Here is a 144,179-nt window from a genome sequence, read left to right as displayed (position 1 = left end):
TCTCAGTGCCTGGTCTCACCCAAAGTCTCAGTGCCCGAACTCACTCAGTCTCAGTGCCTGATCTCAGTCACAGTCTCAGTGCCTGATCTCAGTCACAGTCTCAGTGCCTCATCTCACTCACAGTCTCAGTGCCTCATCTGACTCACAGTCTCACTGTTCGATCTCGATCACAGACTTACTGCCTGATCTCACCCTTAATCTCATTACCCGATGTCTCTCTCTCAGTCTCAGTGCCTGATCTCACTCAGTCTCACTGCCTGAACTCACCGAGTGTCATTGCCTGATCTCAATCACAGTCTCACTGCCTGATCTCACTCACAGTCTCACTGCCTGATCTCACTCAGTATCTCTGCCTGATCTCGCTCAGTCTGACTGCCTGATCACACTCACAGTTTCACTGCCTGATCTTACTCAGTCTCGCTGCCTGTTCTCACCCAGGTTTCTGTAGCTGATCTTACTCACAGTCTTACTGCCTGATCTTAGCCACAGTCGCAGTGACTGATCTCACTCACAGTCTCAGTGCCTCATCTGTCTCACAGTCACAGTGCCTGATCTCACTCACAGTCTCAGTGTCTGATCTCACTCACAGTCTCACTGTTCGATCTTAATCCCAGTCTCAGTGGCTGATCTCACCCAATGTCTCAGTGCCCGAACTCACTCAGTCTCAATCCCTGATCTCACTCACAATTTCACTGTTCGATCTCAATCATAGTCTCACTGCTTGATCTTACTCAGTCTCTTTGCCTGATCTCGCTCACAGTCTGACTGCCTGATCACACTCACAGTTTCACTGCCTGATCTCACTCAGTCTCGCTGCCTGATCTCACCCACAGTTCCTGCACCTGATTTCACTCACAGTCTCACTGCCTGATCTTGCCCACAGTCTCAGTGACTGATCTCACTCACAGTCTCAGTGCCTCATCTGACTCACAGTCTCAGCGCCTGTTCTCACTCATAGTCTCATTGTTCGATCTTAATCCCAGTCTCAGTGCCTGATCTCAGTCACAGTCTCAGTGCCTTATCTCACTCATAGTCTCAGTGCCTTATCTCAGTCACAATCTCGGTGCCTCATCTCACACACAGCCTCACTGACTGATCTCACTGAGTCTCACTGCCTGATCTCGCTCACAGTCTCATTGCCGGATTTCACTCACAATTGCACTGCCTGATCTCACTCAGTCTTGGTGCCTGATCTCACTCAAAGTCTCACTGCCTGATCTCACTCAGTATCGCTGCCTGATCTCGCTCACTGTCTCACTGTTCGATCTTAATCCCAGTCTCAGTGCCTGATCTCACCCAAAGTCTCAGTGCCCGAACTCACTCATTCTCAGTGCCTGATCTCAGTCTCAGTCTCAGTGCCTCATCTCACTCACAGTCTCAGTGCCTGATCTGACTCACGGGTCTCACTGTTCGATCTCGATCACAGTCTTACTGTCTGATCTCACCCTTAATCTCATTACCCGATGTCTCTCTCTCAGTCTCAGTGCCTGATCTCACTCAGTCTCACTGCCTGATCACACCGACAGTGTCATTGCCTGATCTCAATCACAGTCTCACTGCCTGATCTCACTCACAGTCTCAGTGCCTCATCTGACTCACAGTCTCAGTGCCAGATCTCACTCACAATCTCACTGCCTGATCTCACTCAGTATCGCTGCCTGATCTCCTTCAGTCTGACTGACTGATCACACTCACAGTTTCACTGCCTGATCTCTCTCAGTCTCGCTGCCTCATCTCACCCAAAGTTTCTGCAGCTGATCTCACTCACAGTCTCACTGCCTGATCTTGCCCACAGTCTCAGTGACTGATCTCACTCACAGTCTCAGTGCCTCATCTGACTCACAATCTCAGTGCCTGATCTCACTCACAGTCTCAGTGCCTGATCTCAGTCACCGTCTCAGTGCCTGATCTCACTCATTGTCTCAGTGCCTTATCTCAGTCACAGTCTCGGTGCCTCATCTCACACACAGTCTCACTGACTGATCTCACTCAGTCTCACTGCCTGATCTCGCTCACTGTCTCATTGCCGGATTTCACTCACAATTGCATTGCCTGATCTCACTCAGTCTTGGTGCCTGATCTCACTCACGTTCTCACTGCCTGATCTCACTGACAGATTCCCTGCCTAATCTTGCCCAGAGTCACAGAGCCTGATCTTATCCACAGACTCAGTGCCTGATCTCACTCACAGTCTCACTGCCTGATCTCACTCAGTATCGCTGCCTGCTCTCGCTCACAGTCTCACTGTTCGATCTTAATCCCAGTCTCAGTGCCTGATCTCACCCAAAGTCTCAGTGCCCGAACTCACTCATTCTCAGTGCCTGATCTCAGTCACAGTCTCAGTGCCTGATCTCAGTCACAGTCTCAGTGCCTCATCTCACTCACCGTCTCAGTGCCTGATCTGACTCACGGGTCTCACTGTTTGATCTCGATCACAGTCTTACTGCCTGATCTCACCCTTAATCTCGTTACCCGATGTCTCTCTCTCAGTCTCAGTGCATGATCTCACTCAGTCTCACTGCCTGAACTCACCGACAGTGTAATTGCCTGATCTCAATACAGTCTCACTGCCTGATCTCACTCACAGTCTCAGTGCCTCATCTGACTCACAGTCTCAGTGCCTGATCTCACTCACAATCTCACTGCCTGATCTCACTCAGTATCGCTGCCTGATCTCGCTCAGTCTGACTGCCTGATCACACTCACAGTTTCACTGCCTGATCTCACTCAGTATCGCTGCCTGATCTCGCTCACAGTCTCATTGTCGGATTTCACTCACAATTGCACTGCCTGATCTCACTCATTGTTGGTGCCTGATCTCACTCACATTCTCATTGCCTGATCTCACTGACAGATTCCCTGCCTAATCTTGCCCAGAGTCACAGAGCCTGATCTTATCCACAGACTCAGTGCCTGATCTCACTCACAGTCTCACTGCCTGATCTCACTCAGTATCGCTGCCTGATCTCGCTCACAGTCTCACTGTTCGATCTTAATCCCAGTCTCAGTGCCTGATCTACCCAAAGTCTCAGTGCCCGAACTCACTCATTCTCAGTGCCTGATCTCAGTCACAGTCTCAGTGCCTGATCTCAGTTACAGTCTTAGTGCCTCATCTCACTCACAGTCTCAGTGCCAGATCTGACTCACGGGTCTCACTGTTCGATCTCGATCACAGTCTTACTGCCTGATCTCACCCTTAATCTCATTACCCGATGTCTCTCTCTCAGTCTCAGTGCCTGATCTCACTCAGTCTCACTGCCTGAACTCACCGACAGTGTCATTGCCTGATCTCAATCACAGTCTCACTGCCTGATCTCACTCACAGTCTCAGTGCCTCATCTGACTCACAGTCTCAGTGCCTGATCTCACTCACAATCTCACTGCCTGATCTCACTCAGTATCGCTGCCTGATCTCCTTCAGTCTGACTGACTGATCACACTCACAGTTTCACTGCCTGATCTCACTCCATCTCGCTGCCTGATCTCACTCAAAGTTTCTGCAGCTGATCTCACTCACAGTCTCACTGCCTGATCTTGCCCACAGTCTCAGTGACTGATCTCACTCACAGTCTCAGTGCCTCATCTGACTCACAGTCTCAGTGCCTGATCTCACTCACAGTCTCAGTGCCTGATCTCACTCACATTCTCACTGTTCGATCTCAATCATAGTCTCACAGCTGGATCTTACTCAGTCTCTCTGCCTGATCTCACTCACTGTCTGACTGCCTTTTCACACTCACAGTTTCAACGCCTGATCTCACTCAGTCTCGCTGCCTGATCTCACCCACAATTCCTGCACCTGATCTCACTCACAGTCTCACTGCCTGATCTTGCCCACAGTCTCAGTGACTGATCTCACTCACAGTCTCATTGCCTCATCTGACTCACAGTCTCAGTGCCAGATCTCACCCACAGTCTCACTGTTCGATCTTAATCCCAGTCTCAATGCCTGATCTCTCCCAAAGTCTCAGTGCCCGAACTCACTCCGTCTCATTGCCTGACCTCAGTCACTGTCTCAGTGACTGATCTCACTCACAGTCTCACTGTTCGATCTTAATCCCAGTCTCAGTGGCTGATCTCACCCAATGTCTCAGTGCCCGAACTCAGTCTCAGTCCCTGATCTCACTCACAATTTCACTGTTCGATCTCAATCATAGTCTCACTGCTTGATCTTACTCAGTCTCTTTGCCTGATCTCGCTCACAGTCTGACTGCCTGATCACACTCACAGTTTCACTGCCTGATCTCACTCAGTCTCGCTGCCTGATCTCACCCACAGTTCCTGCACCTGATTTCACTCACAGTCTCACTGCCTGATCTTGCCCACAGTCTCAGTGACTGATCTCACTCACAGTCTCAGTGCCTCATCTGACTCACAGTCTCAGTGCCTGATCTCACTCATAGTCTCATTGTTCGATCTTAATCCCAGTGTCAGTGCCTGATCTCAGTCACAGTCTCAGTGTCTGATCTCACTCATTGTCTCAGTGCCTTATCTCAGTCACAGTCTCGGTGCCTCATCTCACACACAGTCTCACTGACTGATCTCACTCAGTCTCACTGCCTGATCTCGCTCACAGTCTCATTGCCGGATTTCACTCACAATTGCACTGCCTGATCTCACTCAGTCTTGGTGCCTGATCTCACTCACATTCTCACTGCCTGATCTCACTGACAGATTCCCTGCCTAATCTTGCCCAGAGTCACAGAGCCTGATCTTATCCACAGACTCAGTGCCTGATCTCACTCTCAGTCTCACTGCCTGATCTCACTCAGTATCGCTGCCTGATCTCGCTCACTGTTTCACTGTTCGATCTTAATCCCAGTCTCAGAGCCTGATCTCACCCAAAGTCTCAGTGCCCGAACTCACTCATTCTCAATGCCTGATCTCAGTCACAGTCTCAGTGCCTGATCTCAGTCACAGTCTCAGTGCCTCATCTCACTCACAGTCTCAGTGCCTGATCTGACTCACGGGTCTCACTGTTCGATCTCAATCACAGTCTTACTGCCTGATCTCACCCTTAATCTCATTACCCGATGTCTCTCTCTCAGTCTCAGTGCCTGATCTCACTCAGTCTCACTGCCTGAACTCACCGACAGTGTCATTGCCTGATCTCAATCACAGTCTCACTGCCTGATCTCACTCACAGTCTCAGTGCCTCATCTGACTCACAGTCTCAGTGCCTGATCTCACTCACAATCTCACTGCCTGATCTCACTCAGTATTGCTGCCTGATCTCCTTCAGTCTGACTGACTGATCACACTCACAGTTTCACTGCCTGATCTCACTCCGTCACGCTGCCTGATCTCACCCCAAGTTTCTGCAGCTGATCTCACTCACAGTCTCACTGCCTGATCTTGCCCACAGTCTCAGTGCCTGATCTCACTCACAGTCTCAGTGCCTGATCTCAGTCACAGTCTCAGTGCCTGATCTCACTCATAGTCTCAGTGCCTTATCTCAGTCACAGTCTCGGTGCCTCATCTCACACACAGTCTCACTGCCTGATCTCACTCAGTCTCACTGCCTGATCTCGCTCACATCTCATTGCCGGATTTCACTCACAATTGCACTGCCTGATCTCACTCAGTCTTGGTGCCTGATCTCACTCATATTCTCACTGCCTGATCTCACTGACAGATTCCCTGCCTAATCTTGCCCAGAGTCACAGAGCCTGATCTTATCCACAGACTCAGTGCCTGATCTCACTCACAGTCTCACTGCCTGATCTCACTCAGTATCGCTGCCTGATCTCGCTCACAGTCTCACTGTTCGATCTTAATCCCAGTCTCAGTGCCTGATCTCACCCAAAGTCTCAGTGCCCGAACTCACTCATTCTCAGTGCCTGATCTCAGTCACAGTCTCAGTGCCTGATCTCAGTCACAGTCTCAGTGCCTCATCTCACTCACAGTCTCAGTGCCTGATCTGACTCACGTGTCTCAGTGTTTGATCTCGATCACAGTCTTACTGCCTGATCTCACCCTTAATCTCATTACCCGATGTCTCTCTCTCAGTCTCAGTGCATGATCTCACTCAGTCTCACTGCCTGAACTCACCGACAGTGTCATTGCCTGATCTCAATCACAGTCTCACTGCCTGATCTCACTCACAGTCTCAGTGCCTCATCTGACTCAGTCTCAGTGCCTGATCTCACTCACAATCTCACTGCCTGATCGCACTCAGTATCGCTGCCTGATCTCCTTCAGTCTGACTGCCTGATCACACTCACAGTTTCACTGCCTGATCTCACTCAGTATCGCTGCCTGATCTCCTTCAGTCTGACTGACTGATCACACTCACAGTTTCACTCTCTGATCTCACTCCGTCTCGCTGCCTGATCTCACCCAAAGTTTCTGCAGCTGATCTCACTCACAGTCTCACTGCCTGATCTTGCCCACAGTCTCAGTGACTGATCTCACTCACAGTCTCTTTGCCTCATCTGACTCACAGTCTCAGTGCCTGATCTCACTCACAGTCTCAGTGCCTGATCTCACTCACAGTCTCAGTGCCTGATCTCACTCACAGTCACACTTTTCGATCTTAATCCCAGTCTCATTGGCTGATCTCACCCAAATTCTCAGTGCCCGAGCTCACTCAGTCTCAGTCCCTGTTCTCACTCACAATTTCACTGTTCGATCTCAATCATAGTCTCACTGCTTGATCTTACTCAGTCTCGCTGCCTGATCTCGCTCACAGTCTGACTGCCTGATCACACTCACAGTTCCACTGCCTGATCTCTCTCAGTCTCGCTGACTGATCTCACCCACAGTTCCTGCACCTGATCTCACTCACAGTCTCACTGCCTGATCTTGCCCACAGTCTCAGTGACTGATCTCACTCACAGTCTCAGTGCCTCATCTGACTCACAGTCTCAGTGCCTGATCTCACTCATAGTCTCACTGTTCGATCTTAGTCCCAGTCTCAGTGCCTGATCTCACCCAAAGTCTCAGTGCCCGAACTCACTCAGTCTCAGTGCCAGATCTCAGTCACAGTCTCAGTGCCTCATCTCACTCACCGTCTCATTTCCTGATCTGACTCACGGGTCTCACTGTTCGATCTCGATCACAGTCTTACTGCCTGATCTCACCCTTAATCTCATTGCCCAATGTCTCTCTCTCAGTCTCAGTGCCTGATCTCACTCAGTCTCACTGCTTGAACTCACCGACAGTCTCATTGTCTGATCTCAATCCCAGTCTCACTGTCTGATCTCACTCACAGTCTCAGTGCCACATCTGACTCACAGTCTCAGTGCCTGATCTCACCCACAGTGTCAGTGCCCGATCTCACTCAGTCTCAGTGCCTGATCTCAGTCACAGTCTCAGTGCCTGATCTCAGTCACTGTCTCAGTGCCTCGTCTCACTCACAGTCTCAGTGCCTGATCTGTCTCACGTGTCTCACTGCTCGATCTCAATCACAGTCTTTCAGCCTGATCTCACCCTTAATCTCATTGCCTGATGTTTCTCTCCCAGTCTCAGTGCCTGATCTCAATCAGTCGCACTGCCTGAACTCACCGACCGTCTCATTGCCTGATCTCAATCACAGTCTCACTGCCTGATCTCACTCACAGTCTCAGTGCCTCATCTGACTCACAGTCTCAGTGCCTGATCTCACTCACAGTCTCACTGCCTGATCTCACTCATTATCACTGCCTGATCTCGGTTACAGTCTGACTGCCTGATCATACTCACAGTCTCAGTGCCTCATCTGACTCACAGTCTCAGTGCCTGATCTCACTCACAGTCTCACTGTTCAATCTCAATCATAGTCTCACTGCCTGACCTCACTTATAATCTTAGTGCCCTTTCTCTTACAAAGACTCACTGCCTGATCTCACTCACGTTTTCAGTGCGTGATCTCACCTCTAATCTCAGTGCCCTATCTCTTACACAAACTCACTGCCTGATCTCACTCACAGTCTCAGTGCCTGATCTCACTCACAGTCTCACTGTTCAATCTCAATCATAGTCTCACTGCCTGACCTCACCTATAATCTTAGTGCCCTATCTCTTACAAAGACTCACTGCCTGATCTCACTCACGTTCTCAGTGCGTGATCTCACCTCTAATCTCAGTGCCCTATCTCTTACACAGACTCACTGCCTGATCTCACTCACAGTCTCACTGTTTGATCTCAATAATAGTCTCACTGCTTGATCTCACCCATAATCTCATTGCCCGATCTCACCCATAATCTCATTGCCCGATCTCTCGCACCGTCTCACTGCCTGATCTCACTCACAGTTTCGTTGCCCAATCTCAGTCACAGTCTCACTGCCCTATCTCACTCTCAGTCTCACTGTTTGATCTCTATCACCCTCTCACTGCTTGATCTCACTCAGTCTCGCTGCCTGATCTCACCCACAGTCTCACTGTCTGATCTTACACGTAGTCTCACTACCTGACCTCACTCACAGCCTCACTGCCTGATCTCACTCACAATATTTCTGCCTGATCTCACCCACAGTCTCACTGCCTGATCTCACTCTCTGTTTCAGTCCTTATCTCACTCAATCTCGCAGCCTGATCATACTCAATCTCACTGTCTGATCTCACTCAGTCTCACTGCCTGATCTCACTCAGTCTCACTGCCTGATCTCACCCACAGTTCCTGAACCTGATCTCACTCACATTCTCACTGCCTGATCTTGCCCACAGTCTCAGTGACTGATCTCACTCACAGTCTCACTGCCTGAACTCACCGACTGTCTCATTGCCTGATCTCAATCACAGTCTCACTGCCTGACCTCACTCAGTCTCAGTGCCTCATCTGACTCACTGTCTCAGTGCCTGATCTCACTCAGAATCTCACTGCCTGATCTCGCTCAGTATCGCTGCCTGATCTCGCTCAGTCTGACAGCCTGATCACAATTACTGTTTCACTGCCTGATCTCACTCAGTCTCGCTGCCTGATCTCACCCACAGTTTCTGCACCTGATCTCACTTACAGTCTCTCTGCCTGATCTTGCCCACAGTCTCAGTGACTGATCTCACTCACAGTCTCACTGCCTGATCTTACTCACCATCTCAGTGCCTGATCTGACTCACGGGTCTCACTGTTCGATCTCGATCACAGTCTTACTGCCTGATCTCACCCTTAATCTCATTGCCCGATGTCTCTCTCTCAGTCTCAGTGCCTGATCTCACTCAGTCTCCCTGCCTGAACTCACCGACAGTCTCATTGCCTGATCTCAATCACAGTCTCACTGCCTGATCTCACTCACAGTCTCAGTGCCTCATCTGACTCACAGTCTCAGTGCCTGATCTCACTCACAGTCTCACTGTTCAATCTTAATCACAGTCTCAGTGCCTGATCTCACCCACAGTCTCAGTGCCCGATCTCACTCAGTCTCAGTACCTGATCTCAGTCTCAGTGCCTCATCTCAGTCGCAGTCTCAATGCCTCATCTCACTCACGGTCTCAGTGCCTGATCTGACTCATGGGTCTCACTGTTCGATCACAGTCTTACTGCCTGATCTCACCCTTAATCCCATTGCCTGATGTCTCTCTCTCAGTCTCAGTGCCTGATCTCACTCAGTCTCACTGCCTGAACTCACCGACAGTCTCATTGCCTGATCTCAATCACAGTCTCACTGCCTGATCTCACTCACAGTCTCAGTGCCTCATCTGACTCACAGTCTCAGTGCCTGATCTCACTCACAGTCTCACTGTTCAATCTTAATCACAGTCTCAGTGCCTGATCTCACCCACAGTCTCAGTGCCCGATCTCACTCAGTCTCAGTACCTGATCTCAGTCTCAGTGCCTCATCTCAGTCGCAGTCTCAATGCCTCATCTCACTCACGGTCTCAGTGCCTGATCTGACTCATGGGTCTCACTGTTCGATCACAGTCTTACTGCCTGATCTCACCCTTAATCTCATTGCCTGATGTCTCTCTCTCAGTCTCAGTGCCTGATCTCACTCAGTCTCACTGCCTGAACTCACTGACCGTCTCATTGCCTCATCTGAATCACAGTCTCACTGCCTGATCTCACTCTCAGTCTCACTGTTTGATCTCAATCACAATCTCACTGCTTGATATAACTCAGTCACACTGTCTGATCTCACTAACCGTCTCCGTGCCTGATCTCACTCACAATCGTGCTGCCTGATCTCACTCAGTCTCAGTGCCTGATCTCACTCACATTCGTTCTGACTGATCTCACGGACAGATTCACAGCCTGATCTCACTCACAGTCTCAGTGCCTCATCTGACTCACAGTCTCAGTGCCTGATCTCACTCACAGTCTCACTGTTCAATCTTAATCACAGTCTCAGTGCCTGATCTCACCCACAGTCTCAGTGCCCGATCTCACTCAGTCTCAGTACCTGATCTCAGTCTCAGTGCCTCATCTCAGTCGCAGTCTCAATGCCTCATCTCACTCACGGTCTCAGTGCCTGATCTGACTCATGGGTCTCACTGTTCGATCACAGTCTTACTGCCTGATCTCACCCTTAATCTCATTGCCTGATGTCTCTCTCTCAGTCTCAGTGCCTGATCTCACTCAGTCTCACTGCCTGAACTCACTGACCGTCTCATTGCCTCATCTGAATCACAGTCTCACTCCCTGATCTCACTCTCAGTCTCACTGTTTGATCTCAATCACAATCTCACTGCTTGATATAACTCAGTCACACTGTCTGATCTCACTAACCGTCTCCGTGCCTGATCTCACTCACAATCGTGCTGCCTGATCTCACTCAGTCTCAGTGCCTGATCTCACTCACATTCGTTCTGACTGATCTCACGGACAGATTCACAGCCTGATCTCGCTTACAGTCTCAGTGACTGATCTCAATTACAGTCTCAAAGTTCGATTTCAATCTCATTCTCACTGCCTGATCTCACCTTGAATCTGAGTGCACTATCCCTTACACAGACTCACTGCCTGATCCCACTCACAGTCTCAGTGCCTGATCTAAATCAGACTCCCTATCTGATCCCACACAGTCTCAGTGCCTAATCTCACTCACAGTCTCACAGTTCAATCTCAATCATGTCTCACAGCCTGATCTCAACCATAATCTCATTGCCAGATCTCTTGCTCTGTCTCACTGCCCGATCTCAATCACAGTCTCAGTGCCTGATCTCACTCACACTCTCAGTGACTGATCTCTCTCATTCTCACTGACTGCTCTCATTCACAGTCTCACTGCCTGATATAACTCAGTCTCACTGCGTGATCTCACTCACACTCTCAGTGACTGATCTCACTCAGTCTCACTGCCTGATCTCACTCACAGTCTCACTGCCTGATATAACTCAGTCTCACTGCCTGATCTCACTCCCAGTTTCGTTGCCCAATCTCAGTCACAGTCTCACTGCCCTATCTCACTCTCAGTCTCACTGTTTGATCTCTATCACACTCTCACTGCTTGATCTCACTCAGTCTCGCTGCCTGATCTCACCCAAAGTTTCTGCAGCTGATCTCACTCACAGTCTCACTGCCTGATCTTGCCCACAGTCTCAGTGCCTGAATCTCAGTCACAGTCTCAGTGCCTGATCTCACTCATAGTCTCAGTGCCTTATCTCATTCACAGTCTCGGTGCCTCATCTCACACACAGTCTCACTGCCTGATCTCACTCAGTCTCACTGCCTGATCTCGCTCACATTCTCATTGCCGGATTTCACTCACAATTGCACTGCCTGATCTCACTCAGTGTTGGTGCCTGATCTCACTCACATTCTCACTGCCTGATCTCACTGACAGATTCCCTGCCTAATCTTGCCCAGAGTCACAGAGCCTGGTCTTATCCATAGACTCAGTGCCTGATCTCACTCACAGTCTCACTGCCTGATCTCACTCAGTATCGCTGCCTGATCTCGCTCACAGTCTCACTGTTCGATCTTAATCCCAGTCTCAGTGCCTGATCTCACCCAAAGTCTCAGTGCCCGAACTCACTCATTCTCAGTGCCTGATCTCAGTCACAGTCTCAGTGCCTGATCTCAGTCACAGTCTCAGTGCCTCATCTCACTCACAGTCTCAGTGCCTGAGCTGACTCACGTGTCTCACTGTTCGATCTCGATCACAGTCTTACTGCCTGATCTCACCCTTAATCTCATTACCCGATGTCTCTCTCTCAGTCTCAGTGCATGATCTCACTCAGTCTCACTGCCTGAACTCACCGACAGTGTCATTGCCTGATCTCAATCACAGTCTCACTGCCTCATCTCACTCACAGTCTCAGTGCCTGATATGAATCACGGGTCTCACTGTTCGATCTCGATCACAGTCTTACTGCCTGATCTCACCCTTAATCTCATTACCCGATGTCTCTCTCTCAGTCTCAGTGCATGATCTCACTCAGTCTCACTGCCTGAACTCACCGACAGTGTCATTGCCTGATTTCAATCACAGTCTCACTGCCTGATCTCACTCACAGTCTCAGTGCCTCATCTGACTCACAGTCTCAGTGCCTGATCTCAGTCACAGTCTCAGTGCCTCATCTCACTCACAGTCTCAGTGCCTGATCTGACTCACGTGTCTCACTGTTCGATCTCGATCACAGTCTTACTGCCTGATCTCACCCTTAATCTCATTACCCGATGTCTCTCTCTCAGTCTCAGTGCATGATCTCACTCAGTCTCACTGCCTGAACTCACCGACAGTGTCATTGCCTGATCTCAATCACAGTCTCACTGCCTGATCTCACTCACAGTCTCAGTGCCTGATATGAATCACGGGTCTCACTGTTCGATCTCGATCACAGTCTTACTGCCTGATCTCACCCTTAATCTCATTACCCGATGTCTCTCTCTCAGTCTCAGTGCATGATCTCACTCAGTCTCACTGCCTGAACTCACCGACAGTGTCATTGCCTGATTTCAATCACAGTCTCACTGCCTGATCTCACTCACAGTCTCAGTGCCTCATCTGACTCACAGTCTCAGTGCCTGATCTCACTCACAATCTCACTGCCTGATCTCACTCAGTATCGCTGCCTGATCTCGCTCAGTCTGACTGCCTGATCACACTCACAGTTTCACTGCCTGATCTCACTCAGTATCGCTGCCTGATCTCCTTCAGTCTGACTGACTGATCACACTCACAGTTTCACTGCCTGATCTCACTCTGTCTCGCTGCCTGATCTCACCCAAAGTTTCTGCAGCTGATCTCACTCACAGTCTCACTGCCTGATCTTGCCCACAGTCTCAATGACTGATCTCACTCACAGTCTCTTTGCCTCATCTGACTCACAGTCTCAGTGCCTGATCTCACTCACAGTCTCCGTGCCTGATCTCAGTCACAGTCTCAGTGCCTGATCTCACTCACAGTCACACTGTTCGATCTTAATCCCAGTCTCATTGGCTGATCTCACCCAAATTCTCAGTGCCCGAGCTCACTCAGTCTCAGTCCCTGATCTCACTCACAATTTCACTGTTCGATCTCAATCATAGTCTCACTGCTTGATCTTACTCAGTCTCGCTGCCTGATCTCACTCACAGTCTCAGTGACTGATCTCTCTCATTCTCACTGACTGCTCTCATTCACAGTCTCACTGCCTGATATAACTCAGTCCCACTACCTGATCTCACTCCCAGTTTCGTTGCCCAATCTCAGTCACAGTCTCACTGCCCTATCTCACTCTCAGTCTCACTGTTTGATCTCTATCACACTCTCGCTGCCTGATCTCACCCAAAGTTTCTGCAGCTGATCTCACTCACAGTCTCACTGCCTTATCTTGCCCACAGTCTCAGTGCCTAATCTTACTCACAGTCTCACAGTTCAATCTCAATCATAGTCTCACTGCCTGATCTCACCCATAATCTCATTGCCCGATCTCTCGCTCTGTCTCACTGCCCGATCTCAATCACAGTCTCAGTGCCTGATCTCACTCACACTCTCAGTTACTGATCTCACTCATTCTCACTGCCTGATCTCATTCACAGTCTCACTGCCTGATATAACTCAGTTTCTCTGCCTGATCTCACTCACACTCTCAGTGACTGATCTCACTCAGTCTCACTGCCTGATCTCACTCACAATCTCACCGCCTGATATAACTCAGTCTCACTGCCTGATCTCACTCACAGTCTCATTGCTTCATCTCACCCACAATCTCATTGTTCAATCTCAATCACATTCTCACTGCGTGATCTCACATTTAATCTCAGTGCCCTATAATTTACATAGACTCAGTGCCTGATCTCACCCACAGTCTCAGTGACTGACCTCACTCAGTTTCACTGCCTGATCTCACCCATAATCTCATTGCCCTATCTCTCTCACAGTCTCACTGCCTGATATAACTCAGTCTCACTGCCTGATCTCATTCACATTCTCACTGCCTGATCCCACATTTAATCTCAGTGTCCTATCTCTTACACATTCTCACTGCCTGATCTCACTCACAGTCTCAGTGCCTGATCTCACTCACGGTCTCAGTGCCTGATCTAAATCAGACTCCCTAACTGATCCCCTCACAGTATCAGTGCCTAATCTCACTCACAGTCTCACAGTTTGATCTAAATCATAGTCTCACTGCCTGATCTCACTCACAGTCTCAGGGCCTGATCTCACTCACACTCTCAGTGACTGATCTCACTCAGTCTCACTGCCTGATCTCACTCACAGTCTCACTGCCTGATATAAGTCAGTCTCAGTGCCTGATCTCACTCACACTCTCATTGCCTGATGTCACTCAGTCTCAGTGCCTGATCTCACTCATAATCTCAGTGCCTGTTCTCACTCACTGTCTCAGTGCCTCATCTCATTTACAGACGCGTTGCCCGATCTCAACCATAGTCTCACTAACCTATCCCTTGTCAGTCTCACTGTCCAATCTCTATCTCAGCTTCACTGCCTGATCTCCCTCACAATTTTTCTGCCTGATTTCAACCACAGTCTCACTGCCTGATCTCACTCTCAGTTTCTGTGCCTGATCTCACTCAGTCTCGCTGCCTGATCTCACTCAGTCTCACTGTCTAATCTTGCTCAGTCTCGCTGCCTGATCTCACTCAGTCGCGCTGCCTGATCTCGCTCACAGTCTGACTGCCTGATCACACCCACAGTTTCACTGCCTGATCTCATCCACAGTTTCTATACCTGATCTCACTCACAGTCTCAGTGCCTGATCTCACCAACAGTCTCAGTGACTGATCTCACTCACAGTCTCACTGCCTGATCTCACTCACAGTCTCAGTGCCTCATCCGACTCACAGTCTCAGTGCCTGATCTCGCCCACAGTCTCAGTGACTGATCTCACTCACAGTCTCACTGCCTGATCTCACTCAAAGTCTCAGTGCCTCATCCGACTCACAGTCTCAGTGCCTGATCTCATCCACAGTCTCAGTGCCCGATCTCACTCCGTCTCAGTGCCTAATCTCAGTCACAGTCTCAGTGCCTCATCTCAGTCACAGTCTCAGTGCCTCATCTCATTCACAGTCTCAGTGCCTGTTCTGACTCTTGGGTCTCACTGTTCGAAATCAATCACAGTCTTACTGCCCGATCTCACCCATAATCTCATTACCCTATCTCTCTCACAGTCTCACTGCCTGATATCACTCACATTTTCACTGCCTGATCTCACCTTTAATCACAGTGAACAATCTCTTACACAGACTCACTGCCTGATCTCACTCACAGTCTCAGTGCCTGATCTCACTCACAGTCTCAGTGCCTGATCTCATGGTCTCAGTGCCTGATCTCACTCAGACTCCCTACCTGATCCCACTCACAGTCTCCATGCCTAATCTCACTCACAGTCTCACAGTTTGATCTCAATCATAGTCTCACTGCCTGATCTCACCCATAATCTCATTGAAGGATCTCACCAATAATCTCACTGCACGATCTCTCGCACAGTCTCACTGCCTGATTTCACTCACAGTCGAAGTAACTGATCTCATCCATATTTTCATCGCCCAATCTCTCTCATAGTTTCACTGCATGGTCTCACTCTCAGTCTCGCTGTTCGATCTCAATCACAATCGCACTGCTTTACACAACTCAGTCTCACTGCCTGATCTCACTCAGTCTCAGTGCCTGATCTCACTCACATTTGCACTGACTGATCTCACTGACAGATTCACGGCCTGATTTCGCTTACAGTCTCAGTGCCTGATCTCACCCACAGTCTCATTGTTCGATCTCAATCACAGTCTCAGTGCCTGATCTCCCTCACATTTGCACTGACTGATCTCACTGACAGATTCACGGCCTGATTTCGCTCACAGTCTCAGTGCCTGATCTCACCCACAGTCTCATTGTTCGATCTCAATCACAGTCTCACTGCCTGATCTCAACCATTAATTCATTGCCCGATCTGTCTCACAGTCTCACTGCCAGATCTCACTCAGTCTCAGTGCCTGATCTCACTCACAGTCTCAGTGCCTGATCTCACTCAGTCTCCCTACCTGATCTCATTCACAGTCTCAGTGCCTGATCTCACCTATATTTTCATTGCCCAATCTCTCTCATTGTTTCACTGCGTGATCTCACTCACAGTCTAATTGCCTGATTTCACTCACAATCTCACTGCTTGATTTCACTCAGTCTCGGTGCCTGATCTCACGCACTTTCTCACTGCCTGATCTCACTGACAGATTCACTGCCTGATCTAGCTCACAGAGTCACAGCCAGAACTAACCCACAGTCTCACTGTTCGATCTCACTCACATTCTCACTGCCTGATCTCACCTTTAATCTCTGTGCCCTATCTCTTACACAGTCTCACTGGCTAATCTCACCCATAATCTCATTATGCGAACGCTCTCACAGTCTCACTGCATTTTCTCACTCAGTCTCAGTGTCTGATCTTGCCCACAGTCTCAGTGACTGATTTCACTCACAGTCTCACTGCCTGATCTCACTCACGTCTCAGTGCCTGATCTCACTCACAGTCTCATTGTTTGATCTTAATCCCAGTCTCAGTGCCTCATCTCACTCACAGTCTTAGTGCCTCATCTCACTCACAGTCTCAGTGCCTGATCTCACTCATAGTCTCATTGTTCGATCTTAATCCCAGTCTCAGTGCCCGATCTCTGTCACAGTCTCAGTGCCTGATCTCACTCATAGTCTCACTGTTCGATCTTAATCCCAGTCTCAGTGCCCGATCTCTGTCACAGTCTCAGTGCCTGATCTCACTCATAGTCTCAGTGCCTGATCTCAGTCACAGTCTCGGTGCCTCATCTCACACACAGTCTCACTGCCTGATCTCACTCAGTTTCACTGCCTGATCTCGCTCACAGTCTCATTGCCTGATTTCACTCACAATTGCACTGCCTGATCTCACTCAGTCTTGGTGCCTGATCTCACTCACATTCTCACTGCCTGATCTCACTGACAGATTCCCTGCCTAATCTTGCCCAGAGTCACAGAGCCTGATCTTATCCACAGACTCAGTGCTTGATCTCACTCGCCGTCTCAGTGCCTCATCTGAATCACAATCGTACTGCCTGATTTCACTCAGTCTCAGTGCCTGATCTCAACTCACATTCTCCGTGGCTGATATCACCCACAGTCTCACTGTTTGATCTCAATCACATTCTCACTGTCTGATCTCACCTTTAATCTCAGTCACCTATCTCTTACACAGACTCACTTCCTGATCTCATTCACAATCTCAGTGCCCGATCTCATTCACAGCCTCACTGTTCGATCTCAGTCACAGTCTCACTGCCTGATCTCAACCATTACCTCATTGCCCGATCTCTCTCACAGTCTCACTGCCTGATCTCACTCAGTCTCAGTGCCTGATCTCACTCACAGTCTCAGTGCCTGATCTCACTCACAGTCTCAGTGCCTGATCTCAATCAGGCTCCCTACCTGATCCCACTCACAGTCTCCATGCCTAATCTCACTCACAGTCTCACAGTTTGATCTCAATCATAGTCTCACTGCCTGATCTCACCCATAATCTCATTGCTTGATCTCACCCATAATCTCACTGCACGATCTCTCGCACAGTCTCGCTGCCTGGTCTCACTCACAGTCGAAGTAACTGATCTCATCCATATTTTCATCGCCCAATCTCTCTCATAGTTTCACTGCATGATCTCACAGTCTCACTGTTCGATCTCAATCACAATCGCACTGCTTTACACAACTCAGTCACACTGCCTGATCTCACTCACAGTCTCAGTGCGTGATCTCAGTCACAGTCTAATTGCCTGGTTTCGCTCACAATCGCACTGCTTGATCTCACTCAGTCTCGGTGCCTGATCTCACTCACATTCTCACTTCCTGGTCTCACTGACAGATTCACTGCCTGATCTTGCTCACAGTCTCAGTACATGATCTCACCCACAGTCTCATGTTCGATCTCAATCACATTCGCACTGCCTGATCTCACCCTTAATCTGTGTGCCCTATCTCTTACACAGTCTCAGTGCCTGATCTCACTCACAGTCTCAGTGCCTGATCTCACTCACAGTCTCACTGTTCGATCTCAGTCATAGTCTCAAGGCCTGATATCACCCATAATCGCATTGCCTGATCTGACCCACACTCTCACTGCCTGATCTCACTCTCAGCCTCAGTGCTTGATCTCACCCACAGTCTCACTGCTTGATATAACTCAGACTCACTGCCTGATCACATACACAGTCTCTGTGCCTGCTGTCACTCAGTCTCACTGCCTGATATCACTCATAGTCCCAGTGCCTGATCTCACTCACAGTCTCACTGCCTGATCACATACACAGTCTCAGTGCCTCATCCGACTCACAGTCTCAGTGCCTGTTCTCGCCCACAGTCTCAGTGACTGATCTCACTCACAGTCTCACTGCCTGATCTCACTCACAGTCTCAGTGCCTCATCCGACTCACAGTCTCAGTGCCTGATCTCGCTCACAGTCTGACTGCCTGATCTCACTCTCAGTCTCAGTGCCTGATCTCGCCCACAGTCTCAGTGCCTCATCCGACTCACAGTCTCACTGCCTGAACTCACTCAGTCTCAGTGCCTCATCTGCCTCACAGTCTCAGTGCCTGATCTGACTCACACTCTCATGTTCAATCTCAATCACATTCTCACTGCCTGATCTCACCCAGAATCTCAGTGCCCGATCTCTCTCTCAGTCTCAGTGCCTGATCTCACTCAGTCTCACTGTCTGAACTCACCGACAGTCTCATTGCCTGTTCTCAATCACAGTCTCACTGCCTGATCTCAATCTCAGTCTCACTGTTCGATCTCAATCACAATCTCACTGCTTGATATAACTCAGTCTCACTGTCTGACCTCACTAACCATATCCGTGCCTGATCTCACTCACAATCGTGCTGTCTGATCTCACTCAGTCTCAGTGCCTGATCTCACTCACATTCGCACTGACCGATCTCACTGACAGATTCGTGGCCTGATCTCACTCACCGTCTCCGTGCCTGATCTCACTCACAATCGTGCTGCCTGAACTCACTCAGTCTCAGTGCCTGATCTCACTCACATATGCACTGACTGATCTCACTGGCAGATTCAGAGCCTGATCTCGCTCATAGTCTCACTGCCTGATCTCACCCACAGTCTCAGGGGCTAATCTCACTCACTGTCTCAGTGCCTCATCTCATTGTGTCCCTACCTGATCTCCCTCACAGTCTCAATGCCTGATCTCACTCACAGTTTCACAGTTCGATCTTAATCGCAGTCTCACTGCCTGATCTCACCCATAATCTCATTGCCGAATCTCTCGCACTGTCTCACTGCCGGAACTCACTCACAGCCTCAGTGCCTGATCTCACTCACAGTCTCAGTGACTGACCTCACTCAGTTTCACTGCCTGATCTCATCCATAATCTCATTGCCTTATCTCTCTCAAAGTCTCACTGCCTGATATAACTCAGTCTCACTGCCTGATCTCATTCACATTCTCACTGCTTGATCTCACCTTCAATCTCAGTGCCCTATCTCTTACACAGACTCACTGCCTGATCTCACTCACAGTCTCAGTGCCTGATCTCACTCATGGTCTCAGTGCCTGATCTCACTCAGACTCCCTACCTGATCCCACTCACAGTCTCAATGCCTAATCTCACTCACAGTCTCACAGTTTGATCTCAATCATAGTCTCACTGCCTGATCTTACCCATAATCTCATTGCTTGATCTCACCCATAATCACATTGCCCGATCTCTCGAACAGTCTCGGTGCCTGATCTCACTCACTTTCTCACTGCCTGATATCACTGACAGATTCACTGCCTGATCGTGCTTACAGACTCACTGCCTGATCTAACCCACAGTCTCACTGTTCGATCTCAATCACATTCTCACTGCCTGATCTCATCTTTAATCTGTGTGCCCTATCTCTCACGGAGTCTCACTGCCTTATCTCACCCATAATCTCATTGCGCGATCTCTCTCACAGTCTCAGTGCCTGATATCAGTCACAGTCTCAATGCCTGATCTCACTCAGTGTCCCAACCTGATCTCAGTCACAGCCTGAGTGGCTGATCTCACTCACAGTCTCACTCTTCAATCGCAATCACATTCTCACTGCCTGATCTCACCTTTATTCTCAGTGCCCTATCTCTTACCCAGACTCACTGCCTGATCTCACTCACAGTCTCACTGCCTGATCTCACTCACAGTCTCAGTGCCTGATATCACCCATAGTCTCAGTGCCTGATCTCACCCACAGTCTTAGTGCCTGATCTTACCCACAGTCTCAGTGACTGAACTCACTCAGTCTCGCTGCCTGATTTCACTCACAGTCTCAGTGCCTGATCTCATTCACAGTCTCAGTGCCTGACCACACACAAATTCTCAGTGCCTGATCTTGGTCACAGTCTCACTGTTCGATCTTAATCACAGTCTCATTGCCTGATCTCACCCATAATCTCATTGCCCGATCTCTCTCACAGTCTCACTGCCTGATCTCACTCACGGTCTCAGTGCCTGATCTCACTCAGTATCAGTGCCTGATCTCACTCACAGTCTCACGGCCTGATCTCACTCACAGTCTAATTGCCTGATCTCATTCACAGTCTCAGTGCCTGACCACACTCAAATTCTCAGTGCCTGATCTTGGTCTCAGTCTCACTTTTCGATCGCAATCATAGTCTCAATGCCTGATCTCTCCCATAATCTCATTGCCTGTCTGACCGACAGTCTCACTGCCTGATCTCACTCTCAGCCTCATTGCCTGATCTCACCCACAGTCTCACTGCTTGATATAACTCAAACTCACTGCCTGATCTCATTCACAGTCGCAGTGCCTGATCTCACTCAGGCTCAGTGCCAGATCTCAGTCACAGTCTCAGTGCCTGATCTCACCTACAGTCTCAGTGATAGGTCTCACTCAGTCTCACTGCCTTATCTAACTCGCAATCTCATGACTGACCTCACTCACAGTCGCAGCGCCTCATCTCACTCACAGTCTCACTGTTCAATCTCAATCACATTCTCACTGCCTGATCTCAACCATTATCTCATTGCCCGATCTCTCTCACTGTCTCACTATCTGATCTCACTCAATCTCAGTGCCTGACCTCACCCACAGTTTCAGTGCCTGATCTCACTGAGAGATTCGCTGCCTGATCTTGCTCATAGTCTCAGTGGCTGATATCACCCACAGTCTCACTGTTTGATCTCAATCACATTCTCACTGTCCGATCTCACCTTTAATCTCAGTCACCTATCTCTTACACAGACTCACTGCCTGATCTCATTCACAATCTCAGTGCCCGATCTCACTCACAGTCACAGTGCCTGATCTCAAACATTATCTCATTGCCGATCTCTCTCACAGTCTCACTATCTGATCTCACTCAGTCTCAGTGCCTGATCTCACCCACAATCTCAATGCCTGATCTCACTCAGTCTCCCTACCTGATCTCACTCACAGTCTCAGTGCCTGATCTCATTCACTGTCTCAGTGCCTGATCTAACTCAGCCTCCCTTCCTCGTCCCACTCACAGTCTCAGTGCCTAATTTCACTCATAGTCTCACAGTTTGATCTCAATCATGTCTCACTGCCTGATCTCACCCATAATCTCATTGCCCGATCTCTCGCACAGTCTCACTGCCTTATCTCACTCAGTCTCAGTGCCTGATCTCACTCACACTCTCAGTGACTGATCTCACTCAGTCTCACTGCCTGGTCTCACTCACAGTCTCACTGCCTGATATAACTTAGTCTCACTGCCTGATCTCACTCACACTCTCAGTGACTGATGTCACTCAGTCTCAGTGCCTGATCTCACTCACACTCTCAGTGACTGATCTCACTCAGTCTCACTGCCTGATCTCACTCACAGTCTCACTGCCTGATATAACTAATTCTCACTGCCTGATCTCACTCACAGTCTCATTGCCTGATCTCACCCACAGTCTCATTGTTCAATCTCAATCACATTCTCACTGCATGATCTCACCTTTAATCTCAGTGCCCTATAATTTACATAGACTCACTGCCTGATCTCACCCACAGTCTCAGTGACTGACCTCACTCAGTTTCACTGCCTGATCTCACCCATAATCTCATTACCCTATCTCTCTCACAGTCTCAGTGCCTGATATAACTCAGTCTCACTGCCTGATGTCACTCACATTCTCACTGCCTGATCTCACCTTTAATCTCAGTGCCCTATCTCTTACACAGACTCACTGCCTGATCTCACTCACAGTCTCAGTGCCTGATCTCACTCACGGTCTCAGTGCCTGATCTAACTCAGGCTCCCTACCTGATCCCACTCACAGTCTCAGTGCCTAATCTCACTCACAGTCTCACAGTTTGATCTCAATCATAGTCTCACTTCCTGATCTCACCCATAATCTCATTGCCTCATAATCTCACACAGTCTCACTGCCTGATCTCACTCACAGTCTCAGTGCCTGATCTCACTCACACTCCCAGTGACTGATCTCACTCCGTCTCACTGCCTGATCTCACTCTCAGTCTCACTGCCTGATCTCACTCACAGTCTCATTGCTTGATCTCACCCACAGTCTCATTGTTCAATCTCAATCACGTTCTCACTGCCTGATCTCACCTTTAATCTCAATGCCCTATAATTTACACACACTCACTGCCTGATCTCACGCACTGTCTCAGTGCCTGATCTCACTCAGTCTTCCTACCTGTTCCCACTCTAGTCTCAGTGCCTGATCTCACTCACAGTCTCACTTTTCGATCTCAATCATAGTCTCACTACCTGATCTCACCCATAATCTCATTGCTCGATCTCACCCATAATCTCATTGCCCGATCTCTCGCACAGTCTCACTGCCTGATTTCACTCACAGTCTCAGTGCCTGATCTCACTCACAGTCTCAGTGCCTCATCTCACGCACAGTCTCAGTGCCTGATCTCACTCACAGTTTAACAGTGTTTAACAGAGTTAACAGTGACGTTACTAATAGTTACTGCTTGTCTGAACAGATGTGCAAGTGAGGTGAGAGTGACTGCCCTCGACATCAAGGCAGAATTTGACCATGTGTGGCATCAAGGAGCCCCAGCAAAACTGGAGTCAATGGGAATCAGGGGGAAAACTCTACGCTGGTTGGAGTCAAACTAGGACTAAAGAAGATGATTGTGGTTGTTGGAGGTCAATCATCTCAGTCCCACAACATCACTGCTGGAGTTCCTTAGGGTAGTGTCCTCGGCCCAACCATCTTCAGCTGCTTCATCAGCGGCCTTCCTTCCATCATAAAATCAGAAGTGGGGATGATCACTAATGATTGCACAATGTTCAGCACCATTTGCTACTCTTCAAATACTGAAGCAGTCCCTGTCCAAATGCAGCAATGCTTGGACAATATCCAGGCTTGGGCTGACAAGTGGCAACTAATATTCGTGCCACAGAAGTGCCAGGCAATGACCATCTCCAACAAGAGAGGATCTAACCGTTGCCCCTTGACATTCAATGGCATTACCATCACTGAATCCCCCACTATCAACATCCTGGGGGTTACCATTGATCAGAAACTGAACTGGATTAGCCATATAAGTACCGTGGCTACAAAAGCAGGTCAGAGATTAGGAATTGTGCTAGGAATGATCAGTAACTCACCCTCCTGACTCCCCAAAGCCTGTTCACCATTTACAAGGCACAAGTCAGGAGTATGATGAAATATTCTCCACTTTCCTGGATGAGTGCAGCTCCAACAACACTCAAGAAGATTGACACTGTCCAGGACAAAGCAGCCCACTTGATTGGCACCTCATCCACCAACATTCACTCCCTCCACCACCAACAAATAGTAACAGCAGTGTGTACCATCTACAAGATGCACTGCAGGAACTCATCAAGGCTCCTTAGACAACAGCTTTCAAACCCAAGTCCACTACCATCTAGAAGGACAAGGGCAGCAGATCGATGGGAACACCACCACCTGGAAGTCACTCACCATCCTGACTTGGAAATATATCACTGTTCCCTCACTGTTGCTGGGTCAAAATCCTGGAACTCCCTCCCTAACAGCGCTGTGGGTGTACACACACCACATGGACTGCAGCGGTTCAAGAAGGCAGCTCACCACCACCTTCTCAAGGGCAACTAGGGATGGGCAATAAATGCTGACCTAGCCAACGATGCCCACATCCCGTGAATGAATTTTTAAAAAATTGTTTAAAGCAGTAATGGTAAAGAATGATATAATGTTTAGGAAATTGGAATTCAAAATGGTCGTGATTTATTAGGCAAAATTCAAGTATTTGGTTGGGTAAATCATACAACCAACTTTAGAATATGAGGATCTTTGTGCAAGTATTGAGTAAAATTGATGGCAGTGAGTTTAATAAATCCACAGGGCCATGATCACTGAGAAAGAAACATAAGGAGGAGTTGAAGAGTTACAGTTCAAGGATTATTGTTGATTTTCTGCCTGAGATTTGAAATCTAAATTGATTGGTTTCTTTTCAATTGAAGCAAAGTTCCTCTGAATTTACTTCAAATCTGGATTGAGTCTGCAGCTGCCCAAGCTGCGGTTGGCTCCACCCTAACTTTACACTGAAGAATCACAGGAGCTCATAGGAGACCAAGGTTTTAGCAACAGAGTCCACGGTGATGCACAGAGTTACCAAGACCATTCGCTTGACATGGAAGTAGCTCCATAGAGTTTACAGAGCAGCCTTTGTTGGTGTGAGGAGGAGGCCCAGTACTGTTTGGGATTTAAAGCTAGATCTGCTTAAACCTATCATCAGATGTCACAATCTGGGGCACATAAGGGTAATGTTACTGTACCAGTAACCCAGAGACCCAGATTAATGCACTAGAGACATGAGTTCAGAACCCAGCATGGCATGGAGGAAGTTAAATTCAATTAATTAATAAATCTGGAATTAAAAGCTAGTCTCAGAAATGGTAACTATGAAACTGCTGATTTGTTGTAAAAACCCATCTGGTTCACTAATGTCCTTCAGGGAAGGAAATCTGCTGTCCTTACCCAGCCTGGCCTGCATGTGACTCCAGACCCACAGCAATGTGGTTGATTATTGGCTGCCCTCTGAAGTGGCCTAGCAAGCCATTCAGTTGTATCAAACTGTGACAGAAAATAAAAACGTGCTGTGGATGTACTACACCACATGGACTGCAGAGGTTCAAGAAGGCAGCTCACGCCCACTTTCACAAGGGCAATTAGGGAAGGGCAACTGACTTTTCCAGCAATGCCCACATCCCATGAATTAATAAAAAAAGGTGATAAGATGGTGCAATGTTTAATCTCTCAAAGGTCCAATTTTAACTCATTACAACTAAAGTAGGAAGTGGAGTTTAGATGCAGAACAGCCATGATCTCACCAAATGATGAAATAAGTTCGAGGGACTGAATGACCTATTCCCCTTTACTGTTCATCTCTCAGAGCCACCTGCGATCATCACTTCACAGCTGCTTCATGCTCTGCAAGAAACGCTGGGCTGTAGTCAATATGATCCATAGCCTCCTCAATCCAGCCAGCCCCCATCACTCCTCCAGTCCCCCTCACTCTCCTTCACTCCCCCAGTGTCCCTCATTCAGCATCTCATTCGCCTTCTCACTCCCCCAGTTTCCCTCACTCTTCCCTTAACTCTCACTGTCTCCCTCACTCTTTCCTTAACTCTCCCAGCCTCTCTCACTCTTCTCTTTACTCTCCTCCACTCCCCCGTCTCCATCACTCTCCCTCACTCCACCCAGTCTCTCTCATACTCCCCCTTAATCTTCTGACTCCCACTCATCCTCCCTCACTCCCTCCAGTCATCCTTACTCCATTTTCATTCTCATCATTCATTCTTCCTTCCTCTCCCTCACTCATCTCCAATTTCCCTCATTCCCCCTACTCTCCCTCATTTGTTTCCCAGTCTCTGTTCCTCCCTTTCAGGTCTCCATCATTTCTTCCCAACCTTGCTTAGTCCTACCAATCACTGCCACATTTACCCAAGTTTCCCTTACTTCTTCCCCAGGCTCCCTTCCTTCCCTCATTGAGAAACACCTGGTGTTAGCGACACATGTTAGATATTCGCCCGGTGTTTGAGACGCGTCCAATGTTTGCGTCATGCCCAGTATAAGAGACGCTGCTGGTGTATTAGACACGCCCAGTGTTTGACTCACGCCCTTGTATGAGTCACCCCGGTGTTTGAGTCACGCCCGGTGTATGAGACATGCCCAGTGTATGAATCACACATAGTGTTTGAGTCACGCCTGGTTTTTGAGTCACGCCCAGTGTATGAGTCATGCCCGGTGTTTGAGTCACGCCCTGTGTTTGAGTCACGCCTGGTATATGAGTCACGCCCGGTGTATGAGTCACGCCCGATGATTGAGACACGCCCGGTGTTTGAGTCACGCCTGGTGTTTGAGACACAGCTGGTGTATGAGACACGCCCGGTGTATGAGTCACGCCTGGTGTATGAGACATGCCCGGTGTTTGAGTCACGCCCGGTGTATGAGACATGCCCGGTGTGAGTCATGCCTGGTGTTTGAGTCACGTCTGGTGTTTGAGACACGCCTGGTGTTTGAGTGACGCCCAATGTTTGAGTCACGCCCGGTGTTTGAGTCACGCTTGGTGTTTGAGTCACGCCCAATGTTTGAGTCACGCCCGGTGTTTGAGTCATACCCGGTGTATAAGACATGTCTGGTGTTTGAGTCACGCCTGGTGTTTGAGTCACGCCTGGTGTTTGAGTCACGCCCAATTTTTGAGTCATGCCCAGTGTTTGAGTCATGCCCGGTGTATAAGACATGTCTGGTGTTTGAGTCACGCCTGGTGTTTGAGTCACGCCTGGTGTTTGAGTCACGCCCAATGTTTGAGTCACGCCCAATGTTTGAGTCACGCCCGGTGTTTGAGACACGCCTGGTGTATGAGACACGCCCGGTGTATGAGTCACACCTGGTGTATGAGACACGCCCGGTGTTTGAGTCACGCCCGGTGTTTGAGACATGCCCGGTGTTTGAGTCATGCCCGGTGTATGAGACATGCCCGGTGTATGAGTCATGCCTGGTGTTTGAGTCATGTCTGGTGTTTGAGACACGCCTGGTGTTTGAGTCACGCCCAATGTTTGAGTCACGCCCAGTGTTTGAGACATGCCCGGTGTTTGAGTCACGCCCGGTGTTTGAGACATGCCCGGTGTTTGAGTCACGCCCGGTGTATGAGACATGCCCGGTGTATGAGTCATGCCTGGTGTTTGAGTCACGCCTGGTGTTTGAGACATGCCTGGTGTTTGAGTCATGCCCAATGTTTGAGTCACGCCTGGTGTTTGAGTCATGCCCAATGTTTGAGTCACGCCCAATGTTTGAGTCACGCCCGGTGTTTGAGACACTCCCGGTGGTTGAGTCATGCCCGGTGTATGAGACATGCCCGGTGCTTGAGATATGCCCGGTGTTTGAGTCATGCCCTGTATTTGAGTCATGCCCTGTATTTGAGTCATGCCTGGTGTTTGAGATACTCCCGGTGTTTGAGACACTCCCGGTGTTTGAGACATGCCTGGTGTTTGAGTCATGCACTGTATTTGAGTCACGCCTGGTGTTTGAGTCACGCCCGGTGTTTGAGTCACACCTGGAGTTTGAGTCATGCCCTGTAAATACAGTCACGCCTGGTGTTTGAGTCATGCCTGGTGTTTGAGACATGCCCGGTGTTTAAGACATGCCTGGTGTTTGAGTTATGCCCGGTGTATGAGACATGCCCGGTGTTTGAGACATGCCCGGTGTTTGAGACATGCCCGGTGTTTGAGTCATGCCCTGTATTTGAGTCATGCCTGGTGTTTGAGACACTCCCGGTGTTTGAGACACTCCCGGTGTTTGAGACATGCCCGGTGTTTGAGACACTCCCGGTGTTTGAGACACTCCCGGTGTTTGAGACATGCCCGGTGTTTGAGACACTCCCGGTGTTTGAGACATGCCCGGTGTTTGAGTCATGCACTGTATTTGAGTCACACCTGGAGTTTGAGTCATGCCCTGTAAATACAGTCACGCCTGGTGTTTGAGTCATGCCTGGTGTTTGAGACATGCCCGGTGTGTGAGACATGCCCGGTGTTTGAGACATGCCCGGTGTTTGAGACATGCCCGGTGTTTGAGACACACCCGGTGTTTGAGACATGCCCGGTGTTTGAGACACTCCCGGTGTTTGAGACATGCCTGGTGTTTGAGTCATGCCCGGTGTTTGAGTCATGCACTGTATTTGAGTCACGCCTGGTGTTTGAGTCATGCCCTGTAAATACAGTCACGCCTGGTGTTTGAGTCCCGCCTGGTGTTTGAGTCACGCCCGGTGTTTGAGTCACACCTGGAGTTTGAGTCATGCCCTGTAAATACAGTCACGCCTGGTATTTGAGTCATGCCTGGTGTTTGAGACATGCCCGGTGTTTGAGACATGCCCGGTGTATGAGACATGCCCGGTGTTTGAGACATGCCCGGTGTTTGAGACATGCCTGGTGTATGAGACATGCCCGGTGTTTGAGACATGCCCGGTGTATGAGACATGCCCGGTGTTTGAGACATGCCCGGTGTTTAAGACATGCCCGGTGTATGAGACATGCCCGGTGTTTGAGACATGCCCGGTATTTGAGACATGCCCGGTGTTTGAGTCACGCCCGGTGTTTGAGACATGCCCGGTGTTTGAGACATGCCCGGTGTTTGAGACACACCCGGTGTTTGAGACACGCCCGGTGTTTGAGTCACGCCCGGTGTTTGAGACACGCCCGGTGTTTGAGTCATGCCCAGTGTTTGAGACATGCCTGGTGTTTGAGACACTCCTGGTGTTTGAGACATGCCCGGTGTTTGAGACACTCCCTGTGTTTGAGACATGCCCGGTGTTTGAGTCATGCACTGTATTTGAGTCATGCCTGGTGTTTGAGTCACGCCCGGTGTTTGAGTCACACCTGGAGTTTGAGTCATGCCCTGTAAATACAGTCACGCTTGGTGTTTGAGTCATGCCTGGTGTTTGAGACATGCCCGGTGTATGAGACATGCCTGGTGTTTGAGACATGCCCGGTGTTTGAGACATGCCCGGTGTTTGAGTCATGCCCTGTATTTGAGTCATGCCTGGTGTTTGAGACACTCCCGGTGTTTGAGACACTCCCGGTGTTTGAGACATGCCCGGTGTTTGAGACACTCCCGGTGTTTGAGACACTCCCGGTGTTTGAGACATGCACTGTATTTGAGTCACGCCTGGTGTTTGAGTCACGCCTGGTGTTTGAGTCACACCTGGAGTTTGAGTCATGCCCTGTAAATACAGTCACGCCTGGTGTTTGAGTCATGCCTGGTGTTTGAGACATGCCCGGTGTATGAGACATGCCCGGTGTATGAGACATGCCCGGTGTTTGAGACATGCCCGGTGTTTGAGACATGCCCGGTGATTGAGACACTCCCGGTGTTTGAGACATGCCCGATGTTTGAGACACTCCCGGTGTTTGAGACATGCCCGGTGTTTGAGTCATGCCCGGTGTTTGAGTCATGCACTGTATTTGAGTCACGCCTGGTGTTTGAGTCATGCCCTGTAAATACAGTCACGCCTGGTGTTTGAGTCCCGCCTGGTGTTTGAGACATGCCTGGTGTTTGAGACATGCCCGGTGTTTGAGACATGCCCGGTGTATGAGACATGCCCGGTGTTTGAGACATGCCCGGTGTTTGAGACATGTCCGGTGTATGAGACATGCCCGGTGTTTGAGACATGCCCGGTGTATGAGACATGCCCGGTGTTTGAGACATGCCCGGTGTTTGAGACATGCCCGGTGTATGAGACATGCCCGGTGTTTGAGACATGCCCGGTGTTTGAGACATGCCCGGTGTTTGAGTCACGCCCGGTGTTTGAGACACGCCCGGTGTTTGAGACATGCCCGGTGTTTGAGACATGCCCGGTGTTTGAGACACTCCCGGTGTTTGAGACATGCCCGGTGTTTGAGTCATGCCCTGTGTTTGAGTCATGCACTGTATTTGAGTCACGCCTGGTGTTTGAGTCATGCCCTGTAAATACAGTCACGCCTGGTGTTTGAGACATGCCTGGTGTTTGAGACATGCCCGGTGTATGAGACATGCCCGGTGTTTGAGACATGCCCGGTGTTTGAGACACTCCCGGTGTTTGAGACACTCCCGGTGTTTGAGACATGCACTGTATTTGAGTCACGCCTGGTGTTTGAGTCACACCTGGAGTTTGAGTCATGCCCTGTAAATACAGTCACGCCTGGTGTTTGAGTCATGCCTGGTGTTTGAGACATGCCCGGTGTATGAGACATGCCCGGTGTATGAGACATGCCCGGTGTTTGAGACATGCCCGGTGTTTGAGACATGCCCGGTGATTGAGACACTCCCGGTGTTTGAGACATGCCCGATGTTTGAGACACTCCCGGTGTTTGAGACATGCCCGGTGTTTGAGTCATGCCCGGTGTTTGAGTCATGCACTGTATTTGAGTCACGCCTGGTGTTTGAGTCATGCCCTGTAAATACAGTCACGCCTGGTGTTTGAGTCCCGCCTGGTGTTTGAGACATGCCTGGTGTTTGAGACATGCCCGGTGTTTGAGACATGCCCGGTGTATGAGACATGCCCGGTGTTTGAGACATGCCCGGTGTTTGAGACATGTCCGGTGTATGAGACATGCCCGGTGTTTGAGACATGCCCGGTGTATGAGACATGCCCGGTGTTTGAGACATGCCCGGTGTTTGAGACATGCCCGGTGTATGAGACATGCCCGGTGTTTGAGACATGCCCGGTGTTTGAGACATGCCCGGTGTTTGAGTCACGCCCGGTGTTTGAGACATGCCCGGTGTTTGAGACATGCCCGGTGTTTGAGACATGCCCGGTGTTTGAGACACTCCCGGTGTTTGAGACATGCCCGGTGTTTGAGTCATGCCCTGTGTTTGAGTCATGCACTGTATTTGAGTCACGCCTGGTGTTTGAGTCATGCCCTGTAAATACAGTCACGCCTGGTGTTTGAGACATGCCTGGTGTTTGAGACATGCCCGGTGTATGAGACATGCCCGGTGTTTGAGACATGCCCGGTGTTTGAGACATGCCCGGTGTATGAGACATGCCCGGTGTTTGAGACATGCCCGGTGTATGAGACATGCCCGGTGTTTGAGACATGCCCGGTGTTTGAGACATGCCCGGTGTATGAGACATGCCCGGTGTTTGAGACATGCCCGGTGTTTGAGACATGCCCGGTGTTTGAGACATGCCCGGTGTTTGAGACATGCCCGGTATTTGAGTCACGCCCGGTGTTTGAGCATGCCCGGTGTTTGAGCATGCCCGGTGTTTGAGACACACCCGGTGTTTGAGACGTACCCGGTGTTTGAGTCACGCCCGGTTTATGAGACACTCCTGGTGTTTGAGTCACGCCTGGTGTATGAGACATGCCCGGTGTATGAGTCACGCCCGGTGTATGAGACACGCCTAGTGTTTGAGTCACGCCTGGTGTTTGAGTCACGCCCGGTGTATGAGACATTCTGGTGTATGAGACATGCCCGGTGTTTGAGTCAGGCCCGGTGTTTGAGACATGCCCGGTGTTTGAGTCATGCCCAGTGTTTGAGACATGCCCGGTGTTTGAGTCACGCCCGGTTTATGAGACACGCCTGGTGTTTGAGTCACGCCTGTTGTATGAGACATGCCCGGTGTTTGAGACATGCCTGGTGTTTGAGTCACGCCTGGTGATTGAGACATGCCCGGTGTATGAGACATGCCCGGTGTTTGAGACATGCCCGGTGTTTGAGACATGCCCGGTGTATGAGACATGCCCGGTGTTTGAGACATGCCCGGTGTTTGAGACATGCCCGGTGTTTGAGACATGCCCGGTGTTTGAGACACTCCCGGTGTTTGAGACATGCCCGGTGTTTGAGACACTCCCGGTGTTTGAGACACGCCCGGTGTTTGAGTCATGCCCGGTGTTTGAGTCATGCACTGTATTTGAGACACTCCCGGTGTTTGAGACATGCCCGGTGTTTGAGTCATGCCCGGTGTTTGAGTCATGCACTGTATTTGAGTCCCGCCTGGTGTTTGAGTCACGCCCGGTGTTTGAGACATGCCCGGTGTATGAGACATGCCCGGTGTTTGAGACATGCCCGGTGTTTGAGACATGCCCGGTGTATGAGACATGCCCGGTGTTTGAGACATGCCCGGTGTATGAGACATGCCCGGTGTTTGAGACATGCCCGGTGTTTAAGACATGCCCGGTGTATGAGACACGCCCGGTGTTTGAGACATGCCCGGTGTTTGAGACATGCCCGGTGTTTGAGTCACGCCCGATGTTTGAGACATGCCCGGTGTTTGAGACATGCCCGGTGTTTGAGTCACGCCCGGTGTTTGAGCATGCCCGGTGTTTGAGACACGCCCGGTGGTTGAGACACGCTCGGTGTTTGAGTCACGCCCGGTGTTTGAGACACGCCCGGTGTTTGAGACACACCCGGTGTTTGAGTCTTGCCCGGTGTTTGAGACATGCCCGGTGTTTGAGACACGCCTGGTGTTTGAGACATGCCCGGTGTTTGAGTCACGCCCGGTTTATGAGACACGCCTGGTGTTTGAGTCACGCCTGGTGTATGAGACATGCCCGGTGTTTGAGACATGCCTGGTGTTTGAGTCACGCCTGGTGTTTGAGTCACGCCTGGTGTTTGAGACACGCCCAATGTTTGAGTCACGCCTGGTGTTTGAGACATGCCCGGTGTATGAGTCACGCCCGGTGTATGAGACACGCCTAGTGTTTGAGTCACGCCTGGTGTTTGAGTCACGCCCGGTGTATGAGACATTCCGGTGTATGAGACATGCCCGGTGTTTGAGTCACGCCCGGTGTTTGAGACATGCCCGGTGTTTGAGTCATGCACTGTATTTGAGTCACGCCTGGTGTTTGAGTCACGCCCGGTGTTTGAGTCACACCTGGAGTTTGAGTCATGCCCTGTAAATACAGTCACGCTTGGTGTTTGAGTCATGCCTGGTGTTTGAGACATGCCCGGTGTATGAGACATGCCTGGTGTTTGAGACATGCCCGGTGTTTGAGACATGCCCGGTGTTTGAGTCATGCCCTGTATTTGAGTCATGCCTGGTGTTTGAGACACTCCCGGTGTTTGAGACACTCCCGGTGTTTGAGACATGCCCGGTGTTTGAGACACTCCCGGTGTTTGAGACACTCCCGGTGTTTGAGACATGCACTGTATTTGAGTCACGCCTGGTGTTTGAGTCACGCCTGGTGTTTGAGTCACACCTGGAGTTTGAGTCATGCCCTGTAAATACAGTCACGCCTGGTGTTTGAGTCATGCCTGGTGTTTGAGACATGCCCGGTGTATGAGACATGCCCGGTGTATGAGACATGCCCGGTGTTTGAGACATGCCCGGTGTTTGAGACATGCCCGGTGATTGAGACACTCCCGGTGTTTGAGACATGCCCGATGTTTGAGACACTCCCGGTGTTTGAGACATGCCCGGTGTTTGAGTCATGCCCGGTGTTTGAGTCATGCACTGTATTTGAGTCACGCCTGGTGTTTGAGTCATGCCCTGTAAATACAGTCACGCCTGGTGTTTGAGTCCCGCCTGGTGTTTGAGACATGCCTGGTGTTTGAGACATGCCCGGTGTTTGAGACATGCCCGGTGTATGAGACATGCCCGGTGTTTGAGACATGCCCGGTGTTTGAGACATGTCCGGTGTATGAGACATGCCCGGTGTTTGAGACATGCCCGGTGTATGAGACATGCCCGGTGTTTGAGACATGCCCGGTGTTTGAGACATGCCCGGTGTATGAGACATGCCCGGTGTTTGAGACATGCCCGGTGTTTGAGACATGCCCGGTGTTTGAGTCACGCCCGGTGTTTGAGACATGCCCGGTGTTTGAGACATGCCCGGTGTTTGAGACATGCCCAGTGTTTGAGACATGCCCAGTGTTTGAGACACTCCCAGTGTTTGAGACATGCCCGGTGTTTGAGTCATGCCCTGTGTTTGAGTCATGCACTGTATTTGAGTCACGCCTGGTGTTTGAGTCATGCCCTGTAAATACAGTCACGCCTGGTGTTTGAGTCCCGCCTGGTGTTTGAGACATGCCTGGTGTTTGAGACATGCCCGGTGTATGAGACATGCCCGGTGTTTGAGACATGCCCGGTGTTTGAGACATGCCCGGTGTATGAGACATGCCCGGTGTTTGAGACATGCCCGGTGTATGAGACATGCCCGGTGTTTGAGACATGCCCGGTGTTTGAGACATGCCCGGTGTATGAGACATGCCCGGTGTTTGAGACATGCCCGGTGTTTGAGACATGCCCGGTGTTTGAGTCACGCCCGGTGTTTGAGACATGCCCGGTGTTTGAGACATGCCCGGTATTTGAGTCATGCCCGGTGTTTGAGCATGCCCGGTGTTTGAGCATGCCCGGTGTTTGAGACACACCCGGTGTTTGAGACATACCCGGTGTTTGAGTCACGCCCGGTTTATGAGACACTCCTGGTGTTTGAGTCACGCCTGGTGTATGAGACATGCCCGGTGTATGAGTCACGCCCGGTGTATGAGACACGCCTAGTGTTTGAGTCACGCCTGGTGTTTGAGTCACGCCCGGTGTATGAGACATTCTGGTGTATGAGACATGCCCGGTGTTTGAGTCAGGCCCGGTGTTTGAGACATGCCCGGTGTTTGAGTCATGCCCAGTGTTTGAGACATGCCCGGTGTTTGAGTCACGCCCGGTTTATGAGACACGCCTGGTGTTTGAGTCACGCCTGTTGTATGAGACATGCCCGGTGTTTGAGACATGCCTGGTGTTTGAGTCACGCCTGGTGATTGAGACATGCCCGGTGTATGAGACATGCCCGGTGTTTGAGACATGCCCGGTGTTTGAGACATGCCCGGTGTATGAGACATGCCCGGTGTTTGAGACATGCCCGGTGTTTGAGACATGCCCGGTGTTTGAGACATGCCCGGTGTTTGAGACACTCCCGGTGTTTGAGACATGCCCGGTGTTTGAGACACTCCCGGTGTTTGAGACACGCCCGGTGTTTGAGTCATGCCCGGTGTTTGAGTCATGCACTGTATTTGAGACACTCCCGGTGTTTGAGACATGCCCGGTGTTTGAGTCATGCCCGGTGTTTGAGTCATGCACTGTATTTGAGTCCCGCCTGGTGTTTGAGTCACGCCCGGTGTTTGAGACATGCCCGGTGTATGAGACATGCCCGGTGTTTGAGACATGCCCGGTGTTTGAGACATGCCCGGTGTATGAGACATGCCCGGTGTTTGAGACATGCCCGGTGTATGAGACATGCCCGGTGTATGAGACATGCCCGGTGTTTGAGACATGCCCGGTGTTTAAGACATGCCCGGTGTATGAGACATGCCCGGTGTTTGAGACATGCCCGGTGTTTGAGACATGCCCGGTGTTTGAGACATGCCCGGTGTTTAAGACATGCCCGGTGTATGAGACACGCCCGGTGTTTGAGACATGCCCGGTGTTTGAGACATGCCCGGTGTTTGAGTCACGCCCGGTGTTTGAGTCACGCCCGGTGTTTGAGACATGCCCGGTGTTTGAGTCACGCCCGGTGTTTGAGCATGCCCGGCGTTTGAGACACGCCCGGTGGTTGAGACACGCTCGGTGTTTGAGTCACGCCCGGTGTTTGAGACACGCCCGGTGTTTGAGACACACCCGGTGTTTGAGTCATGCCCGGTGTTTGAGACATGCCCGGTGTTTGAGACACGCCTGGTGTTTGAGACATGCCCGGTGTTTGAGTCACGCCCGGTTTATGAGACACGCCTGGTGTTTGAGTCACGCCTGGTGTATGAGACATGCCCGGTGTTTGAGACATGCCTGGTGTTTGAGTCACGCCTGGTGTTTGAGTCACGCCTGGTGTTTGAGACACGCCCAATGTTTGAGTCACGCCTGGTGTTTGAGACATGCCCGGTGTATGAGTCACGCCCGGTGTATGAGACACGCCTAGTGTTTGAGTCACGCCTGGTGTTTGAGTCACGCCCGGTGTATGAGACATTCCGGTGTATGAGACATGCCCGGTGTTTGAGTCACGCCCGGTGTTTGAGACATGCCCGGTGTTTGAGTCATGCCCAGTGTTTGAGACATGCCCGGTGTTTGAGTCACGCCCGGTTATGAGACACGCCTGGTGTTTGAGTCACGCCTGTTGTATGAGACATGCCCGGTGTTTGAGACATGCCTGGTGTTTGAGTCACGCCTGGTGTTTGAGACACGCCCAATGTTTGAGTCTCGCCTGGTGTTTGAGACATGCCCGGTGTATGAGTCACGCCCAGTGTATGAGACACGCCTAGTGTTTGAGTCACGCCTGGTGTTTGAGTCACGCCCGGTGTATGAGACATGCCCGGTGTATGAGACATGCCCGGTGTTTGAGTCACTCCCGGTGTTTGAGACATGCCCGGAGTATGAGTCACGCCCGGTGTATGAGACAGGAGTAAGGAAACATTTTAAACAATCAAGACAATAGAGAAACTGAACTCAAGAGAACCTTAGGATGATCATGGTCAGGAAAGAAAATTTAGAGGTAAAACTATAAGGAATCTATAGTTCAGGAATTGAAATGTAAGGAGAAATAATACTTAAAAACAATTTACCACAAGATAGATACAGGTAAAGGGAAAGCTGGAAAAAGGCTAAATAGATATATTACTGATTATACTAATGTGCCTGTGAGCTACAAAAAGTAAAACCACAGGATTAACACCTTGATGACAGGCAGAGTTAAGCGGTTCCCAGAGAGATCCATCACTGGAAGTGAAGATACTGAGTCATTGAAAGAAAGGATAAGAAGGTGCATTGTAGAGTTGCTTAAGGAATTGAGGTCTGACATGAGACAGCAGCAGGAGAGAGTAAACTGGAAGGAGTGGGGGTGCCTACCCAGATGGATTCAGATCAGGGAACTCATTTCACAGGGAGAGTCATTAAAGAAGTGTGTAATTTTATGGAGATTAAACAGAAATTCCATATTCCTTACCACCCCCGGAGTCCAGGGATGGTGGAAAGGATGAACTAAAAAAAACATCAATCAAGAGACTGGGAACAGCCCAATATTCTAATACACTGTGGGCTATCCCAAGCAGGACAGACAGGTTCACCCCATTTGAAATGATAACAGGTAAGGGCCATGCAATTACCTGAAGGTATTATAGTGGAGGTGCAGGGCCACAGAAAGGAAAAATACAGGACAATGTAAGGGAATTAAGTGGGCAATTACATGAGTTCAGAGAGGAAGTTAAAGACTGATAGATGATTAAGGATATGGAAACAGGCAAACCCAAAGAGCAACAATGGACCATACCAGGTAATTATGACAGGTGATACATGCGCACTTGTAGATATGAGAACGGGAAGTAAATGGAGGCATTACACACAGTTAAAGATACATGACAATTGACCAAGCGGTAACCCAGAGAACGGGAGCCGATGTTAATGTCTCCACAGATCTATGATCCAGGTTGTGGGCCTATCAGTACTGGCAACAAAGTCGGGAATCATCACTGCTCATCCCGCACCGCAGGAGGAATTTTGGTACAGCACGGACAGTGCCGAATGCAACACGCAACGGGGAACGATAAATGTAACAGTAGGAGAACAAGTGCTTTCAAATTATAGTAAGGGTTTTCTTCAGATCAAGCATGGAATGTCCGCCACTACCCAGCCACCTCCCACCTTTCACAGTCTGAATAGAGATAATTGAAGCCCCAAACCATACCGACTGATCCATCTTGTCCAACTATGCATCTAGGACTGACGAATGGTTTGGTACTGGTTAATCAGAAGTTTTGTATGATAATGTACACCATGAGCTGGTACCCATAGTCTTGAATGTATCCGGTGTCATCCTGCCCCAATGGTGCTCAACCCATACCCAAGCACTCTATACGGCTCTGACGCGCCAATTGATGACTGAAGCAGTTCAGTTCAGTGGCGAGATGCGATCAGGCTTGGGAGGGAACCATGTTAAGCGCAGCCTGATAAATGATGCCACTATGATATTCAATATAGGGACATCATTGGTTAATCCAAAGCCTGGCTACCGTGCTCGAAAGTCATGCGAGGACTATCAATAAATTAATTGAAATAGGGAAAAATATTTCAGATGAAGTGAGCAGAAATGATGTATGCAACACCTATGGATCTTGGACACTGGAACAAACCCGAGAAAATTTAAGACAGACTAAAGAAGGGGTAGTCCCTTTATGGGTAACTAATGAGCATTTATTGAATCTCTCACGACACAAGAATCATGACTTGACTGGTTGCCAGCTCAGGGGTTTAATATGTGTATGTTGAATGTATAGTAAATAGTAATATGCTAATAGGCATTATTAGTAATACCTGTCAATGACATAACCCAGGCAAGACGCCCACAGTGACTGCTGGTATGGGACCCCAGCCATGGGGCCCATTTGTACACCTACAATTGGACTTTATACAAATGCCTAAATGTATGGAATATAATTATGTTTTAGTTCTAGTATGTTTGTTCTCGCGATGGGTGGAGGCGGATCCCACCCGATGAAATGATGCTGTTGTTGTTGTAAAATTGTTGTTCATTTTACTGCTAAAGTGATAAAGGAACTGTTGAAGGCCTTACAATGCAACCATCACCTTTCCTGCCCATACCACCTCCTGTCTACTGGGGCGGTGGAAAGACAAAATGGTATTCTGAAAAACAAACTAGCTAAATTATGTGAAGAAACCAGTTTGAAAGGACCTGAAGCTCTACCCTTGGCACTCATGACTATGCACTCTCACCCTAACTATCTCAAGAGCTTGCATATACAGGCAGTAGAAGGTCAGAAAAAGCCTACCATTGAAGATTGCCATCAATAGCAGCCCGGCAGCCTAGTCTTAATAAAGACCTTCAGGAGAAAGAACTGTTTGGAACCTTGATGGGAAGGGCCTTTCCAAGTCCTGCTCACCATCCATATGGCCGTGAAGGTTGAAGGACGCCCTTGTGGATCCACACATCGCACGTCAAGTGGACGCTGACCTCAGATGGAAGTGCTTGTGCAAGAACTTTGACTGAGCCGTCAGAATGCTGACTCTGATTTGGATCCTGTCCTGCGTGGTCCTTGCGGGGGCATGGATTACTGATTCTGCGATTCAACGAATGCAGGTTGTAGCCTCGCAAGTTAATTGGACTAAATGTTGGATTTGTACTCATTTTCCTCTATGCAAAACAGCAGCTGAATTGCTTGTGCTGCTAACAACTCGAATGGCCCTGAAGATTAAAGGGAAGGAAGATTGGGTCCACGCCACTCGTTGTTAAAAAAAATTGTCTGGCAGTCCTATAACCATCGTTACCAGTGAACTAATTTGCATTATGTATCGGATACTGCCTTTTGCTATATTCTGTCTTTTTGCTATATTTTGTGGGGTGTACCCAAAGGATTCTCAACCCAACACCTTTTTGGTCTTTATGCCGCGCCTATGCTAGACAATTAGGACAAGGGCGTCTGTTGGATATGTGCCCAGACTCCCCAACATGGAGGTGAGTCAAGCACCTATCAGGCAAAATCATTGACTAAGGAAGAAATCTCACAAACTTCCATACTCAGTCAGATGATGCAGAACCCAATATGTTTAGAGGATTGTTCCGTCACTCTCCACCTGCTAAGGGGTGGAACTACACAAATCATGGGATAAGAATCAGGCCCCCTCCGGAGCCGATAAACGCCACTTGTTGGTGTTCGAACCTTGCAACCAGTACCTATAACCTGGGAAACAGTAGTTGTCAAAACACCGTATTTACTAGCCCTGGTAGTTATGATCCTCAAAATCCTCTAAATGGTACGTACTGGGTTTGTGGAGAAAAAGCATATCCCTGGCTGCCTGGGATGCCGCAATTATCTTCCTTCTTTAATCAAGATAACGGAAGTTTGGGCAAGGGCGTTACCACTCCCACCTGGAGTAGCTGCTGTTACTTAGAATATTTGAATCCCTATCTTCGCTATATAAGTAAATTAAATATTCACCTGCATCTACGTCTATATCGCCATGACATCTCGGAATCTGAACGATTCTGGATGATTGCTATCCCGTCTTATGGAGCTGCTCATAATTCCCGAGAGATTATCAATCTGGCAGCTGCACTTGAAAAAATTGCTAATTCAATGGCTGATGCTTTGATTCAGACACAGAAACAGACTTCAGCTACCACTATTGAAATGATAGCCCTACACCTGACCACCTTACAAAATAGAATGGTCCTTGATTTCCTCCTGGCTGAAAAAGGTGGCACTTGTGCCATGATAGGTTCAGAGTGCTGCACTTATGTGCCTGATGTTTCTGAGAACAATACTAACCTGGGACAGCATGTTATGGAAAATGCAAGAAATAAAGAAAGTTGGGGAAACACTAACAAATAAAGGCATTGCTGGGCTGAGTCACTGTGCTGTGTATATTGATGATCTGGTGGTATTCAGTCAAACATGGGAGGAGCACTTACAGCTTCTAGGAGAACTATTGGATTGTCTACAAGAAGCTAAGTTGGTGGTGAATTTGGCTAAGAGTGAATTTGCAAAAGCACAGGTCACATATTTAGGCCACACTGTTGGACATGGTAAGATGGCCCCATGAGATGTAAAAATAAAGGTGACTGACGAGTTCCCAGTGGCTTCAACGAAAAGGGAAGTTTTATGATTTCTGGGCATGAGTGGTTTTTACAGGAAATTTGTGTTAAATTTTAGCAGAATAGTTGCTCCGTTAACTTGAACTCTTAAAAAACAAGAAGTTCAACTGGACATCAGAGTACCAAAATGCATGGAAAAATCTGAAAACTGTGTTTACAACAGCACCAGTTTTAGCGACACCAAATTGTGCCAAGCAGTTTAAATTGGCTATTGATGCCAGCGATGTGCTGTATTATTGCAGAAAGATGATGCAAGTATTGAAAAGCCTGTGAGATATCTCTCAAAGTTAAATATTCATCAACAAAAAATACTCCACCATTGAGAAGGAAGCACTGAGTTTGGGACAGGTTTTGCAACATTTTAAAAATTATGTTGCCAACAATTCTTCAGAAACATTGTTTACACTGACCATAAGCCATTAAGATATTTAGAAAGGTTTTGAAATTGGAATGTGAGACTGTTTAAATGGAATCTATTGTTACAACTATTTAACTTGCAAATTATACATGTGGATGGATATGAAATCCTAATTGCGGATGCATTATCAAGGATTTAAAGTGTAAAGAAGATTGGACATGTGAAACCTGGGGGAAAGGGCTGAAATGAACTCTAATTTTACTGAAACCTTGGATATATAGTCATTTTAATGCATGCATCTTATAATGTTATAGTTTAGTGTATAGAGATAAGTAGTAATTAATAGAAAAGAGGTTAAGCAAATGAAATTGCCTTTTTGAATTATGAAGATTCATTTTCTAAGAAAATGGGGGAGGTGTCAAGAAAACAAGAAATTGTAATATTTTTTCTTCTGGTAATAACCCTAACATATTTTCTTATGTACTGGAAGTCAGTTGTAATTGGGCTAAGAACCAGAGTGATGGAAAGGGTGTAAAGTCAACAGTAAGAAATGGTTTTGATATATTAAGAGGAACTTCAATCAGAGTTTTACATAAAGCAATAACAGGAATAGTTTGAACTGAGTTGTTTTAGTTCAAAGGGAGATACATACAGGTTGTAAAAAGGTGTAAGGAATTGAGGTAAAGATAGGGTAAGTTTGTTTTTACAAGTCCATGAGCTAAAGCAAAGAACAATTTAATCAATTCTGGTAAGAAAGCATTTCAGAAGAGATTGGTTGAAACAATAGAGAGATCAAAGGGAAGGAACACATTTAAGGAAATACTGAAGCCTATGTGAGGGGGTAGCTGCTTAGATCTCCTAGAAGACACTGTGAACAAGGCCAGACCTGAAGACCCAGTTGATGACAGCTTCAGAAGAGACCTAAGGAAAAGGCACCGTGTGGTAAAGTTACCACACTTTTCTATTTAAGGATAGTTTCTGAACATCAAAGGGGAAGGTATTTTCTGGGGGTAGTTAAATTAAGATTTGTGGAACTGTTTTAAAGTACTGTTTACTGTGTGAAGCCATTCTTGTGTTTATACATAATTGTGTTTTTTCCTTTATTCTTTTAATAAGTGCTTACTTTTCTATAAAATCATCACAAGTAGTTGGGGGAAATCATTTCCTGATTTCAGAACTGCTCCTCATACTATACAAATTGCAAAAGCCATTTTGGCAGCTGTTTCAAGGTTCCCTCTGAGATTTGAGTAGCTTGGCATTTACCATCCACCATGCCATAACACCTGGAACCATTCTGGTAAATCTCCTCTGCCCCCTCTCAAGGACACTCACATCCTTCCTAAAGTGTGGTGACCAGAACTGGACACAATACTCTAGTTGTGGCCTAACCAGAGCTTTATAAATGTTCAGCATAACTTCATTTTTATACTCAATGGCTCTATTTATGAAGCCACTTTCTCTGTATGTCCTGCCACCTTCAAAAATCTATGTATGTGCCCTCTGTTCCTGCAACACTCTTGTAATTTAATAAACAATTGAACATTGATCTCTCTTGGTTTAAATCTATAAATTAGCCTGGCAGCATGAAGTCAGGGGTGATCTTTGTGAAATGCCTAGACTTGCGTATTGTACAGAGTACATACACCAGGTGTGCAAAAGTTGCAGAGGTTGAGAGTGAACTGGGTACGCTCAGTAACACTCAGTCTTCTAGGCTAGATATTCCAGACGATGGTCATCTCACAGGTCACTGGGTTTAGAGAAGTTGGTAATGGAGAATGAGTGACCATTGGCAGACATGCACAAAGAAGCAGGTGAGGGTAGAGAATACATCATCTGTGAAGCTGGATTTGATAAATGGGTTTACTTCTTTTGATATCAGTGATGTGGACACAGAAGAGGGTAACCATGGGACAGGGGACTGTGGGATTAACTTTCGGGAAGTAGTACATGTACAAAACTAGGCAAGCGGTGATTGTGGGAAATTCTGTCACCAGGGATAAAGAAGTGAATCTAAAATCTCTAATCATGGGTTGCTTTCCCAAGTGACAGAATTTGGGACATCATGGGGCCAATACAAAAGGTTCTAGAATGGGAAGGCAAGTAGGCAGAGGTCATAGTTCATGTGGGAAATAATGATATGGAAATCAGCAGGTTATTTGTCTGTGGAGAGAATCATCTCCACTAATTCAATGGACACTGATCGGGAGTAGAAAATCTGCTTGTTTTCCCTCCTAATCCCATGAGCACCAGTTCATATTGTAGCCTGAAACTTTGTCCCAAATTCAGCTAAGCACATTGTGACAGCCTTTGACCTAGAAGCAGTAACAGTAAGGGAAATTTTTAATTACTTTAAAATGTTTGGTGAATCTATAATTGTTTTTTTTTAAATGATTGTAAAGAACTTTTAAGAGTTTATCAATTGTAGAGGGATGAATTATAATTTTTGGATAAGAAGAAATTCTGATCCATGTGACCTCACGACCCTTGACTTAAAAGCAGTAACAACAGGAAGGAAGTTAAGATATGGAGGCTATGTGGCTTACAGACCAGGAAGAGAAGCAGAAACAGAAGAGCTGAGAGGAGAGTTGAGAAGATTCCAGAAAGAAATATGCCAGACGAGGAAGACTGAACAGACGGAATCCTGTTTATGCAGAAGCTGTTGCCTGCAGAGAATTGGCTAAGTCCTTGAAGGAAAGGGACTAGAATTCTGCTTGGAAGAACTGTATGGCTGCAATTGGGACCCTCTGGGTGGAGTGGACTGCCTAAAAACTCAATGAGATAGTTTCTGTTGTACCTGCTATTTCATGTGTAAATTTTAGTTTGTGATTTGCCTGTTACTTTACATTTAATTTATGTTGATTCCAATTCATGTTAAAGCAAAACTAAAATATTGTTGGTGATTTCTTCATTTGAGGGGTTGTTCGGTAACTTTCGTTATTTCAGTTACGGATCCTCATGAAGATAGTAACAACATTTTGACCCTGGTTTGCAACTTGGTTGGATATCTATGCACATGAAGCTCTTTTTAATATAACTGGGCTGTCTGTCTATTCTATACTTTTAAAGTGAGATCACATCTTAGTACTGGGAATTATGTCTCACTGTTCTCATCACCCTCATGTTGACTGTTGACTATAAGGAACTTAATGCTGTAATCCAGGAACCACATGGAAAATCTACAGAGTCAAAGTACAAATAAAACAGGCAGCACTTGTGATTCAGTTTCATTTATAAGTTTGTTTAATACAGGAGAACATTGATAATCCCAATCACCACATTAAACAGCGTTCAGGGATATTGTGCAGCTTCAGTCTGCTTGTCTACTGGTTAAAAGTTCTATTGGTAACAAAAAGCTTCAGCACTACTTAACACGACACACTAACTCGATTGTGCTTTAATTCCTCATCTCAGATTTTCCACAATGGGAGCTTTATCAAAGATTACTTCTCATTCCCAAAACATTATCAAAAGCTGCTTCAATAAATTAGCATGAACCAGCACTGGAGAAGTCATGAGGCGTGGGGCATCAGATAACAGCAATATGTCAAACTCAGGAGGCAGGTTTCACCATCAAGGTCACTCTCTGAAAATCTGTGAAGGCAAAGGATAGAAACAAATTCAATTTAATATGGACATTGGCTGAAATCATTTTATGTTTATTCTTTGGACACAGGGAACATTGGTTTTGTCCACCAACATTGTCCACCTCTATTTGCCATATATGTATGAAGAAGCAATCATCTGTGTTGTGGGGTTGGACTGGAGTCCTGTGTAGGCCAGATGGGGTAGGGGTTGAATCAGGTCTTTCCTGAATTTGGAAGGTTGAGGGATGATCTAACTGAAGAGTTTAAAATATTAAAAAGGTTTGATTGGGTGGATAGAGAGAAACTAATCCCTGTGCTGGAAGGATCCAAGACAAGGGGGCACAATCTTAAAATTAGAGCTAGGCTGTTTAGGAGCGAAATCATGAAGAACTTTTTTCACACAAATGGGGAGTGAAATGAGCAACTCTCTCCCCAAAAAGCTGTGGATGCCGGGGGTCAACTGAAATCTTCAAAACCGAGGTTGATGGGTTTTGTTGGGTAAGTAAAGGTGGATAAATGGAGGTTTTTAAAAATTCATTTAGAGGATGTGGACATTGCTGACTAGCCGAGCATTTATTGCCCCCCACAATTGCTCTTGAACCGCTGCAGTCCATGTGATGTAGGTACAGTGCTGTTAGGAAGGGAGTTCCAAGATTTTGACCCAGTGACAGTGAAGGAACGGCGATATATTTCCAAGTCAGGATAGTGAGTAACTTGGAGGTGAACTTCCAGGCAGTGATATTCCCATCTATCTGCTGTCCTTGTCCTTCTAAATGGTAGCAGTTGTGGATTTGGAAGGTGCTATCAAAGGAGCCTTGGTGAATTCCTGCAGTGCATCTTGTAAATGGTACACACTGCTGCCACTGTGCATCAGTGGTGGAGGGAGTGAATGATTGTGGAAGGGGTGCCAATCAAGCGGGCTGCTTTGTCCTGGACGGTGTGAAGCTTCTTGAGTGTTGTGGGAGCTGCACTCATGCAGGCAAGTGGAGAGTATTCCATCACACTCCTGACTTGTGCCTTGTAGATGGTGGACAGGTTTTGGGGAGCAGGAGGTGAGTTACTTGCTGCAGGATTCCTAGCCTCTGACCTGCTCTTGTAGCCATAGTAGTTATATGGCTCGTCCAGTTCAGTTTCTGGTAAATGGTAACCCCCAGGATGCTGATAGTGGGGGATTCAGTGATGGTAATGCCATTGAATGTCAAGGGATGGTGGTTAGATTCTCTTTTGTTGGAGATGGTCATTGCCTGACACTTCTGGCTGAAGATTGTAGCAATTGCTTCAGCCTTATCTTTTGCACTGATGTGCTGGGCTCCTCCATCATCGAGGATGGGGGTATTTGTGGAGTCTCCTCCTCCAGTCAGTTGTTTAATTATCCACTACCATTCACGACTGGATGTGGCAGGACTGCAGAGCTTAGTGCTAATCCATTGGCTGTGGGATCGCTTAGCCCTGTCTATCACTTGCTGCTTATGCTGTTTGGCACGCAAGTAGTCCTGTGTTGTAGCTTCACCAAGTTGATACCTTATTTTTAGGTATGCCTGGTGCTGCTCCTGGCATGTCCTCCTGCACTCTTCGCTGAACCAGGGTTAATCTCTTGGCTTGGTGGTGTGAATGTTACTTGCTACTTGTCAGCCTAAGCCTGGATATTGTCCAGGTCTTGCTGCATTTGGACATAGGCTGCCTCAATATCTGAGGAGTCAGTGCTGAACATTGTGCAATTATCAGCGAACATCTCCACTTACGATAGAAGGAAGGTCATAGATGAAGCAGCCTACATGAAGGCTGAACCAGGGTTAATCTCTTGGCTTGGTGGTAATGGTAAGAGTGAAAGATATGCTGGACCATGAGGTTACAGGTTGTGTTCAAGTACAATTCTGCTGCTACTGATGGCCCACAGCGAGCATCTCATGGATGCTCAATCTGCTGATAGTGACATAAAGGAAAGAAAGCAGAATGTGATAATAGCAGAACAAGGGTAACCATTGTGTGAAAGAGCAACATGGAACAAGTAACCGATGACCCTTTTGGGGGAGGGGTGGTGGTGGGGTGAAAAGGATAGAAAATGGGATTAAAAAGGGGATAAAACAATGAATAAATAAATAAAAATAAATAAAAGTAAAAATAAGTGAGTAAAAAATAAAAATGAATGTTAAAAAAAGGAATTAAAAAAGGGGTGATGATAGAGGATAATATCTTTTTTCTACATTCATTTTTATTTTTATCCACTTATTTTTACTATTATTTATCTTTATTTTTATTCATTGTCTTACCCCCTTTTGTAATACCCTTTTTATCCCATTTTCTGTCCTTTTTTTCCCACCATCGCCTCCTCCCCACACCCCATCCTAAAAGGGTCATCTGTTACTTGTTCCATGCTGCTTTTTCACACAATAGTTACTCTGCTATTATGACATTCTGCTTTCTTACCTTTACGCCACTATCAGCACTTTTTATGCCCTTACCACTATCATTAACACTCCCTTTGTCCTTTAGTTCATGATATCTTTGTCAATCTCTCCTTTGTCCCCACCTCCTATTCAGCTGCACCTGCCCACCTTCCTTAAACAGTTCAAATTTCCACTTCATTTCCACTTTTCTTTAGCTCTGATGAAGGATCATACAGACTTGAAACATTAACTCTGTTTCTCTCTCCACAGATACTGCTAGGCCTGCTGAGTTTTTCCAGCATTTTCTGCTCTTGTTTCAGATTTCCAGCATCCACAGTATTTTGCTTTTATCAATCTAGTAATCCTCCTCTGAACCTCCTCCAACACATTTACATCCTTCCTTAAATAAGAGGCACAAAACTGCACACAGTATTCTAGATGTGGTCTCACCAATATCCCACATAACTGAGGCATGACATCCTACTTTTATGTTTAATTCCTCTTGTAATAAAAGATAGCATTCCATTAGCTTTCTTAATTATTCGCTATACCTGAATAATAACTTTTTGCGACTCATGCAGGGAACAGCTAGGTCCCTCTGCTCCTCTGAATTCTGTAGACATTCTCCATATAAGTAATGCTCTGCTTTTTTATTCTTCCTGCTAAAGTGAACAACTTCACCTTTTCTCACATTATACTCCATCTTCCAGATTTTTGCCCACACAATCAACCTATCTACATCTGTTTGCAACCTCCTTATGTCCTCTTCACAACATACTTTCCTACCTATCTTTGTGTCATCTGCAAATTTAGCTACCATGCCTTTGTTCCCCTCATCTAAATTAGTGATATAAATTGTAAAAAGCTGAGGCCCCAGCACAGAGTTCTGCACTCATCACATCCTGCCAATCATAAAAAGGCCAATTAATGCATATATTATGCTTTTGTAATATGCTAGCCAGCCAATCTTCTATCCAAGCTAATATGTTACCCCTTACATCATGAGCTTTTATTTTCTGTAATAACCTTTGATGTAGCACCTTTTCAAATGCCTTCTGGAAGGCCAAGTACAGCACACCTACAGGCTCCCCCTTATCCACAGTATATGTTATTTCTTCAAAGAACTCCAATAAATTGGTTAAACACGATTTCCCTTTCACAAAACTGGATTACTAGTCCAGTGACAATAACACTACATCACCACTTCCCCTTAAGGTACAGATTATCCATGATTGAATTAATTCATAAAAGAAGCTTGAGGGGAACCTATTCTGATAACTTCCCTTCAACATTGTTATAGAAAGCAGATATTGTTTGATAAATAACATTGTATACACATGCTGCAGTTCTCTTTAGTTATGACTTGTTTTTCAGGTTTTATGTTTTAAGTTTACAAAATTTGCTTTTTCCCATTGTCTCCTCCCCACTACCTGAAGTGGCTGTCACTGAATATAATTCCTCTAACTCATCCATGAATCCAATCCTCATTCATAAACCCAATACATGACCACTATCATGTTATTTGACTAGGGGTATATGCCCAGCCACAGCTGGGTCTGACCATGTCCTCATGCCAGATGCACATACCAATCATTGATGATCAGGACTCTGGGCTGCTCTCTTGCTTTCCCTCCTGAGGCTGATTGTAAACCTTATTGATATCCTGGTTAAAATCCCCAAATTCATCAAAGCTGGGAATCAAATCCTTCTCCCTATCACACCCTCAGCTACCTGAATATTTAACAGAGAGAGTTGCTATAGAAGGGGCAAATGTAAAGCCGTGTCTAAACAATGAGTAGAAAAGGGAGTTTGGCCTGAGAGAAATTCCCTGGAATTAACTTTCCCAGGGACTGGCTGGGATAGACACTGTTCTCAGTTATGTTGGGTTGTCACCGCTCAACTGATTGGAAAGTCTTCCTCCAACCCCTCCACATTATTTAATAGGCACAAGGGGGGGCGGTGACACATCTGGGCTGGGAGAAAAAGAGGCTTTACACTCTGTAGGGCTCTGCATTCTGGAATGAGGCTGGTGGGGCGTTGCATTTCTGGGGTGAGGCTGCATACTTGGGGGTAAGTTGGACAGCTGAAAGAGGAAAGGCAGCACGTCGGGGGGCTGACTGCACAGCTGCAAGGGGTGAGGTTGTGTACCTGTCAGAGATGGGAGCAGATTACACATCTGGTGAAAATGAATCTGTACACTGATGTGGAGAAGGTTATATAGCTTTTTGTTCACCCAGTACTGGATGTCGAACAAGGAGTGTTTCAATAATTTCTTCCAAATGAACATTGGTCAGACTTAAGCTATTACAAACACTGTTCCCTAGCCTCCGAATATGTCCCTCTCAAATGTCTGAGGCTGAACTAGCCTGTTCACAACCTCACTGTCAAAATTGATCCTGAGATGAGCTTCTGACCATATATCCCACCTCTGTAACCTCTGTAACATTACCCAACTTCAACCCAGCCTTGACTCATCTGCTGCTGAAGCCTTTGTGCCTTTGTTACCTTTAGACTCGACTATTCCAATGCACTCCTGGCTGGTCTCCCACATTCTACCCTCTGTAAATTTGAGATAATTCAAAACTCTGTTGTCCATGCCCTCATTCTACTGTACTATCCCAATTCTCCTGTACTCGCTGATCTGCATTGGGTCCCAGTTAAACAATGCCTTGATTTTAAAATTCTCATTATTTTTTAATTCTTCTATGGCCTCATCCTTAGCTCTACAATCTCCCAAGATCTCTGCACTCCACCAATACAGACATCTTGAACATTCCCAATTTTAACCAATCCACACTGGCAACCACACCTTCAGCTGCTAAAGTCCTAAACTCTGGAATTCCTTCCTGCAATCTCTCCAGGTCTCTTTCCTCAAAGAAACACCTTAAATCCTACCTGGCAAAGAGGTCTCCTTTTTCATGGCTCAGTGTCTAATTTTATGACAATACTTCTGTAAAGTGCTTTGGAATATTGAATTACAATAAAGTTGCATTACAAGTACTAGTTGTTATTGGCTGCACTACACACCTGACAAGGTGAGGAGGCTGTAAACCCTGGAGGAAGATATGGCCACACAACTGAGAGAGGGGAGGTTGACAAACTGTGTGGGGGAGGGGAGGGCAGGGCACACACCTGGGATGAGATAGGGGAGGTGGTGAGGGAATCACTCAACTAGGACCTGCTCCGAGCTCTCTTCCTTTTCAGCTGGCTGTTGTAGAGTTTCTCCGTGATCTTCCTCTCATGCCCAGCCGGACAGCGGCGGTTTGTATTCCGACCCCTCTCCTTCTTGCTCCTTCCCTTCCCTCCTTTGTGAGCCGGGTAATCCGCCAGATTGTAATACTCGTACTCATCATAATGAGCTTCTTCAAATGACTCCAGGCTATTGCAGGACATTGTGCCTGGGGCTAATGGTCTAGAGGGAGGCTGGAGCAAAGCTGGGACCTTATGTGCCGTGCTGTGCTAGACTGGACTGGGCTGTGCTAGACTGGGTTGTGCTCGCTTACTCTGTGTGCCTTCATTGGTTGACTGTGATGTCAGGGCAGTGTTGGACAGGTTTATTTTTGTAGCAGTTTTTAAGAGGTATGGTGTTTAAGTTGTCAGAACAACAGGCTGAGTTGTTGAGGGAGTTGCTGGTTTTAATTAACTACTAAATCATCAGTTTGAGATACAGCCTGGGATCTAAAGTTACCAGATAAAGAGAAACAATTTCTCACTATCTGATACTGACCACTCTTACACTAGTGAATGTCCAGTCCTTCTGCACCTTCATCTTTCAGCATATCTCCTTCAGCAGAGGTCAACTGCCTCTTCTCACCTTCCACAATCTAACTCAACTCATTTTCCTGTTCTCTTACCAATGTTGAACTACTTGGGTCCTTTCTAAAACATCCTTACCTCACATTGCCAGGGAATCTTATCTACTTTATTTCAGATCTGCGTGTATTTTGATCATGGAAAGGCCATTCACCAGAATGACACTGGGGTTAAAAGGGTTAAATAATGAGAGGTTATATAACCTTGGCTCATATTTCCTTTAGTTCAGGAAATTAAGGAGTCAAGGTATTTAAAATGTTAAAAGGATAGGGAGAAACTTCCTCTGCTGAGAACAAGGATAAATAACCTTAAAATGACAACTGGGCCATTCAGGGGTAATGTCAGGAAGCACTTCTTCAAAGGGGGAATGGAAATCTGAAACTCTGTTCCCCAAAAAGCTGGGATTAATATCTCAATTTTGATCAGAATATCAATCTTGAAAAGAATATCAGAGCTATGTAGCTACAATGGTTAAAGGACATTTCGATCCACCTCTGATCAAACACTGGAACTTGCTTGGGGTACTGAATGATATATTTGTTTTCCAGTACTAATGTTTGCTTCTAATGTGATCCATTTTCCTGTGGGCTTTTACTGCTCGGACTGGGAGCCAGATGCCTGGGGTTGTCACCTTTTTGACAGCAATAGTTTGCAGGCATTCAAGTTGAAAAACTTACTTTAACAGGGGGAACAGGTGTGGAGGTGCTGTCTTGCTCCCACCTCTGGACTGATTGCAAACATCAACCACAACCTGGTAACTGACCCGAGTGGGGAAGTCCCAGATTTGAACCTTCCACGGAAAGTCAGGACAACCCTGGAGGATGGGCCACTGAAAACATGGTCACTTCCTTCATGAGGAACAGCTGATATTGTGGCTGTGGCCATCCAAGTCAGAACATCACCCACAAACTGAACTCCTGCCCTGAGAGATCCATTCTTGCTGGCATCACAACCATCCACACTACCTCACCTGAAGCTGTTGAATGGATTGTTAAGCCTGACATTGCATTATAACTGCTTCCCCAGCCATACGAATAAGTAAAGTGTGATCCATCTCTGACTCTTCCCTTACTGGGCCTCATCCCTCCCCCTCCACCCCCCCCCCCCACCCCACACACACACACACGTGTACACAAACATAGCCCATTTTCTTTGAGGACCAAATCACATTCTTCCAGTTTCTCCAACTCCTCTGGAAATGGTTTACCACCTCCTCCAGAACCTTTTTTAAACTCAGCTGAGGCTTCCCCAGCACCTGTTAGCCTACCCCATTCTGTGTGCTTCTGCCCTGACCCCCTCCACTGCTTCCCCTTTCCACACAATCAAGCTCTGCAGTCATCATTTGTCATTTCTGGCACCTCCAACAACATGTCTTCACCACTAAATACATCTCCCCATCCTTCCTCTTTCTAGTTTATGGCTTAAACATCCACCCTTCCCGCTGCCCTTCTCCCACACCCCTGTCCAGGGCTCCACATGCTGCATGGGGCAATTCCTGTGTCCTTCCTCTCTCTGTATCCTCTACTTGCTCCTCAGCGAGCAATCTCCCCTACCACTTTCCTAAACATCTCACCCTTTCTCCAATTCGGAGCTCCCTGTAACTTACCACTTAATTTTCCCCTCCCTCTCCAACTTCTCCCCATCATACACTCTCGCATTTTTTGTTTCTTTAATAATTCATTCCATTATCTGATTGAGATGATCTGTGACACCATCCAGCAATGGTTCAACAATACTTCTACTGATGTAGCTTTGGCTGGTTTCCCCTCTCCTTTCAATGTTATTTTCCAGTTCTGCAGATCAACCATAAAACATGGATTCTTCAACAGACCAACCATTTCCATCTTCTTCAGTTTTGTTCAACTTCCAGCATTTATCACAAGTAAATGTGATAGAATTAAGGAGAAAAGACACCATTCCACAAATAATAAATAAACTATGAGACAATCCAATTGCTTACTTATAAAATTAACAAAATAATATGTAAATGATTGAGAATTTAATGAACACAACCTGACAATATCTGATCAATGGACTTTAATGTTAAAATTCAGAGTGCAGTTAACCTTTCATTTGCATTCTTTAAATGGAGGAGACCTGCATTTTGTAACGTATTGGAACTGCGTATCATGAAATGATTATTTTTTTTTATTTTAGTGATTATCTATAGCTATGTTGTGAATGATGATTGTTTTATTTGTATCTTCATCACAATGCAGCACCTGCCATCATCATGATTTTTCAATAAACCAAGCACTGATTTTGCTTTTCATTTATAGAAACTAGCAGCTGGTTAAACTGGTTCATACTGTGTGCCTGCCTGCTTGGTGTTCAGCTGGTTAAACTAGTTGATACTGAGTGACTGCATGTTCAGTGCTCAGCTGGTTAAACTAATTGATACTGTGTGCCTGCCTGCTTGGTGTTCAGCTGGTTAAACTGGTTGACACCTACTGCCTGCCAGCTCAGTGTTCAGCTAATTGAACTAGTTGATACTGTGTGCCTGCCTGTACGGTGTTCAGCTGGTTAAACTAGTTGATACTGTGCCTGCCTGCTTGGTGTTCAGCTGGTTGAACTAGTTGATACCGTGTGCCTGCCTGTTCGGTGTTCAGCTGGTTGAACTAGTTGATACTGTGTGCCTGCCTGCTCAGTGTTCAACTGGTTAAACTGGTTGATACTGTGTGCCTGCCAGTTCAGTGTTCAGCTGGTTAAACTGGTTGATACTGTGTGCCTGCCTGTTCGGCGTTCAGCTGGTTGAACTAGTTGATACTGTGTCCCTGCCTGTTTGGTGTTCAGCTGGTTAAACTGGTTGATACTGAGTGACTGCATGCTCAGTGTTCAGCTGGTTAAACTGGTTGATACTGTGTGCCTGCCTGTTCGGTGTTCAGCTGGTTGAACCAGTTGATACTGTGTTCAGCACGATGCTGAACTCTTCTTCCGCCATCTTCATCTCTGGGCTCACTTCTTTGGGCAGGAGTCCTTTCCCTGTTTAACGGATCCTTTTACCCACCTCCAATATTCACCCTCCAACTGGACCCCTCCCTTTGGATTCTTACCTTCTCTTGATCTTTTGAAAACTGTCGGCGTGACATTAGTCGTCTCAATTTCTCTGCTTCTCACCCATTCTAATCTGTCTCTCTCTGAACTTACTGCACGCTGTTCTCTCAGGTCCAACCCCAACATTGTCATCAAACCCGCTGACAAGGGCGGTGCTGTTGTTGTCTGGCGCACTGACCTCTACCTCACCGAGGCTGAGCGTCAACTCGGAGACACTTCCTCCTACCTCTCCCTGGACCATGACCCCACCATTGAACATTAAGCCAATGTTTCCAGGACTGTCACTGACCTCATCTCCTCTGGAGATCTTCCTCCCACAGCTTCCAACCTGATAGTCGCCCAACCTCAGACGGCCCGCTTCTACCTCCTACCCAAAATTCACAAACAGAACTGTCCCGGTAGACTGATCGTGTCAGCTTGCTCCTGCCCCACTGAACTCATTTCTCATTATCTTGATTCCCTTCTCTCTCCCCTTGTCCAGTCCCTTCCCACCTACATTCGTGATTCCACTGAAACCTTAGGTCAAATCAACAATTTCCAGATCCCTGGCCCCAACTGCCTCATCTTCACCATGGACGTCCAATCCCTCTACACCTCCATCTCCCACCAGGATGGTCTGAGGGCCCTTAGCTTCTTCCTCGAACAGAGGCCCGAACAATCCCGATCCACCACTACTCTCCTCCGTCTGGCTGAACTTGTTCTCACACTGACCAATTTCTCCTTTAACTCCTCTCACTTCCTCCAAATAAAAGGTGTGGCTATGGGCCCCAGCTATGCCTGTCTCTTTATGGGGTATGTGGAACATTCCATGTTCCATTCCTACTCCGGCCCCCTTCCACAACTCTTTCTCTGGTACATCAATGATTACTTCAGTGCTGCTTCATGCTCTTGTCGGGACTTGGAAAAATTTATTAGTTTTGCTTCCAAACTCCACCCCTCCATCATTTTCACATGGTCCGTCTCTGACACTTCCCTTCCCTTCCTTGATCTCTCTGTCTCAATCTCTGGTGATAGACTGTCCAACAATATCCATTACAAGCCTACCGACTCCCACAGCTACCTCGACTACAGCTCCTCACACCCCGCTTCCTGTAAGGACTCCACCCCAGTCTCTCAGTTCCTTCGCCTCTGTCGCATCTGTTCCGATGATGCTACCTTCAAAAACAGTTCCTCTGACATGTCCTTCTTCCTTAACCGAGGTTTTCCACCCACGGTCGTTGACAGGGCCCTCAACTGTGTCCGGCCCATCTCCCGCGCATCTGCCCTCACGCCTTCTCCTCCCTCCCAGAAACATGATAGAGTCCCCCTTCTCCTCACATCACCCCACCAGCCTCCGCATTCAAAGGATCATCCTCCGCCATTTCCGCCAACTCCAGCATGATGCCACCACCAAACACATCTTCCCCTCACCCCCCCCCCCCCCCCCCCCCCCCCCCCCCACCCCCTGGCGGCATTCCGTAGGGATCATTCCCTCCAGGACACCCTGGTCCGCTCCTCCATCACCCCCTACTCAACCCCCACCTATGGCACCTCCCCATGCCCACGCAAAAGATGCAACACCTGCCCCTTCACTTCCTCTCTCCTCACCATCCAAGGGCCCAAACACTCCTTTCAAGTGAAGCAGCATTTCATTTGCATTTCCCCCAACTTATTGTCTATTGCATTCGTTGCTCCCAATCGGTCTCCTCTACATTGGAGAGACCAAACGTAAACTGGGCGACCGCTTTGCAGAACACCTGCGGTCTGTCCGCAAGAATGACCCAAACCTCCCTGTCGCTTGCCATTTTAACACTCCACCCTGCTCTCTTGCCCACATGTCTGTCCTTGGCTTGCTGCATTGTTCCAGTGAAGCCCAACGCAAACTGGAGGAACAGCACCTCATCTTCCAACTAGGCACTTCCAGACTGAATATTGAATTCAACAACTTTAGATCTTGAGCTCCCTCCTCCATCCCCACCCCCTTTCTGTTTCTTCCCCTTTCCTTTTGTTTTCTTCCAATAAATCATATAGATTTTTCTTTTCCCACCTATTTCCATTATTTTTAAATCTTGTATGCCCTGCTAGTCTTTCCACCCCACCCCCACTAGAGCTGTACCTTGAGTGCCCTACCATTCATTCTTAATTAGCACATTTGTTTAGATAATATCACTACCATCAACACCTCTGTGTTCTTTTGTCTGTGACATCTTTTGATTATCTGCTCCTATCACTGCTTGCTTGTCCCTACAACCACACCACCACCCCCCCACCTTATATTTCACCCCTCTCCTTATATTCACTCAGTTCTGTGGAAGGGTGATGAGGACTCGAAATGTCAACTCTCTTCTTCTCCGACAATGCTGCCAGACCTGCTGAGTTTTTCCAGGTAATTCTGTTTTTGTTTTTGATAGTGTTCCTGCTTGTTCGGTGTTCAGCTGGTTGAACTAGTTGATACTGTGTGCCTGTCTGTTCGGTGTTCAGCTGGTTAAACTGGTTGATACTGAGTGCCTGCCAGTTCGGTGTTCAGCTGGTTAAACTTGTTGATACTGCGTGCCTGCCAGCTCGGTGTTCCACTGGTTAAACTAGTTGATGCTGAGTGACTGCATGCTTAGTGTTCAGCTGGTTAAACTAGTTGATACCATGTGCCTGCCTGCTCAGTATTCAGCTAGTTAAACTGGTTGATACTATGTGCCTTCCTGTTTGGTGTTCAGCTGGTTAAACTGGTTGATACTGAGTGACTGCATGCGCAGTGTTCAGGTGGTTAAACTAGTTGATACTGTGTGCCTGCCAGCTTGGTGTTCAGCTGGTTAAACCGGTTGATACTATGTGCCTGCCTGTTCGGTGTTCAGCTGGTTAAACTAGTTAATACTGAGTGACTGCATGCTCAGCATTCAGCTGGTTAAACTGGTTGATACTAAGTGACTGCCTGCTTGCTATTCAGCTGGTTAAACTGGCTGATATTGAATGCCAGTGTGCTCGCTGTTCTTGTTGCGAGAGGAGTAATCAGAGCCATTCACAAAGCTGTCAGTGGTACATAAAACAGTGACTGACCTGCTGATTACTGTGGAGCTGTAAATGAGTGAGGGGTGAGGCAGACTTCAGCTGATCAGCCAGATTACCAAACAGTAAGAAAAAAGAACATTTATTTTTAGTGCCTTTCACATCCTCAGGATGGACTAAAGTCCTTTACAATTGACAAACAGAAATTTCTTCCAGTTAAATATTGGGAAGACTGAAGCCATCATCTTCAGTCTAGTCACAAGTTCCCTAGCTAACAACTCCATCCCTTTCCCTGGTAACCATCTAGAATGCTGTACTTGACCCCAAGATGAGCTTCCAATCACATCTCCATATCCTTGCTAAGATTGCCTGACAGTACAGCCTTCGCCCACACAACTGTGCTTGCCAGCTCCCTGCTGGGGAGCTATTATCTTGCCTGTATTTTCTTCTCCCTCCACAGTTCTAAGTCCCACAGGCTGGTCCAGGCATTGTCAGAACCTCAAACTCAATCAAATTTATCACATACATTTTCACATATCTTTTTCAATTGGTTTATTAGCAAGAAAATCATGCCATTTTTTCCCACGTCTCTCTGATAATAGCAGCTGCAGAAACCAGAAAAAAAAAGCTATGGGTTTCCACCACATCTGAGCTGAGCTCCTCCATGTTTACTGTTGTTTTGTACGGCACACTGCATTCACCTCTTCAAACCTGCTACCTGCTGTAAACCACAGGAAGGAAAGTCAGCGTGCAGACACCAGTTCGTTCCTCCTCAATAGTTCACTTCCGGCTTTGTATCCACATGACTGTCTCTGGCTCAGGCAGTGTGAATGTCCCCTAACACTTGTCAAAAAGTTCCATCAATGTCTCTCTCCAACCAGTTCCCCAGGGAAAGTCTTTGCAGAAAGAGGTCAGTGAAACTAGGATTCAAACTCTAGTATCTATTCATTGAAACAGCAATCACAGTGGCAGCAGGCTTGAGGGGCTGAGTGGCCTACTCCTGCTCCTAATTCGTATTACTATGGTGGGAATGGCAGTTTGGAATTCATCAGATTCCATATGGTCCATGGAATGGGTTCCATTGACTGAATGATCTTTTCCTTCATTTCTTTTCGCACATGAATCTGGAATTTTGCAATTCCTGGATTACCTTTCACACGTTGAGTTCAAGGTTTCCTGTCTCACTGCAGAAAGTCAATTGCCAGCAAATTTATACACCTCTTACACCTGTATTATTGGATGGGAGTTATACTGTTCATTGCCCCCAGGCACCACCAGTATTGTGACATCACACAGCATGTTACATTATGTGGTATCCTAGATACAGTAATACACGGGGATTTCAAAGGACTATCGATGGTGGTCATTGGAAATACAGAAAATAGTTTTATATGAAAAGGCAGAATGAGAAAATGAACAAATATTCTGACAGGTAATGGGAGATTGGGGAAGGTAATGGTAGTTATAACAATATCACACAGAGAAAAAAATCAGCAAAGGCCTTTAGCACCAGAATATTCCTTTCCCAAAATAAAATGAAGCAAGTTCATCAGTATGATTAGTCAGGTAAATATCTCAGATTGAGATAACATTGTGGATCTGAAAGAACCTTTACATTAAAGGTCATAACTGAGTCACAGACAATGAGAAAATGGAGAGCTATCAAGAGTTCAACAAAGATAGAAAGAGAAAGAAAGCCAGATGGAGAGAGAGAGAGATAAAGTAATAGGTCGGTGAAAGGAAGGAAAGCAGAACAATTTAAAAAGGAAAGCTTATTTCAAAGGTCAGTATACAATGAACAAAAGCTGCTTCAATCAGTGAACATGATCAATAAGAGGTCTTACTGGACTAATCAGTTCAGAGCAGACCCACACTGCGATACAAAAAGAGAAATCTTCTGCATAGACATTCTATGGTTGCTGGAAGGAAACTTGGAACTGTTAGCAGTTGTTATTATCCAGAATCAGCAAATTCATGTTCTAATCTCTCATTATGCTGAGTGAGTGTCGGTTCAGATGAATGATCTTGTAAGAGCCACCATGTGGTCCACCCCACAAGCCACGTCCATCACATCGCCTGCTACTGCCACCTAAACAAACAGCAAAATACAGTTAGTGTCTGGACATGATACATAGGAAGAATATACTGGCCTTTGAGGGAGTCCAGCAGATTTACCAGAATAATGCCTGGACTACAAGGGAGAACCACAGCAATGAACTCTATTGTAGTCCACATCCTAAATAACAAACTAGTGAAGGAAAAACAATGCAAGGGTCTTCAACACAGGTCAGATGCACAAGTTTGACAAAATAGAGGATTTCTTGATGATAGTTTGAGGTAGCTTTAGACGGCAAAGTAAATGTGAAATAAAAATGAGTCTCAATTATCTGTGTCCTTCGGGGACTCATTTGCTTCCACAACAGGAAAGTTACCAAGACACAAAATGAACAGAGACATACCCTATCCACACTTACAGGAAACAACATCTGATTGACCACTGTGTGTTTTCAGGGAATAATTAGCTCAAAGTTTCCTGTGGGCAATCTATCTTTGAAATGTGTACAAGAGCTCGCATTGTGATGAAAATTCATGACAACATGGTGCTGAAAGACTGTCCCCAGCTATTCTACTTCTTTCCAGTTTTTCTGCTAAGTTGAATTCTGTGTGGTTGACATGGAAATTGCTGGAAGTGTAACCCCAGCGGTACTGTGAACCTGAATATGAAAGTAGTAAAGGACTTACCCGCCAGGGAAAGTACTGATCATTTAGGGTCCCAATGCCAAGGCAACCTCGGAGATTCTTACCCCATACAAAGAGCTCGCCACGATCTGGAACATGAAGACATTACTGATTGGGCTGTGAAACAAATAATCTTAAAAAATCAAGTTTCTCTTCCTTTTTATTCATTTATTCTTTCATGGACTGGGGGTTGCTGGTTAGGCCAGCATTTATTGCCCATCCCTAATTGCCCATGAGAAGGTGGTGATGAGCTGCCTTCTTGAACCGCTGCAGTTCATGTGGTGTAGGTACAACCACAGTGCTGTTAGGGAGGGAGTTCCAGGATTCTGACTCAACAACAGTGTAGGAATGGAGATATATTTCCAAGTCAGAATGATGAGTGGCTTGGAGGGGAACTTCCAGGTGGTCATATATTAGTCAAAGCCCTGTGCTGTTTTATATCTGGAGTTAAGGCTAAGTGCAGCCTTCAGGTGAAGCACGGTTAGACAATGAGGGATATTTAGACTAGGGCAACTCAATGTAATTCAATCTCCATTTTAAATTCTGCCAAAATTTTTATTACAGATTCTCAGATTCGCTGGCAGATGGGGCTGAAATGCAGTTTCTGTTATAAATGGAGACATAGAAAGAAGGAACTTTGCACTGAGTGTCTTTCATTGTTGCAGGATGGCCCCAAGGCCTTTACAGCCAAAACACAAAGTACAGTTGCTGTAATTTATAAACATAGCAGCTAAAGTGCACGAAGCAAGATCCCACAAACAGCAATGAGGTGTTTTGCTGACATTGCTTTAGTGATAAATCTCAGTTGAAACACAGCACATCCAATAATGTAGCATTCCCTCTTGCACTGACCCCCCGACAGTGCAGCGCTGCCTCAGCGCTGACCCCCCGACAGTGCAGCGCTGCCTCAGCGCTGACCCCCCGACAGTGCAGCGCTGCCTCAGCGCTGACCCCCCGACAGTGCAGCGCTGCCTCAGCGCTGACCCCCCGACAGTGCAGCGCTGCCTCAGCGCTGACCCCCCGACAGTGCAGCGCTGCCTCAGCGCTGACCCCCCGACAGTGCAGCGCTGCCTCAGCGCTGACCCCCCGACAGTGCAGCGCTGCCTCAGCGCCGACCCCCCGACAGTGCAGCGCTGCCTCAGCGCTGACCCCCCGACAGTGCAGCGCTGCCTCAGCGCTGACCCCCCGACAGTGCAGCGCTGCCTCAGCGCTGACCCCCCCGACAGTGCAGCGCTGCCTCAGCGCTGACCCCCCCGACAGTGCAGCGCTCCCTAAGCGCTGACCCTCCGACAGTGCAGCGCTCCCTCAGCGCTGACCCTCCGACAGTGCAGCGCTCCCTCAGCGCTGACCCTCCGACAGTGAAGTGCTCTCTCAATACTGTCCCTCCGACAGTGAAGTGTTCTCTCAGTACTGTCCCTCTGACAGTGAAGTGTTCTCTCAGTGCTGTCCCTCTGACAGTGAAGTGTTCTCTCAGTGCTGTCCCTCTGACAGTGAAGTGTTCTCTCAGTGCTGTCCCTCTGACAGTGGATTGTCAGCCTGGAACAGGTGCTCAAGTATCTTATGTGGGATTAAAGAGGGTCCATCAGTTGAGCTGAGGTAAATAGGAATTTACAATGGGAGAAATTGTCTGGAAGTCTATGGAAATGTAAGAATTCTTTATTATCACAAACACTTCTTGTAGTGGTTGCAAGAATTTCTGAAATTAAAAATGAACTTGACCAAGCCTTGGCTGCCTCAAGTATAAGTAGTGGTGGAACAAAGCTCTCAGAGTTAGCTGCTTTGGAATAAATTCTACCATGCTGATATGCAAGCAAGGCTTGCAGAATGGCTGCCATTCTCAATTAAGCTGCTGCCACATTACGTCCTACCGGCTGACTGCTCCCAATTCAGTAAATACATCATGATGGTGTAGAAGGTTAGCTTGCATTCCAGAGCAGCTCTGCTCTGCTTGGGCAACAATCAGGCTCACAAACCAGAAACACGAGAAATGGTCAGGGAAACATGACAGAGGGGAGTAATGACATCGACTCACCAACAAGCTGAGAGGTGTAGATTGGGATAAACCTTTAGAAGGAAGTTGTTATAGAGGAAAAGCGGAGTAGTCTCAGAGTGAAGCCTGATCAATACCAGTATTGACATTGTTGTCCTTCTGACCAAGTGCAAAGTAAAATGAAGCTGAAGTGGCAGCAGGGAGAGAAGTACTGTAGAGGAAAAGTAAATAAAAAGCTTTCCTCAATCATCGATTCACAGAGATCAGGCGATAGAGATGTGTTTATGAGTAAGATTAGGGAGGGTAGGAAACTAGTGAGAGTGGCCAAAACAGATAGTAGGACTGTCAAGAACTTAGAACTGCGAACATTTAAAAAAAATGTAAACAGAACAGGGAAACAGGTGGAGACCCTGAGAGGTTCCAGATGGGACATTATCAAGTTAGTAAAGAAGGTAATGAAACCAGTTAGAGGTGTTCCAAAGTCAGGTGTTTTGAGAAGATATTTTCCCTGTTTGGTGACTCCATAGGTGGAAGACAGAAATTTATCAAAAGAACAAAGGGAAGGTTAGCACAAATGTTCTTATCCAGGAGGTTGGGACATGGAATGTTCTATCAGAAACTGTCAATGATGAAAGCAGAGTCAAAGAAAAATGGATAAATACTTGAAAAAGAAAACTGTAGAAAGGTTTGAGGAAAAGGCAATGGAAGGGAGCCATATGGTGGCATTTTCAGAACTGGCAAAGGTACAACAGGTCAAACAACACCAATCCTGTTCTGTAAACTTCTGATTCCAAACTTAAGGACTGGTCATTATTTCCAATGTATTCTATATGTCTGTGTTGAACGAGGAAATCACAGGCAGAGTTCCAAATGGGGTAGAGTTTCTGATGAAGGTGACGAAATATAAAATATGATCCAATGGGTGACAGACAAGTTGAAGTTAGGAAGTCGAGTCCGAGAGCAGACAGTTTGAACACCAGGGTACTAGAGAAAGCTCAAAAAATTCAAAGTGTTCTCATGGGCATTTTTATTAGGAAATCCTTAGAAATGGGCCACTAGCTGAAGATTGGAAAAATGGGACTAGTTCCCTGTAAAGTTTTGCTATAGCGTGCAGCCAGTTTTTTTCAACGTGCGGCCTCTTTAAATTATTTTGCATGGTTGTGCATTCACAGTGTTTAACCCAAAACAAAAGCCTCCAGGGTACTTTCCAGGCTGCTGCATGACCATGCACGTACACACCAGAGCAAGAATGGCAACTAACATCAATAGGAAAAAGGGACAAGAATCAATCCAGGGAATATGAGGTCAATAAGTCAGGTAGTGTGGCAGTGTTTTCGTTACATTCTCTCAGGTGTTAGTCCAGTAAATTCAAATCCCACTATAAACAGTTCAGCAATTTAAACACAAATTAAAATAAAGGGCGAGAATTGCGAAGCTGTCAGATTGTCATAAAAACCCATAAAACAGACAAAAATCCACAGTCCTTGCCTGCTTCTGGCTCCATTCTCACAACAATGTAGTTAGCCTGGGTTTTGCAATAGAAATTGCAAGCCTCACCATTATCAAAGTGCCTTCACTCAGAGGGTTGTGAACCTTTGGAATTTTCTACCCCAGGAAGCCGTGGAAGCTCTATTGCTGAGTATATTCAAGGCAGAGCCTGGTGGATTTGTGATCTCTTGGGGAGTCAAAAAATATGGGGAGCAGGAGAGTAGTGGAGTTGAGGCAGAAGATAAGCCATGATCATATTGAATGGTGGGGCAAGTTCAGGAGGCCGTATGGTCCACTCCTTCCAATTATAGTTGGATTTCCAGAAGGCATTTGATAAGGTGACACATCAAAGGTTACTACAAAAAATAAGAGCTCACTGTGTAGGGGGTAACATATTAACATGGATAGAGGATTGGTTAGCTAACAGGAAGCAGCAAGTATGGATAAATGGGTCATTTTTAGGTTGACAAACTGTAATCAGTGGAGTGCCACAGGGATCAGCGCTGGGGCCTCAACTAATGACAATATATATCAATGAGTTGAATAAAGGGACCAAAAGTACGGTAGCTAAATTTGTCAATGACACAAAGATAGGTAGGAATCCAGAGGAAATTAAGTTGTCAAGAGGAGGTAGTGAGTCTGCAAAGGGACATGGATAGGTTAAATGAGTGGGCAAAAATTTGACAGAGTATAATGTGGGAAAATGTAAACTTGTCCACTTTGGCAGGAAGAACAGAAAAGCAGCAAATTATTTAAATGGAGGGCGATTGCAGAACTCGGTGGTACAGAGGGACCTGGGTGTCCTGGTACATGAATCACAAAAAGTCAGTATGCAGATACAGCAAGTGATTAGGAGGGTGAATGGAATGTTGTCGCTTATTTCAAGGGGAGTGGTGTATAGAAGTGGGGATGTTTTGCTGCAGCTGTACAGGGCCTTGGTGAGACCATATCTGGAGTGATGTGTATAGTTTTGGTCTCCTTATTTGAAAAAAGATATTGTGTTAGATGCAGTACAGAGAAGGTTCACTTGACTTATTCCTGGGATGAGGAACTTCCTTAGGGAGAAAGGTTGAGCAGGTTGGGCCCATACCCGTTGAAGTTTAGAAAAATAAGACGTGATCTTATTGAAATATATAAGATCCTGACGGCATTTGACAGGGTAGATGCCAGGAGGATGTTTCCACTTGTGGGGGAGATTAGAATCAGGGGGCACAGTTTAAGAATAAAAGGTCTCGTTTTCAAGACTGAGGTAGAGAGGAATGTTTTCTCTCAGAGGATTGTTACTCTGTGGAATTATCTTCCCCAGAAAACAGTGGAGGCTGGGTCACTGATTTTATTCAAAGCTGAGTTAGACAGGTTTTTGATAGACAAGGGAGTCAAGGGTTTAAGGGGTGCAGGCAGGAAAGTGGAACTGAGACAAACAGATCAGCCATGTTCTTATCAAAAGACGGAACAGGCTGGAAGGGCCGAATGGCCTACTTCTGCTCCTATATTCTACCGACTGCATGTGAATCATGGAATCAGAAAGGTACTGCCTAAGTAGCCCTGCCCCCTCTGAAGACATTTTTAAAAGGTTTTTTCAATTCATTTTCAGGATGTGGGCTTTAGTGACGAGGCCAGTATTTATTACCCATCACCAATTGGTCCAGGTAGTTAAAAGCACAGCAACCAAGGATGAAACAATTAAAATTGAGGACTCTCATGAGGCAGAATTGGAGCAGCAAAGCTATCTCAGAGGGCTGTGGGGCTGGAGGAGATTACAGAGATAGGGAGGGATTTGAAAACAAGGATGAGAATTTTACAATTGAGGCATTACTTAACAGGGAGCCAGTGCAGGTCAGTGAGCTCAAGGTGATGGGTGATTGGGATTTGGTTAAAGTTAGGACATATTTACGGAGTAAACTTACAGAGGGTAGAGCGTGGGAGACCACCCAGAAGTGCATTGGAAATGTCAAGTTCAGAAGCAACAAAGGCCTAGCTGAGGGTTTCAGCAACAGATGAGCTGAGGCAGGCAATGTTTTGGAGGTGGAAACAGGTAGTCTTAATGATGGCACAGACATGTACTAGGAAGCTCATCTCCGGGGCCTAATATAACACCAAGGCTGTGGGCATTCTGGTTCAGCCTCAGATAACTTCCAGGGAGAGGGATGGGATCAGTGGCTGAGGAATGGAAATTTATAGCAGGGACCAAAGCAATTGGCTTCAGTATGTTAATATTTAGCTGGAGGAAATTTCTGCTCATCCAGCACTGGATGTTGGATAAGCAATCTGATCATTTAAAGACAATGGAGAGGTCAAGAGAGGTGGTGCTGAGGTAGAGCTGGGTGTCATCATACACATGGAAATGACACTATCTTCAGATGATGGTGTCACCAAGAGGCAGGATGTAGATGAGAAATGGGGTGGGTGGAGGCAGGGGGTGGGGGTAAATCAAGGATAGATCCTTGGGGGAGACCAGGGATAAGTAACCCTAAACAATGCAAACTCCGTAGGTATGAAGGGTAAGTTGGCTCAGCAAGCTTGGGAAACTACATGAAATGATATGTTGTAGCTAAGTATTGACAACATTCAAATAAATATTTCATAATTTGCAAGAATTATGCATTCCCGTAAGGAATAAAAATCTCACACGAAAAGTGGTCCAACCATGGCTAACATGGCTAACAATGAGTTAAAGATAGTGTTAGTTAAAGGAAGAGGCTTATAATATTGTCAAAAAGAGTAGTTAGCCTGAGGATGACAGGATTTTAAAATTCAGTAAAGAAGGACCAAGCAACTGAAAGAGAAAATATGATAAGTGGGTAAACCAGGGAGAGAATAAAAATTGATCGTAAATACTTCTATAGGTACATAAAAAGAAAGAGATCAGATAAAGTAAATGTAGCTCCCATAGAGACAAGAGAAATTAAAATAGGATAAGGAAATGACAGAGACTTAACAAATACCGTGTGTCGGTCTTCACAGTAGAAGACACAAACATTCCAGAAATTATGGGAACTAAGAAGTCAGTCAAAAAGACAGACTTAAGTATATATTTTTTATCTATTCATCCATGAGCGAGAGCATTTCTGGCTACACCAGCATTCATTGCCCATCCCCAATTGCCCTTGAGAAGCTGGTGGTGAGCTGCCTTCTTGAACCGCTACAGTCCATATGGTGTAGGTACACCCACAGTGCTGTTAGGGAGGGAGTTCCTGGATTTTGGCTCAGTGACAGTGAAGGAACGGCGATATATTTCCAAGTCAGGATGGTGAGTGGCTTGGATGGGAACTTCCAGGTGGTGTTCCCATCTATCTGCTGCACTTGTCCTACAAGATAGTAGCAGTTATGAGTTTGGAAGATGTTGACTAAGGAGCTTTGGTGAGTTTCTGCAGTGCACATTGTTGCTACTGTGCATCAGTGGTGGAAGGAATGAATGTTTGTGAACGAGGTGCCAATCAAGCGGACTTTGCCCTGGATGGTGTCAAGCTTCTTGAGTGTTGTTGGAGCCGCACTCAGCCAGGTAAGTGCAGAGTATCCCATCACACTAACTTGCGCCTTGGACAAGCTGTGGGGACTCAGGAGATGAGTTACTCACCACGGAGTTCCCTGCCTCTGAACTGCTCTTGTAGCCACAGTATTTATATAGCTGGTCCAGTTCAGTTTCTGATCAATGGTAGCCCCCAGGATGTTGATAGTGGGGGATTCAGTGATGGCATTGCATTGAATGTGAAGGGGAAATGGTTAGATTCTCTCTTGTTGGCGATGGACGTTGCCTGGCACTTGTGTGGCGCGAATGTTACTTGCCATTTATCAGCCAAAGTCTGAATATTATTCAGGTCTTGCTCTATATGGACACTCAGCGTGTGAGTAGTTGCGAATTGTGCCAAACATTCTGGCCATATGATGGAGGGAAGGTCATTGATGAAGCAGCTGAAGATGGCTGGGCCTAGGACATTACCCTGAGGAACACCTGCAGTGATGTCCCACAACTGAGATGATTGACCTCCAACAACCACAACCATCTTCCTTTGTGCTAGGTGTAACTCCAACCAGCGATAGTTTTCCCTTGATTCCCACTGACTCCAGTAGGGCTCCTTAATGCCACACTCAGTCAAATGCTGCCTTGATGTCAAGGGCAGTCATTGTCACCTCACCCCTTGAATTCAGCTCTTATGCCTGTGTTTGGACCAAGGCTGTAATGAGGTCAGGTGCTGAGTGGCACTAGTGGAATCCAAACTGAGCTTCAGTAAGCAGGATTTTGCTGAATAAGTGCCACTTGGTAGCAATATTAACGACACCTTCCATCCCTTTGCTGATGATTGAGAATTAACTGATGGGGCGGGTTGGATTTATTCTGCTTTATGTGTACACACACACGTAGTCAATTTTCCACATTTCCGGGTAGATGCCAGTGTTGTAGCTGTACTGGGACAGCTTGGCTAGGGGCGTGGCAACTTCTGGAGCACAAGTCTTCAGTATTATTGCCGGAATATTGTCAGGGCCTGTAGCCTCTGCAGTATCCAGTGCCTTCAGCCATTTCTTGATATCACATGGAGTGAATCGAACTGGCTGAAGACTGGCACCTGTGACGCTGGGGACCTCTTCTGGCTGAAGATTGTAACAAATGCTTCAGCCTTATCTTTTGCAATGATGTAATGGGCTCCCCCATCATGGAGGATGGGGATATTTGTGGAGCCTCCTCCTCCAGCGAGTTGCTGAGACCTTGTATTCATCATAATTTAGTTGTAAGTGTCTTGGGGTTCAGGGATGGGGTAGAGGGAGCTTTATCTGGGGCAGTCATGGAAGGAAGTGTGGTTGGGAAGAGGGATCTGAGTGCAGATCGGTTCAAGGGAGTGACCAGAGATGGCCTTACCCATGATTGACACAATGGGTGTAGGGAAGCCACAGGATTTGGCAAGGTCAGGAAGTTGGCCATGAATACAAGTTGGGGAATTTACATGGAGATAAAGGGAGGACGAAAGGACAGTGAGCTTGGAGGAGAGAGAGGATGACAAATTGAGATAAAGGTTAATGTTGAAGATGAGAAGTTGTTTGGTGCAGAGGAGGAAAGCAGAGACGATATTTTGGTTTGAAACTTGGCCTGCCTACTGAGTGTGTGATAGAGAACAGGCATTCTAAATGAGAGGCAAGAGGCTGGAACAGGAGGAAGTCTCAAAGCAGAAGAAAATGTCAGAGGAGCATTGGAACCAGGGTGTGATTGGGTGATAGGAGTCACATCGCTGCCACAATGGGCTGAGCAAGGCAAATTCCTTCCAGTATAGCCAGGTGAGGAGGTTTCATTTAGGAGGGAAGTGTCATCATCCCTTAAGCCAGGTGTTGACACAATCAGCCACAATAACCTCATGAACGCCAAGGGCCTTGTTCACAAATGAACGGACATTCCTGAAGGAGATATGGAGAAGGGCAGTGATAGCTGGTCAGTTAATGGCTGTTGGGTCAGCACTGAGGGGATGAATTAGACAGGAGGGAGATTGCAAGATTAGTCCCCAGTGGGCACACTGGGCAGGGGAAGGTTGGCAAGAGTCTAAGTTGGGGCATTTGGGATTTCTGTTCTTAAGAAGGCAGCACTGGGTGCATGAATGGGCCCTTTGAAAGATGCAAAGAGAAAAGAGAGAAACTCAAGATTTATTCAAGAGGAAGTCAAGCCTGGAGAGTGGAAAGGTTGAAGAGCACTGAAGAGTTGGGATGGAGATTTGGGAGGGCAGAATACTTGGAAGGAGAAAGATTAAAGGATGGCAATGTGATAGGGGGGGTCTAGGAGCAGTAAAGAGATGGCATAAAACAAAAATCAACCCCCGAAACTAACAGTGCTCCTTCAGCAGCTTCTAAAGCTTTTTGTAAGAAACTTACTGGTGATGGCAGCAAAATGGTTGAGGCCACAACGAATACGGTCAACTCGAACCTGGGGTGTGAACTCAGACCAGCCAAACAGCGTTGATGGGATCATCTCCGGCACTCTGGATTCAGAAAGATTACAGCCTTTTCCTAGAATTCCATAGCCCCAGACAAACACATTGCCTTCCCCTGCAATTGACAAAATAGTACAAGTTAATCCTCAGCAAATTCAGTGGTGGTTTACTCAGACAGGAACACTATCAGATAATTAGCAACATAGGGGAAATGCCAAACTGATAACTGCATGGATTGGAAGCTTTGCTGCGATCAAGGGTCGGTGGCTCAGTGTGTAACACTCTCACTTCTGCCAGTAGGTTGTAGGTTCAAGCTCCACTTCAGATACTTGAGCACACAATCTAGGTTGACATTCCAGTGCTCTGCTGAGGAAGTACTGCACTGGAGGTATTGCGTTTCAGATGAGACCTTAAAGATTTTCTTTAATGTGGACGCAAAGGATTCCATGCTGGTATCCACAAAGTTTCGTGGGAGCTTGCTGTCCTTAAACTGGATCCTGGATTTCCCTATATTACAACAATGGCTACAATTCAACAGCAGAATAGTAGGTAGTCTATGGATGTTACTCATCTGAACTTCCAGAAGGCATTCAATAAGGACCTACGTAGAAACTGTGAACAAAAATGACAGTGCATGGATAGGTAATTTATTGACATGGGTGGGGGAGCAGATAGGAGATAGAGGATAGAGACTAGGGAAAAGTATTTATTCAAACTGGCAGTGTGCGACTATTGGTGTCTTCCAAGAATCTGCATTGAGGCCTCAGCTTCTTAATATATTCACCAATGTCTATAATGAACCAGTAGGAAGCCACAGATCCAAAACAAAAACAGAATTACCTGGAAAAACTCAGCAGGTCTGGCAGCATCGGCGGAGAAGAAAAGAGTTGACGTTTCGAGTCCTCATGACCCTTCGACAGAACTGTTGAAGTTCTGTCGAAGGGTCATGAGGACTCGAAACGTCAACTCTTTTCTTCTCCGCCGATGCTGCCAGACCTGCTGAGTTTTTCCAGGTAATTCTGTTTTTGTTTTGGATTTCCAGCATCCGCAGTTTTTTTGTTTTTAGCCACAGATCCAAGTTTGCTGACAACACTAAGTTAGGGGGAAGTGGTGGCATAGTGTATTGTCACTGATGAGTATTCCAGAGACCCAGGGTAATGCTTTGGGAACCCAAGTTCGAATCCCACCACGGCAGATAGTGAAATCTGAATTCAATTAAAAAAAATCTGGAATTAAAAGTCTGATGATGACCACGAAACCATCGCCGATTATAGTAAAAACCCATCTGATTCACTAATGCCCTTTAGGGAAGGAAATCTGCCATCCCTACCTGGTCTGGCCTACATATGACTCCAGGCCCACAGCAATGTGGTTACTCTTAAATGCCCTTTGAACAAGGTCAATTAAGGATGGGCAATAAATGTTGGCCTAGCCAGTGACGCCCCACATCCCATGAAAGAATAATGAAAAAAGGTAGTACAGTTAATAGGGGGTGGGAGCAGAAAGTTGCAAAGGGATATTGATAGGTTACATGAATGACCATAACTCTGGCAGGTAGATTTCAGTGTGAGGAAGAGTGGATGTCATCCACTTTGGGCCCAAGAAATATAAATAAGAACACTTTCTAACTGGGGAGCAGGAACTGTGTATAAACAGAAATCACTAAAAGCTAAAATCCACTCTCGCGCTTTTTCACCCATTCTCTCTGATTCTCCACTCTCGCGCTTTTTCACCTATTCTCTCTGATTCTCCACTCTCGCGCTGTTTCATCCATTCTCTGATTCGCCACTCTTGCGCTGTTTCACCCGTTCTCTCTGATTCTCCACTCGCGCTGTTTTACCCGTTCTCTGTGATTCCCTGCTCTCGCGCTGTTTTACCAGTTCTGATTCTCCATTCCCTGCTGTTTTACCTGTTCTCCCTGATTGTCCACTCAAGTGCTGTTTCACCCGTTCTAATTCTCCAATCCTGTGCTGCTTTACCCATTCTCTCTGATTCTCCACTCTCGCGCTGTTTCACTCGTTCTCTCTGATTCTCCACTCTCGCGCTGTTTCACTCGTTCTCTGCGATTCTCCACTCTCATGCTGTTTCACTCGTTCTCTCTCACTCTCACGCTGTTTTACCCGTTCTCTGATTCACCATTCTCGCGCTCCTTTACCCGTTTTCTCAGATTCTCCACTCTCACGCTGCTTCACTTGTTCTCTCTCATTCTCACTCTCGCGCTGTTTTACCTGTTCTCTCTGATTCACCATTCCCGTGCTGCTTTACCCGTTCTCTCAGATTCTCCACCTTCGCGCTGTTTCACCCGTTCTCTGATTCTCCACTCTCCCGCTGTTTTACCCGTTCTCTCGCATTCTCTCTCTCGCGCTGTTTTGCCTGTTCTCTCTGATTCTGCACTCTCGTGCTGTTTCACCCATTCTCTTTCTCCACTCTCGCCCTGTTTTACACATTCTCTGATTCCTCTGCTCTCGCGCTGTTTTAACTGTTCTCCCTGTTCTCCACTCTCGCGCTGTTTTACCTGTTCTCTCTGATTCTCTGCTCTCGCACTATTTTACCCGTTCTCCGTTCTCGCACTTTTACCCATTCTATCTGATTCTCCACTCTCGCGCTGTTTTAGCCATTCTCTCTGATTCTCCACTCTTGCGTTGATTTACCTGTTCTCCACTCTCGTGCTGTTTTATCCGTTCTCTGCTCTCATGTTGTTTTACCTATTCTCCCTGTTTCTCCACACTCACGCTGCTTTACCCGTTCTCTCTGATTCGCCACTCTCGTGCTGTTACACCCTTCTATTTGATTCTGCCCGTTTTACCTGTTCTCTCTGGTTCTCCACTCTCCCGCTGTTTTACCCGTTCTCTCTGATTCTCCACTCTCGTGCAGTTTCACCTGTTTCTCCCCTCTCGCGCTGTTTCACTCCTTCTCTCTGATTCTCCACTCTCGCGCTGTTTTACCCGTTCTCTCTCATTCTCACTCTACGGCTGTTTTGCCCGTTCTGATTCTCCACTTTCGCGCTGTTTTACCTGTTATTTCTGATTCTACGCTCTCGCGCTGTTTTACCCATTCCCGGATTCCTCTGCTCTCGCGCTGTTTTACCCATTCTCTCTGATTCTCCACTCTCACGCTGTTTTACTCATTCTCTCTGATTCTCCACTCTCGCGCTGTTTTACCCATTCTCACTGATTCTCCATTCTCTCGCTGTTTCACCCGTTCTCTCTGATTCTCCTCTCTCTCGCTGATTTTCCCATTCTCTCTGAATCTTCGCTCTCGCGTTCTTTTACCTATTCTCCCTGATTCTCCACTCTCGCGCTGTTTTTACCCATTCTCTGATTCTCCATTCTCCCGCTGTTTTACCTGTTCTCTCTGATTCGCCACTCTCGTGCAGTTTCACCCTTCTATTTGATTCTCCCCGTTTTACCTGTTTCCTCTGATTCTGCACTCTCCCGCTGTTTTACCTGTTCTGATTCTCCACACTCGCGCAGTTTTACCTGTTCTAATTTTCCGATCCTGTGCCGCTTTACCCATTCTCTCCGATTCTCCACTCTCGAGCTGTTTCACTCGTTCTCTCCGATTCTCCACTCTCGCGCTGTTTCACTCGTTCTCTCCGATTCTCCACTCTCGGGCTGTTTCACTCGTTCTCTCTCACCCTCGCGATGTTTTACCAATTCTCTGATTCACCATTCCCGCGCTCCTTTACGCGTTCTCTCAGATTCTCCACTCGTGCGCTGCTTCACTTGTTCTCTCTCATTCTCACTCTGTTTTACCTGTTCTTTCTGATTCACCATTCCCGCGCTGCTTTACCCGTTCTCTCAGATTGTCCACCTTCGCGCTGTTTCACTCGTTCTCTCCGATTCTCCACTCTCCCGCTGTTTTACCCGTTCTCTCTCATTCTCACTCTCGTGCTGTTTTGCCCATTCTCTCTGATTCTGCACTCTAGCGATGTTTCACCCATTCTCTTTCTCCACTCTCGCACTATTTTACCCATTCTCTGGTTCCACTGCTCTCGCGCTGTTTTACCTGTTCTCTGAATCTTTGCTCTCGCGCTATTTTACCCGCTCTCAGCTCTCGAACTGTTTTACCCGTTCTCTCTGATTCTCTGTTCTCGCGCTGTTTTACCCATTCTCCGATTCTCCATTCCCCGCAGTTTTACCCGTTCTCTCTGATTCTCTGCCCTCGCGCTATTTTACCCGTTCTCCGCTCTTGCACTGTTTTACCCGTTCTCTCTGATTCTCCCCTCTTGCGTTGTTTTACCCGTTCTCTCTGATTCTCCACTCTCCTGCTGTTTTACCCGTTCTCTCTGCTTCTCTGTTCGCACGCTGTTTTACGCCTTTCGCTGACTCTCCACTCTCGCACGGTTTTACTTGTTCTCTGATTCTCCACTCTCGCGCTGTTTCACCCGTTCTCTGATTCTCCACTCTAGCGCTGTTTTACCCGTTCTCTCTGGTTTTCCACTGTCACGCTGTTTTACCCGTTCTCTCTGATTCTCCCCTCTTGCGTTGTTTTACCCGTTCTCTCTGATTCTCCACTCTCCTGCTGTTTTACCCGTTCTCTCTGCTTCTCTGTTCGCACACTGTTTTACCCTTCTCGCTGACTCTCCACTCTCGCACGGTTTTACTTGTTCTCTCTGATTCTCCACTCTCGCGCTGTTTCACCCGTTCTCTGATTCTCCACTCTAGCGCTGTTTTACCCGTTCTCTCTGGTTTTCCACTGTCACGCTGTTTTACCCGTTCTCTCTGATTCTCCACTCTCACGCTGTTTTACCCGTTCTCTCTGATTCTCCACTCTCGCGCTGTTTCACCTGTTCTCTCTGATTCTCCACTCTCACGCTGTTTTACCTGTTCTCTCTGCTTCTCTGTTCGCACGGTGTTTTACTCTTCTCGCTGAATCTCCACTCTCGCACGGTTTTACTTGTTCTCTCTGATTCTCCACTCTCGCGCTGTTTTACCCATTCTCTCTGATTCTCTGTTCTCGCACTGTTTCACCCGTTGTCTGTGATGCTCCGCTCTTGCACTATTGTACCCATTTTCTGCTCTCGCGCTATTTTACTTGTTCTCTCTGACTCTCCACTCTCGTGCTGTTTTACCCATTCTCCGATTCTCCATTCCCCCGCTGTTTTACCCGTTCTCTCTGATTCTCCGTTCTCGCACTGTTTTACCCGTTCTCTCTGATTCTCTGCTCTCGCACTATTTTACCAGTTCTCCGCTCTTGCACTGTTTTACCCATTCTCCCTGATTCTCCACTCTCGTACGGTTTTACCCGTTCTCTCTGATTCTCCCCTTTTGCACTGTTTTACCCGTTAACTCTGATTCTCCACTCTCCCGCTGTTTTACCCGTTCTCTGCTCTAGCAGTATCATACCTGTTCTCTGACTCTCCACTCTCGCGCTGTTTCACCCGTTCTCTCTGATTCTCCACTCTCGCGCTGTTTTAGCCGTTCTCTGATTCTCCGCTCTCGCACTGTTTTACCCGTTCTCTCTGATTCTCCGCTCTCACACTGTTTTACCCGTTCTCTCTGATTCTCCGCTCTCGTGCTGTTTTACCCATTCTCTGATTCTCCACTCTCACGCTGTTTCACCTGTTTTCTCTGATTCTCCACTCTCGCGCTGTTTCACCCGTTCTCTCTGATTCTCCACTCTAGCGCTGTTTTACCTGTTCGCTCTGATTCTCAACTCTCATGCTGTTTTACCCGTTCTCTGTGATTCTCACTCTCACACTGTTTCACCCATTCTCTGATTCTCCACTCTCGCGCTGTTTCACCCGTTTTCTCTGATTCTCCACTCTCGCGCTGTTTTATCCATTCTCTGATTCTCCACTCTCGCGCTGTTTTATCCATTCTCTGATTCTCCACTCTCGCGCCGTTTTGCCCGTTCTCTCTGATTCTCCACTCTCGCGCTTTTTCACCCATTCTCTGATTCTCCACTCTCGCGCTGTTTCATCCATTCTCTGATTCGCCACTCTTGCACTGTTTCACCCATTCTCTCTGATTCTCCACTCTCGCGCTGTTTTACCCGTTCTCTCTGATTCTCCACTCTCGCGCTGTTTTACCCATTCTCCGATTCTCCATTCCCCGCTGTTTTACCCGTTCTCTCTGATTCTCTGCCCTCGCGCTATTTTACCCGTTCTCCGCTCTTGCACTGTTTTATCCGTTCTCTCTGATTCTTCCCCTTGCATTGTTTTACCCATTCTCTCTGATTCTCCACTCTCCCGCTGTTTTAACCGTTCTGTCTGCTACTCTGTTCGCATGCTGTTTTACCCTTCTCGCTGAATCTCCACTCTCGCGCTGTTTCACCCGTTCTCTGATTCTCCACTCTCGCGCTATTTTACCCATTCTCTCTGGTTCTCTGTTCTCGCACTGTTTTACCCGTTGTCTGTGATGCTCCGCTCTTGCACTATTGTACCCATTTTCTGCTCTCGCGCAATTTTACTTGTTCTCTCTGACTCTCCACTCTCGTGCTGTTTTACCCATTCTCCGATTCTCCATTCCCCCGCTGTTTTACCCGTTCTCTCTGATTCTCCACTCTCACGCCGTTTTACCCGTTCTCCACTCTCGTGCTGTTTCACCTGTTATCCCTGATTCTCCCTCTTATGCTGTTTTACCCGTTCTCTCTGATTCTCTGCTCTCGCACTATTTTCTCCGCTCTTGCACTGTCTTACCCATTCTCCCTGATTCTCCACTCTCGTACGGTTTTACCCGTTCTCTCTGATTCTCCCCTTTTGCACTGTTTTACCCGTTAACTCTGATTCTCCACTCTCCCGCTGTTTTACACGTTCTCTGCTCTAGCAGTATCTTACCCGTTCTCTGAATCTCCGCTCTCGCGCTGTTTTACCCGTTCTCTCTGATTCTCCGCTCTCGCACTGTTTCACCCGTTCTCTCTGATTCTCTGCTCTCACACTGTTTTACCCGTTGTCTCTGATTCTCCGCTCTCGTGCTGCTTTACCTGTTCTAATTCTCCACTCTCCCGCTGTTTTACCCTTTCTCTCTGATTCTCCACTCTCGCGCTGTTTTACCCATTCTCTGATTCTCTACTCTCATGCTGTTTTACCCAGTCTCTGATTCTCTGTTATCGCGCTGCTTCACCCGTTCTCTCTGATTCTCCACTCTCGCGCTGTTTCACTTGTTCTCTCTGATTCTCTGCTCTTGAGCTATTTTACCCATTCTCCGCTCTCGCATTCTTTTACCTGTTCTCTCTGATTCTCCACTCTCGCACTGTTTTACCCGTTCTCCAATTCTCCATTCCCCCGCTGTTTTACCCATTCTCTCTGATTCTCCACTTTCGTGCTGTTTCACCTGTTCTCTCTGATTCTCCCCTCTCGTGGTGGTTCACCTGTTCACTCTGATTCTCTGCTCTCACGCTGTTTCACCCGTTCTCTCTGATTCTCCACTCTCGCACCGTTTTACCCGTTCTCTCTGATTCTCCACTGGCGCGCTGTTTTACTCGGTCTCTCTGATTCTCCGCTCTCCCGCTGTTTTACCCATTCTGATTCGCCACGCTCACGCTGTTTTACCCGTTCTCTCTGATTCTCTGCTTTCACGCTGTTTTACCCGTTCTCCCTGATTCTCCACTCTCTCATTGTTTTACCCGTTCTCTGTGATTCTCCACTCTCGCGCTGTTTTACCCGTTCTCTCTGATTCTCTGCTTTCACGCTGTTTTACCCGTTCTCCCTGATTCTCCACTCTCTCACTGTTTTACCCGTTCTCTGTGATTCTCCACTCTCGCGCTGTTTTACCCTTTCTCCCTGATTCGCCACTCTCGCGCTTTTACCCATTCTCCTTGGTTCTCCGCCCACATGCCGCTTTACCCATTGTCCACCCTCACACCACTTTACCAGTTCTCTCTGGTTTGCTGCTCTCGTGCTCTTTTATTCAGTCCCCTGGTCTACTGCTCTTGCCCTGTTTTATCTGCTTGTCTATGTCTGCCTTCATTGAGGCGAGATTCCCAAGATATGGAAAATGGTCCTCACTATTGATCTGAAATTGACTGGGTTATGGTGGGGGGAGGGTGGGTGGGTGGTGACAGTGGTGCTGTGCTATGGGAGCTGATTAGAAGAGGACCTTCCTCATAGCATTGTGGGTGTACCTACACCACATCAGCACAGTGGTTCAAGGCAGCGACTCACCATCAACTTCCCAAGGGCGATTAGGGATGGGAAATAAATGCTGGCTTAGCCAATGATGCCTACATCCGGTGAAAGAGTTAAAGAAGCTAACAAGTACAATGTACCTGTTCGATAGGATCAATTTCAGCACATCCTCACTTCCTACCTCAACTGGGTTCCCTTTCTCTGTACATCATTGACCATTTTGAAGCTGCAGCTTTCTACAAGGTGTGACTGAGGCCTAGAGCAAACTGTCCAGATACTTCTCCCCTCCCTACATGTATAAGTGTCTCCAACTGACGCGCAGCTCAATGCCTCTTGAAACTGAGAGATTTGAGATGGAGACATCTGCTGCAGATTTGTTCACACAACAGTCTCGGTGTTCACAAACTCCCACATTCTGCAGCCCAGACACAAAACCTGCTCTGCTATATCTTAATCGAGATTATTTGCATCATATATATCAACCTTCTAGCTTGTTTTTCTATCCTTTTCCTACAAACTAACTTGTGCTAAGCACTAAAAGGCTGGACAAGGTTTTAAATACTTACTGCCACAAACCACAGCATTGGAGGTATAAAGCAGCACCTCCTTCCCTCTTGTATGATATTTCCAACTTTTGCACTCTGTTCATGATGCACTCCGCTTACAACCACTCCCTTTCAAAAAAAGCTGTCAAGACTAGGAGCCAAGTGAAAATTTCAAAACTGATATGGCTTTCTCGATGTTATGGGATGTGGAACTAAGGTACTCAGGTGGAGATATGTTACAGGTCAGCCATGAATGGAACTTAGGGGCTGCATGGCCTACTCTTGTTGCTAACTACCTGGCTGTGAGGGACTTGGAGTACATGAGAAGTGCTTCGTGAAAGCAAGTCAGACAACTTTTGGCTGTGATCACTAAGTGAAAGGCAGGCAAGCTGGTTTCTATTTTAATGACAAAGGAAACAGAAAGAAAAAGGGTTAGAGCGTTCAGGCGTGAAATTAATTCAAAGGAGAAGTTGCTGCAGTGGACGATGGGCCCGCATCCCATGAACGAATATTAGAAAAACTCAGAGCATTTCACCAAGGAGCCAGGCTGCCAGTTGACAATTTTCTGAGCTAATACCAGTGAATGGCTGCTCTCCAACAGCAACATTTCAATTTTTAAATCGCACATCTGCCCAAAGCTGTTTTTGCAGATGCCCACAAATAAAAGTGAGCACCATTAGGCTCACAATTACTTTCACAACCTGTGGCCCAATGTGGCTATCCAAATTGAACATCATGTAACAGAGGGTGAACCCTGAAGTGCCAGCCCGGGGGGCAAGTGTAATCAATCCAGTTATGGTCACCTGTGATACCTAATGCTGTTATTTGGGATTAAGGCTGCCAGGAAAGTAAAAGGTCTAAAGTATGCTGTTAAAACAACGAGAACTCACTGTTAAGGATTGCAGCATGAGTCCCACCACACGCTGCCTGCTTTATCTTTCCAACTCCTTTAAACGGGAGATGCTTCGGAACATTCACCTGCAATAAAAACATGAATTTATAATGAAGGAAAGTCTCACTTTGTTGAGAGATTTTTCAACTTTCCCAGTTACCACAGCATAATGCACCAAGAACTGTGGAGAACATCCTAACACAGCCATGCTCTGTTTATGATTATCTCTCTACTTAGTAATCTGCTCATGAAACCCAAAAACTGACTGCTCTTTAAACTCTCATTTCCTGCACTCTCATTTTCAGGGAACCATGGCTTGGATTCCCCTAGGGGTCATCTATAACCTTCAGCAGCTGCCTTCCAACAGATTTACGCATCAACCATGCTTCCTATAGTCAGGGCAGCTAACCTCAAAAAGCAGGGATCAATCCAGAGTTTTGGGTATTGTCTCTTCCTTGACAGTGGCTAACCAAAACCTAATTCAGTTTTATTCTTTGATAATGCTGTAGATAGAATATAGAAACATTCCCTATTTGGTGCTTTAATTACAAAGAAAAGATAAAATACCTAATTAGAATTCCATGTTCGTTGCCATCAAAACAGAAGAGGTAGGATAATCACAAAATAAGCTGCAACTTCCCAGTGTCATGAAGAAATTAATGTATATGATGCTATTGGAAATTATTTTAAATTTGACTTGTGGTAGGGTTTGTGTCTGTGGATGGGTGTATGTGTCTTAACTGGATTAAAGCCAGCTAGTCTGGGTGCTTTGATGTATAGTAGTTTTGAGGTGTTAAACAGTAAGGTAGAGGGTACATTTGCATTTTGTTGAATAAACCATTCAAAGACTGGGGCTGAAATCTTGCACCTAGCTAGGATGCACCAAGCAATATGTTTATATTACTAATAAAATTGGTACTACGAAAGGGGTTTTACTGTTAGAAGAGGTGGAGTTCAAAGGGCCTGGTGATGCAATGAGAATTTGCATTCAAAGGGAAGGCTAGGTATACACAGAAAAGAGTTTTGTGCATGTAGGTCAGAGGTAGGTAATATCTAAGAAGCCTATTAGCCTACAACTGTCTGCAAAGGAAACAAATTGAAAGGAAACAAAAACAAAAATTGCTGGAATAACTCAGCAGATCTGACAGCATCTGTGGAGAGAAAGACAGAGTTAACGTTTCAAGTATTTATGACTCTTCTTCAGAAATAAAGAGAAGTAAAAAATGTGGTGAAATATATACTGTTTAAGGGGGGGTGGTGAAGCTGGATAGAAGGCCAGCGATAGGTGAAGGCAAAGCAGAGATTGCGAAAGATGTCATAAACAAAATGTCAAAGGGGTGTTGATGGTGGTGATACTGGCTAAAGGAGGTGCGAATGGTGATATTAAGAATAGAAAGCAGGATGAGCAAGTGGGGTGGGATGGGGGGAGGGGAAAAGGTCAAAATAGGCTAAAAGGTGGGGATAAAACAATGAATGGAAATAAATTTTAAAAATAATAATAGAAATAGGTGGGAAAATATATATAAAAATTTTAAAATAAATATTTTAAAAAGGGGATCAAAAAGGGGTGAGGGTGGAGGGGAGAGTTCATGACCTGAAGTTGTTGAACTCAATGTTAAGTCCGGAGGCTGCAGAGTGCCTAATCGGAAGATGAGGTGCTGTTCCTCCAGTTTGCTTAGAGCTTCACTGGAACATTGCAGCAGGCCAAGGACAGATATGCCAAGGACAGCTTCACCTGCCCCACGCCTCTTTAAACAGTATATATTTCATCACATTTTTACTTCTGAAGAAGTCATACAGACTCGAAACGTTAACTCTATCTTTCCCTCCACAGATACTGTCAGGCCTGCTGAATTTTTCCAGCAAATTTTGTTTTTGTTTCAGGTTTCCAGCATCCGCAGTATTTTGCTTTTAAATTGAAAGGAACCTCATTTTGAATCTGTAAGATAAAATGTGCTTTGCTTGGTGTCTGTTTAAGTCTATGGGCTACTGTGCCTTGATGAAGATTTACCTAGGAGTGATTAATTTGAGGAAGTTATTATGGTAGTAATTTGTAGACATGTGTGTGTTTAAATTTGGTGTTAATATATTAAAAACCTCTTGGGCTGGTTTTATTCCTGAATTCAGAACTGCATTTCAAACATACCAATTGAAAATATAGGTTATAACAGTTGTTAAAGTTTCCTTCTGGGACCTTAAATATCTCAGCCTTTACCAACTGCTGTGTCATAACAACAGAAAGATAAAACTATTTTTAAATACTTTAAAATGTGAAAACAAACTGATGCTTTCAAAGCAGATTGAAAATAAACTTTCAATTTCCTTGCGGGGTCATTTGCTAGTGCTATTAGGGAGTGTTTAAACTAACTTGGTAAGAGTGTGGAAACCAGGAAGTAACCCTAAAGAGGGATACCAAGGAGCACAGAGTATTGGGAAAGACAGATAGTATTACAGTAGGAAACACTGAGGTATTAACTAGGTACAGTATAAGAAGGAAAGTAATAAAGTCTAAATTAGGGTTATTGTACATGTATGTGAATGTGTGGAGTGTGGTCAATAAGATTAACAAACTGCAGATGCAGCCAGATGGAAATGTTTTATTGTGGTGAGAGCAGGGATCTGGCCCAAATGGCAGAACTTAGGCATTAAATATTCCTGGATACAAGATCTGATCCAGTTAGTCAAAATGGTCTGTCAGCCTGTGATCCAAACAAAGAACATAATCAAATCCAGTTTTAAAATATACCAGGAATCTGAAATGTCAATGGGTTATAACAGAATCATCAAATGGTTACAGCACAGATAGCCATTCGGCCCATTATGTCTGTGCTGGTCCTCTGAAGGAGCAATCCATCTAGGCCCAATCCTCTGCCTTTACTCCTGCAGCCCTGCCAAAAAATTTCTTTTCAGATAACAATCCAATTCCATAGACTCAGACGTTTACAACACAGGAGGCCATTCGGCCCATTGTGTCCACATCCGTCAACAAAGATCTGGCTACACTAATTCTATTTTCCAGCCTGGAGGCTAAGGCAATACAAGTGAATACTTAAATACTTCTTAAACTCCAAAGGACTCCAATAAATTGATTTCCCTTTTACAAAAGCCATGTTGACTCTGCCTGGTTGCCTTGAATTTTTCTAAGGATCCTTCAATAACATCTTTAATAATAGCTTCTAACATTTTCCCTATGACAGATGTTAGGCTAACTGGCCTGTAGTTTCCTGCTTTCTGTGCCCCCCCCCCACCCCCTCTTTTTGAATAAAGGAGTTATATTTGCTATTTTCCAATCTAATGTAACCTTCCTGAATCTAGGGAATTCTGGAAAATCAATTATCTTACTAGCCACTTCTTTCAAGATGTTAGGATGAAGTCCATCCGGACTGGGGGATTTGTCAGCCCGCACCCCAACAATTTGCTCAATACCTCTTCCCTGGTGATTGTAATTTTCCCCGAATTCCTCCCTCCCTTCCATTTCCTGACTTACAGCTATTTCAGGGATGTTACTTGTGTCTCTTTAGTGAAGACCGAAGCAAATTCATTGCCATTCCCCTACTTTCCATTATCAATTCCCCAGATGCACTCCCTATTAGAACCAACGCTCACTTTGTTAACTCCTTTCTTATTTAAATATCTATAGAAACTCTTACTATCCGTCTTTATATTACTAGCTAGCTTTCTCTCACTCTAATTGTTTCCTCTTTATTAATCTTTTCATCATTCTTTGTTATTCTTTGTTCATTCCAATATTCTGACCTGCCACCTCTCTTTGCGTAATTATATGCTTTTTCTTAAAGTTTGATACTGTCTTTAACTTTTTAGTTAACCACGGATGGTGGGCCCACCCTTAGGAGTTTTTTTTTCTCTCATTGGAATGTGTATATTCTGTAATATCCCTTTAAATGTCTGCCACTGAACCTCTATTAACCTATTCCTTAACTTCATTTGCCAGTTCACGTTAGATAGCTCTGCTTTTATGCCCTCATAATTGCCCTTATTTAAGTTTAAAATACTAGTCTTGGATGCACTTGTTTCTCCCTTAAAATGAGTATAAAATTCAAACATATTATGATCGCTGCTACTTCGGGGGTGCCTTCACTAGGAGGTTATCAATTAATCCTATCTTGTTGCTTAATACCAGGTCTAGTATAGCCTGCTCGCTGGTTGGCTCCAGAACGTGCTGTTCTGAGATCCCAAAAACATTCTATGAACTCATCTATGCTATCTTTGCCTATCTGATTTTTCCAGTCTATTTGTAGATTAAAATCCCCCATGATTATTGCTGTATCTTTCTGGCAGGCTCTCATTATCTCTTCTTTTATATTCTGTCCTACCCTGTAGTTACAATTAGGGGGCCTGTACACCACTTCCACAAGTGATGTCTTGCTTTTATCATTCCTCATCTCAACCCAAATCGCTTCTACATCCTGGTTTCCTGAACTTATGCCATCCCCCTCTAATGTGCTAACACTATCATTACTTAACAGAGCCACCCCTCCACCTTTTCCTAACTTCCTGTCCTTCCCAAACGTCACGAACCCTTCAATATTCAGTTCCTAATCTATGTCATCCTGTAGCTATGTCGCTGTAACGGTTATCAAATTGTACTTATTTATTTCTATTTGCGCTATCAGTTCATCTGTTTTATTTCGAATGCTATGTGCATTTAGATGCAGAACCTTTAATTTTGTACTTTTATTATTTTTGTAGCGTCAAGCCTTATCTGCTGATTTACTCTTAGAATTGTACTCTCTGTCCCTTCCTGTCACAGTCTGTTTATCATTACCCACATTAATACCCGTCTCTCTTGCTTTGCCTCTGCTTTCCCAATATTCTTTGCACCTTGGTATCCCTCTGCAGTTATTACCTCCTGGTTCCCCCACTCCTACCAAGTTAGTTTAAACCCTCCCAATAATCCTACTAAATCACCCCGCAAGGAATTTGGTCACAGTTCTGTTTAGGTGCAACCCATCTGGCTTGTTCCATTCTTCCCCAGAGTTGATCCCAATGTCCCAGGAATCTAAACCCCTCCCTCCTTCACCATCTCTCCAGCCCCGCATTCTCCTGCTCTATCTATTATGAAGTGTCAATGTGTTTATTTCTGTTCTGGAAACTAGGTAGCCCAGAGTGTCAGAGCCAAGCTTAAGAGCTCGGCAGAGTGTCTGACTAGACAGGAGACCTTCACTCTGTGCTGCTGTTGTGTTAACATGCTACGTCATCACTATGTATGTATATTGACATTGGAGATCTCACCCTCTTTCCCTGGATAGGAGACTTCAGCACCTACCTGTGTAACCTCAGTAACTGCAGAAAGCTGAAGATACTCAGAGTTGCCCCAGCCAAAAAGATCCCCATCCTCTGATACGGCTAAGCAGAAGTCTCCATATGTTGCTGTCTGTATAATATTGACTCCGGCGACATCCCCCGCCAGCCTGGTTGGTTTACAACTGATACCATAGTGACTAAGACCTAAGTAAAGAATTATCAGGGTAGGTTTAAATACAAACAATTAACTCTTTAAACAAAGGCAATAAAAAGCTTTCTACAGGCAGAGTGGTCATCAGGGCAGATTGGAAGAGGTGAACTTGTGGACGCTCAGAATGACAGTAACATTAAACAAGGACTTTACCTCAATTTTCAGAGCAGAGGGGTGGAAGCAATGACAGGGGTGGAGAACAGATTGTGAAGGTTATTATTCAGAGAAATAGAGCTAAAGAAATTACTGGACAAATCACTGGAATCTGATAGATTACAATCCAAGATCCCGCGAGAAGCTGGGGAAAGAATTCACCAGGAGGGAAAATTGTGCCAGAGGAACACAGTTCGGCAGTTTGTGACTCTCCTCTTTAATAAAGGAAGTAGAAATGGGGCCAGAAGTCACAGGCTAATCAGTCTATTACTACAGACTAGAGTAGTATGGGGCGAATTAATCAGGTTGTGTTTGATCACCATACTGAACATATCCAAGAGGGATAAATGTAGCACAGTGGATGTGCCAGCTTATCAAATGTTGTTGGAAAGTCCATGATTTAAGAGATTTATCGCAATATTTAAAGAATTAGATAGTTACAAAGAGGGATTCTAACTGGACTGAGCAGGAGTGTGTGGTTAGACTGGCTCATTTGAAGAAAGCAGGAGAACTGGTGGGAGAAATGACCTTCTTTACACTGGAACATTCACTGATTCTCTGAAGTTCCATATTTTCATGCCCCTTTTAGACATCTAACACCTCTTTTCCTTCTCATGACTCAAAGTGAACCACGTAAAATTCTGTTGTGCTTTTGCCCCTGTCAATTTTAAATTGCTGTTCCAAAGTTCCTGACACATAGAAACATTAAAACATAGAAACTAGGAGCAGGAGTAGGCCATTTGGCCCTTCAAGCCTGCTCCACCATTCATTATGATCTTGGCTGATCATCCAACTCAATAGCCAGCTCCTGCCTTCTCCCCATATCCTTTGATCCCTTTTGCCCCAAGAGCTATATCGAACTCCTTCTTGAAAATATAGAGTTTTGATCTCAACTCACCGCTCTCTGGGTGAAGAAATTTCTTCTCATCTCAGTCCTATATACCCCATATCCTCAGACTGTGACCCCCTGGTTCTGTACTCCCCCACCATCGGGAACATCCTTCCTGCATCTACCCTGTCTAGTCCTGCTAGAGTTTTATAGGTTTCTATGAGAATCGCCCCTCATTCTTCTGAACTCCAGCGAATATAATCCTAATCTACTCAATCTCTCCTCATATTTCAGTCCCGCCATCCCAGGAATCAGTTGGGTAAACCATCGCTGCACTCCCTCTATAGCAAGTACATCCTTCCTCAGATAAGGAGAACAAAACGGCACACAATATTCCAGGTGTGGTCTCATCAAGGCCCCGTACAATTGCAGCAAGACATCCCTGCTCCTGTACTCGAATCCTCTGGCTATGAAGGCCAACATACCATTTGCCTTCTTTACCGCCTGCTGCACCTGCATGCTTACCTTCAGCGACTGGTGTACAAGAACACCCAGGTCTTGTTGCACATTCCCCTCTCTCAATTTAAAGCCATTCAGATAATAATCTGCCTTTCTGTATTTGCTATCAAAGTGGATAACCTCACACTTGTCCACATTATAATGCATCTGCCATTCTTTTGCCCACTCACTCAGCTTGTCCAAATCACACTGAAGCATCTCTGCATCCTGCTCACAGCTCACCCTCCCACCCAGCTTTGTGTCATCTGCAAATTTGGAGATATTACATTTAATTCCCTCATCTAAATCATTAATATATATTGTGAATAACTGGGGTCCCAGCACCGATCTGTGCGGTACCCCACTAGTCACTGCCTGCCATTAGGAAAAAGACCCGTTTATTCCTACCCTTTGTTTCCTGTCTGCCAACCAATTTTCTATCCATCTCAATACACAACCCCCAATCCCATGCACTTTAATTTTACACGCCAATCTCTTATGTGGGACTTTGTCAAAAGCCTTCTGAAAGTCCAAATAAATCACATCCACTGCTCCCCCTCATCAACTCTACTGTCAGGAAATAAACTGTGAAGCAGTGGGTGTGAAAATCCATATCAAGTTTATACAACTTCAGTGGCCAAGTACCAAAGCCAAGGAGCTGTTGGTTTGGATCCATCTAGTCTACTGTGTACAGTTCTCCTTGCCACAATACTGGAAAGACTACCCAGCACTGGGAAAGATGCAGCCAAAAGCTGGGCTCAGACCTGGAAGAGAGACTGCAGAAGATTATTTTTCTTCCTGGCCAGACTGTGGGAGGATAATCAACAAGTTGAACTGTGAGCAACTCATAACTATGGGTCCAGGAATGACAATAAGGCACAGGGGGTGAAGTTCAGAAAAGGGGGGTGGACTTCGGAGGGGAAAGGGAGGTTGCAGGTCAACAGTAAAGATAGTGGAGTCAAGGGCTGGGTTTTTTGAGAAAGAGTATTGATGGCAGATTTGAAAAAGCGGACAGTATTTAGAGAGAAGATCCATAACATCATCAGCTAACATAGTGACCAGGAAGGGAAGTTGGGTCATCAACAGTTTAGTGCGAATAAGGCCAAAGAAGCAGGAGCTGGTTGCCATGGTGAAAATGAGTTCTGAGAGGCCATACCAGGAGATGGGAGTTCAGGGCCGGAAAAGAGGAGAACAATGGGGGAAATTTTGCCCGGTGTGCAAGGGGAAGGGAGGGAGACAGCTGAACAGATGGTCTCAATCTTATTGATAGGGTGTCCATGAGCTTTTCACTTATTGTTGGGGGTGAGGGTAGAAGAAGCAGGGGCTGGTGAAGAGAAGCAGGGGTTTCTCTCATGTTCCAGAATGATTCTAGAATAGTGAGCAGTTTTGTTAAACGGGAGCAAATCCCAATAGTGCTTTATGTGGTTGAGCTAGGTTTGGTGTTGAATGACCAAACCAGCTATCTGGCATAAAAACAAAGTGCTGTAAATACTCAGCAGGTCTGGCAGCACCTATGGAGAGAGAAGCAGACTTAACGCTTTGAGTCATATAGGACCCTTCCTCAGAACCCAGCTATCTGCCACATCCATTCAAGCCGGAGTCCGTTGGACCTGAGGAAGCAGCGATGAGGGCCATACTGGGGTGGGCGGGAGCTTGCTGAACAGGGTGTGTGGGAGACTTTAATGAATTTAATAAGGACAAGGGAAAGGTGGGCTGAGGATGTGATTGAACAGATCAGAAGGGTGAAATCAAATTGGAAACTGGTACGATGTTGCGAAGATCAGATAGGTCAAAAAATTGGGAAAATCTTTCAAACCAGCAAAGGATGAATAAAAAAGAAAAGGGAAAAATTAGAATGAGTATAAACCAGCAAGAAAGACAAGTATATGTATTTATATACAGGTATAGAAAAAAATGAGTGCCTAAAGTAAACATTGGTACCTTTGAGGATGAGGCTGGGGAATTAATAAAGGGAAACAAAGAAATGGCAGAGAATTTGAACAAATATTTTGCATTGTTTTCATGGTAGGAGACACTAAAAGCATCCCAATAATAGAAAATCAGGGGGAAAAATGGGAGGAACTTAAGAATAATCATTACCACTAGAGAAAGGGTGCTAAGAAAACTAACGCAACTAATGGGTGACAAATCCCCTGATGGACCTGATGGCCTGCATCCGAGAGTCTTAAAGGAAGTGCTTGCAGAGATAGTTGGTTGCAATCTTCCAAAATTCCCTAGATTCTGGAAAGGTTGCAGCGGATTAGGAAACCGCAAATGTAACACCATTATTCCAGAAAGAAGACAGAAGAAAGCAGGAAACTACTTTAGTCTAACATCTGTTATTGGGAAAATGCTAGAATTCATTATTAAAGAGGTAGTAGCTGAGTATTTAGAAAATCTTAATACAACCAAGCAGAGTCAACATGGCTTTATGAAAAGGAAATGGTGTTTGACAAATTTATTAGAGGATGTAATGAGCAGGGGGGAATAAAGGGGAACCAGCAGGCGCAGTGTATTTGGATTTCCAAAAGGCATTTGATAAGGAGCCACATAAAAAGTTACAGTACAAATGGTGTTCGGGATAACGTTTCAGCATGGCCAACTAACAGGAAACAGACAGTCGGGATAAACGGGTCACTTTCAGATTGGTAAACTGTAACTTACAGGGTGCCACAGGGGTCAGTGATGGAGCCTCAACTCTTTACAATCTTTATTAGTGATTGCACAGGGCGATGTTGAAATCACACTTATTGTGTGCAGTTTTGATCTCTTTATTTAAGGAAGGCTGTACTTGCATTGGAGACAGTTCAGGAAGGTTCATTAGGTTGATTCCTGGGATGAAGGTGTTGTCCTATGAGGAAAGGTTGAGCAGATTGGGCCTATACTCATTGGAGTTTAGAACAACAAGAGGTGATCTTACAAAACATTTTAAGATTGAGGGGGGGTTGACAGGGTAGATGCTAATGGCACGTCTCCCCTCCTGGGCATACTCAAACTTGGGGGCACAGTTTCAGAATAAGGGATCTCTCATTTAAGACGGAGATGAGGAGGAATTTCTTCTCTGAGGGCATATATCTCTATTTTTCTCCAGTGGAGGCCGAGGGAGGCAGACTTCTGAATGATAGGGGAGTCAAGGGTTATGGGAGCAAGCAGGAAAGTGGAGCTGATTCCGAGATCAGGTCAGCCATGATTGAATTAGAATGTTGGAGCATGTTTGGAGAGGCGAAGGGCCTAGTCCTGCTCCTCCTATTTCTTATGTTAACAGAGGGAACAGCAGATCAGACTGGAACTCTGCACACAGAATGGAAGACTGCCCAGGGGCTGATCATTGTTGAGAATATCGGGAATTCTAAGGAGTATTTCCTGAGGAGATCAGTTGAGGGTTAGAGGTGGTAAACTACATACTGTTTGAAGTGTGGAGCTAGCCCAATGGTCTGAAATGGCCTTTCCTTATCTTGTCCAGTTTGAGCTAATCAGGTCACAGGATGTTGCACTGCATCAAGTTGCTGAACCTTTCTAAATTTTTAAATATTGGTGGTGAGGGAGAGTGGAAGGAGTTAGATACTACATCTTCTAACATATGGGTCGCCAGAGCATCCTGAAGCCTTGGGGCCCTGGAATGAATTTCCTCAAATTCTTAAAGAATACATTTCATTTTATTATTTTCACACCTCCCAGCGTTAACATTATTCGTGGTTAGGAAGAAGGTTGTGCTTTCACTGATAGGGCGATTTGAAATGTATAACATTTATTCTACAGGAGTTTATCATTCAGCCTTTTGTACATGTGCCAGGTCTTCAAAAATCCATTTCATCCCATACCCCTGCTCTTTCGCTTTAGCCTTGCAATTTTCTTGCTTTCAAGTTTTGTCTAATTCCCATTTGAAAACTGCTAATCAATCTGCTTTCAACACCCTTTCAGACAGTGCATTCCAGATCACAATAGCTCATTACTTAAAAACATTTCTCTTCAACTCACCTCTTCATGTGCTTTACATCTGTGGCCATCTGGTTACCAATCCTTCTGCAGATGGAAACAGTTTCACCCTATCTACTCTAACCAAACCCTTCATGAACTTGTATTATTAAACCATGCCCTTAACCTTCTGTACTCTAAGGAGACCAATTTTAGCTTCGCCATCTCTTCCCATCACTACATGCCTCACCCCTGGTGCAACAACTTACATAGCACCCTTAAATTAATAAAGCGCCCCAAGGTGCTTCACATCAGCATTGCAAAACAAATATGATAGCAAGCCACATAGGGAGATATTGGGGCAGATGACCAAAAGCTTGAAGACAACAGTAGGTTTTAAGGTGTCTTAAAGGAGGAAAGCAAGGTGGAGAGGTTTAGAGAGGGAATTCCAGAGCTTGGAATCTGGGCAACTGAACTCATGGGGGCACAGTTAAAATTAGAGACACACAAGAGGCCAGAATTAAAGGAGCCCAGATATCTCAGAGGGTTGTGAGGTTGAAAGAGATTACAGAGATAGGGAGGGAAAAAGCCATGGAGGGATTTGGGAAATTTTTAAAATCAAGAGTGCCATCTCTAGCACCTGAGATCCTGGCATTCTCCCTAAAGTCCAGCACCCAGAACTGGACACAGTACTCCAGTTGGAGCATAACCAATGTTTTATATGGATTCACCATAACCACTTTACTTTTGTTCTCTATTCCTCTATTGATAAAGCCCAGAATCCTTTCTGCCTTTAATCAGCCTCATCAACTTGTTCTATCACCTTCAAAGGGTTCTGTACACAAGTTAATAAATAAATGCTCATACTTGATGCTTTGTTATTTAGAACCTGTCTGAGCTGAATCCTTAAAGAAACAACTGCTATGGAACCAAGCAGACCATCATCAAGACACCCTCACCTGTTTGACCGTCAGCTCCCCATCCACAAGAATAGATCTCACCCTTCTTGGTTCTGAAGAGGCTGTGATCCTGCCCACATGTAACCTGAAAATTAAAAACAGCACATGGATGGTGTGAAAAGCTTTCAAACTATAGAAACAATGCTCATCCTACTACATCAGAACTCCAGTAAAACGACATAGATAGAATATTTAAAGAATGGGAATTAATAACTTTCATTTTTTTTTGGGGGGGGGGGTGGGGTGGGGGTGGGGTGGGAGCAGAGGCGATGGCGTAGTGGTATTGTCGCTGGACTAGTAATCCACAGACCATGCGTAATGCTCTGAGGGCCTGGTTTGAAAACCCTCCACGGCTGATGGTGGAATTTGAATTAAGTAAAAATAACAATGACTATGAAACCATAATTGATTGTTGTAAAAATCCATCTGATTCACTAATGTCCTTTAGGGAAGAAAATCTGCTGGCCTTACCTGGTCTGGCCTACAAGTGACTCCAGACCCACAGCAACGCAGTTGATTCTTAAATGCCCCCTGAAATGTCCTCTTGCTAGGGCAAGCCACTCAGTTGTATCAAACCATTACAAAGTCTCAAAAAAGGAATGAAACTAGATGGACCATCCAGCATCAACCTAAGCACTGGAAACGACAGCAAACTCAGCCCTGTCGGCCCTGCAAAGTCCTCCTTGCTAACATCTGGGGGCTTGTGCCAAACTTGGCAGAGCTGACTAACAGACTAGTCAAGCAACAGCCTGACAGATTCATCCTCATGGAATCATACCTTACAGATAATGTCCCAGACACCACCATCACCTGTCCCTTCAGCAGGGCAGACCCAGCAGAGGTGGCAACACATTGGTATACAGTCAGCGGGGGAAGTTGCCCTGAGAGTCCTGAACATCGACTCCAGACCCCATGAAGTCTCATGGCATCAAGTCAAACATGGGCAAGAAAACCTCCTGATTACCACATACCGACCTCCCTCAGCTGATCAATCAGTACTCCTCCATGTTGGACACCACTTGGAGGAAGCACCGAGGATGGCAAGGACGTAGAACGTACTCTGTGCGGGGGACTTCAATGTCCACCACCAAGAGTGGCTCGGTAGTAATACTACTGATGGAGCTGGCCAACTCCTAAAGCACATAGCTGCCAGACTGGGTCTGCGGCAGGTGGTGAGGGAACCAACAAGAGGGAAAAACATACATAACCTCATCCTGACCAATCTGCTTGCCTCAGATGCATCTGTCCATGATAGTATCGGTAGGAGTGATCACCGCACAGCCGTTATGGAGACTAAGTTCTGCCTTCACATTGAGGATACCCTACCAGTAACAGAAACAGCTGCAGCAACTTATTCTCAGCTTCTGGATCTGAATTGTCTTCTTCAACTTGCCTGTTCTGCACCACTGGACTCATCAGCTGCTACTACCGAGCTTTGACTGATTTGCATCCTTTTATATCTTTCAACCACATTCATTCTCCCAGGAGCTTCGGTTTCCAAATCTCTGTTCAGCTTGGTTTCCTTAGAAACCGGGGCAGTCAGTTTCCCTTTTCAGTTCGTGTCTGCCTCAAAAAATACAAACTTTAAAAGCACAGAATACTTCATAATGTTTATATTTTGAATTAAATGCACTAGCTTCCTTTAGCCTCCAGCTACTCAGTTACAACCCATTCCACTGCTGCTTGGTCTTAGCTTCCTCACCCCCATCTCCTTCAGACACACCAGTCATTTAGGAACAGGAGGAAGCCATTCAGCCCTCAGTCTGTTCTGTCTTCCAATTAGAACATGGTTGATCTGCATCATAACTCTAACAAAAATCTATCAAAGTTGTCAAATTTTCAATTGATCCCCAATCGCAACAGCTTTATGGGGAGAGGGTTTCAGACTTCCGCTATCCTTTGCATGAAGAAATGCTTGGTAGAATCACCCCCATATAGCCTAGCTGTCACTATAGGGTTATACCCCCTTGTTACGAACTCCTCCTACAGAGAAAATAGTTTTCTTCTATCTACACTATCAATTCCTTTAGTTATCCTGAAAACTGTACCCAAGGGAACACAAACCTAGCCCATGCAACCTGTCATCATAATGCCAGTATCATTCTGGTGAATGCGTGTTGCAGTCTCTCCAAGGACATTACAGGTTTCCTGTGGTGCAATGCCCGGAATTGAATGCAGGACTCCAGATGGGGTTTAACCAGGCATCATAAACTCAGGCATTTACAGAACAGAAAGAGGCCATTCAGCCCATCTTGTCCACGCCGGTCAACAAAGATCTGACTACACTAGTCCCATTTTCTAGCGCTTGGCCCATAGCCCTGGAGGGTATGGCAATGCACGTGAATATCGAAGTATTTCTTAAATGTTACGAGAGTAACAACCACCCTTTCAGGCAGAGAGTTCCAGGCTCCCACCACCATCTGGGTAAAAAAAAATTTCTCAACTCCCCTCTTAACCTTCTACCTCCTTTATTATATCTATGCCCCCTGGTTATTGACCCCTCTAATGGAATAAGTGCCTTCCTATCCACCCTGTCAATGCCCCTCATAATCTTATACACCTCTACCCTCTCAACCTTCGCTGCTCCAAGGAAAACAACCCCAGCCTATCCAATCTTTCCTCAAAGATCAGACCTGCCAGCCCAGGCAGCATCCTGGTGAATCTCCTCTGCACCCTCTCCAGTGCAATCACATCTTTCCTATAATGTAGTGACCAGAACTGCACATAGTATTCCAGTTGCAGCCTAACCAGCTTTTTATGCAGTTCCAGCATAACCTCTCTGCTCTTATATTCTATGCCTTAGCTAATAAAGGCAAGTATCCCATTTGCCTTCTTAACCACCTTATCTACCTGCCCTGCTACCTTCAGGGATCTGTGGATATGCGTACTAAGGTCCCTCTGATCTTCATTACTTTCCAGGATCCTACCATTCATAGTGTAATTCCTTGCCTTGTTAGCCCTCCTCAAGTGCATTACCTCTCACTTTTCCAGGTTGAATTCCATTTGCCAATGCCCTGAACTGCTGGAACATAATTTCCACCCCTTTGTTTTAGCCATTTACCCATTGCCACTCTCTGTGCTTTGCTCCTTGAAGCACTGCTGAGATTGGCAGAGGGGGAGAAATTTCACATACAGTGAGAAGAAAGCTGCTGGGAGGTGGGGGGCAAGACAAAAGTTCCCCATAGAATGCACACCATAGTAGTTATTAAGAGTGCAAGGAGCAGGAGCAGGAGTAAGAGTAGGCTATATGACAATGGCAAACCCATATAGGCCCCTTGAGCCTGCTCTGCCATTAACTGAGATAGTAGCTGAGCTTCTACCTCAATTCCCATTAGCCTGATTCCCTTAATGCCCAAATATCCACCAATCTCAGTGTAGAATATGCTGAATGGCTGAGCGTCCACAGCCCTCCAGAGTTGAAAGTTCCAAAGACTCAGCAACAAAATTTCTCATCTCAGTCAGATATGGATAATTCTTTTTCCTGAGGCCATGACCCCTTAGTTCTAGGCCCTCCAGTAAAGGAAACAAGCATCTCTCCTGTCAAGCCCTCTAAGAATTTTATAGGCTATCACGTGGTACTATGGAACTTGAGTGTCGCTGAAGAAAAGGGACATGCCGTCGAAGCTTTTAGTCTTGCACTCATCAGGTTAGACACAAGAACGCCACATTTCAAAGCGAACAATAATTCATACTGCATGATGAAAGGGTGTTGATTGGTTGGCAAGTTGACTCTTTTTGGTAGAGGTATTGCCACGGAGAATGCGCCAAGGGTCAGTTAACTGTTAAGCTTTTATTCAAATTCAAACCAGGCAAGTCGACTCAGATTAGTCAAGGCATTTCCATGGAAAATAAACAAGGGAATGGCTGCCTCCCAAGCTTTCATTTAGTTGAAAAAGGCACAATAAGTGGGCATGTTCTTTCTGTTTGCAAAGGACCGGGTCCTGTGACTTAATGTATGTAGCTTTGAGCACACATAAATAAGCCACAGTGAACCTGGCTGATGATCTTAAATTGGTTTAAGGTGTAATTCTTAGTACAAGAACCACATGCTATAAGATTGGCCTTATCAGCAATCTCATAAATAGGACCCAAGCTATTTGCTCACTGTGCAAGCTTGATGCTGGAATGGGGAGCATCAAAGCTATCCTGCAGGATAATAGCTATTCTGATCAGATCATTGCTCACTGTATATCGCACAAACTCATAAATGGGCCAAAGGCTACCACTTTCGGTCCTGAAAAGTGCCCAATCTACCTCAGATCACCCTGGAAAGGTAAGGTGTTTCAAAAATTTGAGCAACAGGTGAAGCTAGCCGTTTCACACTGCTACTGTGTAGTAACAGCATGAGTGGTATTTGCCATGAGCAGAATACTGCTGTCAAGCCAAAAAGACATTCTGCCTACCACACAAATGATTAACGTTGTATATGAATTTTAAGGTCAGTGTGATGACAGGTATATAGGCCGTACATCTCAATGACTGGTGGATCGTATCAAACAGAACATCCATTCAGCTGTTCGCAACAGGCAAGTACTGGCCATACTCAGGAACCCATGCTTGTAAAATTCAAAAGTGTCCAATATTAGACATGATTCCGCAATTGGATAATGCTTATTAAACAATCCCAATGTGCTAAAAATTACCCAAACAACCAATTTCAGATTATCACAGGGCTCAGGGTGGGCTCACTTATGCATGCTATAAGCTATATATATCCACACACAGGACACTGTCCTTTGCAAACAGAAAGAACATATCCATGCATTTCATCTTTTTCAACCAAATGAAAGCTCGAGTGACAGTAATTCCCTAGTTCGTTCCCCAAGGCAATGCCTTGACCAGAGTTGACTGCCTTGGTTTGAATTTAGACAAAAGCGTGGCATCTAGCTGTTCCCTGGTGCATTCTCTATGGCAACGCCTCTACCAGTGTTTATTTGCCAACCAATCAGCACCATATTCTCATGCAGTATGAATCGTTGTTCCCTTTAAGATTTGTTATTCTTGCGAATCTGTCCTGATGAGTGCAAGACAAAAAGCTTTGACAACATGTCTCTTTTTCCTGCAATACTGAAATTTTATATGTTTCAATGAGATTGCCTCTCATTCTTCTAAACTCAGGAAAATATAGGCACATTCTACTCATTTGCTACTGAAAGCAATCTAGTGAACCTTTGCTTCACCTCTCTTACAACAAGTATATCCTTCTTTAGGTAGGTAGAGAAAATCTAGTCACTGGACTAGTAAACCAGAGGCCCAGGTTAACGCTCTGGGGACACAGGTTCAAATCCCACCACGGCAGCTGGTAGAATTTAAATTAAATTAATACATTTCAGTAATGCTGACCATGAAACCATTGTCGATTGTTGTAAATATCTATCAGGTTCACATTAGGAAAGAAACTCTGATGTCCATACCTGGTCTTGCCCAATGTGATCCAGGCCCCCAGCAATGTCCTTAAATGACCTCAGAAATGGCCTAGCAAGCCATTCAATTGTATCAAACTACTACAAAGTCAAGAAGGAATAAAACCAGAAGGACCACCCGACATCGACCTAGGCATTGGAAATTACAATGGCAAACCCAGTCCTGTGACCTTGCTTACATCTGGGGAATTGTGCCAAACTTGGGTGAGCTGTCCCACAGATAAGCCAAGCCATGCCACAGCCTGACGTTGCATGTAAGGTATCACTTGTTGATAATGATTATGTCCCATACAACATCGTCACCATGTCTGGGTATGTCCTGTCTCACCAGCAGGGCAGGTCCACAGGTGGTAACACAGTGGCATACATTGGAAGGGAGTTGCCCTGGGAGTCCTCAACATTGATTCTGGACCACATAATGTCTCACGGCATCAAGTCGAACATGGGCAAGGAAACCTGACATTGATTACCACCTCTCTGCTGATGAATCGATACTCCTCCACGTTGAACACCACCTGGAGGAAGCACTGAGGACACAGAATGTACTATTGGGGCGGAGGGGAGAAGACTTCAATGTTCATTACCAAGAGTGGCTAGGTAGCACCATTGCTGACTGAGCTGGCAGAATCCTAAAGGACTCTGGCGGGCTCTGAAGAAGAGTCCTATTGGACTCAAAATGTTAACTCTGTTGCTCTCTCCAGAGATGCTGCAAGACCTGCTGAGTTTTTCCAGCATTTTGTTTTTATTCCTAAGTGACATAGCTGCTAAACTGGGTCTGGGGCAAATGGTAAGGAACCAACAAAAGCAAAAAACCTACTTGACCTCAATCCCAATCTACCTGTCCATGACAGCACTGGTAGGAGTGACCACCGCACAGTCGTTGTGGAGACGAAATCCAGTCTTCACATTGAGGTACTCTCAATGTGTGGCATTACCACCATGCTAGATGGGATAGATTCCAAGCAGATCTATCAACTCAAGGCTGGGCATACATGAGGCGCTGTGGGCCATCAGCAGCAGTAAAATTGTATACAACCATAACCTGTAACCTCATGGCCCGGCATATCCCCCACTCTACCATTGCCACCAAGCCAGGAGATCAACTCTGGTTCAATGAAAGAATGCAGGACGGCATGCCAGGAGTAGCACCAGGCACGACTAAAAATGAGGTGTCAACCTGACGAAGCTACAACACTGGGCTACTTGCATACCAAGCAGCGGAAACTCAACGCAAGAGACACAAGTAATCCCTTACTAATTACTTACACAAGTAAGTAATCTCACAACCAACAGGTCGGATCCAAGCTCTGCAGTCCTGCCACATCCAGTCGTGAATGGTGGTGGATAATTATACAACTCACTGAAGGTGGAGGGTCCACAAATATCCCCATCCTCAATGTTGGGGGAGCCTAGCACATCAGTGCAAAAGATAAGGCTAAAGCATTGGTAGCCAGCTTCAGCCAGAAGTAGGGTGCTTGGCATCTTGGCCTCCTCCTGAGGTCCCCAGCATCAAAGAAGTCTTCAGCCAATTCAATTCGCCCCATGTGATATCAAGAAAAAGCTTAAGGCCGTACTGCAAAGGTAATGGACCCTGATGACATTCCAGCCATAGTACTGAAGACTTGTGCTCCAGAACTTGCTGCGTACCTACCCAAGCTGTTCCAGTACAGCTACAACATTGGCATCTATCCAACAATGTGAAAAATTGCCCAACTATGTCCTGTCCACAAAAAGTAGGACAAATCCAACCCAGCCAATTACCACCCCATCAGTCTACTCTGTCATCAAGGTGCTGAAAGAGGTCATTGACGGTGCTATCAAGCAGCACTTATTCAGCACTAGCTTGCGCAATTTCGGTTCCACCAGGGTCACTCAGCTCGTGACCTCATTACAACCTTGGTCCAAACATGGACAAAAGAGTTGAACACAAGAGGTGAGGTGATAGTGACTGCCCTTGACAGCAAGGCAGCATTTGACCGTGGCATCAAGGAGCCCTAGCAAAACTGGAGTCGATGGGAATCAGGGAGAAAACTCTCCGCTGATTGGAGTCAAACCTAGCACAAAGGAAGACAGTTGTGGTTGGTGGAGGTCAATCATCTCAGTCCCAAGACATTGCTGCAGGAGTTCCTCAGGGTAGTGTCCTAGGCCCAACCATCTTCAGCTGCTTCATCAATGACCTTCCTTCCATCATAAGGTCAGAAGTAGGGATGTTCACTGATGATTGCACCATGTTCAGCACCATTCATGACCCCTCAGATATTGAAGCAATCCATGTCAAAAGGCAAGACCTGGACAATATCCAAGCTTGGGCTGATAAGTGGTAAGTAACATTCATGCCACACAACTGCCAGGCAATGACCATCTCCAACAAGAGAGAATCTAACCATCTCTCCTTGACATTCTATGTCATTACCATCGCTGAATCCATGGACCAGAAACTGAACTGGATCATCCATATAAATACTGTGACTACAAGAGCAGATCAGAGGCTAGGAATTCTGCAGAGAGTAATTCACCTCCTGACTCCCCAAAGTCTGCCCACCATCTACAGGGCACAAGTCAGGTTTGTGATGGAATACTCTCCAATTGCCTGGGTGAGTGCAGCTCCAACAACACTCAAGAAGCTTGACAGAACAAAGCAGTTGCTTGTTTGGCACCCCATGCACCACCTTAAACATCCTCTCCTTCCACCACTGAAGCACAATGGCAGAAGTATGTACCATCTACAAGATGCAATGCTTGAACTCACAAAGCCTCCTTAGGCAACACCTTCCAAGCACCACAACCAGTACCACAACCATCTAGGAGGATAAGGGCAGCAGATACATGGGAATGCCACCACCTGGAGGTTCCCCTCCCAGTCACTCACCATCCTGACTTCACTGTCGCTGGGTCAAATTCCTGGAACTACCTCCCTAACAGCACTGTGGGTGTACCTACACCACAATGGATTGCAGTGGTTCAAGGTGGCTCACCATCACCTTCTCAAGGGCAATTAGGGATGGGCCAGAAATCCTGGCCTAGCCAGCAACACCACATCTCATGAATAAATTTAAAAAATTAAAAATGAACTTTTTATGAATTGTTTGAAGAAGTTGTGTATGGCAAAAGGGGACAGCAGAAATTAAGAGATGCTGTGGAGATGCAACCATATGTCGACATTAACCAGAGGAATGGACTGGACCCTGCCATCTAAGCTAATCCACAGTGTGCTGAGAAGAGGCCAGACTAAGCCCAGGGAATAATTGCCAAGGTTTACAGATTGCCACTGAAAAGGAGCTGCTAGACCTACACAAGTGAACAAACTGCAGTCTGTTTTAATTTGACTGTGTGGCTTGACTCCTCCCTCAGTTTACTATTCAGAAGCTAAATCTTGTAACACTACTGGACCATGTGGGAGATGTAATTGTGAATGTAGCTGCTTTATAATTCCAGATGGTTTTGTAACCTAATTGAAAGGGATCATTGCCAAACTAAAAATAGACAATAATGCATCACTTTGTTATACTGTGCTTGGCATCCAGGCTAAACAGCAATTAAACGTGACAGGCACAAACTTTATTCAGTTTTGCCTTTGTCACAAGTCATTTTTAGCTTTTCATTACATTTAAATAAAAACAAGATTTCAGACCTCACCTCAACAACATTTTTATCTAAATCTTCAATCTTGTGAATAATTTGGCTGCCACTGTAAAAAAAATCAATAGCATGGTAAGTAATTCAGAGCCACAACATAGGTACAGTTAAAGACTGCTCTGCACTTCTAGAACACTTTAGACTGCTCTAATACAGGGCAGCAGGGCCTGGCTGCAAGGCATCAGGACCCCGTGGAATGGGTAAATGCCAGATCGGGGAGGGACAACACATCGCACACTTGATGAGGCCTTCTTCAGTTGCACCATCAAACAGTGGGTCACATCATAATGTGTCGCCACAGATTGTTTTATGTGTAGCATGTACAGTATTGTTCAAGCATGCTCACTACAAGATGGCAAAGATGAGAGGGGGCCATTTTCATCCATCTCCAGCACCCAAATAGAGCAGCAATGATGGGGCTGCACAAACAGATCACCCATACAATTCACTGTGCCTTGTGGCTGGTGCAGGGCATCCAGAAATGGGAAGGGTAACTGGAGCCTTGAAGGGTCGAGTTGCGCCCAGAATTGGAACCACCTGAAGACTATTCACTGGCAGATTACTTGTGGTAGAAAATAGAATACTTAGAACCAGGAAAGACAGGTCATCTCCCCAATTCCAAAAATCTCTCAAAGAAATTCCCCCATCAGCTCCTATAAATAATACCCACCCATCCCGCTCACGCACACAACTCCCTTTCTCCATGACTGGGGTGCTTCCACATCGCCAGTCCCCCACCACCCACCTCTCCCAGACATCCCCATGAACTCCACGACTCCCACAAACACCCTCACCCTTTGGTCATTGGTCAAGTTTTCTTGCCAAATCTAATCCCACTGTCCTGTTCATTCCCAAAACCCTTCAATATCCCACCCAGGCTAATCCCACTCCGAATTCCCTGTGCCCATTAATATCCCACCCAATTTCATTCTTCTGCTTGTTTACCATGTTCTCTAGCAGTTGATTTGTTCCCTTTAGGTACTTGCACAGATCCATGAACAACCCTTGCTGAAGAATTACAATTCTAACCACTCTTGCATAAAGAGATGCTTCTAACCTTCCCAATAATTCCTAATTTAAACTTCCTAGCTTGCTAATTGTAGAAACAATTCATCACCTTAACATAATGCCAAGATATGCATTAGCTCGCCCCCTTAACCCTCTCAAGGTTTGACAAAAAACCCAAATTTTAACCTCTGTCTCCTCAACTGTACCGTCTCCATCCCTGGTACCACCCAGAAAATGTGTGCTGGGCCTTCACCATTCAAAGGGTTCTACTGGACCTCTTCTCTTACACACTGTGCTGTGATATTTTCTGCCCTCCTCCGTTTCTTGCTAATAGGTTTAGGTTCATTTGACAGCTGATCTTCACCCAGTCAGGTTTGAGTTTAGATCTGATTGAGGGGAGAAGGCAGCTTACCTATAAATTTCACCGTCCACGATCCTTCTTCCACACTGGCCATAGGCATTGTTTCCCATACTGAAAACTGCAAAGAAACAGAAATCAACTCCAACAGCAGCTACCAGAATATCATCAGAAAACACCAACATTTGACAGGGCTAACAAACTCATATCTAAAGAAGAGGGTACAAAGATTGGACAGAAAGATCTGCTTTGCCAATTCCCACTGCCCAGTCTCTATCAAATCATAAATACTCATACAATAACTTTCAAACATTCTCATATTTATAGTCAGTTGGTAGTAAACAACTTGAGTATTGTTGAAAAAAAGAGACATGCTGTCGAAGCTTTTCATTTTGCACTCATCAGGACAGACGCAAGAACACCAAATGTCAAAGGGAACAACAATTTATATGGCATAAGAGAAGAGATGCTGATTGGTTGGCAGAAGACACTAATAGCATTCCAAAAATACTAAATAATCAAAGGGAGGGGGAAATAAATACAATAACTATCACTAGAGAAAAAGTACTAGGGAAACTAATGGGACTAAAGGCCGATAAGTCCCCTGGACCTGATGGGTTGCATCCTAGAAATTAAAGGAAGTAGCTACAGAGATAGTGGATGCACTGGTAGTGATCTTCCAAGAATCCTTAGATTCTGGTAAGGTCCCAGAGGATTGAAAAACTGCCAATGTAACACCTTCAGTCAAAAAGGGAGGAAGACAAAATACAGGTAATTATAGGCCAATTAGCTTAACATCCTTCATTGGGAAAATGTTAGAGTCTATTATAAACGATGTAATAGCAGACCATTTAGAAATGCATAATATAATCAAGCAGAGTCAGCATGGCTTCATGAAAGGGAAATCATACCTGACAAATTTAATAGAATTCTTTGAGGAGGTAACAAGCAGGATAGGTAAAGGGGAATCAATAGATGTAATATATTTGGATTGCCAAAAGGTGTTTGATAAGGTACCGCACATAAGGCTACTTCACAAGATAAGAGTCCATGGTGTTGGGAGTAGCATATCAGCATGGATAGGGAATTGGCTAACTAATAGAAGGCAGAGTTGGGATAAAGGGGGAATTTTCAGGATGGCAACCTGTAACTAGTGGAGTGCCACAGGGATCAGTACTGGGGCCACAATTATTTACAATATACAACAATGACTTAAATGAGGGAAGTGAATGTACTATCGCCAAGTTTGCAGATGACACAAAAATAGGTGGGAAGGCAAGTAGTGGGGATGACACAAAGAGTCTCCAGACAAATATAAACAGGTTAAGTGAGTGGGCAAAAGCTTGGCACGTGGGATACAATGTGGGAAAATGTGAGGTTATGCACTTTGGCATGAAGAATAGAGGAGCTAAATATTATTTAAATGGAAAAAGGCTGCAGAACAGAGCGATTTGGGGGTCCTCATGCATGAATCACGAAAATCTAGCATACAGGTTCAGCAGGTAATAGGGAAGGCAAATGGAATGCTGGTCTTTATTTCAAAGGGAATGGAGTATAAAAATAGGGAAGTCTTGCTAAAACGACACAAGGCACTAGTTAGATCACACCTGGAATACTGTGAACAGTTTTGGTTCCCTTATCTAAGGGGAGATTTACTGGCATTGGAGGCAGTCCAAAGAAAGTTTCACCAGGTTGATCCCAGGTATGAAGGAATTTTCTTATGAAGAAAGGTTGAGTAGGCTGGGCCTGTACTCATTGGAGTTAAGAAGAATGAGAGGTGGCCTCATTGAAACATATAAGATTCTAAGGGGGCTTGACAGGATAGATGATGAGAGGTTGTTTCCCCTTGCGGGAGAGTCTAGGACCAGAGTGCATAACCTCAGAATAAGGGATCGCCCATTTAAGACAGAGATGAGGAGGAATTTCTTCTCTCAGACGGTAGTGAATCTGTGGAATTTGTTACCACAGGGGGCTGTAGAGGCTGGGTCGTTAAATACATTCAAGGCTGAGGTAGGCAGATTTTTAATCAGTAAGGGAGTCAAGGATTATGGGGAAAAGGCAGGAAAGTGGAGTTGAGGATTAGTAGATCAGCCTTGATCTCACTGAATGGCGCAGCAGACTTGATGGGCTGAATGGCCTAGTTCTGCTCCTACATCTTATGGTCTTCTACCTCAGGGGAGTGCAGCTAGAGGAAGTCTGTGGCACCATGGGTGGCTGCACAGGAGTGGGGGAAGAGTGGAAGAACAATAGTGAAAGGGGATTTGATAGTCAGGGGATCAGACTGACATTTCTGTGGCAATAAACATGACTCCAAGATGGTATATTGCCTCCCTGGTGCCAGGGATGTCATGGGGTGGCTGCAGAACATCCTTGCACAGCCAGGGGTCATGATATACATGGTACCAATGATATAGGTAGAAAAAGGGATGAGGTCCTGCAGGCCAAGTTCAGGGAGTTAGGAAAAAGATTAACAAGCAGGACCTCAAAGGCAGCAGTCTCTTGATTACTTCCAAGGCCATGTGCTAGTGAATATGGAAATAGGAGAATACACCAGATGAATGCATGGCTGGAGACATGGTGCAGGAGGGGGAGGGCTTCAGATTTTTGGTGCATTGGTATCGGTATGGGGAAAGTGGGATCTGTAAAAGCCGGATGGGTTACACCTGAATAGGACCAGGACGAATGTCCTTGCAGGGAGATTTGCTAGTGTTGTTGGGATGGTTTAAACTAGATTGGCAGAGAGATGGGAACCTGAGGGTAGATTCAGATAGGACAAATCAGAACAAGGAGCAGGGGACAGAAAATTAGCAGGTGACTCTGAAAGACAGAAAAAGTAAAGGGTAAAAGATTTACAGCACAGGAATTTGGCAATGTTAAAAGGTATATATTTAAATGGAAGGAGTATAGCAAACAAAGCTGATGAGCTAAGAGCACAGATAAACAGATTACATTGCTATAACAGAAACTTCACTTAAAGTTGGGCTGAAGTTTTCAGGCTGCATAGAGAGGGGGCCAGCATGTAACAAGCCCAACGAGGGTAGTGGGGGGCGGGGGGAGTTGCAATTCTAGATTTAGTATTAGGAAATGAAGCTGGGCAAGTGGATGAAGTAGCAGTGGGGAACCATTTTGGAGACAGTGACCACAGTACAGTTAAATGTAGCATAATTATGGAGAAGGTAAAGATAGAACAGGAGTAAGAGTTCTAAATTGGGAAAGGCAAATTTTACGAATCTAAGAGGTGATCTGGCAAAAATGGACTGGTTACAGCTACTTGAAGGGAAATCAGTAACAGACCCAACTTCATTTCCTAATACTAAATTCAGAATTGCACACCCCACCCCCAACAAAAGCGAGATTCTACAGGCACAGTGTAGACATGTCCCCACAAAGAAAAAGGGTGGTACTGCCAAATCTAGAGCCCCCTCATTATCCAGAAGCGTACAGGCCAAGATAAAGCAGAAAAAGAAATCTTATGACAGTCACAAAAAACTTAATACTGTAGAAAGCCTCGAGGAGCATAGAAAGTACAGGGATGGAGTAAAAAAGGAAATAAGGAAAGCAAAGAGAGGATATGAAACAATATTGGCAGGTAAAATCAAGGATAATGCAAAGATGTATCAGTGCATTAAGAGCAAGGGGATAGCTAAGGAAAGGGTAGGGCCGATCAGGGATGTACAGGTAACATGCAATGATGCAGAAGATATGGGAAGAGATTTTAATGAGCACTTTGTCCATTTTCACTAAGGAGAGGGGTGATGCAGGCATATTGTGAGGGGAAGTACTGGAGGGACTGACATCCTTGAAGGTGGATAAATCACCAGGGCTGGATGGACTGTATCACAGGCTGTTAAAGGATGCCAGGGAGGAAATACTGGATGCCCGGAGGATCATTTTTCAATCCTCAATAGACACAGGCAAGGTACCAGAGGTTTAAAGGTCTGTGAACGCATATCATTGTTTCAAAAGGGTGCGAGGGATAGTCCAAATAATTATAGGCCACCAGGCCGTCAATTCAGAGAAAGGATAAACTGTCATTAGAAAGGCATGGGTTAATTAGGGATAGTCAGCATGGATTTGTTAATGGAAAGTCGTGTCTTACTAACTTAATTGAATTTTTTGAGGAAGTAATGAGGAGGATTAATGAGGGTAGTGCAGTGGGTGTTGTCTACATGGATTTTAGTAAGGCATTTGACAAGGTCTCACATGGCAGACTGGTCAGAAGAATAAAATCCCATGGGATGCAGGGAAATGTGGCGAGTTGGATCCAAAATTGGCTCAGCGGCAGGAAACAAAGGGTAATGGTTGGTGGGTGTTTTTGCGAATGGAAAGCGGTTTCCAGTGGTGTTCCAAAGGGGTCAGCATTGGGACTCTTGCTGTTTGTGATATAAATTAATGATTTGGACTTAAACGGCAGGAGGCATGATTGGGAAATTTGCAGGTGACAAAAAGTTGTCATTTAGTTGACTGTGAAAAGGATAGCTGTGGACTCCAGAATATCATTGGTTTGGTTGAGCGGGCAAAGTGATAAATAAAATTCAATTTGGAGAAGTGTGAGGTAATCCATTTTGGGAGTGCAAACAAATTTAAGGTGATTGGTAGAAGGATTAGAGGGGATATTATGAAAAGCTTTTTCACCCAGAGGGTGGTAGGTGTCTGGAATTCGCTGCCTGGATTGGTGTTTGAGGCAGAAACCCTCAACTCATTTGAAAGGTACTGGGATCTGATTTGCTGTAACCTGCAAGACTACAGATCGGGTGCTAGAAGGTGGGATTAGAATGGGTGGCTAGTTTTTTCAGCTGCCTTAGGCATGATGGGCTGAGTGGCCTCTTTCTGTGCTGGAACTTTTCTATGGAATTAGGAGCATTGTACCCCATGCTTTTGTTATTCAAAAAAGGTGCAATGTCTGGACATTTCCATTTGGCAAGTCTCTGCATATAAATATAAGAGGTGTGGCATAGTGGTATTATCACTTGACTAACATTCCAGAGACCCAGGGTAATTCTCAGGGGACCCGTGGTCAAATCCTACCATAGCAGATGGTGAAAATTTGAATTCAATAAAAATCTGGAATTAAAAGTCTGACCACAAAACCATTGCTGATTGTCGTAAAATCCCATCTGATTCACTAATATTCTTTAGGGAAGAAAATTGTCCTTACCTGGTCTGGCCTACATGCGACTCCAGGCCCACAGCAATGTGGATGAATCTTAAATTCCCTCTGAACAAGGGCAATTAGGGAGGGTAAGAAATGCTGGTTTAGTCAGTGACGCTCACATCCAATGAATGAATATAAAAGAAAGTGAGACACATCACAAGCCCAAATGATAATCTTGAATTTGTGGTTAGTGTAATTCTTAAGCCACTCGAGATTTTTTGTACAAACAAAAGGTGAGGCGGGCGGTGGGGGGAACAATAGCTCCTTTGTGCATTCGTCCTGGCAAAATCTCAACCAGGGTCAACTTGCCAACCAATCAGCACTCCTTTTCTCATACAGCATAAATTGATGAAATTTGGTATTCTTGCGCCTGTCCTGATGAGTGCAAGACAAAAGGTTTCAACAGCATGTCTCTTTTTTCAGCAATACTGAAATTATCATGCAAGTCCCTTGTTATAAAGCTATTAATGTATATATTTTGGAAAATATTTTTCTTTTAAAATAGAAGCTTAGTCTGTGGGTGTGTCTTAATTGGGTTAAAGCCAGCTAATCTGGGGGCTTTGATGTGTATTAGTTTTAATATGTAAGGGAGATAGCGTATATTTGCATTTTTGAATACAGCATTCAAGAGGTAGGGTGAAAACAGACACCCATCTAGCAGCCACCAAGCAATATGTTTATATTACTAATAAAACTGGAACTATGAAAGGGGTTTTATTGTTAGAGAGGTTTAGTTCAGAGGTTGTTGATACAATGAGGATTAACATTCAACGGGGCTAGTAGGTACAACTTCAGCAGTTTTCAGATGTGCAGAGCAGAGGCAACTGTGAGATCAAAAGGCAGCTGTAAGCCTCCGACTGGTTCCATAGGAACCAAAGTGAAAAGAAACTCATTTAGAAATTTTGAAAAGGTGAAAATGCTTTGCCTGGTGTTTGGTTAAGTCCATGGGTTGCTGTTGTCTTAATGGAGCTTAGTTTGGGAATTTGTTAGAAGTTATGATAGGAGTGATTTGAAGCCATGTATATATATATATATATATATATATATATATTTTAAACCTGTGTAACTTTAATTGAAAACCTCGAGAACTGGGGGTCTGGTTCCTGAGTTTAGAGTTGCATCTCAAACATAACACTTAAAATTATAGGTTATGACAGTTGTGTAAGGTTTCCTTCTGGGAATTTTAAATAACAGCTTTACCAACTGCATCAGCCACAACAACCCTTCATGCTATCACCCCTCCCCAGCTCCATAATCACCTTCAGTCCTATAACATTATCCATCCTCTTAAACTCTCTGTACCACTGGCTCTGGCCACTTGTGTATTTTAAGCTAGTCCACCCCCCTCCACACCCCCCCACCCCAACCACCACCCCCTAGCCCCTAACCCCCGACTCCAGCAGCTGTGCCTTCTGCCGCCTGGGCCAAAAGATCTGGAATCCCCGGCCCAGTTAAAACCTCTCCCTGTCCAAAACCCTCTGCTCTTTACCCCTGTGGGTGGTGAGTGAGGGATGGGTTATGGATGGATGGATGTGGGGGCAGAAAGATCGGGAGCAGTGGGAAAATGCATGAGCAGCAGATGATGACCTGGGTAATTGAGGGGCCTGTTAGATTGTACACAAATATCATGTCCATAAGACATGGAAGAGATCATAAACTATTTAAAATCAAACCTTACTTTCTGCTTATTTAAAAAATGGACTTTGCTGGACCAAACTGCTACAGGTCACATGGTTTGCATGTTGGCTACAATTCTGGAAACTTCCAACAGTGATTACAAGACAAAGCTCATCCTTGCAGAATCTCACACCTATCTTTGTGTGGACTATTTACAATCAATGAAACAAGGCAGCAGCAGACCAGTTGTCTCCCCAGCCTGGACTTATAACAAAGAAAGAGCCATTGAAACTCATTATACTTGTGGAGGTGCTAATAGTCACTATCAATCACCTAAGGTGAAAAATGGATTTTGACCAGAGACATAGAAACTGATTGTTAACCTGAAACTGACTCATCAATGGGCAACACCACATGACCCTAACTCCTTTGGCCATAGGGAAGTTTTAATGTTACATTTTTGGACTCCTAGGACAGTCTGCTGTTAACATCCAGCCTGTCAACATCAAAGCAGGACTCCAGACTGACAACAAAGCCTGCTTCAAGTTCAAAGCTCAAGGTCTGGCTCTCTGGAAGATTACTGCCATCGCCTGTAGAACTGACCAAGTCTCCGTACACTAACCCCATCTTGCTGTGTCATCTACTTTAAAGGAATTCAGCCACTTCTGCTTTCAGCTAGCTGAACCTGCCTGCATTTTAACTCCTACATGAAGGGACCCTCACTAGACTCTGACGTTCACATGAATTAATATCCATATCTTTGGGTGGCTTTTGTTTTAAGTTTTTCCTGGTTGTAAAACTCTTCTTTCCAATCTCGTGTGCATTAAGACCACCATCCCCTGGGTTTGAATACATGAGTAAACAATATTTCTCATTTAACCCTAAAGAGTTTGCTGCAAGTCACTTTAAAATTTGGGAAAACATGCCAGTCTATTTCACAAATTAAAATACCTCTCCTTACGGACAGAGGGTGGGAAAATAAAGGAGTTCAGGGGTTTGCCCCTCTCCCCTGTTCGTAACAAAGAGAATAAAGGCTAAATTAGTTATGTAGAAAGAACAGGTACAGACCTCCCTCATTATCAGTCAGCAGTAGCGAGTGTGCTCTCCCACAGGACACCTGGACCACACGAGTCTCCTGAGGCTTCTCCAGAGGTAACGGAACTGGCGATGGTTCCAGGACAAATTCATAACTCTTCGCTGAAACAGGATTTGCAACAGCGTTGTAACAACATGTACACTGAAGCAGAAGCAGGGCATCCTTTCATATTCAGCCATTTGAAGGTCTTAATTCTATTTTACATCAAACACCATCATTCCACAGCAAAGCCTTCCCTGGCTCTCAGGGATCATTGGCCATATCACCTGGGAGAGATCTTTGTTGTAAAACACAGCATCTTGCTAATAAGAACTTAGGTTCTAGACTATAAGCATTACTTCACTCATCAGTTACTTTTCACACAGGGAAATGTTGGAGGTATTGTAACAGAGATTGGAATTTAATGAGATTACCCATAATGATTCAGAACAATTGGAACAATCATTAAACTGTTCTGCCATGCTCACTGTGTCAGGATATTAACATGTGTTTGATAAACAGGAATGATTAGTTGCCAAGGTGTTCATATCCATTTTGCCAATAACAGTACAGCTCTATTGACCAATTATTGGTAAAGTCGCCAGATTTTTATAAAATTCATTCATGGGATGTGCACTTCACTGGCTGGGCCAGCATTTATTGCCCATTCTTGGTTGCCCTTGAAAAGATGGTGGAGAGCCGCCTTCTTGAACTGCCGCAGTCCATGTGGTGTAAGTACACCCACAGTGCTGTTTGGGAGGGAGTTCCAGGATTTTGACCCAGTGGCAGTGAAGGAACAGTGATATATTTCCAAGTCAGGATGGTGTGTGGCTTAGAGGAGAATTTCCAGGTGTTCCCATTTATCTGCTGCCCTTGTCCTTCTAGATTACATATTGTAAACGGCATACACTGCTCCACTGTGCGTCAGTGGTGGAGAGAGTGAATGTTTGTGGATGTGGTGCCAATCAAGATGGCTGCTTTGTGCTGGATGATGTCCAGCTTCTTGAGCGTTGTGGAAGCTGCACTCATCCAGGTTAGTGGGGAGTATTCTATCACACTCCTGATTTGTGCCTTGCAGGCGGTGGACAGGCTTTGGGGAATCAGGAGGTGAGTTACTCATCACAGGATTCCTAGCCTCTGACCTGCTCTTGTACCCACAGTATTTCTATGGCTAGTCCAGTTCAGTTTCTGGTCAATGGTAACCCCCAGGATGTTGATAGTGGGGGATTCAGTGATGGTAATGCCATTAAACATCAAGGAGTGATGGTTGGATTCTCTCTTGTTGGAGATGGTCATTGCCTGACACTTGTGTGGCACGAATGCTAGTTGCCATTTGTCAATCCAAGCTTGGATATTGTCCAGGTCTTGCTGAATTTGGACATGGACTGCTTCAGTATCTGAGGAGTCACAAATGGTGCTGAACATTGTGCAATCATCAGTGAAAATCCCCACTTCTGACCTTATGATGGAGAGAAGGTCATTGATGAAGCAGCCGAAGATGGTTGGGCCTTGGACACTACCCTGAGGAACTCCTGCAGTGATGTTCTGAAGCTGAGATGACGGACCTCCAACAATCACAATCATCTTCCTTTGCGCTAGGTATGACTCCAACCAGCGGAGAGTTCCCCCCCACCTTCCCCCGATTCCCATTAACTCCAGTTTTGCTTGGGCTCCTTGATGCCACACTTGGTCAAATGCTGCCTTGATGTCAAGGGCGGTCACGTTCACCTCACCTCGAAAGTTCAGCTTTGTCCATGTTTGAACCAAGGCTGTAATGAGATCAGGAGCTAAGTGGCCCTGACGGAACCCAAACTGGGCATCAGTGAGCAGGTTATTGCTAAGCAAGTGCCGCTTGATAGCACTGTAGATGACCCCTCCCATTACTTTACTGATAACTGAGAGTAGACTGATGGGGTGGTAATTGGCCGGGTTGGATTTGTCCTGCTTTGTGTGTACAGGACGTACATGGGCAATTTTCCACATAGCCGGGTAGATGCCAGTGTTATAGCTGTACTGGAACAGATTGGCTAGGGGTGCGGCAAGTTCTGGAGCACAGGTCTTTAGTACTATTGCCAGAATATTGTCAGGGTCCATAGCCTTTGCAGTATCCAGTGCCTTCAGCCGTTTCTTTATATCACATGGAGTGAATCGAATTGGCTGAAGACTGGCACCTGTGATGCTGGGAACCTCCAGAGGAAGCCGAGATGGATCACCCACTCAGCAGTTCTGGCTGAAGATTGTTGCAAATGCTTCAGCCTTATCTTTTGCACATGTGCTGGGCTCCTCCATCATTGAGGATCGGGGTATTTGTGGAGCTTCCTCCTCCAGTGAGTTGCTTAATTGTCCACCACCTTTCACAACTGGATGTGGCAGGGCTACAAAGCTTAGATCTGATCTGTTGGTTGTGGGATCACTTAGCTCTATCTGTTCCTGCTTATGCTGTTTGGCACGCAAGTAGTCCTGTGTTATAGCTTCACCAGATTGACACCTCATTTTCAAGTATGCCTGGTGCTGCTTCTGGCATGCCCTCCTGCACTCTTCATTGAACCAGGGTTGATCTTCTGGCTTGATGGTAATGGTAGAGTTGTGGATATGCTGGGGCATGAGGTTACAGATTGTGTTTGAGTACAATTCTGCTGCTGCTGATGGCCCACAGCGCCTCATGGATACGCAGTCTTGAGTTGCTAGATCTGCTTGAAATCTATCACATTTAGCATGGTGGTAGTGCCACACAACATGATGGAAGGTATCCTCAATGTGAAGGCAGGACTTTTCTCCAGAACGACTGTGTGGTGGTCACTCCTACCAATACTGTCATGGACAGATGCAGGTTGGTGAGGAGGAGGTCAAGTGTGTTTTTCTCTCTTGTTGGTTCCCTCACCACCTTCCGCAGTCCCAGTCTAGCAGTTATGTCATTTAGGACCCGGCCAGCTCGGTCAGTAGTGGTGCCACTTGGTGATGGACATTAAAGCACCCCACCCAGATTTCCTTCCCTAAAGACCATTAATGAAATTAGATGGGTTCTTACGACAATCAATGATAGTTTCATGGTCACCATTACTGAGACTAGTTTTCAATGTAATTTTTAAGAATTAATCAAATTTAAATCCCATCAGCTGCAATGGTGGAATTTTAACCCACGCCCTGAGTCCGTGGATTACTAGTCCAGTGACATAACCATTACGTCACCATCTCCCCCCGGAGCTGAATGGTCTGATTCTGCGATGTTCTTTCTAGGTAATCCCCTCAGCACCATGCACCCAACTTAAATCTTCAATTGAAGAAAAGCAAATATGAAACACAGCACATCTCTTGGGAAAGCAACTCACTCCTGTCCCCCCGGCTCCGATGAAATCCAATCTGGGAATCTTTGTTCAAGCCCATTCCCCACACCTTAGTAATGTCACGGGTTTGTGAAGCCAGCAAAGTGAATCCATAACCACAGGCAGCAGATGAGATCTATTATAAAGACACACAAAGATTGTATTGTATATATTTGTATTGTGCATGAAGTTTAACATTTTGGTAAAATACACTGTTTCACGCACAATTAATGGCACAAAACCTTCAACAGGTTTAAACACAATCCCCGAGCCCACAAGCTGGGCCTTTTCTCCAAGGGAGATCCATTTTCAGCCAGCTCTGATGTACTGGGCAGCAATCAGCACCTTCATTCAAATCTGGTCACTGAACAGGGCAACCAAACCTCACAACTGCTCAGTATCATTCCGGCAAGAGGGCCACCCCCCAAGCTAACCCCATGCTCTCATCTCAAAGTCTCCAGACCCCTCACCTCCCTCTCCCTTCTCACCTCCACCTATACCCACTCTCTCCTAACCCACAGATTTCCCTGCTGCAAAATTTTGAGGTGGGAGGCGTTTTCGGCTAGCCAACTGAGAGACTTGATAACGTTCTTTGTTTTGGAAAAAGGCTTATAATCTGGTCTAAAAAACAACCGAGTTGTACATGTGTATGGAGTGACCTTCCAAGATGGCGTGTCTATGGGAATTATTGGGTGACTGGGGGAGTATGGCCACAACCAAGAGTTTTTCACTGGGTATGTGGAGCAGCTAGAGATGTTTCTCACTGCAAACAATATCCTCAAAAATCCTGATAATCCAACTGTAAACCAGGCAGTGTGGCATAGGAAAAGGGTGATATTTTTCACTGAAGCAGGCCTGTAATTGAATGAAGCAGTCAAGAAGTTGCTCGCTGCTGAAAAGCCAAAGGACACGCTGCTGATGGACATTTTGATTAAGCTTGGCCAGCATTACAATCCCAAGCCTTTGGAGTCTTGAGTAAGGGTGATCCATGGGACTGAGTGAAGTAGGGTGACAAAGCATTCAAATTGTGTAAAAGTTAACTTTTGGAGGGTATAATGCAGGTACTCACAATGTGGCCAAAACAGACTAAGCTAGCATATGATGCCTCTCCATACGGAGCAGGTGCTGTGATTTCCATCATGTTGGAGGTGGGCGTCAAAGTTAAAATGAATCTTTGTTGGAGAAAACCTCTCCTCAGACTCAGGTCCTTCCCCAAGTCCTGAAAGTTTGGGTCAAGAAAGGAGACATTGGCGTAGAAACAGAAAACTCCCACCGCCCCAACTCCCACCGTCTCCCCATCCATCACTTCCAACTCCCACCATCTCCTCCACCTCCCAGTCTCCCCATTCACCCAAAATCCTGTCTCCTCCACCCTGCCGTCCGCCTCACCCCAAACTCCACTGTCTGCTCCACCCCCTCAACCCCTTTACCCAACCCCCACCGTCACCCCATCCCCCACCATCCCCTTTATCGAACCCCCACCATCTCCCCATCTCCCACCACACCATTTATCCAACCCCCACTGTCTCCCCATCCGCCTCGCACCCATCCACCTCCCCCCATCCCCCTCACCTCCTTCCCTCCCACCTCCCTCCCTTCCCCCATCCCCCTCGCCTCCCCTCCTTCCCCCATCCCCCTCGCCTCCCCTCCTTCCCCCATCCCCCTCGCCTCCCCTCCTTCCCCCATCCCCCTCGCCTCCCCTCCTTCCCCATCCCCCTCGCCTCCCCTCCTTCCCCCATCCCCCTCGCCTCCCCTCCTTCCCCCATCCCCCTCGCCTCCCCTCCTTCCCCCATCCCCCTCGCCTCCCCTCCTTCCCCCATCCCCCTCGCCTCCCCTCCTTCCTCCATCCCCCTCGCCTCCCCTCCTTCCTCCATCCCCCTCGCCTCCCCTCCTTCCCCCATCCCCCTCGCCTCCCCTCCTTCCCCCATCCCCCTCGCCTCCATCTCCCACCTCCCTTTCTTCCCCCATCCCCTCCTTCCCCATCCCCCTCACCCACCTCCCCTCCTTCCCCCATCCCCCTCACCCATCTCCCCTCCTTCCCCCATCCCCCTCACCCACCTCCTTCCCCCATTCCCCTCACCCACCTTCTTCCCCCAACCCCCCACATCCCCTCCTTCCCCCATCCCCCTCACCTCCATCTCCCACCTCCCCTCCTTCCCCCATCCCCCTCACCCACCTCTTTCCCCCATCCCCCTCACCCACCTCCTTCCCCCATCCCCCCACCTTAACCCCACCTCCTGCCCCCATCCACATCTCCCTTTCTCCCATCCCACCTCCTTCCCCCATCCCCCTCACCCACCTCTCCTCCTTCCCCCATCCTCCTTCCCCCCACCTCCTTCCCCCCATCCCCCTTCCCACCACCTCCTTCCCCCATCCCCCTTCCCACCACCTCCTTCCCCCATCCCCCTTCCCCCCACCTCCTTCCCCATCCACTTCTTCCCCCCATCCCCCTTCCCCCATCTCCCCCACCTTCTTCCCCCCATCCCCCCACCTCCTTCCACCCCAACCTCCTGCCCCCTTCCCCCCATTGCCCCCACCTCCTGCCCCCATCCCCCCACTCCCTCATCCACCCCCACCTCCTTCCCCCATCCCCCCACCCCCTCATCCACCCCCCCTTCTTCTCCTCATCCCCCCCTTCTTCTCCTCATCCCCCCCTCCTCCTTCCCCTTTCCCCCAACCTAATTCCCTCATCCCCCTCACCTCCTCCCCCCACCTCCCCCACCACCATCCCTCTCCCCGTCCCCCATCACTGCCCCCCTCCCACCTTCCGCATCCCCCCATCACCGCCCCCTTCCCGCATCCCCCCCACTCCTTCACCATCCCACTTCCACCCCCCCACTCCTTCCCCTTTCCCCCCATCTCCTTCCCCCATCCTCCTTCCCCCACACCTCCTTCCCAATCCCCTCTCACACCACCTTCACCCCCCACCTCCTTCCCCATCCCCTCCCCCTTTCCCCCCAACTTCTTTCCCCATCCCCTTCCCCCCCACCTCTTTCCCCATCCCCTCCCCCACACCTCCTTCCTCCTTTCCCACCACCTTTCACCTCCCCCCCACCTCCTTTCACCTTTCTCCCCCCACCTCCTTCCCCATTTCCCCCCACCCCTTTCCCTTTCCCCCACCTCCTTCTCCATCACCTCCCTCACCTCCTAGCCCTCCCCCATCCCATCCCCCCCACCTCCTTTCCCCTCACATGTTTTCACCTTTCCCCCTCACCTCCTTTCCAATCCCCTCCCCTCCACCTCCTTTCCCTCACCTCCTTCCCCATCCCCTCCCCCTTTCCCCCCAACTTCTTTCCCCATCCCCTTCCCCCCCACCTCTTTCCCCATCCCCTCCCCCACACCTCCTTCCTCCTTTCCCACCACCTTTCACCTCCCCCCCACCTCCTTTCACCTTTCTCCCCCCACCTCCTTCCCCATTTCCCCCCACCCCTTTCCCTTTCCCCCACCTCCTTCTCCATCACCTCCCTCACCTCCTAGCCCTCCCCCATCCCATCCACCCCACCTCCTTTCCCCTCACCTCTTTTCACCTTTCCCCCTCACCTCCTTTCCAATCCCCTCCCCTCCACCTCCTTTCCCTCACCTCCTTCCCCATCCCCTCCCCACCTCCTTCCCCATCCCCTCCCCACCTCCTTCTCCATCCCCCATCCCCTCCTTCCCCATCCCCCTCACCCACCTCCCCCCATCCTCCTTCCCCCATCCCCCTTCCCCCCACCTCCTTCCCAACCCCTCCCTCCACTCCTTCCCCTTTCCATCCCACCTCCTTCCCAACCCCTCCCTCCACTCCTTCCCCTTTCCATCCCACCTCCTTCCCATCCCCTCTCCCCACTCCTTCCCCATCCCTTCCCCCCCCCACCTCCTTCCCCATCCCTTCCCCCCCACCTCCTTCCCCATCCCTTCCCCCCCCACCTCCTTCCCCATCCCTTCCCCCCCACCTCCTTCCCCATCCCTCCCTCCACTCCTTCCCCTTCCCATCCCACCTCCTTCCCAACCCCTCCCTCCACTCCTTCCCCTTTCCATCCCACCTCCTTCCCATCCCCGCCCCCCACTCCTTTCCCATCCCTTCCCCCCCACCTCCTTCCCCATCCCTTCCCCCCCCACCTCCTTCCCCATCCCTTCCCCCCCCACCTCCTTCCCCATCCCTTCCCCCCCACCTCCTTCCCCATCCCTTCCCCCCCACCTCCTTCCCCATCCCTTCCCCCCCACCTCCTTCCCCATCCCTTCCCCCCACCTCCTTCCCCATCCCTCCCCCCCCCCACCTCCTTCCCCATCCCTTCCCCCCCACCTCCTTCCCCATCCCTTCCCCCCCACCTCCTTCCCCATCCCTTCCCCCCCACCTCCTTCCCCATCCCTTCCCCCCCCACCTCCTTCCCCATCCCTTCCCCCCCACCTCCTTCCCCATCCCCATCCCACCACCTCCTTCCCCATCCCCTCCCCCCCACCTCCTTTCACCCCCACCTCCTTCCCAGTCCCCTCCCCCCACTCCTTCCCCTTTCCCCCCCACCTCCTTCCCAGTCCCCTCCCCCCACTGCTTCCCCTTTCCCCCCCCACCTCCTTCCCAGTCCCCTCCCCCCACTCCTTCCCCTTTCCCGCCCCCACCTCCTTCCCAGTCCCCTCCCCCCAGTCCTTCCCCTTCCCCCCCACCTCCTTCCTCCTTTCCCCCCCACCTCCCCCCCAACTCCTTTCCCTTACTCCCCCACCTCCTTCCCATCCCCTCCCCCCCCACCTCCTTACCCCTTTCCCCCCACCTCCTTCCACTCCTTTCCCTTTCCCCCCAACCTCCTTCCCCCCTCCCACTCCTTTCCCTTTCCCCCCAACCTCCTTCCCCACCCGCCCCCCCCCCCCCTTTCCCCAATCCCCTGCCGCTCACCCGCTCCTCCAGCTCCAGCCGGCATGGTCTCAGTTGTATTTGCCGGGGTTTCTGTCTGCCGCTGCGGGGCAGGAGCAGCTGGGGGAGACCCAGAGCCCCGGTGTGAGCGAATCCCCAGACAAACAAGCGACTCCTCCTGCGGCCCTTCCCCATGTAGCGGAAAACCGGGCCAGGATCCTGGGCTTCGGCGCCACCAAGGCCTCGGGCCTGGAGCCACCGCCACCCGGCCGAACAGCAGACCCTGAGCCGGCTGCTGGGTAGCACCATGTCCAGTGGCCGCCTCCTGGAGAAGGTCAAAACCTGCGGCTCATCTGGGCCGCCATGTTGAGGAGGGCGATCGCTGAACTTTCACCTTAAAGTGTCAATGTGCTTTTGGAGATGGTGGGGCCCACAATCAGTGAGAGCATTTCCAGGTGAAGTCCAGGGAGTGTGGGCCACACCTGGTGCTGTTGGTCTTTAAACCCTGAGCAGATAGTAAACTTGGTACTACAGTTGGATGTGGTCTCTCTATCAGGGGAAAAAGATCCTTAAAATAGTTTTCCCATCGAAACATACCTCAAACAAACTTTAAAGGTCTTGGCCTATCATGGTGTGAAGATTTTCAAGAGAATGAAATAACTTACATTTCTATAGAGCAACGTTCATAACCTCAGGGCACTCCAGATTGTGCCAGCCTTGAAATACATTTGAAGTGTAATCCCTAGTTGTAATGCAGGAAACACAACAGCCAATTTTAACACAGCAAGATTCCACAAACAGCAGGGCAATAAATGACCAGATAGTGCTGTTAATTCAACGATAAATATTGGCCAGGACACTGGGGGAAGTTCCCAGCTCTTCTTCAAGTAGTGCAATCGTTTACACCCACCAGAGAAACCAGACCTCAGTTTCATCTGAAAGGCACCATTCAGGAAGGTGACTCACAGGCACCTTCACAAGGTGAGATAAGGATGGGTAATAAAAGTCTCCTAAAGCTTGAATAAATAATGAAACTACCAGATTCTAGTAAAAGATCATGTGTTTCATTTTCCTTCAGGAAAGTAAATCTGATGCCCTTAACCTGGTCTGGCCTACATGTGACTCCAGAACTACAGCAATAAGTTTGACTCTTAACTACCCTCTGAAATGGCCTAGCAAGCCACACAGTTGTATTCAAGAAGGCAACTCACCGACATCTTTTCAAGGTGGTTAGGGGAAGACAGGAAGACAGCAGGTAGAGTCAGGAGGACAGGTTGAGAGACAGACCAGTGATGGAGAACGTGATGTGTGCAGGAAAGATTCCCATATACAGAGGTCACATTGAATTTCATTGTGATTTATGCCCTTTCTATAAATACAGGGCCTGGTTCCATGTTTAGCTTCTACAGATTTCTTTTCTTAAAAGATAGGGTCTATGCGAAGACAAAGAACACGCAACACTCTACTGACTGTGAGAGATATATGGAACAGCAAAGGGATACAAAGAAAGTAGCTGAAGCAGCAAAAAAAAGAGGAAAAAGATACAGGTCATCAAGGCAAACACTAAAGTTTTTTGCAAGTGAATATGAGTGACCAAGAATGTGCATCTCTTAAAAATATTAATGTCATAATAATCAGGAACTGGCAGACCTGTTAAATACTTACTTTGTATCTGTCTTCACACTGGAAAATAAGGATAATGCATCAGAGATACAAGCAAAATGAAAAATAACTCAAGGGAAGAAACTTACCAGGTTTAATGCAAGTACAATAATGATAATAGGATAACTAATGAGACTAAAGATGGAGAAATCTCCAAGATTCAATGGTTACCACCCCAACAACAACAACTTTGATTTGTTTACCAGCTTCTGCATAATAAAACATTCCAGGTGCTTCACAGGAGTGTTAAAAAATGAAATATGATACCAAACACAAGTGCGTAAGTACTTGGTTATTAAAAGATGAGCAAATTGTTAATTCTTTTGTCGTGGTCTCCCAAACTCTCTCTGTTCAAGAATATTCTTTTGGATTGAGAAGCTGCCAGTGTGACTCCGTGATTTAAGTGTAGGAGAGATAAAGAAATTACAGGCCATTACTCTAACATCTGGTGTGGGTAAATTACTAGAATCAGTTAATAGGAGCAGAGTGACTGAGCATTTGAACAAATCTGAGCTGAGCAAAGAGTCAATATGGATTATAAAGAGAAAGTAGTGTCTAACAAACCCAGTTAAATATAATCACTAAAATGGTAGATAAGGGCGCTATGGATGGCATTTGTACAGACTTCTAGAAAGCACTCAATAAAGTTCAGCAGAAGAGACTGCTAACAAAAATAAGAGTGCATGGATCTGGAGGCAACCTATTGACTTGGAAAGGAAATTGGTTAGGAATAGAATGCAGATCAGGGATAATGGGTATGTACTCCATTTGGGAGGATGTGACTACATAAGAACATAGGAAATAGGAACAGGAGCAGTCCATTCGGCCCCTCGAGTCTGTTCTGCCAGCCAATAAGATCATGGCTGGACTGATGTAGTCTTAACTCCACTTTCCTGCATCTCCCCACCCCTTAACCCTTGCCTCTCTTGTCAATCAAAAATCTGTCAAACTCAGCCTTTAATATATTCAATGATCCAGCCTCCACTGCTTGCTGTGGGAGAGAATTCCTATAACTAACACTCAGAGAGGAAATTCCTCATTTCCATCTTAAATGGGAGACCCCTTATTTTGAAATGGTGCCCCCTAGTTCTAGATTCCCCCACAAGGGGAAACATCCTCTCAGCATCTACCCTGTAAAGCCCCCTCAGAATCTTCTTTGTTTCAATAAGATCACCTCTCATTCTTCTGAACTCCAATAAGTATAGGCCCGAATTGCTCAACCTTTTCACATAAGACAGCCCCTTCATCCCAGGAATCAGCCTAGTGAATCTTCTCAGAACTGTCTCCAATGTAAGTATATCCCTCTGTAAATATGACCAAAACTGCATACAGTACTCCAGTGGTCTCAGAAATGCCCTGGATAGTAATAGCAAGATTTCCCAATTTTTATACTCCATCCCCCTTGCAATAAAGGCCAAAATTCCATTTGCCTTCTTAATCACTTCCTGTACCTGTATGCTGACTTTTATCATTCATGTACAAGGACACCCAGATCCCTCTGTGCTCTCTCCATTTAAATAATATTCTGCTTTTCTATTCTTCCCACCAAAGTGGACAACCCCACATTATACTCTATCTGCCAGTTTTTTGCCCATTCACTTAACCTATCTATATCTCTTTGCAAAACAAAAACAGAATTACCTGGAAAAACTCAGCAGGTATGGCAGCATCGGCGGAGAAGAAAAGAGTTGACGTTTCGAGTCCTCATGACACTTCGACTTGTTTTGGATTTCCAGCATCCGCAGTTTTTTTGTTTTTATATCTCTTTGCAGACGCTTTGTATCTATGTTAACCTGGCAACTTCATAAAGTTATTATTTTTAATTTTCAAATGGACACAGCTTTAACCTGACTAGCCATGAGTCATATCAGAGGAATTTCTAACCCTCAGAAACAAGCAGGGACCTCATTATCTCTAAAGAGGAGCTAATGCACTCTGTGGTATGCTGCTAGTTACAGTTTTCCAACTTAAAAATTATGCATTTATTCTGACTCTGTTTTCTGTTAATTGGCCAGTTCTCTATCTGGAATAATGTATTGCCCCCAGCACTGTAAGCCCTTATCTTGTGCCATCTTCTATGTGACACCTTATCGAATGCCTTTTGAAAATCCAAATACACTACATCTATTGATTCCCCTTTATCCACTCTATTACATCCCTAAAGAGCTTTAATATATTTTACAAAACCATATTGACTGCCTGATTGTATTATGATTTTCTATATGCCTTGTTGCTACCTCCTTAATAATGGAAAAACTCAGCAGGTCTAGCAGCATCTGTGGAGAGAGAAACAGAGTTAACGTTTCGAGTCCCTATGACCCTTCTTCAGAGCTAAAGAGAAGTGGAAATGTGATGAAATTATACTGTAAAAGGTGGAGAGGGTGGGGCAGGTGGAGCTGGATAGAAGGCCAGCAACAGATAGGTGGGGGCAAAGGGGGCACTTTCCAAAACAGCACTTCTGACATGTCTTCCTTTTTCTTTAACCAAGGTTTCCCACCCACTGTGCTTGACAAGGCCCTCAACTATGTCCGACCCACATCCTGCGTCTCTGCCCTCACACCTTCCCCTCCCTCCCAGAACCATGATAGGGTTCCCCTTGTCCTCACTTTTCGCCCCAATAGCCTCTGCATTCAAAGGATCATCCTCCACCATTTCCGCCAACTCCAGCATGATGCCACCACCAAACACATCTTCCACTCACCACACCCACACCCCCCCACCCCCCACCCCCACTGTCAGCATTCTGTAGGAACCGTTCCCTGCGGGACACCCTGGTCCACTCCTCCATCACCCCCAACACCTCACCCCCTTCCCACTGCACCTTCCCATGCAATCGCAGAAGGTGCAACACCTGCCCCTTTACCTCCTCACCATTCAAGGGCCCAAACACTCATTTCAGGTGAAGCAGCGCTTCATTTGCACTTCCTTCAATTTGGTCTACTGCATTTGTTGCTCCCAATGCGGTCTCCTCTACATTGGAGAGACCAAATGTAAACTGGGCGACCGCTTTGCAGAACACCTGCAGTCTGTCCGCAAGAAAGACCTAAACCTCCCTGTCGCTTGCCATTTTAACACTCCACCCTGCTCTCTTGCCCACATGTCTGTCCTTGGTTTGCTGCATTGTTCCAGTGAAGCCCAACGCAAACTGGAGGAACAGCACCTCATCTTCCGACTAGGCACTTTACAGCCTTCTGAACTAAATATTGAATTCAACAACTTTAGATCTTGAACTCCCTCCTCCATCCCCACCCCCCTTTCTGTTTCTTCCCCCTTCCTTTTGTTTTTTCCAATAATTCATATAGATTTTTCTTTTCCCACCTATTTCCATTATTTTTAAATCTTGTATACTCTGCTAGTCTTTCCACCCCACCCCCACTAGAGCTGTACCTTGAGGGCCCTGCCATCCATTCTTAATAAGCACATTCGTTTAGATATCACCACCTTCAACACCTCTTTGTTCCTTTGTCTGTGACATATTTTGATTATCTGCTCCTACCACTATCAAAGGAACAAAGAGGTGTTGAAGGTGGTGATATTATCTAAACGAATGTGCTAATTAAGAATGGATGGCATGACACACAAGGTACAGTTCTAGTGGGGGTGGGGTGGAAAGACTAGCAGGGCATAAAAGATTTAAAAATAATGGAAATAGGTAGGAAAATAAAAATCTATATAAATTATTGGAAAAAACAAAAGGGAGGGGGAAGAAATGGAAAGTGGGTGGGGATGGAGTTCAAGATCTAAAGTTGTTGAACTCAATATTCAGTCCGGAAGGCTGCAAAGTGCCTAGTCGGAGATGAGGTGCTATTCCTCCAGTTTGCGTTGAGCTTCACTGGAACAATGCAGCAAGCCAAGGACAGACATGTGGGCAAGAGAGCAGGGTGGAGTGTTAAAATGGCAAGCGACAGGGGAGGTCTGGGTAATGCTTGCGGACAAACCGAAGGTGTTCTGCAAAGTGGTCACCCAGTCTGTGTTTGGTCTCTCCGATGGAGAGTCTGTCCGCAAGCATTACCCAGACCTCCCTGTCGCTTGCCATTTTAACACTCCACCCTACTCTCTTGCCCACATATCTGTCCTTGGCTTGCTGCATTGTTCCAGTGAAGCTCAACGCAAACTGGAGGAACAGCACCTCATCTTCCGACTAGGCACTTTACAGCCTTCCGGACTGAATATTGAGTCCAACAACTTTAGATCTTGAACTCCCTCCTCCATTCACACCCCTTTCTGTTTCTTCCCCCTCCCTTTTGTTTTTTCCAATATTTATATAGATTTTTCTTTTCCCACCTATTTCCATTATTTTTAAATGTATTCCACCCATCATTTATTTCACCCCACCCCCACTAGAGCGACCTTGCTTGTCCTGCTCTCCACTCTTAATTAGCACATTCTTTTAGTTAATATCACCGCCTTCAACAACTCTTTGTTCTTTTGTCTGTGACATCCTTCGGTTATCACCTCCTATCACTGCTTGCTTGTCCCAACAACCCCCCCACCTTAAACCAGCTTATATTTTAACCCTTTCCTATTTCTACTCAGTTCTGTTGAAGGGTAATGAGGACTCGAAACGTCAACTTTGCTCTTCTCCGCCGATGCTGTCAGACCTGCTGAGTTTTTCCAGGTGTTTCTGTTTTTGTTATTAATTTAAACAGCCCTGATTTCTCCACTCACTTTTTGATTTCCCCCTTTATAAGCGGTGGCATATTTTTCCCAACGTTTTAGTGGTATCATTTCAATTTTATACTATATTAGTAATGAACTTGGATGAAGAAATAGAGAAATGTACATTTAAATTTGCTAATTTATTTGCTAAAGGATATTGATAGATCATGTGAGGGGCAAAACTGTGGCAAATGGAGTTTAACATGAGTGGAGGGATTTAGGTGTCCATATGCAGAATCACTAAAGTCTAGTAGACAGATAGAGAAAATGATGTTGATAAGGCTAATGGGATATTGGCTTTCATTGCAAGAGGGTGGAATACAAAGGGATGGGAGTTATGATACAGCTGTACAGAGCTCCGGTTAAATACCTCCTGCATTCAAGTCTAACTGAGGTCTTTAAGATGATTAAAAGATTTGAAAGGGTAGATAGACAAACTAGTTGCTCTGATGGAGGAGTTCAGAACAACAGGGCAGAATCTTAAAATTCGAGCCAGGCCATATGAAGTGGTATCAGGAAGTACTTCTTCGCACAAAAGATTGTCTAAATCTGGAAGTCTTTTGCCATAAAGCTGTTAATAAACCAGAGGGTCATTAAAAATTTTGAAACTGAGATGGCGGATTCTTTTTGGATAAGGGTGTTAAGGATTATGGGACAAAGATGGGTCAATGGAACTAAGATATAGATGAGCAATGATCTAATTGAATAGTGGAACGACCTCGAGGGATTGAATGGCCTACTCCTGTTCCTAATTCAATCTGGTCCGGAACCCCCCAAAAAAGCCATTACTGTCAGTGTCAGCACAAAGCTTCAAAAGGGTTTAAGGGAGGTTGTTCCCATAAAGCAACTCATATCTGTCTAAAATACTTTAGAACATAGAAAACAGAACCGTTGTCTTTCTGTAGCAGAACATATACAATTTCTATTATAAATTGACAATTATCTGGCAGTAATGTGTACACAAGAATATATACTGCCTAATTAAAGAGCATCATTGTGAGAATAGAAAAGTACAAACAGTCCACAGTACAGCTCTCATCTATCTGATCAGACCAGCTACAGCTTACTGTATGTAACTAGTATTTGAATTAGATCATATTTTTAACACACCTTTGCACATATATTTTAAACGAACTAGTCTCAAATGAGTTGACATTTCTGCAGGGCTTGGCTTTTAGCACATTAAAGTTACCAACTCTCTAGTCACTAGGAGCTTCCTTTCTGTGGAACCTGAATCCTCTTCCTGTGTTAGGCACAAACTGCATTCCCAGCAGCTTTTAAAATGTTTCTCCAATAGCAACCAGAATCTGAAAGCTACCAGGAAACACAGGCACGACTGCAGCACTGAACTAAAAAGGAACAGCAGTATACTAAACCAGCCAGACTCCTCATGTTATATATAACAAAGAAAACTTCCATTTATAGAGCTTTTTTCAGAGCCTCATTACACTCCAAAGCACTTTAAAGCCAATTTAGTACTTAACAAGGAAACTAATCTTGAATCAAGGTTTCCATCCCAACTTTTAAGGGAAGCAAGTGGGAATATTACAGATGTCCTGACTAATATTCCAAAGCTCCCTCAAGTCAGGAGCCATTCCTTTAAATTGGAAAGTTGAAAATGCTACACTGTTATTTAAGAAAGAAGAGAGAAGGAAACCAGGAAATTATCGGCCAGTTGGCTTAACATTTGTTGTCAGGAAATTGCTAGAGTTTATATATTAGGGGTAGAGTGAGCGAACACCTAGAAAATTTTTAACTGGTCAGAGAGAGCCAGTGTGGATTTGTAAAGGTTGGGTCATGTCTGACGAACCTGATAGAAGTTTTGAACAGATGACTACAGTAATGAGCAGACAAATGTCTGGATGTTATTTATATGGCTTTCCAGAAGGCATTTAATAAGTCACAATCAGCTAAAGTAGGTTCATGGAATTGAAGAAAAATTGAAGGAAAAATGAGTTTCTACAACCAGTTCTGAGCAAGTTTTCCACATACATGGTGAAGGATTCCTTCACCTTTGGGAAGACCATACAGGGTTTGCATATCGATAGCAACGCCGTGTCCAAGTGCTCGTTCAACATTGCTAGCTTATTCACTAATGTACCGCTCAAGGAAGCCATAGATGCTTGCAACACATCATTATATCATGGTGATCTTGACACACCACTATTGGCTGAATCTGTATTAACTGAACTTATGGACTCAGCAATTTGTAAGAATTTGGGGTTTTAATAAACTGATATTTTCCACATAGTATAAAGCCTAATTAAAAAGCTTTCTAAAAAGGCAACAATTTCTAAACAGTGTTTGAAAACAGCAAAGTCACTTGGTTCGGGCTGTGTTAACATTCCTTAGCTGGTAGGATGGTGTCTTGCAAGTGTTCAGAGGGGCTGGGATATAAGCCTCAGCATGAAGTGAACTAAAAAGCTGACCTCAAGCAGGGTGAAGAACAGGGGAGGTGGTAACCACCCTGACAGTTTGGGCACCTGTCCTGTATCCATTGGTCTGAAGGGTTTGAATAGGTGATCGACACTGGTGAAGTTACCAGCCCCCAGAAGAAGGGTATATTAACAAGTGCTTGGGGACAGGGGGCAGGTGTTGGTGAGATGGCAGTGCCAGTCAGGCAGCCAGCCGCCTTCTTCAGGTGGAAGATTGACCAGAGGAAGAGGGGAAGACTGAGGGAAGAGTTCGACTAGAGAGCAGAATGGTGCTATCACAAGCTACTGAAATCAACAAACTCTGTGCCAACTGTTTGTCCTCTGGGATCGGTAAATCACCCTACTGTTACAGGTCGTATACTTTTTCTATCTAATTAGTTAACGCATATCTAAACCGCTGCTTCTTAATAAACTATCTTAAAGTTACTTACAAATAGTCGACTGCCTACCTTAGGTATCTGTCGCCCCGAATCCAAAAATCTTAAACTCGCAGTGAGTTCGGTTTTAATGACAACATGTGTGCCCAAATGGATGGTGTTGCCATGATCCCTTCTAGGCCCAGCTCTTGCTAACATCTTGATTGCTTTCCAAGAGAAATGCATCTTCGATGGAATGAAATAGATGTTATGTTTGCTATATTTGAATCTGTAGTTGCATGTAAGAATTTCCTTGCATATCTTAATGGACTCCATCCTGTGCTCAAATTCACCTTTGAAATGGAGTAGTCAGCTTCTGACCTCATTACAGCCTTACTTCAAACATGGACAAAAGAGCTGAACTCCTTAGATGAGGTAAGAGTGACTGCTCCTTGACATCAAGGCAGCATTTGACCGAGTGTGGCATCAAGGAGCCCTAGCAAAACTGGAGTCAATGGGAATCAGGAGGAAAAGTCTACGCTGGTTGGAGTCATACCTAGCACAAAGGAAGATGGTTGTGGTTGTTGGAGGTCAATATCTCAGTTGCAGGACATCACTGCAGGAGTCCCCCAGGGTAGTGTCCTCGGCCCAATCATCTTCATCTGCTTCATCATGACCTTCCTTCCATCATAAGTTCAGAAGTGGGGATGTTCACTGATGATTGCATAATGCTCAGCACCATTCGCGACTCCTCAGATATTGAAGCAGTCCATGTCCAAATGCAGCAAGTCCTGGACAATATGTAGACTTGGGATGACAAGTGGTAAGTAACATTCACGCCACACAAGTATCAGACAATGACCATCTCCAACAAGATAGAATCCAACCATCGCCCCTTGACATTCAATGGCATCACCCATCACTGAAGCCCCCACTAATCAACATCCTGGGGGTTACCAGTCACCAGAAACTGAACTGGACTAGCCATATAAATACTGTCATTACAAGAGCAGGTCAGAGGCTCGGAATCCTGCACTGAGTAGCTCACCTCCTGACTCCCCAAATCCTGTCCACTATCTACAAGGCACAAGTCAGGAGTGTGATGGAATACTCTCCACTTGCCTGGATGAGTGCAGTTCCAACAGCACTCAAGAAGCTTGACACCATCCAGGACAAAGCAGCCTGTTTGATTGGCACCACATCCACAAACTTTCATCCCCCCACCACCGACGCACAGTGGCAGCAGTGTGTACCATCTACAAGATGCAGAAATTCATCAAGGCTCCTTAGACACTACCTTCCAAACCCACAACTGATACCATCAAGAAGAACAAGCAGACACATGGGAACACCATCACCTGGAAGTTCCCCTCCAAGTCACTCACCATCCTGACTTGAAAATATATTGCCGTTCCTTCATTGTCGCTGGGTCAAAATCCTGGAACTCCCTCCCTAAGAGCACTGTGGGTGTACTCACACCACAGGGACTGCAGTGGTTCAAGGCAGCAGCTCAGCACCAAGGGCAATTATGAATGGGCAATAAATGCTGGTCCAGCCAGTGAAGCCCACATCCCATAAAGGAATAGAAAAAAATGTCAAAAGAGCTCCCTTTCTTTGACATGTTAGTTTAGAAATTTATTAGTGGGCTCTCTCCTACTGTCTACTGCAAGCCTCTTTTCACTGGTTAATATCCGTGTTGGGATTCCTGCAGCTCCACACACTATAAGATTGGTCCCATCTGCAACCTCAAATAGGGCCCGAGACATTTGCTCACCGTGCAAGCTTGATGCTGAAACAGGTGCATCAAAGCTATCCTGCAGGATAATGGCTATGCTGATCAGATCATTTCATGCTCTATATCATGCAAATGTGATATATATCATGAACAGGCCTAAGGCCAGCGCTTTTGGTCCTGGAAAATGCCCAGTCTACCTCAGATTATCCTGGAAGGGCAAGATGTCTCAAACATTTGAGCAACAGGTGAAGCTATTTCATGCTGCGACTATGCAGTAGCAACACGAGTGGTATTCGCCACTAAAAGGATGCTGCCATCAAGCCAAAAACACATTCTGCCTATCACAGAAATGAGTAATGTAGTATATGATTTTCGATGTTCGTACGATTGCAGATATGTAGGTTATACATCCCAGTGACTGCTGGATCATATCAAACAGGACAGCCCTTTGGTTAAAAATAAAAACAAGAAACTGCGGATGCTGGAAATCCAAAACAAAAACAGAATTACCTGGAAAAACTCAGCAGGTCTGGCAGCATCGGCGGAGAAGAAGAGTTGACGTTTCGAGTCCTCATGACACTTCAACAGAACTGATTTTTCTTTACAAGGAGAGGGGTGAAATATAAGCTGGTTTAAGGTGGGGCGGGGAGGGGGGGAGAGAGAAGAGGCAGGGGTGTTGTTGTAGGGACAAGCAAGCAGTGATAGGAGCAGATCATCAAAAGATGTCACAGACAAAAGAACAAAAGAACACAGAGGTGTTGAAGTTGGTGATATTATCTAAACAAATGTGCTAATTAAGAATGGATGGTAGGGCACTCAAGGTATAGCTCTAGTGGGGGTGGGGGGACATAAAAGATTTAAAAATAATGGAAATAGGTGGGAAAAGAAAAATCTATATAAATTATTGGGAAAAAAAGGAAGGGGGAGAAAACAGAAAGGGGGTGGGGATGGAGGAGGGAGCTCAAGACCTAAAGTTGTTGAATTCAATATTCAGTCCGGAAGACTGTAAAGTGCCTAGTTGGAAGATGAGCTGCTGTTCCTCCAGTTTGTGTTGGGCTTCACTGGAACAATGCAGCAGGCCAAGGCCAGACATGTGGGCAAAAGAGCAGGGTGGAGTGTTAAAATGGCAAGCGACAGGGAGGTTTGGGTCATTCTTGCGGACAGACCGCAGGTGTTCTGCAAAGCGGTCGCCCAGTTTACGTTTGGTCTCTCCAATGTAGAGGAGACCGCATTGGGAGCAATGAATACAGTAGACTAAGTTGGGGGAAATGCAAGTGAAATGCTGCTTCACTTGAAAGGAGTGTTTGGGCCCTTGGACGGTGAGGAGAGAGGAAGTGAAGGGGCAGGTGTTACATCTTTTGCGTGGGCATGGGGAGGTGCCATACGTGGGTGTTGAGGAGTAGGGGGTAATGGAGGAGTGGACCAGGGTGTCCTGGAGGGGGTGAAGGGAAGATGTGTTTGGTGGTGGCATCATGCTGGAGTTGGCGGAAATGGCGGAGGCTGGTGGGGTGATAAGTGAGGACAAGGGGGACCCTATCATGTTTCTGGGAGGGAGGAGAAGGCGTGAGGGCGGATGCGCGGGAGATGGGCTGGACACAGTTGAGGGCCCTGTCAATGACCGTGGGTGGAAAACTTCGGTTAAGGAAGAAGGAGGACATGTCAGAGGAACTGTTTTTGAAGGTAGCGTCATCGGAACAGATGAGATGGAGGCGATGGAACTGAGAGAATGGGATGGAGTCCTTACAGGAAGCGGGGTGTGAGGAGCTGTAGTCGAGGTAGCTGTGGGAGTCGGTAGGCTTGTAATGGATATTGGTGGACAGTCTATCATCAGAGATTGAGACAGAGAGGTCAAGGAAGGAAAGGGAAGTGTCAGAAATGGGCCACGTGAAAATGATGGAGGGGTGGAGATTGGAAGCAAAATTAATAAATTTTTCCAAGTCCCGACGAGTGCATGAAGCAGCACCGAAGTAATCATCGATGTACCGGAGAAAGAGTTGTGGAAGGGGGCCGGAGTAGGACTGGAACAAGGAATCCAAAACAAAAACAGAATTACCTGGAAAAACTCAGCAGGTCTGGCAGCATCGGCGGAGAAGAAAAGAGTTGACGTTTCGAGTCCTCATGACCCTTCGACAGAACTGTTCTGTCGAAGGGTCATGAGGACTCAAAACGTCAACTCTTTTCTTCTCCGCTGATGCTGCCAGACCTGCTGAGTTTTTCCAGGTAATTCTGTTTTTGTTTTGCATTTCCAGCATCCGCAGTTTTTTTGTTTTTATCTCTGGAACAAGGAATGTTCTACATACTCCATAAATAGCTGGGGCCCATGCGGGTACCCATGGCCACACATTTTATTTGGAGGAAGTGAGAGGAGTTGAAGGAGAAATTGTTCAGTGTGATAACAAGTTCAGCCAGACGGAGGACATTAGTGGTGGATGGGGATTGGTTGGGCCTCTGTTTGAGGAAGAAGCTAAGGGCCCTCAGACCATCCTGGTGGGGGATGGGGGTGTAGAGGGATTGGACGTCCATGGTGAAGAGGAAGCGGTTGGGGCCAGAGAACTGGAAATTGTTGATGTGACGTAAGGTGTCAGAGGAATCACGGATGTAGGTGAGAAGGGACTGGACAAGAAGAGAGTGAAGGGAGTCAAGATAACGAGAAATGAGTTCCGTGGGGCAGGAGCAAGCTGACACGATCGATCTACCGGGACAGTTCTGTTTGTGGATTTTGGGTATGAGGTAGAAGCGGGCCGTCTGAGGTTGGGCGACTATCAGGTTGGAAGCTGTGGGAGGAAGATCCCCATAGGGGATGAGGTCAGTGACAGTCCTGGAAACAATGGCTTGATGTTCAGTGGTGGGGTCATGGTCCAGGGAGAGGTAGGAGGAAGTGTCTGCGAGTTGACGCTCAGCCTCCACGAGGTAGAGGTCAGTGCACCAGACAACAACACCACCCTCGTCAGCGGGTTTGATGACAATGTTGGACCTGAGGGAACGGAGTGCAGTAAGTTCAGAGAGAGAGAGATTAGAATGGGTGAGAGGAGCAGAGAAATTGAGACGACTAATGTCGCGCCGACAGTTCTCAATGAAAAGATCAAGAGAAGGTAAGAATCCAGAGGGAGGGGTCCAGGTGGAGGGAGAATATTGGAGTTGGGTAAAAGGATCCGTTGAACGGGGAGAGGACTCCTGCCCAAAGAAGTGAGCCCAGAGACGAAGACGGCGGAAGAAGAGTTCAGCAACGTGCCGAGCCCGAAATTCATTGAGATGAGGGCGTAAGGGTATGAAACTAAGTCCTTTGCTAAGCACTAAACGTTCAGCGTTGGAGAGGGGAAGGTCACGGGCTGGGATTGGAAGATGGGGTGGGGAGGGAGGGACAGGCAGGGGTGGAGGGTCCTAGATGGGTGTTGGAGTCGATGAGTTGTTGGAGCTTACGTTCCTTAGCACTTGAAAGAGAAAAAGTTTCTCGTTGAGGCGTCAGATGAGACGAAGAATAAAATGAAACTGGGGGCACGCGCAGCTTTGTAAAAGGATACGGCGGTGCTGCTGGAGGGAGAGGTTGAGTGTGTTCATATGGCGGCGCATGGCACTGAGTGTGGATCTCAGAATGTGACGGGAACAGCAGTCCGAGAAACGATTTATGTCCTGGAGATACATGTAATCCTGGGTGGGTTCGAAACATGAGGGGTGAAATTTCAGTTGAAATCCACGTAGGGTAAGTCGGAGACAGAGACAGCCACTGAGAAAAGAGATATGGCTGTGAAAGCGGGTTTTAGTAAACACCTTGTCAAACACCAGGAGAGAAATGGAAAGCAATGAAGGTGAACAAGGCAAAAGAGAGATACGGAAATCTTTTTGCAGAGATGAACAGAACTTCTTCAAGGTAGGCATTTCTTGAAGAGCAGTGGCAGTCAATTAAACACACAGATAAAAACAAAAAGCTGCGGATGCTGGAAATCCAATACAAAAACAGAATTACCTGGAAAAACTCAGCAGGTCTGGCAGCATCGGCGGAGAAGAAAAGAGTTGACGTTTCGAGTCCTCACGACCCTTCAACAGAACTGATTTTTCTTTACAAAGAGAGGGGTGAAATATAAGCTGGTTTAAGGTGGGTGCGGGGGGGAGAAGTGGAGTGGGGGGTGTTGTTGTAGTGACAAGCAAGCAGTGATAGGAGCAGATCATCAAAAGATGTCACAGACAAAAGAACAAAAGAACACAGAGGTGTTGAAGTTGGTGATATTATCTAAACGAATGTGCTAATTAAGAATGGATGGTAGGGCACTCAAGGTATAGCTCTAGTGGGGGTGGGGGGGCATAAAAGATTTAAAAATAATGGAAATAGGTGGGAAAAGAAAAATCTATATAAATTATTGGAAAAAAAACAAAAGGGAGGGGGAAGAAACAGAAAGGGGGTGGAGATGGAGGAGGGAGCTCAAGACCTAAAGTTGTTGAATTCAATATTCAATCTGGAAGGCTGTAAAGTGCTTAGTCGGAAGATGAGGTGCTGTTCCTCCAGTTTGCGTTGGGCTTCACTGGAACAATGCAGCAGGCCATGGACAGACATGTGGGCAAGAGCCCTTTGGTTGTTCGAAACAGTCAAAGTACTAACCGTACTCAACCAGCCAATGTTTGAAAAACTCAGAACATAGTGTCCTACATCAGGTGTAATTCCTCGATTGGACAATGCTTATTAAACAACCCTGAATGTACTAAGAATTACCCATTTAAGGTTATCAGTCAGGCTCGCAGTGTGGCTCACTTACCCATGCTGGAAGCTACATATATTCACAGACAGGTTTGTCTTTTGCAAACAGAAAGAACACATGCATGCATTGCACCTTTTTCAACTAAACAAATGCTTGGGGGTCAGCAATTCCGTGATTCATTCCCCATGACAATGCCTTGACCAATCACAGTTCACTTGCCTAGTTTGAACTTAAAGGAAAATCTTGGCAATTAACTGTTCCCTGGTGCATTCTCCATGGCAACACCTCTACCAATCAGAGTCCACTTGCCAACCAATCAGCACCCTCTTCTCATACAGTATAAATTGTTGTTCCCTTAAGATTTGATTTTCTTTCACATATCCTGATGAGTGGAAAACAAAAAGCTCTGACAGCATGGCTCTTTTCTCAGCAATACTCAAAATTATTGACCTAGTTAGAATATTGGCTGAGCGGCAGGAGATAAGTTTACAAAGATATATTGCGGTAGATTAAGGAAATGGTCAAAACTGTGGTAAATGGATTTAAATGTACACAAATACGTCATCCACCTTGGACCTAAAAATAATAGATTAGGGTGCTAAGTGATGAAAAACTGGAAATAGTGGAGGTCCAAAGACATAGATTAAAATGCCATGAACAGGTACAGAAAATAATCAAAAAGTTAATGAAATGCTGGCCTTTAAATCCAAGAGATTAGAATACATGTGGATAGAAGTCATGCTTTAGCTACACAAAGCCTTGGTTAGATCACACCTGGAGTTACTGTGAGCAGTTCTGCACTTCACACCTTAGGAAGGATATATTGGTCTTGGAGAGAGCGAATGTAGATTTACCAGAATTATAACTGAACTCCATGGGTTAAGTTATAAGGAAAAATTACACAAACTAGGATTGCATTACTTATAGGTCTCTAACAGTAGTTGCAGTGCATGGATGAGTATAAATCAGAAATTAGAGGTGTATGTAATAAAGATAATGTAGTAATCATGGCATCATTAATCTTATAGACAGGGCAAATCAAATTTACAGTAATAGTGTAGAGGGTGAGTTCATACAATGCATTCAAGTTAGTTTTCTAGGTCAGTATACTTGGGGACCAATTGCGGAACAAGCTATTTTGGATCAATTATTGTGCAAGAGAAAGGGTTAATTAATAATCTTATGATAAGGAATGTCAAGGGAAGAGTGACCATTATATCACAGAATTTAATATTGAGTTTGAAAGTGATTTAGTTAAGTCTGAAACTGGGGTCTTAAATCTAAACAATGCAAACCATATAGGTAATTGGCTAAGATAAATTGGGAAACTACTTTAAAAGACATGATGATAGACAAGCAATGGTTAGCATTTAAAGAATTAAGACAAAACTTGCAACAATTATACATTCCCTTAAGGCACAAAAACCCCAAAGAAAAAGCAATCAAACCATAGCTAACAAGAGGAATTAAAGATAGTATTAGATCAAAGCAAGAGGCTTATAATGATGTCAAAAAATGTAGTAAGCCTAAGGACGACCAAGAGATTGATAAGGAAAGGGGAAAGGGAATGTATTCTAGAAAGGGATATAAAAACAAATCAATAATGTTTCAATGGGCATGTAGATAGGAACAGATTAGTGAAAGTAAATGTGGACCCATTAGAGGCAGGGGCAGGTGAAATTAAATGGTAGAGACTTAAACAAATACTTTGTTTGCAAAATTGAAAACATTTTTAAAAATCCCAGAAATCATGGAGAACCAAAGGTCTAGCAAGAAGGAGGAACTTGAGATCAGTATAAATAAATAGTACTGATGAAATCAATGGGACACATCCCCTGGACCTGATGACCAGTCTCCTAGTGTTTTAAAGGAGGTAACTGCAGAGATAGTGGATGCATTGGTTATAATCTTCCGGAATTCCTCAGATTCTCAAAGAATCATAGAATGACTACAGCACAGAAGGTGCCCATTTGGCTCATCGAGTTCATGCAGACCCCTGCAAAAGCAACTCAGCTAGCCCCAGCTCCCTGTCCTTTCCCCAGTCTTGCAAATATTTTCTCTTCAGATGCTTATTAGATTTCCTTTTGAAAACCATGACTGCCTCTGCCTCCACCACGCTAAGGCAGTGCATTCCAGATCCTAACCGTTCACTGAGTGAAGTCTTTCCTCATGTTGCCGTTGCTTCTTTAGCCAATCAATTTAAATCTGTGCCCTCTTGTTCTTGATCCTTTCACCAATGGGAACTTTCTCCCTATCTTCTTTTTCCAGGCCCTTCATGATTTTGAATACCTTTGAGAAATCTGCTCTCAGCCTTCTCTTTTGCAAGGAAGGCAGCCCCAACTTCTCCATTCTTTCTATGTGACAGAAATTCCTCGTTCTCATGAATCTTTTCTGCTCCCTCTCTGAAGCCTTCACATCTTTCCTAAAGCATGGTGCTCAGAATTGGACACAACATTCCCATTGAGGCCAGCCAGCATTTTATAAGGATTCATCATAGCATCCTTGGTTTTGTACTCTATGCCCCTATTTATAAAGTCCAGGAACTTGTATGCCTTATTAACCACTTTTTCTATCTGTTCTGGCAATGATTTGTGCATATATACCACCAGGTCCCTCTGCTCCTGCACTCCCTTTAGAATTGTATCTTTTATTTTATACTGCCTCTTTCATTCTTCTGACAAAAACGTATACCTTCACACTTAGCTGCATTACATTTCATCTGCCACATTTGTCCATTCCACCAGCCTATGTCTTCTTGAAATCTATCACTATCCTCCTCACAATTCAAAACACTTCTAAATTTTACATCATCTGCAAATTGTGTCCTCTGGACCCCAGTCTGGCTCATCCTCCAGTCTGAAAAACAACAATACTCTGTTTTCTGTCACTCAGCCAACCTCATATCCATGCTAACTGTCCCTTTTATTCCATGTTTCTTGGTTATAGAACAGTTCCCAAGGATTGGAAAGAAGTAAACATAACCCTGCTATATAAAAAGATGGAAGAAAGAAAATGGGGAACCTTAGGGACAGTTAGCCTCAGGTTTGCCCTAGTGGGCAAAATGCTAGAATTTATTCTCAGAGACGTAGTAACAGGGACTTAGAAAATCATAATATTGATAAGCAGAGTCAACACACATTTCTGAAAGGGAAATTGTGTTTGACAAATCGGTTTTAAAAAGGTAAGAAGATTTCAGTGAGTTTTTGAGGATATAAAGAGCAAAAAATATAAGGGGGAGCCAGTAGATGGGGTGTATTTAGATTTTCAAAAAGCATTTGATAAGTTGCCGCACAAGAGTTTATTACACAAAACTAAGATTCATGGGATAGGGGTTAATATATTAGCAAGGATTCAGGAGTGGTTAACGTACAGAAAGTAGAGAGGGGGAATCAATGGGACTTTTTCGGGTTTGCAGCCTGTAACCAGCCGGGTACCAAAAGGCCTCAGCTATTTACAATCTATGTTAATCACTTAGAGAGCTGATCGAATTGAAGCAAATAAAACTCTTAAGGGACTCAACAGGCTGAGAAAATATTTACCCTGGCTGGGAAATTTAGAATACATGGCCACAGTCTCAGAATAAGCAGTCAGCAATTTAGGCGTGAGGTGAAGAGATTTCTTCACTCAAAGATACATGAACCTTTGGAATTCTCTACCCCAGGGAGTTGCAGATGCTCAGTTATTGAGTATACTCAAAATAGATTTTTGGGTCCTAAGGAAATTAAGGGATATGGGCTAGTGCAGGAAGGTGAAGTTGAGGTTGAAGATCAGCCATGATCTTACTGAATGGTGTAACATGTTCCAGGGGATAAACATTCCCCTCCTGTTCCTATGTTCCTTAGTGCAGTGACTGTTATAATGTAGCAAACATGACAGCCAATTTACACTCAACAAATTGCCATAAATGTCGCTAAGATAAATGACCATATCCTTAATAGTTGTAGGATAAACATTGGCCATGACACTGGAGAAAACTTCCCTGTTCTTCAAAATAGTGTTATTGGATATTTTACAACCACAATCAAGGGAAGAAGGAACTTCAGTTGAAAGGTCTCAACTGAAAACAGCACTTCTAACAGAGCAGCACAGAAACATAGAAAATAGGAGTAGGCCATTCGGCCCTTCGAGCCTGCTGCGCCATTCATTATGATCATGGCTGATCATTCAACTCAATAGCCTGCTCCTGCTTTCTTCCCATAACCTTTCATCCCATTTGCCCCAAGAGCTATATCTAACTCCTTTTTGAAAACACACAATGTTTTAGCCTCAAATACTTTCTGTGGTAGCGAATTCCACAGGCCCGCCACGTTCTGGGTGAAGAAATTTCTCCTCGTGTCAGTCCTAAATAGTCTACCCCATATCCTCAGACTGTGACCCCTGGTTCCAGACGCCCCTGCCATCAGGAACATCCTTCCTGCATCTACCCTGTCTAGTCACAGAATTTCACAGTGCAGAAGTGGCCCTTCAGCCCATCGAGTCTGCACCAACATGTGAGAAACACCTGACCTACCTACCTAATCCCATTGACCAGCACTTGGCCAATAGCCTTGAATGTTATGACATGCCAAGTGCTCATCCAGGTACTTTTTAAAGGATGTGAGGCGACCCGCCTCCACCACCCTCCCAGGCAGCGCATTCCAGACCGTCACCACCCTCTGGGTGAAAAGGTTTTTCCTCACATACCCACTAAACCTCCTGCCCCTCACCTTCAATTTATGTTCCTTCGTGACTGACCCTTCAACTAAGAGGAACAGCTGCTCCCTATCCACCCTGTCCACGCCCCTCATAATCTTGTACACCTCGATCAGGTCGCCCCTCAGTCTTCTCTGCTCCAACGAAAGCAACCCAAGCCTGTCCAACCTCTCTTCATAACTTAAAATGTCTCATCCCAGGCAACACCCTGGTGAATCTCCTCTGCACCCTCTCCAGTGCAATCACATCCTTCCTATAATGTAGCAATCAGAACTGCACACAGTACTCCAGGTGTAGCCTCACCAAGTTTCTATACAACTCCAACATGACCTCTCTACTTTTGTAATCTATGCCTCGATTGATAAAGGCAAGTGTCCCATATGCCTTTTTCACCACTCCACTAACATCCCCCTCTGCCTTCAGAGATCTATGGACACACACGCCAAGGTCCCTTTGTTCCTCAGAACTCCCTAGTGTAATGCCGTTCATTGAATGCTTCCTTGTCAAATTACTTCTTCCACCTCACACTTTTCAGGGTTAAATTCCATTTGTCACTTATCTACCCATTTAACCATCCCATCTATATCTTCCTGTAGCCCAAGACACTCAGCCTCACTGTTAACCACCCGGCCAATCTTTGTGTCATTTGCAAACTTACTAATCTGACCCCCAACATAGTCATCTATGTCGTTTATATAAATGACGAATAATAGGGGACCCAGCACAGATCCCTGTGGTGCATCATTGGACACTGGCTTCCAGTCACTGAAGCAGCCTTCTGTCATCACCCTCTGTCTCTTACAACTAAGCCAATTTTGGATCCGCCTTATCAAATTACCCTGTATCCCATGTGCATTTGCCTTCTTTATAAGTCTCCCATGTGGGACCTTCTCACAAAGGCTTTGCTGAAATCCACATAAACTACAACTGCACTACCCTCATCTACACACCTGGTCACCTCCTTAAAAAATTCAATCAAATTGGTTAGGCATGACCTCCCTCTGACAAAGCCATGCTGACTATCTCTGATCAAACTTTGCCTCTCCAAGTAGAGGTAGATTCTCCCCTTCATAATTTTCTCCAATAGTTTCCCTACCACTGACGTGAGACTCACTGGTCTGTAGTTCCCTGGCTTATCTCTACAACCCTTCTTAAATAGCAGAACCACATTAGTTGTTCTCCAATCCTCTGGCACCTCCCCTGTGGCCAGAGGGGAATTAAAAATTTGGGTCAGAGCCCCTGTGATCTCCTCCCTTGCCTCCGTCAGCAGTCTGGGACACAAATCATCCGGACCTGGAGATTTGTCCACTTTCAAGCCTGCCAACACCTCCAATACCTTGTCATTCCCGATATCAATTTGCTCAAGAACCTCGCAGTTTCTCTCCCTGAGTTCCATATCTTCATCCTCATTCTCTTGGGTGAAGATGGATGTAAAGTATTCATTCAACATTCTACCGATGTCCTCTGGCGCCACCCGTAGTTTGCCCCCTTGGTCCCGAATGCGCCCTACTCTTTCCCTGGTTATCCTCTTCCTATTGATATACTTATAGAATATCTTGGGATTTTCCCTACTTTTACCAGCCAGAGCTTTCTCATATCCCCTCTTTGCTCTCCTAATTGCTTTCTTAAGCTCCACCCTGCACTGTCTGTACTCCACTAATGCTTCTGCTGATTTGCTCCCTTAGTACCTGCTAAAAGCCTCTCTTTTCCTTCTCATCTTATCCTGAATATCTCTAGTCATCCATGGTTCTCTGGACTTGTTACTCCTTCCTATCACCCTAGAGGGAACATGTTGAGACTGTGCCCTCCCCATTTCCTTTTTGAACACCCCCCACTGCTCTCCTGTAGATTTCCCCACAAGTAGCTGTTCCCAGTCTACATTCGCCAGATCCTGCCTTATTTTACTAAAATCTGCTCTCCCCCAATCCAAAACATTTTTTTGCAACTTGTCTATTTCTCTGTCCAAAACAAGCTTAAATTGTACCATGTTGTGGTCACTATCACTAAAATGGTCCCCCACCACCATCTCAGCCACCTTAATTCCCCAAAATTAGGTCCAGTACTGCACTGTCCCTTGTTGGACCCTCTACATATTGACCTAAAAAGTTCTCCTGCACACTTTTCAAGAAATCCACTCCATCCAAGCCTTTAACACTATGTCTATTCCAATTAATGTTGGGAAAGTTGAAATCACCTAATATAATAACCCTATTGTTATTGTTTTTACACACCTCCGCAAATTGTGCGCATATTTGCTCCTCAATTTCCCGCTGACTATCTGGGGGTCTATAATAAACACCTAACAATGTGGCTGCCCCTTTTTTATTCCTAAGCTCTACTCACAAAGCTTCATTCGATGCCCCCGCCAAGATATCATCTCTCCTTACTGCAGTAACTGGCTTCTTAACTAATAATACAACACATCCTCCTCTTTTACCCCCTCCCCTGTCTCGCCTGAAGATTCTATATCCCGGAATGTTGAGCTGCCAATCCTGCCCCTCCCTCAACCACCTTTCTGTGATGGTTCTATATCACATTCCATATGTCAATCCTCACCCTTAACTCATCCGTTTTACCTGTAATACTCCTGGCATTAAAGTAGAGGCCATCCAGCCTTGCCTTACTCCTTAGAAACGTAATGCAGCTGTACTCCCTCTAACTTGTTTTACTGTATTGACATGTCCGTATTCTGCTAACATTCTGTGTCCCTCCCCCTGCCGAATTAGTTTAAACTTCTCCCAACAGCACTAGCAAACCTGTCTGCAAGGGTGTTAGTCCTGCTCTGGTTCAGATGTAGACCATCCCGCTTGTACAGGTCCCACCTTCCCCAGAAACGTTCCCAGTGATCCAGGAATCTAAAACCCTCCCTCCTGCACCAACTCTTAAGCCACATATTCATAGAAACATAGAAACTAAGAGCAGGAATATGCCATTTGGCCCTTCAAGCCTGCTCCACCATTCATTATGATCATGGCTGATCATCCAACTCAATAGCCTGCTCCTGCTTTCTCCCCATACCCTTTGATCCCTTTTGCCCCAAGAGCTATATCTTAACTCCTCCTTGAAAGCATACAATGTTTTGGTCTCAACTACTTTGTGGTAACGAATTCTACAGGCTCACCTGTTTTCTTCACTCTCTGGGTGAAGAAATTTCTCCTCATCTCAGTCCTAAATGGTTTACCCCATATCCTCACACTGTGACCCCTGGTTCTGGACTCCCCCACCATTGGGAATATCCTTCCTGTATCTACACTGTCTAGTCCTGTTAGAATTTTATAGGTTTCTATGAGATCCCCCCTCATTCTTCTGAACTCCAGCGAATGTAATCCTAATCGACTCAATCGCTCCTCATATGTCAGTCCCGCCATCCCAGGAATCAGTTGGGTAAACCATTGCTGCACTCCCTCTATAGCAAGTACATCCTTCCTCAGATATGGAGACCAAAACTGCACACAATATTCTCACCAAGGCCCTGTACAATTGCAGCAAGACATCCCTGCTCCTGTACTCGAATCTTCTGGCTATGAAGACCAACATACCATTTGCCTTCTTTACCGCCTGCTGCACCTGCATGCTTACCTTCAGCGACTGGTGTACCAGAACTCGTTGCACATTCCCCTCTCTCAATTTATAGCCATTCAGATAATAATCTGCCTTCCTGTTTTTGCTACCAAAATGGATAACCTCACATTTATCGACATTATACTGCATCTGCCATCTGCCATGCATTTGCCCACTCACTCAGCTTGTCCAAATCACACTGAAGCATCTCTGCATCCTCCTCACAGATCATCCTCCCACCCAGCTTTGTGTCGTCTGCAAATTTGGAGATATTACATTTAATTCGCTCATCTAAATCATTAATATATATTGTGAATAACTGGGGTCCCAGCACCGATCTGTGCGGTACCCCACGAATCACTGCCTGCCATTCGGAAAAAGACCCATTTATTCTTACTCTTTGCTGTCTGCCAACCAGTTTCCTATCCATCTCAATATACTACCCCCAATCCCATGCGCTTTAATTTCACACACTAATCTCTTATGTGGAACTTTGTTGAAAGCTTTCTGAAAGTCCAAATAAACCACATCCACTGGCTCCCCCTCATCAACTCTACTAGTTACATCCTCGAAAAATTCTAGTAGATTTGTCGAGCATGATTTCCCTTTCATAAATCCATGCTGACTCTGTCCAATTCTGCCACTGTTCTTCACTGTGCTAATCTACTGTTTCTATGCTCGCCAGCATGTGGCACTGGGAGTAATCCAGAGATTACAACCCGAGAGGGCCTGCATTTTAGTCTACTGCATAACTCCCTGAATTCTTGATGCAAGACCTCATCCCTCTTTCTACCTATATCATTGGTACCAACATGTGCCATGATCTCTGCCTTATCACTCTCCCCCTTCAGGATGCCCTATTCAGTGACATCCCGGACTCTGGCACCAGGGATGTAACACACCATCCTGGAGTCACGTTGACGGCCATAGTAGCGCCTGACTATAGAATCCCCTATTACTATTGCTCTTCCTCTCTTCCTCCCCTCCTGTACAGACAGGTTGCTTATGGTGCCAAAAGCTTGGCTCTGTCTGTGCTCCCTGGAGGAACCAGCGCCCTCATCATCCTACAAAATGCAATACCCATTTGTGAGTGGGACCCCAGGGGACTCCTGAACTACCCGTCTGTTTCTCTTGGACTGCCTGGCGGTCACCCATTCCCTTCCTTCTTCAAGTCCCTTCAGCTGTGGTGTGACCACTTCTCTAAACGTGTTATCCATGATGCTCTCAGACTTGCAGATGCTCCACAGTGTCCCCAGCTGCCGTTCCAGCTCTGAAACCTGAGTTTCCAGGAGCTGCAGCTGGACACACTTCCTGCACACATGCTGGTCCCAGGCACTGCAAATGTTCCCGGCTTCCCACATGGAGCACACCACAGTTTTGAGCTCTCCTGCCATGACTTATTCCTTTAAACTAAATCTTTTAAATCAATTACTCTAGGGCCCTTCTTTCCTGACCCTCGTTACTGCAGAATATACAAACTATAAACCACAAAAAGACCTTAAACTATAAGCAATAAAAGTAGTAAATATTTACCTAACCTTACCCACTACTTACCAGTCATTTCTCTCCCTTGTAGCCTCTACTGCTGCAGCAGGGCAACACCACTCTCTGAAGATTTAAGATGTTGGATAGCAAAGAAAAAATGCAAGGAGCACCTCTGCACCAAATTCCCACTGTGCATCAAACTGCCAATACCCATACTCACTCTGGCTATGTCTCACTCAGGATGAGGTCTCTCCTCTGCTCATGTTCATTTCCTCTCTAACCAGCAATGCAACTCCACCACTTATTTTTGTCTATCCTTCCTAAATACTGAATGCTCCTGGATGTTGAGTTCCCATCCCTGGTCATCCTGCAGCTATGTCTCCATAATTCCGACTACATCATACCTGTTTACATCTATTTGCGTGATTAATTCATCTGCTTTATTACGAATGCTCTTGCGTTAAGGTGCAAAGCCTTAAGGCTTGTCTTTTTAACATTACTTGTTCCGTTCCCACTATTTTTCACTGAGGCCCTGTTTGATTCTTACCCTTGATTTCTCTATCACTTTTCTTATTCCCCTTTCTGTCTTTTGTTTTTGTCCTTGATTCCCCCTCCTCTGAGCCTTGCATAGGTTCCCATCCCCCTGCTGTTTTATAGTTTAACTCTCCCCAACCATTCTAGCAAATATTCCCCTTAGGACATCAGTCCCGTTCCCACCCAGGTGTAACACATCCAGTTTGTACTGGTCCCACCTCCCCCAGAACCGGTCGCAACGTCCCAGGAATCTGAAACTACCCCCCCCCCCGACCCCCCCCACCTCCCCATCTCTTCAACCACATATTCATCCGATATATCCTATTTCTACTCTAGCACATGGCACTGGTAGTAATCCTGAGATCACTACCTTTGAGGTCCTACTTTTCAACTTACAACCTAACTCCCTATATTCTGCTTTTAGGATCTCATCCCTTTTTTTACCTATGTCGTTTGTACCAATGTGTACCACGGCCACTGGCTGTTCACCCTCCCCCTTCAGAATATCCTGCAACTGCCCTGAGACATCCTTGATCCTAGCACCAGGGAGGCAACATACCATCCTGGAGTCTCATTTGCGGCCACAGAAACGCCTATCTATTCCCCTTATTCACTCCCATTTTGAGAGCCTCATCCACTTTTGCATTGATCTTTGAACTGGAGTACCTATCACAAACGAATCCCCTATAATTATTGCATTCCCACATTTTTTACTCCTCCCCTGTGCAGCAGAGCCAACCATGGTGCAACAAATTTGGCTGTTTCTGCTTTCCCCTGTGATGCCATTCCCCTCAAAAGTATCCAAAGCAGTATATCTGTTTTGCAGGGGAATAGCCATTGGAGATTCCTGCACTGCTTGTCTAGTCCTCTTGCTCTGCCTGGTGGTCACCCATTCCTTTCCTGCCTGTGGACTCTTAGCCTGCGGTGTAACCCCCTCTCTATGTGCTATCCATGATACGCACTGCCTTGCGGATGCTCCAGTGTCCCCAGCCACCATTCCAGCTCCAAAACTCTGGCTTCCAGGAGCTGCAGCTGGAGACACTTCCCGCACAAATGCTGGCCCTGGGCACTGGAAATGTTCCGGCCTCCCACATAGAGCAGGAGGAGCACGCCACAGCTTTGAGCTCTCTTGCCATGACTTGCCCCTTTAAATTAAATTAAACCTTTTGGAAGATACTTAATATCAAATAACATCAATTACACTAGGGCCCTTCTTCCCTGCTCCTCAATGTTACAGAATATAGCCCTTACAAACGATGAACTACAAAATAAGACCGTAAAAACTATAAGCGATAAAAGTACTAAATACTTACCCGACCGTACTTCACGGTACTCAAAGGATCACCTCATTCCCTCTTCACTAAACCCCCTCAGTCACCAATCCAATTTAAGCACTCTACTGCAGCCC

At 46.1% G+C, this 144,179-nt stretch overlaps 2 protein-coding genes across 3 annotated transcripts; both read right to left on the bottom strand.

Moving 5' to 3' along the window:
- Window positions 1-50,399: 50,399 nt before the first annotated feature.
- Window positions 50,400-51,273, bottom strand: nupr1b (nuclear protein 1b; the record flags this gene model as incomplete). Its single annotated transcript, XM_041198210.1, is given in 2 exon segments — window positions 50,400-50,607; window positions 51,245-51,273. Coding segments are annotated over 2 exon segments (237 nt in total), but the record flags the coding sequence as incomplete, so codon positions are not given.
- Window positions 51,274-57,200: 5,927 nt separating this feature from the next.
- Window positions 57,201-117,338, bottom strand: rcc1l (RCC1 like). Of its 2 annotated transcripts, XM_041198208.1 has the most exons (12): window positions 117,004-117,338; window positions 113,206-113,355; window positions 112,143-112,272; window positions 108,807-108,935; window positions 101,021-101,087; window positions 99,601-99,652; window positions 90,542-90,626; window positions 83,999-84,180; window positions 78,710-78,797; window positions 69,145-69,318; window positions 59,817-59,902; window positions 57,201-59,163 (listed from the first exon to the last, which is right to left on the bottom strand). In XM_041198208.1, the coding sequence occupies exons 1-12, from the start codon at window positions 117,268-117,270 to the stop codon at window positions 59,086-59,088; spliced, it is 1,488 nt and encodes a 495-aa protein (XP_041054142.1). In that variant the 5' UTR covers window positions 117,271-117,338; the 3' UTR covers window positions 57,201-59,085. The 2 variants fall into 2 exon arrangements, with proteins under 2 accessions (XP_041054142.1, XP_041054143.1); XM_041198209.1 differs by lacking the exon at window positions 113,206-113,355.
- Between the last annotated feature and the right edge of the window lie 26,841 nt (window positions 117,339-144,179).

Source organism: Carcharodon carcharias, chromosome 10 (assembly GCF_017639515.1).
Source record: "Carcharodon carcharias isolate sCarCar2 chromosome 10, sCarCar2.pri, whole genome shotgun sequence".
NCBI classification, from domain to species: Eukaryota; Metazoa; Chordata; class Chondrichthyes; order Lamniformes; family Lamnidae; genus Carcharodon; species Carcharodon carcharias.
The sequence above is the reverse complement of the archived record's forward strand: the minus strand, read 5'-3'. Positions and strand labels throughout refer to the sequence as shown.

Bases quoted from the DNA above. Each gene is read 5' to 3' on its own strand.
- rcc1l (XM_041198208.1), bottom strand. From the start codon at position 117,270: ATGGTGCTACCCAGCAGCCGGCTCAGGGTCTGCTGTTCGGCCGGGTGG. The intron at 59,903-69,144 runs GTAAGTTTCTTA...TTCATGTTCCAG, and splicing joins CCATTTTGCTGCCATCACCA to ATCGTGGCGAGCTCTTTGTA. The intron at 59,164-59,816 runs GTAAGTCCTTTA...CTGTTTGTTTAG, and splicing joins ATCAGTACTTTCCCTGGCGG to GTGGCAGTAGCAGGCGATGT.